We start from the raw sequence: 141002 nt of genomic DNA, 5'->3' as shown, positions 1-141002 counted from the left end.
CTGGTGAGGTGAGAGCATTTGAGCAAGGTCAGAGGTTTTGGAGGAACACCACATGCAATCACAGCTTGTACTGCTGCTATACTGTGGTTTAGAGGAAGTCCTTACACCAAGCATCCTTCTGTTTGAATTTACCTGGCACGTCTTAAGAGCCGTATTTCTCCAACTACTCTAACTTAAAAAACAAACAAGCAAATAAACAGAACCACCATAACAAACATACTTTTGGCACTGTTGTGGCTCCATGTGAATCAAATCAGATAACTGAAAACACTTTGGTTGGGAAATCCTTTAAAATCCTCTTTTTTAAAAAAATAAATATATATATATATTTTATTCTTGCATGCTGCTCACCATACTGCAGACTCTGGCCCACCCTTCCAACATTAAATGATTTCACTTCTACTGCTAAAATTCATGGTACATATAAATGTAGGCTCTTGAGTGAATTTCAGTCTTGTATCCAAGTAGATAGCTCTGTATTTTTTTCCTATGAGTTTGAAGTCGTTCTTCTTCTCCAGAAAAAGTCATGCACATAACAGGGTGAATAGCCCTGAGAGAAGAGCACTCTCTTTCTCTAGCAAATGTTATTGTAACTGGTGTTTTAATTCTCCAGATATCTCTCAGTGTACAGGGTAACAAAAGGCTGTGTAGTGCCTAATCATTCAGCAGTGATCCAGGAAAAAAGCAGAAGGTTAAGAGCAAGTTCCTAAAGTCTGTAAAATCAATGGGACACTAGAAAGGGAACTGAAGTGTACCAGAAGGGACCTCTTGAGGGTCATTAAAAAAGCAGAAACTGATTATGAACAGAGCTTTTACCCGAAGAACTGGAGGGGGCCAGCAAAACCATTCTGCTGCACTCCAGTTAAATGTCTAATAGTGGAGACATTTTCTGCACAGCCCATAAAGGATAATGAGGACGGCTTTGATAGCTTTCAAGAAAGTTGTTCTTGTCAGTGTTCACAAAAACATGATCTGAGCATGCACTTCGAGCACACAGGCTACGGTGATTGCACATAGACTGTGAAAGGGAAGATGGTAACACACTACTGTGCCTTCCACCTCTGTAATATGCCCTATTTATTATACATGAGAAAAAATTGCATAAACCTAACTATGCCATGTAAATGGTAACAGTGAGGAAGGTTGGTGTTATGCTTACCAACTTGGTACCTCGCCTTGATGCTAACTGGGATGTGCAGAAAGGTGGCAGTGTCGGGTGATCTCATGTGTATTAGCTTAGATTCATATCTCTCTTATTCCAAAATAAATGAGAAATAATATCTTGACCTAAAGCTTATTGAAATCTGTCATCATCAGCAAAATTTGGATTAACACCTAATAGCTTTCTGTTCAGTTTCTGTTCAGTTTCTGCCCTGGGAAAGCAACCCACTGAAAGCCTAAAACACGGCAGTGGGAATAGAGATGTTTGTGCTCTTCCTGTTTCTGACCCTGAGCGTCTGTGAAATTTTGAGTGAGTCACAGTTTTTTTGTGATTCATTTTCCCAAACAGTAAAATTAGTACAAACTCACATATCTTCCTGGGATACTTTAAAAAATTATTTGTCAAAAAAAAAAAAAGTTTGAGATGCTATTGGAACAGTTTTAGAAGTTCAGGATGGTATTGGTCACCTTAAAAGGTAAGGAGCTGGTTCTGCTTTTGTACTACAGGGCTGTTATGTTGGGGAAAAACATCAGAAACAATTCTAGTAAAAATTAACTAAGTTTTTTGTACTTCAGAAGAAAAAAACTTTTCTGTAGAAATGGATATTCTCAGGGATGAACCAAATGTGAGTCAGTCTACCACCGGTAAAGCTGAATTGTGAAACATTTGTGTCATTGCTCTGTGATTCCAACTATCTTCAATTAATAGAAAAAATGCAGGAAATTCAGGTGGAAGGAATGCATGGAAATTGAAGTCAAAGAAAATATTCGTTGTGGCCTTGGCAAAGTGAATTTTCTAAGCTGAAGTAGCTTTTAAGCAATTAGCATCTGCTGAGTGCAATTACCGAGTGACACGCAGCCCCAGATGGAGGGCTCGAACAGCCAGTGGCCATCTGGATTTTGGTCTTTGCACGGGGAATGCTCTGTTCTGGCTCTCACCTGGCCTGTGAGACAGCCCTCCCTCTGCCCTGCGTGGCACAAGCAGCCTTGAGTCACGATGGGGGAGACCAGTGAGATGGTTCCTCCACCTATGTCAGATCCAAAGCTTCCTGAAGTCCCCAGAGAGATTATTACTGACAACGTTGACCTTAGAGTTGGTGCCTTGCCCCTAGTTTTCTAAAATGAGGTAAGTTACTGGGCTAAAATCCACTTTTGAACCATAAGTGGCTTGATATACTCTGGTCTCCAGTGGGACATATGGCTTGGGAGCCCTGGCCTCTGAAATTGCACATAGAAAATCAGCTCTTAAAGGGAGAATTTTGTCAATGGGCTTTTGTACTATTATTATTATTTTTTTTAATGCAGTGGTAAAAGGTATCAGGCCCAACCACAGAGAGAATTCCTTGAAGTAATCCAGTTTTTAAAGTGAAGCTATAGTTTAGTTTGTGAAAATCAAAGAGTAAAAATCAACTGACAACAGTTTCTGACTACTCTGTATCTAAAAATGGGCCAACCTCATTTAGTCTATTTAAAATTTGTGTATCCATACTGTTTGTATGCCAAGTTCAGCATGATGGAAACGAAAATGGTTGAGGTATAAACCCTTGGAAAACAGGGTTTATAATGGAAACAGTAATTGACTTTTAACTACCGCATCAAAAATACAATACTATAATACAAAGCCTAGCTCTTGGGATCCTAGCTCCACTTCTAACCTCAGGTTGGCAGAAAAACACCTCACCACAAAGCTAACTAATGTTTATAGTTTTTTTTTTTTTTTTTCTTGCAAAAGGAACATGGCAAGTGAAGAAAATTTATAGGAACAAAGCAAAATTGGCAAACAGTTCAAAAGTTCTCTCTTGTAAGTTTTTGGTGTTTTTCCCAATCACTGATTCTCTCTCAGCTCATAAGACTAAGAGGAGATGCCATTCTTCTTCCCTGGATGAATACTGTGTTTTTCTGATAATTTTAATCATGAAGCTTGAATCAAAACTGAGCCTTCTTCTCAGCTTTACAAATAGTTTGACTGTTCCTCCAGAGGTCACAGACTTGGTTATCCTGAAAGGACAAGATAAAAAAAGACAAATTCTTTACAGCTGTTGATTTCCCCTTCCCTGTGTGACCATGGAGAGCATAACAATGGTTCTGGGAATGGAGCAAAGTAAATCTTCTACTGATCTCATTAATGATGCTTACTAAAGATTGTCACCTTTGTTTAGTCTGAGCTGGGGTGCCATTTCTGCTGCCAGTTATAATTGTCATGACATCATGACACGTTGGGTTAGGCTGAAAGTACCGGTACCAATTCTCGTTAGGGGCTGAAAAACATGGAAGATCAGGAAGTTCGTTGGAGGACTGCCACTGAGCCATGGTTGAAAAAGATGGACTGTTCCATGGACATGGGAAATATAACTGGATACTGCAAGATCTGCATGCATTTTTTAAACAAATAAAAGAAAGAGAAATTCCATGGAGATCGATGTGCTTGCAGTACTTTAAAAATTATTGTTTCTCTGTGTATCAGTATGTAATCAAGTTCATATTTTAATAGGTAATAAAGAAAAGCAGAGAACAAAGCAGGAGCGTTTTATGTCCATAAATGGCTTTAGTTCAGTTACAGGTTAAGAAAAAAATGTAATTGCTTTGCTTTGCTTTAGGTATTGAAGATGATATACAGCCATAATCTTAGATTATGATGAAGCTGCACCTAAACTTCTGCCAGTATCGCTTGCTGCACTCATCCAGATGCGGAGAGACTGCTGGAAGGAAAGACCATGTCCAGGGTCCCTCATCCCCGAGCCAGGATGCACAGGAGGGCTGCCAGGTGAGATGAACGATGCTGGGAGAGTTGTAGGTTAGCATCAGCATCTGCTGTAGGCCTTCCATGCTGCCATTCCTTTTTAGATTCTTTTCTGTTTGTGAGCTGTTCAAATCCAGACTCTTCCAAATCAAGCTCCTGTCACCATCTATATCCATATGAGAAGAGTGGATATGCCAAAGCAATAAAAGACATTGTAATTTTTTATTCTTTCTTCCTATAGTTTCTGAATGCATGGAAAATGCTTGCAATAGATTACTCAATGGGCAATAGCTGTAATAGTGGTTGCGACCATACCAGCTGGGTGCCAAGGCTGAGCAACTCAAAGGTCTGTTGATGATCCCTGTTAGTGCACATATGCATGTTCAAAATGAAGAAAATTGGTCATGTATATCTCAACTATATAATTTGCCTACTTTAGGCAAATTTCCCAGTATTGTTTCTCTGGGCACTTTTTTTCTTAGTTATTGAAAACCCTTCACTGCAAACTATCTTAATGATGTTAGTGTAAAGAAGATCTGGTACCTAACACAAAGGATTATTGCTAAAGCCCCTTTTCCTGGAGTGGAGGTAACTTACCTTTACTGGCATCCATGTCTTTACTCAAATACAACTCCATTTGAAAACGATTGGGAAATTGCCAGTGCAAATACCAAATAAAGACTTCAATATTGGCCCTTTATGATGAGTGATTTATGATTTATACTTTCAACTGTATAAGCTATGCATTTCTATTCAGATTTTGAAAAACAAGCCAGAAAACAAAACAAAAGAAAAGAAAACAAAACAAAAGAAAACAAAACAAAACAAAACAAAAACAACACACACACAATAGCTTAGTGAAAAATGTATATGGTCATGGAATGCCAGTACAGTCTTTGGCAAAGGATCAAATAATGATAAGGCTTGACTCTATAGGGATATTAACGTTGTTAAAGAAATCAATGTGGAATAATTCTGAGCATGTATGTTTAAATTATGAAAAAAATACAGCATGAATATACATTTTACAGTTAACTGCTCCCTGTTGTTTTGGGCACTTGTCCTGCTTTAGTACAAGTTTTGAGGGGGAAAAAGCTGACTGGAGCACAAGCTACATTTCAAGTCCTATTTTAGTCTTATTTGTGATCATGGATTTCCCTAATTTTCTTATCATTTTTTCTTTGATTTGCTTTTCTAAGGGTATTATCTAGCTCAGCTTGGCACAGTTCGAGCGCACAACTGCAACCTTTTCCATGACCCAAAAGTCAGTGCCACTCTGTGGGCTGGCAGTTTGCAAATAAAACTTATCCTTAATGAAGTGTGGAAGCTCCTGTTCTTTTCCTTCCTCGGGAGACGTGCCTTAATCTCTGGCTCAGAGCCTTGTCAAATGCTGCAGTAAAGAACTGGCAAGCTCAGTGCTGCTAATGGATTGAAATTTCCACCAGGTTGTTCATTTTTTATTTTTTTGGGAGGGCCTTTTTTTTCTTTTCTACCCCCCCCCCCCCCCCCCGTCAATACTGCAGCAGCCACAGTACTGCTCCAGTCCTCATTCTTCTGCAATGATTGGTTAGGGAAATTAGTGACAACTCTACAGTACATGTAAGGGAAATGTATATTGTGCCAAAAAGTATCAAGGATTTGGTCTCTTATGTAGGTCAATTATTAAGGGAAAAAATAAGATTAAAACCAGGGGCTGTTCTGTGTATTTGAAGTTCATCCTGGAGATATAAAATTGTGGTGTTTATGCTTATAACTTTTGACAGGTTCTCTAAGTCACAGGCATTTTGTCTCTTCTATAGTAGAAGCTAAAAATGTTTGGATTTTTTTTTTTTGTTTTTGCCAGAAGGTAACCATAAGCTTCTGAATCACATATGAATTGCTTGAAAATGCTAAAATGCACTATTGGAAATTTTGATAGTCTCTTGTATTTTTTTTCAGAATATGTTAGGCTAATATTGGGACTAGGGTGGCTCTTCCTAGTTCTGGCATAACTAGAGAAAACTGCATTTTTCACAATTTGGATTTTTTTCTTATTACAGAGATGTGCTATGCAATCTCAGCTTGACTTTTCTACTGACACTGTTTTTGTGCAGCTGAAAATCAATTAGCAGAATTTATCTCTTCACAAAACCCTTTTGAATCCAGGAATCCAGACTGGACTTAGATAGGGTGCAAGAAGTTATGCACCTTTGCAGTGTGTTTTGCAATAACGTGTACTGAAACCTGTTGTTTTTCAGAATTTGTGAACTTTAAGCTCAAGAAAAAAAAAAAGAGAGAGAAGGAAGAAAGGAAAAAAAGCATTTGTATATTCACTCATGCTAGAGGCAGGAATTTGTAGTGTTCCCTTAATCGCTGCTAACCTGGTTCTGTCAATGTCAATAACTCTGTGACATCTTGGGAGGAGGAAAACCCATGGGCTGATGGGTACCGAAAGCAGTTCAGTGCTAAAACGTTATCAAATAATGTATGTGAGGTAGTGCTGAGTGTTCTGTGTCATAGTGCTGGAGGATTGCTGGTGTGATTACACTCATTTGAGACATAGGGGCTCCTTGAGAGAAGGCAGGCTGCCTTCGTGGCAGGATGGATGGAGGGAAATGTAAAAGAGGTGTTTTCGTACAGCTTGCATACGCCCTTGAATGTTACTGGCGGGGAATTTGGTGCAATTTATCCACCGAGCAGATGGGAAACCATGTTGGTACACCACCTCAGTGCAATTTTGGTCTGTTTGGACTTTCAGGCAGAGCTGTAGTAGTCAGGGTCTTCCAGCAAGGAATTTATGTGTGCTCTTATGCATATTCCACCAGCACCTGTAAAATACCGTCTCTTTATACACTAAATGTTTCTCAAAAGCTCGTTACCTACAAAGGCTGGATCCTCACCTGGTGTAAATCGGGAAATGCTCACTGAGAGCCTGGCCAAGTACATTGTGAATATTTAATGTAAGCAAAGAGCAAAGCCCCTGCTTTTGCCAGATCAAAATGTTTGCATGCTGCGTTTAAGCTGGTGTTTTCCATAGAATTGCTTTGTACCTATGGAAGGTACTGAAATACTGGAAAGACTAATCTTGAAATATTTTCATCAGCAAGAATGGTATAACCTGCTGTGGAGGATCATGGAGACCTCATGTCTCGTTATTTCTGCTCCTTAAAGGATTTCATTAAGGAAGGTGTATGAGCTGAGTCCATCCATGCACCATTGCACATAGATGGTCTAGAACCTACACATCATCTCTGCGGCTGTCCAGGTTGCAGATTCCTTAAAAATACTTCTGAGCTGCCTACTAGAAGAAGTGGTTTGCAATCTGTAAGGACAGTAGCTAGATTTAGGATGTGAAATGGCATATAAGAATTGATCAAGCTGTGATATGTCATGCCAGTTCAGTGATTTTCTGGAGGAAAATTTTAAAAATCTATCTTTTCTTAAGGGTTGAATTTTATATTAAAAGTGTGCATTTCCAGAATGATTTGAAAGAGTAGTGAAAGACATCTGAGTCCTTGGGATTAAAAGGATTTTTTTTTTTTCTGAAGCTCAGAGACAGGAACCATGGGAGTTGGAGAGGGAAGGCATGGGAAAAGGCCTGAGGAGAGAAATTAAAATCTAATTTGTTCAGGTTTTGCAAGGATGGTCTAAAGAAATTAAATCTAACATTAAATCTACCAAGTGATAAGAAAGGAACTGCTGGATTGGGGTGTAATGCTTTGCTGCTGGATTTTGGATGAATGACTTTGGACTTCAGGGTGCTGTCTGGACCTTGTACCACTGAAGGGTATCATCACACAGTTTTTCTCTCCTCTACCTGCACAGAGCTTGATTAGTAGTGAAGGCCCAAAGTGACTAAGACATGTATTAATGTAAGGCCTCCAGTTGTAAATCAGTATTTGAAATAAATGGTTTTAGCTATTCATTATGGAAACTTCATTCTGAGAATAATTATAAGTCTAAAAGTGAAAGTGAGATTTAAGTCCTGTGTTGATCTGCAGAGATTTGGCAAGCAGTGTACATACTTAATCAGTCACACTGTAGCTTCCACGCTTAAGATGGAGCTTGCAGCTTGCTTGTTCTGAGAAATACAGTATATTCATTCATCATGTTAATTCAAATTAGGGCATCTGAGGAGTAATGACAACCTTATTTTGCAAAATTATTTGCAATGGTTTAAAGAATGTACCTGCCAATATGAAAAATCAGTAAATCTGATCGTGGCATGTTCAACAAGAGCTCAACAGCCCAGTTTTGTACTATGCAAAATATCAGAATCCTACAGAGCAGCTCATACTCCCATGATTAGCTTGTCCAAAATTTGCATTAGCATTTGAAACTTTCAATTTCTTCTTTATAAGGAAGATTCTTTGATAAATTTCTGTTCTACTTGTCTCACTACATAGCAACATTCATCCACTGCACTGGAAATTTGGGCTGTATCAGAGCTGCACTAGAAATCAACATGCTAGTTACTAAATTATTTTAGAAGTTTTTTTTTTTTTTCTTTCTTAAGAAGAAACAAAGTTTTATTATTACTTCAGCTTTTGCAGAGCCATACATTTCCTTGATACTTAGAGCTACTTACATCTATCTCCTTACTGAATTTCAGTGTTACCTTTTACAACATACAGCTCCTGATTGAGTACAACATACACTGTCTGTGGCAATAGTTATTGTTTTTCTCTCTTCTTATATAGTTCTTACACGGTCCCATTAGCAGTTTCTTCTGCACCTCCTCCTTCTCAGAATAAAAAAAAAAAAAAGAAAAAAGAAAAGAGAAATAACAATCTTGCTCTTTTTCTCCCTTCTGAATAGGTAGGAGAAAATTGCTTGATTAGATTATAGGGTCTGTATATGTGTGTAAAGAATTTATTGTGGGAAATCTATATTAGTGCCAAAACGATTAGTGTTAATTAATGTTCCCAAGTTTAATAACAAAAGAATTAATAGTGAACAGCCACTTACTATAAAGTGTTTCCTTGACATCTCTTGCTAAAAATAAAAATTCTGAGCATGTCACATAGATTTTGGGAAAGAAGAAAAAGAAAGATTAGGTAAAGAAAACATCTCACTGTAATTTAAACCATTATTTGTCTGACAGCTTTTTATCTCCTGTCTGGAAGAAATAAACATATTAAATTTTTTATTAAAATAGTTAGGCTTTGTAAGAGTATTTTTTCCCAGTGCAATAATAAATATTTATTTCTGCCAGAAACAAAGAAGTTTGTCTATGAGGCTTTTACTGATGCTTAGCCAAAGGTATGAGTCTTTTAACTAATAAATACAGCTCTTACAGACTTGTTTTCTCTTCTTCGGTATAAATTTTGATGTATAAGTAACATTCCTACAGAGACCTGGTCATCCAGTAGTATTGATCATCTGCCTCCCTGTCCTCCAAGGCATTGGCACCTTTGATTATTGTTTATGAAGGATGAAGTGCACTATATCAATTAAAGAATAGCTCAGAAATTCAGAGTTAAACCACAGCCACAGTAAATTTCCAAATAAATAACAAAGGCTTAAAGCAAGATTTTCAGACATACGGGCTGGACACTGGATGTGGCCAGAGAAGGAGTTTAACATGACCTAGCAAGCTCTTGCAAAATCCTCCTTCTGTTGCTTCTGCTCTTCCTATCCCCTGTTGTGCTCAATTGGCATTGCTTTAAATATCACCTCCTAGCCGTCAGCGCAGTGGGGCAGCGTGTCTGGACGAGATGGTAGGAGACTGGTGTTAGGCACTCAGATCAGAAAGGGGATTGCATCCATTTGGGAAAAAGCACTTGGCCAAAGTGTCCAGCACAGAGTGAAATTCCATCCTTTTGAAGAAAAACTGCATAAAAGAAAAATACTGTCAGATGTCCATGTACTATTAAGACAGAATAATTTATACTGAATTCTGCTCTTAGTGTTTTGGTAGATCTGTATGTGCTCCGCCTATGATCTGGATGTGGCTAGGGTTTCTATGTCTGTGCTTCTGGCAAATGTGGTCACTATTTAACCCAGACTGTATTTTTGTGCTTACCATCTGCTTAATTCTGAATGTCAGATCCACAACTGGCCCGCTAGTTATTTCTATTCAGTTATTTTGAACTCGATCGGTGCAGCAGTGAGGAAAGGATGTACTGGTTATGCGAAAATGTCAGCCGAGCTCACTCTCTTCCCAAAAGCTAAAACTAAATCTTTTTGTGAAAACAAGAACATTCTCCTACATTTTTATTGTGTTTTCTGCAATCTTGTGCATTTTTGGTTTTTGTTGAATTTAGAAAAAAATGGAACTATAATAGAAAACTCTTACAAACTCAGCTTTAACTATCTGGTTTCAATGTGCACACAGCAAATGTTTATTATGTGATTTCCAGCAATATTCTGTGTTTTCAGGTGTGGAAAAACTCCAGTATGTGACTTAGCCAGGAAGTGTTTAGATGAAATGGCCTATCAGATCTTGATCCTGACCATGCCACCCTTTCAGCCTTTCTGGCCAGGCTACCCATATGCCTGTTTGAATATGTCTTGTGTGTCTATATGTCTGGAGTGTCAAACAATTGGGCATGTTTTTAATGACTCACTGCACCATAGATATCTGGGCATAACCAAGAAATACTGTGAAAATCACTCACAGTTATTTCTTGTAAGAGAAATTACTTAATACTTTTTTAATACTTCAGAGGTTTGATTCAGTCATAGTCTCAAACAAATATCATCACTGTTACCAGAGAACGTATTGATAGGTGGATTAGACAAGCAAGAGGGCTGGAAAAGAGGTCTGCTCCAAGTTTTCTGATGTACCTTGAGGACTGACATCTGGAGATGGTAGCAGTAGGAGAACTGCTACAGAATGAGCAGGAAAGGGTATTTCTTTGGTGGCCATAGCTCGTGTCGTATTGCAGGATAAATGGGAGAGTCAACCCTTGAAGTCTTGGGGGTTTGCCCATCTCTTGGGTCTTTGCAAGGGTAGGGAGGTCTAAGCAGCACATGTGGTCCACAGCTCCACTCTGCCCAGCCACAGGGCACTAAACAGTGTTTCCAGGGCTTCCCCGCACCTTCTTGTTTTCCTTCATTCTCAGTCATGAGACCTGAGAATGGATCACATCTCCGAGTAGCTCCTTTGAATAGGGTGCTGTGTATGCTCCATCTCTCTGAAAGGTAGCCTTGGCTGCCAGACCAGCAATGGGAGAGGGGACATGGAGATCTTACCCTGCATTCAGCATGTGTCCTCACTTTGGGGAGGTTTTTATGTGTTTCTTTCTTTCTTCTCCCTCAGGTAACCTTCTGACACCCTCAACCTCTGCTCAAAAACAGCTAAGTCAAACAAGGTACTCAGTATTGTTGAATAAACCTGTATTACACAGAGTCTGCATGTTGCCCAAAACCAGTTATCCAAGCTCTATCTGCCAGAGATGAAAATGTTAAGGTATGGATGATTGTAAACCATTTATTGTTTATGAATTCAAAGTCCTCTCAGATGTCCCTGGGTGCTGGATTTTGCTTATGGATCTCTGAACTAGCTGAAGGAAATGTAAAATGAAATGTAGACAGACAGCTCCCTCTTGAATACATATCCATGGAGGCTCGGGAACACTTGTTATGCTAGCAAGGGTGTGGAATAAATTACACTGAGGAAATTTGCTGTAGATCCACCTATTTTGGACGATAGGCTGTGTGCACAACGTGAAAGCCCCTCCTCAGGGAGCTGCCGTCACCGTGGTGCAGACAGGTGGATCTGGAGATGCGCGGGCCTGCAGAGTGGCAGAGGACCAGCAGATCAATATTTAATGCGAAGGCTGCTGCAGCCCCTCACATGCATAATTTATTCCTGCTTTTGGGTACAGATGGACCTGAATCAAGCCGTGCATCCAGACTGCGGGGTATTAGAAGTGGGTCCAAGTGTTTCTGATTGTCCTTCCCTTCAAAATGGGGCAATTCAAAAGCTGATGTTCAACCATATCCCTCCTCCTCCCTTCACACAACACGCAGGGAAACACTTCAGGGAGGCCTTTGAAATTTGTGTCAGATTACACTGACTTTCTCTCACTGAGGGCACACAACACCGTATTGCAGAACAGAATTAGGACCTTAGAAAGAATTAAGCATTTCTGATTTTGATTAAGTGCACTGACAACATACAAGCAAACTCAATCTCATAAAACAGAACTTTATTGTACAAATTGACACACAAAATAAAAACCCATTGGGATTAAATGAAATAATCTGAAAAACACATTATGATGAGTAACCTTACCACCCTGGCTCATGTCAGCAAGTGAATATCTCTGCTTGAGATTTTTTTTTCCCTGACAAACGATTAAATACCAGTGATATGATAACATGCAGTGCTAACATAACAAGGTATGAGCAAGAGGGATTTGCTTTTGACTAGTTAAGAAGTAGGCTTACTAATTCACAAATTTATTATAAGATTAGCCTTTAATACCTGATAATCACCTTCGTCAAGGAAAATTTCTTCTCTTCAAAAGGCAAAGGAAATTTATAGATGGGTCTTGAGCCAGGCTTGTGGGTGGTAGACAACGTTTATGAGAAGTCCTGTCTCCCCCATGGAATAAGGGAAGAGATGCTTTGTTAGCAGGCTGGGTACAGCAGAGCAGAAACAAGACAGGCATGGCAAAAGCTCAGGAGCTTTAAGATTATTAATCTCTTCACAGAAGACAAATTTGATCTCTGTCAGACTGTCCATTAATTTTGATGGAGATACTTTTAAGATCTTATGTTTGTATTTTAGTGGACCTATCACAGCTAAATACACAAGTGAAAATGTATTCTTACAGCATACACAGATGAGTATTCCCATTTCAAAGGTGATGTTGTCATACAGATACAAGAACATCAGTGTTTGCTAGAGTCTTGTTATTATCTGCTTTGCAATAGGCCATCTGGACTTCAACTAAGAAAGGGCTCCCAATGTGTTAGGCTCATGCAAACATCTGGTGAAAAAAGGCCTTTCCGCCCAAGGACTTTTAGCTTGAACTAATAAAAGAGGCAAAGTGTGGGAGAGGAAAAAAGAAGGACAGAGGGGGGGAAAAAACAACACCAACTTTCTGCAGTCCCACAACCTTTTACTAACAGATGGAAGTCTGTCTCCTGACTCCTAGCCTAGTCCGATTGCCAATAGAGGAGAGTGTGTAATTGCTGAGCATGAATATATACCCGAGTCACTCGTGCGACATTACTATGAACAGGTACAAGAGTAGCACAAGCTCTGCAGTATGCAAGAAGTTACAGTACAGATGAATTGTGATATAAGCATTTGCTGCGTGGCTGCTATAAGCTTTAAGGTTCAAAAACAACAGGCAGATGACAAAAGTTTGTGCACAGGTGTAGAATCGGGTATAAAGTTTTCCACTGTGGATATCAGGCAGTCATGTCAGTTTGGTTGCTCTTGTATTGCCCTGTAAAAAAATAGGTGGAACAAGGTTTTGAGAATCAGCAGTTGTAGAAATGAGGAGAGCAATATAAACATTGTTACCTCAGACAGAATTTCTGAAGCTTTATTTCCTATGAATTTGGGTCTCTCATTTCCCTACTACCACCAGGTACCAACATCTTCACCTTCTTGCATTGCCTCCAGTCCCTCCACAGAACCTACAAACAATGCCTCAGTTTCCCCTGAACTTCTGCTTGCACGAGAGGCTGGGCACCATGCAGAACCTTACACATGCCTCTTGGCCAAGGCCAAGATAACAGAAATGGTGCTGTAGAGCCTTGTAAAGACTCCTGCAGCAGAGGCACTCCTTTTAATCTCCTACCTGTCTCCAGCTGCCAATGTTTGCAGAACTTACAGGAATTTAATTATCTTCAGGGCTTCTATCTCTCTATTGAATTAGATTGAAGTAAGCCAGTGAATTTTCACGTGGTTAAGGAAGGAAAGGTCTGGCAGAGAGGGCTGATGTGTAAGCTTCATTTCTTCAGCATGGTTGTCCAAAAAATTGAACTCAGCTAAGTGTGGTATTTTGAAAAGTATAAAAGCATCTGAACTGTAATGAAGTTTGGTTATGAAAAAAAAAAAGAATAAATAATGGGATTAAGTAGAGAAGAAAGCAAAGGTTAGAGGTCTTGTTATAGCAGTCTCTTCCTTGCATGACAAGGAGAAAGAGATTAGAAGTCTCCATGACTGAGAATATGCTCTTTCCCAATGAAATAGTAGTTTCAAAGTCCAAACGTGAGAAAAAATGGCTTGTTTTTCCAAAGTATTAAAGGGATCCGAGGCTCAGGGTTCTTAGTCATTTGCTTTCTATCAGTTTCTACACACTGGAGCAGGACAAGCAGGTGGGAGAGAAAGTCCTGTCCTTCAAGCCTGCAGCACCCAGTATCAAAGGTCTTTGTGGGGCTGGGACCAGGTGAGGGTCTTCCTGGAGAAGTTGCAGGCTTCCACACACCATAGTAGACAGAGAAGCAAACAGTTTTCATGTCTTTTAAGTGGCAATTTCAAGGCTAAATGTGAATGTTCTTGCACAAAGATATGGGCAAGAGGCCCTTTGGAAATCATTCAGCAAAGTTATAGAGCTGCCTGAACCTGAGCCAGGCAAAAATACTAGGACCTGAACCAAAAGGAAATATTTTATAGCTTGAATGCCTTTTAGCAATCATTTTTTCTATTTGGAAATGCTTTTTTCCTCTTGTAGCTTAGATGAAAAGATTAAAGTATGATAATGATGTAGTGGAACTGTCATGTTTGGCCAGGTGATAACTAAGCATTCTAGATATCCTCGTATTGGCTTTCAAGCAATCATGTATATGTATATTTTTATACCTACAATTAGGTATGTATGTACATTCCCTTTCTATTTTTTTCATGCTATTTATATATAAATATACATATATATTTAAAGGTGATGGCAGTGATACACTAAATGAATTAGAAGCCCACTCTAACTCAGTTCATATGCGCACAGGGACTGCAGGATTCAAAGACTGAGGGTTACAGAATCATATAATACTTTGGATTGGAAAGGACCTTAAAGCTTATCCAGTTCCAACCTCCCTGTTACGGGCAGGGACATCTCCCACTAGATCAGGTTGCTCCAAGCCCCATGCAGCCTGGCCTTGAGCACTTCTAGGGATGGGACAGCCACAACCAATGGTCAAGGTGAGAGCTGATTTCTCAGCATATTTATTCTAAAACTCTTTCACAGATGTTATTAGAGGCCTCTCAGCTTCAGTTTTCATTGTTCCATACGGGGTGCCTTCAGCCTTCCTCCATACGTGGTCCTGGACAGGAGCTGATGGGGGCTGATCCCCTACCTCACACTCTCAGACCCACAGGTCCACAGCAAATTTTATTCCAGCCCACAGTTTGTAATGAGGAGCCAGTCACACCAACACTCTCTGTGATTGTACCTGCATTATTTATCAGCCAACGGACTTAACTCTGTCCCTTTTCTCAACCCAGCTGTAATGACTGTGTATTCAGGGTCAGTTCTCTCATCCCTTGCCAGTGGTGTGGGGTGAGGAGAGGCAGGGATTTTCCATGGCTCTCAGTGCAATTCCACTTCAGGTTTTTAGGGACTTGGATGCACCTAAGTGATTCTTAGGCATTTGTCTTTAAAAATAGAAGTATTCCTTGCAGGGAGGCGTAGTCACAGAAGCTGTAGCTCAAAATCAGTGCATGCCATATGACAGTATTAATATATAAAAACTGCTAGATGAGGAATAGGGCACAAAAAAACTGCAAGGCAGGCTGCTTGTAAGCACGGTGCTTACAAATTTGTCTGTATACTTTGACAGTCAAGCTAGTTTTCTTTTTAATAATTCCATTAATAATTCCTAATAATTAGCTGATCTAATTTAGATTTTCATTTCCTAATTTCAAAGTTATATTATTACAAATAGCCAAGGAACCTGGCCCTTAAAAATGGTGATAATATCCCAACGACCTGGGACCACTGTTGGAGAAAAGATTTCGCCTGAAAGGGTTTCAGGAAGTTACAAAACTCCTTTACATGGCCTGTTGGATCTGTGTATGATTTCCAACATTACACAAAATAAATACCAGGAGACTGGTGTGGTTTATACAAGAGTTTATAGAGAAAAAATCCACCCACCAGCTCCCTTGCTGAGGATTACAACCAGGTCTCTGCTGCCAAGTTCTCTGTTTAGGTAAAGCATGAGAAAATCTGCCATTTTTTTAGAGTCACAAAAGGGGTGCTACGGGGGGGCAGTGAGAAGCTGACAGCTCTTGCTGCTTAAAAGGCAGCTGTTCCTTCTCAGGTACTATTATTAATAAACCCTAAGGTAATGTTTGCTCTGAAATATGTCTAATTGAAATAATTTACCCTAACCCTTAGAGAATTATGAAACTGTTTTCATCATGTTCACACACAGCAAAATAATTATGAGATGCCATATGGAAAAGACATCATGTGGTATATGTATTTCTGAATGTATACTTTTTGAAATGGTTCCCACAGATAAATCATATAGCTAATTTACAAAGAGGAGGTGGATAGTAGTTCTTAAGTATGCAGTTTAAGTTTAAAATGTTTTCAGCCTGGGTAAATTTACAGTGGTGATGACATGCAGTAATTGCACTGATCACAGGACGTATATCACAGAAGATGTCGATAGCACCATTAACTTGCTCCTCACAAAATGGAGCAGGGAAATTCTGCTTGTGGTGCTCCGCTGCTGTGATGCGGCACTGCTCAGAGTTACGGGTCCTGCTTCCTCGTAAAGTTCACCCAGTTGAGGCACAGGCAAGGAACCACTGCCCTGGCTGCCTGATGGTGGAGGTCTGTCTGAGCCTGGGGGGTCTACGGTGTTTTTTCCTGAGGCCCTATGGGCAGCAAGTTCTGTCCGAATTACAATCTCCAGCTTCTGATGGATGGGACACATCACCTAAGGGCAAGCCAAGCCCTTGTGATGCTTCCCCATCACCAGGGTGTCTCTGGGACCTTTCTGGTTTGCATCCAGAAAGCTCTGAGCTGACACCATAAAACTATTTTGAGCAGAGCCCACAAGAGAAATGCTCATGGTGTTCTTATGATTTTTGTGTTGGTCTTGAAGTTTTTACAAAAGGTTTTATTCTTAATCTCTACTCACCAGCATTATCATGCTTATGTATAATGTATCTATATATTTATGCAGAGCTGTGTGTTTCATTAGATGTGGTAGCAGAATTCTGTAGGGCACCTCTTGGACCTTTTCCAGAAATAATTGTGGTAGATGATGAGACATCTGAACCATCAGGAAAAGAACCTCAGAAGTTTTGAAGGTGCTTTTTGAATAAGGAACTCTTATTAACATTTCTAGAAATCTGGCTGGAGATCAGGCTTTCTTGTCAGACTTCTGGTAGTTCTTGTTTCCAGATGGATGGAAGAAAAATAAGAGAATAGCTTATTACACCCGTTCTGTTTTATGTCCGATGTGAAACCAGAAAGTGAAGAAGACAGACAGAAATCTTGTTCTGTCCAGTCCACTCCCTTTATTTTAATGATTCAAAAAACAAAATAAAATAAAAAAGTGGGGAATCTCTACTTTCAGCAGTTCAAATTATTTTGTTATGTATTGTGTGTATATTTTGCTCCTATATTTTGTTGAAACTAGCTCACCACTCACTTCTGCAATTATTTCTATGCTGATTGGTGAAATAGTTGAAAGATGTTGTATACAAGGACAAATTCTCCCCAAGCACTCTATTTTGCAAGATCTATAGTGATGCACTGCAACTGCAGTGTTTATCCCGCAGTAATGACAGCATTATCCTGCATTACCACTCTAGGTAGTGTATTTGTCAACAGCCAGCTACTGATGAGTACAAGGAAAATATTTGCCCAGCTTTTATTCCATAGCTTTACCCCAGTAATGCCATTTCAGGAGGACCATACTGTATTTTTCAGATTCGTGATACATAAACCAAAAAAGCCGTGGCATTTCTGTGGCTGTAACACCAGTCCTGAAATGATCATCTTTAGATATAGTAATTATAGCAATTTTGATTTTAAATGAAAAGGAAAAAGAAAAGAATAAAGAAGTGATATTCCCCACAAATACCTAAAAAAGGGAGTTTTCTAATACCCTCACTGTATGCAGAGCACTGGGGACGGCCGTATTTGATGACTCCCTAATCTTCCCAGGAGTAACCACATATGCTAATATTTACTCACTATGTCTGTACAGAGACAGTATCTGAATGCTGCTGAAGCATTAATGTGCAAGTATTTAATCTGAGCTTTTCTGCCATGGATAATTCCTGGGAGCCGCCTGCACTGGAGAGGTAGCCGTGCATCCTCCTTCTTTCTGTCATTCCTGCTTTTGGATGAGAAATGTGATGCTATTTCTCTATTCCTAATGTTGCACAGACGAAAAGGCATGTTCCCCTTTTAGCAACTTCCAGTCATTTGTTTTTATGCTCACTGAAGGTGTATTGCATTCTGTGCTATTAAAGTGCCCTAAACCAAAAGTAACTTTTTTTTTCTTGCGAGTTACAATAGATTATTATTTCACTACAGTATCCGAAAGCATGAAATAGAGATTTATGATACCCCTGTGTTTTCCACTTCACTTCATGTAATGCAGGGAAGGTAAAGTGTCTCTGGCTGCACAGTATCCCTCTTTCTTTTTTTCTTTTCTCTTCTTTGAGCTGTGTGCTGCGTGATTAGAGGATAGTGAGAAGGTCACTGACCAAACTTTATCTTTCACACAGTTTCCCACAGCATGTATTCCTCCTAGGAAACATTTTCTCAGCTCAGGTTATTTCCAGAAATGTTCTCAAACTATAAGAACAGTCCTTGCAGTAAAACATTTCATTCCCACTTTTTATCCTTTATCTAGCAGCGCAGTGTTGACAGCATTTATGTTTCTTCTATTGACTGGGCCAAGAACAACAGGATTAATGAGGTTGTCTCTTCATGAGTGCATTATATTTTTTCCTCTGACCTTTCAAACATGGGAATCTTCTGTTTGCAATATTTCTTAAGGAAGGAAAACCCCTCCTCGCCGGGGCCCGTTTTGATGGGGGCTGCCAGGGTGGGGGCCCGGGTTCCCCTGTGTTTGGGGCACCCCGTGCGAGGCTCCATGCCTCACGCTCGGCGACGTACGGGCCGAGAGGAAGCTGTGAAAAAGCAAAGCAGGGAGCAGCTTTGTTTCCTTGTGCTTTAAAGGATTGGCTGGAGGACGTAGGATATTTTAAGGACTTTCTCAAGCTCTGAAATTGTGATTATAGATTTTGTGCAGCTGCCTGCAGACTGTCTTACTGCAGGAACTGCTCAGGAGCTGGGTGGACACAGATCTGCTCTTTTTTATTTTTTAATTTTTTTTTTTTTTTTCCAAAGGATTGCATATGTTCAGGCTGGGCAGGCAGGGGAAGGAGTTGTTGCTGGGATTGCAGCCTTCCACAGAATGCTCTTGCGCTTTATCTTTCCTCTTCCTGATTATTTTTGACACTGGGTAACTGGAACGCAATCAAGATAGGATCATTTCTAAGTGCAACAGGACAGGGAACGTGAAGAATTTTCCCAAGGATGGGAGCACAAGTATCTTTAAACACAACAAATAACTTTGCACATATGACATCTTTTAGTTAACCTCCTCAAAATACGTCAATTAGATAAGCTTACCATAATTAAATTTTTGCATAAGATTGTTAAGGGTGACTTATTCCCATTTTTCATCTGGGGATATGGAGGGACAGAGAGTCGGAAAAATTCCCACTTGCCCCAAAGCTGTAATACATGTGCATGTCTCTAAGATATTTTTTCTCTTGGTGGGGAAAGAAGCATCAAAAATGTGTGCACTCACATGTTGCATCTTTTGGGACAGTAGAGCCTTTACAGAAGAAAAGATACTTTACTGTCAAGAAGCCACTTGACCTCCTCCAAAGGTAGAGGGTAGAGAAATTGGCTTGATATTTTGGAGAGGGGGATGGAGGAGGGATAAGTAGAAGTATTGTATGTGTGTACATAGAGGTGTATGAATATATAAATATAACCACTCCAATGATTTAAAAATAGCTATACAATGAAGTGGAAAGAAGAAATATTGAAACACTTGCAGAATATGGTTTCCATAGGTGTGGAGCTCTGCTGCACACAAGAAATTCATCTGCTATGCAGGAAAAACAGCACTTATCTGCTGATTTTAAGAGAAAGCACAGTGCCCAGGGGACTCTCTCAGAGGCCTCCAGTGCTGGCTTTGCTTGCTGTCCCTGGTGCCGAGGGCCACGATGTTGGGCTGAGCTCCAGGCTGTGGTCCAGCAGGGCCAGAGCTCAAGCACCCGGCTTGGGTTTTAAGCAAGTTTGAGATCTCTGTGTGTAGATTTAAGTCATTCTGGAACTCCGAGAGCGAGCTAAACGGGTCTTGTAGACATCACCATATTCATCCATGTTATGCCTAGGAAGAGAACAGAAATAAAGATTCCTGTCTCCTTGCTGTAGCGATTTAAATAATCCCATGTATTAGCTCTGGAAACAGGACAGGATGCTTTTATGGCATTTTAAGTTAAAAAGTCATCAGAGAACCTAAGATATTTCTGAACAGCTCATCAGAGTAATATTTCATGAGATTTTGAAATATTTCATGCTGAAAATAATGATGCTTATACTGTAAAGAAGGTAATTCCCCTGCACACTCTCCTCAGGCACTGGCAATAGTCACTTGCAAGTACCAGGAGACCACTACTTGGAGGTACTTACGATATCCAAGATTTAAGCATGAGCATATTCCATGTTTTAAATTTGTGTTTCCTGGCTTTCAGAGCTTTGAGTTTTGTTGCTTGAACTCTCGTTTCCTCCTTTCAAGATTTCTATTGTAGCTGAACTCGAGAGAGCACTTAATAAGTCTGCTTTTGCTTTTGTCAGCGTTTAGAGCCATTAACTGTACACACCTCTGATGGGGAAGTTCTTGTATTCTATGTTTCTCTTCTAATAATGTACACAGAAGCCTAGTTCTGCTGACTTCTACTGTTATTTAGCTAGAATAACTTGATAAAGCTAATGAAACTGCAATTTGCTTTATGTTCCTTTAAGCAATTGAGCTCCCTGCCATTCACTTGTAAGATATTCTCATAAATCCTCAAATGAAAATAATTTTTGGATTGTAACCCTCTAGACTTTAAGATTTTAAAATCCTGACACTTCAGGATTAAAAAAGAGAAAAAAAAAAAAAGAAAAAACAATGCACAAAGACAACTGTATCTATCTGTGAACGGTGAATACATGTTTGTGTAGTTTCCCTCATTTGCATTTGTTGGTAATTAATTAAAAAACATGAGTTTAATTAAACTTGGAGTTAGGGGATTCATTAAAATAAAAACAAAAAGCATTTCAGTTAAAAATGTAAAATAATTTGTTCAGTGGAGTTAGCTGGTGCAGCTTAAGGATTTGCAGAGAAATACCGGCAGTACTAAAACGTCAGGGACCGCCACAGCACACGGGTAGAGGAGAGCGGCTGAGCAAGGAGCGAGTGTGCGCTGGCAGCAAGCAAATTTCACGCTTTGGGTCCTTGAACTGATATAAGTGCATTTGCCATCAGGTTCTTTCTGGTCTGAGTCTGCAGCTGTGAAAAAATGACATCCATACAGGTCCAAACAAGAGGGTTGCAGACTAAATGAAGGTAAGATTTTTAAAATAAATGACAAACTTACAAAAGATGTAAAAAAAAAAAAAAAAAAGAAGAGGAGCCTTAGGGAAATAGATCTCACTCATGCAAACTCTGTAACTAAATTAAACTTATTTATAATATCACGAGAAGTCCTTTCTCTTTCTGATCCCTTTTAATCACAACTAATTGTCTTAAACTTTTTTTTTTTTTTTCCCTTTTTTTTCCCCACCCTTTGGAGCAGGGAAGGGGGTTTACTTTTTTAAGAAAAGACATATTATTCTGTTGTTGAAAGTAATAATAGAAAAAAAAAAGATAATTAAACCTAATATTTATTAAACATTTTTCTAACCTGCTCTCTTTGTTTCTGCCCCTTTGGCAGGGCTGGGCTTTTCTGACCAGCAGAAGAGAACAGACCCTCTTTAGGGAATCCTCCCATGCAGACAGCAGAAGTTTTGCAGATTTGGTGGGCACAGGCCACAGGAGCTAATGCAACATTTGCTCAGTTACATTACTGTTCCTGTGGGGCTGGAGCGCTACTGGAAAAGGAAGCCTCTCAGCAGGATTTTCTGATTTTTGGTCAAACGGACCTCAATTTTTATTTTTTTTTTCTACTTTATACTTCTCTTGAAGTAGTTAACTTGGGGAGTAAACCATTATTATAATGATATATAATACTCACTAAAAAATTCCTAGTTGTATTCATCAGATTCAGTTTCCTGTTTAATTAAGATACAACAAGAATATGAAACGTGTACCAGCAATCCTACACTAGTTAGCCTAGGGATGTGTTTTGAGGGTGGCTTAGTACCTATGTGCAGTATGTTGGGCAACAACTGTGAGCGTGAGAAGGACTGGATGTAGGAAAAAACAAACACAAAACCTATGTTGGATCTTTGAGACAAGGAGCTGCCTATGGGTGCCTGTTTCCCGCACCGCTGGGTGGGAGGGCTCCTGCATTAACCAAACACCTACGCCAGCCACGGTGCAGGAAAAGGTGGCCTTCATGCACAGGGAGCAGATGCTCCACAGCTGAAGCCTTTCAAAGGAGACACCTACAGAGCCCCTGGCCTTATGGGATAACTGAATCGTACATAAATAGTCTTTAAAGGGAGCATTGTCTGTCTTTTTTTTTTTTTTTTTACCAAAAAAAAAAAAAGAAAGAAAACTAAGTGGGTTTTTGTGTGTGGGTAAAGTAAATATGGTTAGAAAGACATGACTTGTTAAGAGCTTTCTTGAGGACCCCACACTCACAAAATCTTTTAGGTCATGTGTTTGCTTTCCGAAACATTTGGTAAGTAATAAGTGCCAAGGGACTATATGCACTCCATCTGGAATTAGCAGATTCCTCTTTGTTCAATTGTTCCTAAATTTGGAACCAGCTGACTTGCTTAAAAGTATTTTGATTTTCTTTTAAATAAATATGGGAAATAAACATAGCCCAGGACCTTCAGAGAGGTGCATTATTAGTCTTCTCCCTGGCTCCACGAGCTGCCTAAGTCTTAAAGAGGCATTTGCCAATTCTGATGCTTGCTGTTGCTTTATGTTAACAATTTGTTTGGAGTGGCCCATCATTTTTGCTTCCCTTTTATAAATAGTATCAAAGAAATCAGAGATGGAAAAAGAACTATTAGGTCATCGAATCCACTCCACTGCCAATGCAGGCTTGTTCCCTACAGTGTACTTTTTCCATCTCTTTGTCCAGGTTAAACTTGGAATTAAGTTTAAGAGCCTGTAGGTCTGATGAGAGGTACAAGAGCAAGTGGAGATTTTACTCTTTTCTTCTCTCTTTACTAGACAAATGTCTCATTTCTATCTCCACCTTACCCACAATACAGAAAAGTCATGTCAAAAAATCAAGTACATGCTTTCTCTTTGCAGGTGTTGTAGATCACTACTTCATCCCTGTTAAAATTTAATTTTTGCTTGGGGAAAGCAAAAAATGAAGAGAAAAGCAACACTTCTCCTCTCTTCCCTGGTGTTCTATAACACCAAAGACTAAGAGCTTGAGACCAAACCACCTGCTTGTCCAGTAGGCTTATGAAAAGATATTGTTTCCTTGAGGGCCTTTACAAATGTTAAAAGCAAAACAAAACAAAAAAACACTGCCTCCTTTAAAATAAATAAATAAATAAAATGCAAATACGTGTGAGCAAACACTTTAAAGAATTGAAAGAACACCCTAGAATCACCTGAAATTGCACCAAATTCCTGATGCAGAACTCATCTGGGGGGCCATTTGACACTGCAAATGTTTTCAATGAAAAGCTTGCAAATCAAAGCTCAGAACGGTTGTCCAACGTCGTTACTCTTGGCATGCAAAGAATTATTAAGAGGTGCAGATCTGTAGATTTGGGATCACAGCCTAAGATATTCAGTCTGTATATGTTGGTCTGCGTCCATGGATTCGAGTGGAACGATGCCTGTTTACAACAGCTGAAGACGGATGATCTGCTCTCTCCACTGACTGCAGAGAAGCTTAGTGAGACTTGCTTTCCTAAGTCAGAGCTGGCCTTTGTGAACTGTGCCTTACGATTCATTACAGAGCAGGATCAAGGTCTTTACCTTGTTCATGGTTGCTCAGAATTTTGTTTCATCCAACATTTGTTCAAAATATAAGCAAACATTTTATTCCTGCTTCAAGCTTTTATAAGAGTAGAAGCAGTGCAGCACAAGCAGATACATATTTTCTGTATGGCTACAAGGTCTTTTTATTTGGTCTAGTTACACATCTGTAACTATTTTACCAACTTATGTATTCATACGTACGGTAAGTCAAAGGAGCTTAAGTTTTCAGTTCTTACACTGAGTCACAATCATTCTGTTTTGTAGGTTGCTTCCTATGCATCATGTTTCAGCAGCCTAAGGGCTTCTCTAAATCATTATTCTTGTCTCTCCTAGCAATACAGAACTTAAACTTTAGTCAAACATTGCATGGGCTAGGGAAAAAACCTGATGAAAACTTCTTTTCCTCTGTCAGTCAATCCTTATTCTGAAGATCAAACCCGTATTTCCTCTGTGTCCTTGGAGAAGGTATATTAGTGGGATGAAGTGCCAATAGCACTCAGATGGATCTGTTGAAGATATCATTGTTTGGACTTGACCAGAACATGTCAGTACTGATTGGTCCTTTTAAAATTTAAGGTTATGTGTAGGTGTTCAGGAGATGCACCGAAGATTCATGGAGATGAAGATGTCTGCATACACCTTAGATTAGCACCTCTTAATTCTTCAGAGCAAATGAGCTCTCAGCTTTAAGAAACATGGTACTGTGGACTACCAGTTGTAGTTAATATATGCTGTTATATATATTTATTTTATATGTATGTTTATGTTAGGAAATATTCAGTGGAATTTTGTGATTTGAAAAGACAGACATTTGTTGTCTTCTGTACCTGCAATGAGTAAAAATATCTGCTATGAAAGGTGTTGGCATTTGTGAAAATTTTCTGAAAACGTGTCCTCCTCAAGGATTTTTTGATGACAACAAAAGAAGAAATACTCACTCTTGTTCCCAAAGAAATTAATTAAAACATTGCCATTAACACCTATGGGAGGACAGAACCCCAAATAGCTATATAAATGAAGAATTTGTGGTTTCTTTTTGATTATTTATAAATGGTTGTTATTGGTTATTATTTATAAAGTTGTGAAGAACAACTTTGTTATGAAAATAAATTTGTTATTTGTATCTTGTAAGTCTTTTATGAAATGAATATGCTTATGCTTCAAGTTTTATAGTCTTTTTATGTGACTTTCTATGCTCCTAAATGTCATTTAAATTATAAAAATTACTGATGGATGGCAAAAGTCTTAGTAAAAGACGTTAAAATGCACAAAAAAGCAAACAGACATATCATACAGTAGATGAAGCAAATCCAAATTTTAGAACAAAGGAAAATGTTATCAAAGTTTCGATCCTATAAACCATGGTTTCTTTTAATGGGCTTGAAGAAAGGCCCCCTTGGCAGGCCAGGGTATTGCATCATGTTGTAGTTAGAACTACTGACTTGATTCTGTGCTGTTGTTTGTGGAGATGACTAAGTTGTCATTTTTAATTAGCTTTATGCTCTTCTCAAAGGCTAATTACTTTACTTTTTATCAAGATTACTTGATTGGCAATGACAAGGGTGCCATGGTTACGTATTTTTAGAGAATTCCCCAACCTGCACAATTATATGATTTTCTGTTCCCCCTGGATTCTTTGTGCAGTAAAGCCTTTAGTAAAGTAATGCTTAAAAAAACCACCGTATTTACTATTGATATCAGAAAAAAAAAAAAAGTATTTTTATTATTATTATTTTTTTATTTTATTTATTTTTGGCAGGAAGGCCAGGGCTAATGTATTTAGTCAGTGTGAAAAGCCATTACCCTTAGTTTACCTCGCTGTCAGTGACACTAGTGCTGCTCTATTACCTTGGTTGAAGTTACCTCAGGCAAACTGAATTTGAGATGTGAAGCTTTTCTTTTTTTTTTTCCTCTCTACAGTTGTGTATCCTCCCTTGTCATCATGGAAATCTGGACCGACTTCAACACATGCTTATTTCAAAACATACAAATAAGGCAATCAGATACTGATGTTCAGAGCATTTACCTCCCTGTTTACCCAAATTTTGTTGAAGAGCCCTTGAGATAAGTAGGAGTGCTGCAGCCACAGGTGAAATCTCTCCTTTCTTTAGCCACCTGTAGATTACTATGATATATTCTTGTTTGAAACAGCAGCTGCCCAAAAGGAGGTGCTTGTGTGAATGCTACCTTGAAGGGGGAGACAGTGCAAGGGAGGATGAAAACTTCTCTGACGTTTTTCAGAATACAGTTATGCCCTGAGAATCACTACTTTACTCCTGTTCCGCAACACATAAATACACGTCAGATGTGTGGTAAACCAAATTCTCTCAGGAGCTTGTCCTGAAAGAGGAAAAGACATGATGATTTAAAGGCTACATCTGCAGTTCTTGCAGCTGCTTTGGTTCCTGCTGCTGGAGGAAAATTCCCTGCATCAACAGCCTCTTGACGCAGGGGCTTGGAGCAGCTCCTGAGGCAAAAACCCAAATGAACCAAGCACTGTCACTAGCCTGTTGGACAAGAGAGGAGTGGGAAGCCACCGTGCAGCTCACAGGAACGCGGTCACTTCTGCTGTCAGATGCCCCTTCTGGCATTACCTTTCCTGCTGCGTTGCAAGTGGAAGAGGACTCCAACCCATGTAACACTAATTGCATTCTCCAAAATCTGTGGAAAGTAAGATTAGACCAGGCAACTTCCTAAACAAAGTGAAGGTCAGCATGGTGTGGTACTGGCTTGGCATACCCTTGTATTAAAACTCACAGGAGGAGCTGTTGAAGGCTGTGAAGCCTGCTGGAATGTCTTCAGTTGTAGGAAACACGTGCGACATTTCTGTAAGAAGGCAGCTGAAGATGTGAGGATGTTCTGGAATGAAGGCTTGCACAACCTCTGTGTTTTGACGTTATTCTCCTTGGTGATTGACTGGGAACGTAGCAGCTCCAGCTACCGCAGCAGTGCGGTGTGATTCCTTCCAGCCTACATTGTAAAAACCACCTTCGTATTAAACATCGCTCCTCCTTAACAGGCTAGTAACACATCTATGATTTCAGTAATTAAAATAAGTTATTATTGCTTTTTCCTTATGTTAACACCCCAGAGCAAGCAGACAGACAAGTCAGGTAGGCCAGCAGTTACCGGGACTCTGGGAACAGGGCTTAGGCTCCCTGCTTCCTCTGCAGTGAGAAAAAGAGGCAGGACCAGACGCTAAATGTATTAAATGCCTTAATCCTGTGGAATTTGATGGAAATTGGTGCCTAAATACTGTGGAGATCTATTTTAATCTCTATATACCTTAGTTCTTCATCTGTCATATAAGGATAATAATTATACAGCAAAGTATAACAACAAATGCAATAAGGAAAACAAAGTGCTCAGCTACTATAATCGCTAAATGTAAAAAAAAAAAAAATCTAAGGAAGACAATATGCTTATTTCTTTTTTATGAATCTTGTTTATGTAGTACTATCCAATTTTAGAGAGAAGTGTTTACCTGCTTGTTTATTAATTTACAGTTGTGTTCCCCAGCTGCAATCAGAGCAGTTCCTCTTTCAGAAGTTTATTAAAAGCAAGCATCAAAGAGAAGGTAAGGATACAACTCGACTTTTAGAAAGCAGAAGTATTTATTCCTCAATGCAAAACTGAGGCTTTTTCACTTCTAAGCTAACTTTCAGCATCTCAACTTTCTATGTGGAGCCTTGCTTCCAGTAAAAATAAATGATCCCACATTCCGTCATGATAACATATGCTCATGCAGAGCTCAAAATTAGAAGGAATATGAAGTGTTCTATTAATTGCATGAATGTTGATTGTTAAAATCATGTGCTAATTGGTAATATCTGTGTGCAGTAGGTTCCTGCAATATGTGTTAGATTACATTAACTGTGCTTGTGACTCAGATATCAGGCATTATGCATTTTATAGAAGGATTTAAAAAAAAAACAAAAAACTTTGTGTAATTAGGTTCTATAGACTATCGGTGTAGAAGACTTAGTGGAAGATTGTGTAAAGGGCATGTGAAGTTAGAGGCATGAAGAATACTGAACTCTAAAGATGCATCTGCTCCTCTTTCCCATGGTGTGCTTTCCCTCAAACACTCTCCAAAGTAATTCTCACCATGTTTGCCTTCAAGTAATTCCCAGGGAATGAAGTAAGAGCTCTTTCTCACAAAGAGGGCTACCATGGTGCTTACAATATAAATTTGACTGTTTCCATCTTTTTTTTTTTTTTTGAGTGAGCTTTCTCAGTTTTCAGTTTTTTCCTTTGCATCGCTTAGGCTTTGAACCAAGAAGCATTCAGGTAAGTTACAGATAAATTAGATTACCACTGGTACTCACCTATCAACGTGGAACTTGAGCATACTTAGCAATGTGACTCTCCTCTTCCAGATGTGCTTCTTCTCCTTTCCTAATCCCTGGAGAAATTTTCATATGGATCTGTTTTGTTCATTGATGTTTCAATTTTATTGAGTGCCATGGGTATTTATCAAAACAGGCAAAACAGAGGGAACTAAAACTTAAAGCTAAATATGGTAAGTTATGAGTGGTTTTAGGTGTAATGGTGATTTTCACTCCCTGTGTTGCAAAGCTGTGGTGAGGGACTGGGAGATGAGTCTAACACAGAAGCATGGGGTTGCAAACTTTGATACCCAACCCATACGATATTCTGTGTCATCCTCTTTCCAGAAAAAAAAAAAAAAAGAAGTATTTGTTCATTCACATTTATGCACAAGGGACACATCAGTCCTCTCCTCTCTGACACACTAGTACTGTATGTTGGCTTGGCAGATTTCGATGGAGCTCTGTAATGTACACAGGTATCATGTGCCTGCCCACTGCAGAGTAAGCTGGAGGGAAGGGTGGGAGCAGACCACCGTTAATTCATGCAAGCTTAAATATTCCCCCAAAGGAAGATTTAAAGTAGCAATGATTAAGAAAAAAAATAATCAGAGATTTCTCAGTTGTTAAAAAACGAAAAGAAAAAAATAGAAAAAAAAATAATCTGTTTAAATGTTTCATGGATTGCATTGAAAAGCATATTTAAAATGGAACTGTTCTAACTAGCATGATTTTAATTCATTTTACAGTGGACCAACTTGGTAATGATGCAATGAATTAAAACACGTTGTCTGAGAGGAAAAATGGATGCAGTTTTGGTAAAGAGAGCATTTACAGAAGTGTTAGAAGTCTTGAGCCTTTTCAGGGCTATTACTCTAATATCTGTTGATTTACTGATCTTGAAACAAGCCAACCCCATGGGTTCAAGAGCTTAATGTTAAGGCACACTTCGTCAGTTGTCCTGAGAAATGCCACAGATTTAAGAGGAAATCAGTTTTAGCCCCCATCCAAAATGTTGATGCTGAATCAAACAGTGCATGAACTATATTCAGAGTTTTAATTAAAAGAAAAACTGACAAATTACTCACATTCTAGTGTTCATAAGATGGTTATCCATTATAGAAAGAAATATTTTTTCTAATGTACATGCTCTCATACATGAAATAGTTTCTAGATTTATTTTATTATAATTGTAAACTATGGCACAAATACTTCATCTTACCTCCTTAAAAATGTTTTCCAATTTCTTAGCAATCCCTCCCCTTGCTCTCCGCCAACTCTGATTCACAAGCTGATGCATTAAAAAGGGTGAACAAATGTAGTAGATGAGATGACCACTGGAAAGAGTTGGAAAAAATAACAATTAAAAAAATTAACCAGAAGAAAATTGCTTACTAATTTTTAAGATACAAAGGTTAATCTAAAATGACTACCAGCCCTCGAAAGGTTAACTGTCAAATTAAATAACAGGGACATACAGTGGTCACTGGCTACCTGGGGGAATAAGTTGTTAAATTACTTACTTCAGTTCACATAATTTACACAGAGATTAGCTCCTTGTGTCTCTGCCTGGCTGCGCTTTGCATATTGGAAGCTTTTGTCCCCATCCTGTGCCCATGAGGGTCCTGCTGCAGGTGGGCATGATGGCATAAATGGAACATGTTTCTTTGGAGGCAGAAGTACATCAGGGAGTGGGGCAAGTTGTCGCTCTGTAGGGAATAATAAAAATCAGGTTACTCTAATTTCTTTTGAACAGCTACAGCTATATGGGTCACTATGGGCTATGGCATGATTCCCAAATGTGGGGTTTGGACTGGGGTCACCAAGTCAGTGCTGGCAGCGAGGAGATGCTGAGGAGCACCGGCAGCTCCGCCAGCAGCGCTCCATGCAGAAGCAGGCAAGGTCTGGTGCACCCAAGACCGAAGGACGTCACTAATTTTAATGAAGCCGAAGGGAATCCGGGACAATGCTGGATGTGTTGATGTGGGCTATTCTTTTCCCGTTATTCTCTGTTCCATTGTTCTGAACTGGCAGGATTTGGCAGCCTGGAGGTGGATGTCACCACGTAACTTTCTGTCCTAGAGAGCTGCTCCGGAGGATGGCTGAGGTCCGTCGAAAGGCTGCAATGGCCCCAAATGCTCTGATGTTTGCCCCTAAAATCGGGCAGGGAAGGAGGGCAGGCTTACAGGGCTGTGTTCATTGTAGGTACCTCAGCAAAAGCCTCTGTCGCTAACACAGGGACTGTGGGGCAGCACTGGTCCCCAGGGTCTTCTCTTGCCCACGGACATCCCTTGCATGCAGGCCATGACATAAGCATCCCACTGGGCTGGAGGCCATTCAGGGCATTTCTCAGGCCACACTGAACTCAGACGCCCATGTCCTGTTTAAAAAGTGCTTTTTGCTACCTGCCAGGCCACTGAACTGGCAAAAATTATTTCTCCCCTCCCTTCAAGAGCGATGGTTTCCTGCTGTTAATCCAAACCATAATAAAACCTTAAATATATACTGTGAAAAATGTTATGCCTACTTAAGCAAGATAGTTGCCTGTAATAGTGTGCCATAAAGCAATCTGAAATGTTTATTGTCTGCTCCCCAACTGCAGTTTTATTTCTTTTTAGCAGTTTTTCTATCTACAGAATTTTCTTCACATTGAAAGTTTCGAAAGAAGTTTTTTCCCTTTCCCTGGATACTCAGTGATTATTTGCAAAGCAGATCCTGCTGCCAGTACAGATACGCACATGCATTTTTTCAAAACTTCCAGTTTCCTAAACTATTATAGAAAAAAATATCATTTAAATCAATAGAAAGCCTTGATATGATATGCTTTAAAGGGCAGCCTGACTTCCAAAGGAAGAGATAATGTAAAACAAGATCTCTTTTGTAAAGACTGAAGTAGGAAATCAGGAAAAGAAAAGAAGAAGGAAGAAGGAGAAAAAAAAAAAAAAAGTTAGGGGGTGGTAAAGATGTTGCTGCTGGATCTCGCTCCAGAGACAAAATGTGTGTTTCATTGCCACGAATAAACTGTATCCAGGGAGCAAGCAAATGAAAAAGTGAGGACAGGAGATATCTTATTTTTGTTGTTTGTTTCCAAAGAGTCCACCCCCACATAGGTCACTTGGAATTCATTTGTCTACATCCTGGACTGCACGTAGGGGAAAAAAAAAATGCCTGGGATCTGAGAAAGAGGAATGCGATAGGGCATGGGAATCACAGCGTCACGGTGGTCACCAGAGCATAGTTTGGCTTGTCTTAAAACAAGCAAGCACCGTCGGACCTCTGTAATACCAGCAGATCGGCAGTGCTATCGGGCTACCTATCAGGGGCTGAATGCTTGAGAAAAAGTGTGTGGGTTTTCAGACGGAGCCTGGGGCGTTGGAGGGCTCTCGGAGCTGCTGCTTTCCTCTTGACATCCAGCACTGCTCGGTGACCTCGGCAACAATCCAGTGTACTGTTACAGTTCATTTCAATAATTAAACAGTTCAGGGATGGCAGGGCTTTCTTGTTGTCAATAGAAAATCAGGGCTGCAGTTGCTTCTTTTTTTTTTTTTCTCCCCTTTCCCTCCGCTGAAATCAGAAGTGTTTGTTTTTAATTATATTAGCTAGAGACAATTAATTTCACAATCGGAACAAAAAAGAAATGTTTTGCGAGAAGGACTGGCAACTGGTAAATGCAATTATTATTGTAGCACATTTTCAAAGGAAGAGATCCCAGATCCAACAAAGTCATATGTATAAAATTTCAGTCATATAATATAGTCTCAAACAGCAGATTTACTCTGCAAAAGATGGGAACTGCTCTCCCATCTGGAGCTCTGTTCTGTTCGTGCCACGTGGACCCATTTGATACCCGCTCCGAAGAAACACCAGCCAGCACAATAGGCCACTGCCCATCAGCTGCTCTGAATAATTGGTTGATATGCCATTTTAAACTTGCCTTACATGGAGATGATTAATATCAGCCTCCTTTTAAGTGCTGTCTTGCAACAACAACTTAAAAAAAAAAAAAGTATCTGTGCAAACAGCAACATTTACATTTTTTGCTGTTTGAGCAAAAATGAAAATAATTCAACTTTATGTCAGGGGTGTCTTGCAAAACGTCCTCCAATTAAAAGCCTATTTTTTGAGAATCTGGCTGCACCCCTTTCATTGCCCATCTGGCTCCCTCCCAGCTGCTCCCTGCCCAGCTCGGGGCTGCCGCTCACTGGTGTCACCGGCTCTTCTCCGTGCTGGGCTGCGGGGCTGCTGGGCCATGGTCTGCCCTCACTTGCACTGATTTACTCTTATGGGAATCAGTGAAATTGTTGTGGATTTATACTGCAAAAGGGCTTGGACATGGCTATGCTTAAACCGTGTGCCCAGTGGGTTACTGTGGCTGGAGATAGGGGTTGGTGAGACTCTGCAGGGTGCATGGAGAAAATTGGACATCCCACAGAGAAAAGCACAGCTCCAGGGGGCTGAGCAGGAAAATGCTTTCATTCAACTCCTAAGCATCCCACGTGGGGAGTAAGCACCCCTGTCTTCACGCCGTGGTGGGCACCCATTTTCTTGCAGTCCCCAAGGCACGGTGCTCACATCTTCACCGAGGAAATGCTGCGCCAGGCAGTAAGAAACATGGCTTTATTGTCATTTTCTGGGGGGAACTCCACCCCGTGGAGCCCTCTCTTTAACCCAGCAATGGGGAAGCGAAGGTGGCAGAAGAGACAGTGAACACCTCTGTCTGTGAAACTTTAATTTCATGTGGGTGTAGCTGAGTCCCTACTGAAGCAGCCTCAGACACGAAGCAAAAGAAGCTTCACGAGAAGTGTGACTTGCAAGGGCCACCGCTCTGGTGAGATGGGGGTGGTGGTAACCTCTATTTCCATCCCTTTTTCAAGGCTGTTTAAACATTTTACATTAGAATACTTAATGTATATATTTTGTAAAATTCTGTTAGTTGCCTCGTGAGTCTGTCTGTCAAAACGAAGCCATTTTTAAGCTCCAAGCACCGAGTAGCAGCTGTACAAGGAATATTTTCTGTGCTAAAGGTCTGAAACAGAAGTTAAACATAGAGCTTTGTTAGACTGGAATCTAAGGTACTAGGTTGCAGGTAGGGTTATCAGCTTGGCCTTTAAAGTTCACACTTCCAAGTCCAAGTGCAAGAAAACTTACGTAGCAAACTGGCCTTAGCTGGAAGAGCAGGTAGAAATATCCCCTGTGTTCCCAAATTCACAGAGAGCAGAGAGGGGGTACCCACAAAACCTGCTGTCAAACCCTTGTGATGGGGCTGATCTTGCTTTCAGGGGGAGTTCCCCAGAAGCCTGCTGAGCAGTGCTGATTTATATCATTGTCAGAGAGATCAGCTTTGCCCTTTGACTACGTTTCTAGTTCCTCTGCTTGCCCTGTTGTTTTTTCTTTCCTTTTTTTTTCCTCAGGGGAAGTGGGGGGGAGAGGTGAGAGGTGTGGGGGTGAGAGGGGCGTGGGGAGGAAACCTTGCAACGCTGAAATGAAATATGAAGTTTCTCATTCTTTCCAGGTAAATGCATGCCAAATCTTGCAACGATATTGGCATGCTCCCAAAGTTGCAAAATAATGAAGAAAATGTTGAGATTGGGACTCTGTGCCCATTTTAGCAACATGCCTTGTAAGTGCAATTAAAGCTGCCACTCAAGAAACACAACAAAAACAGAAAAACAAAGGAGAGCTAAAAGATAACATAGAAACGTTCTGAAGTATCACCTTATACCTGCAGTTTCATTCTTAAAAGGTAATAATAATTATTTAGGGGCTGTGGGTATTTTGGTCTACACATCCATGGTAGGCCAAGTCTGGTCAGCCCAACGTGAGATGTGGTGCCTATGTCTAAAAGCAGCTATTTTAGGGGCTACACTGCACTGGTCTAGTCCATGGATGGGTTACCTACCAGCTGTCAATGTGGCTCTTGTAGACATCTGGACCACCTGGGAGGTTATCTTCCTACTGCTTGTATCTAGGTGTCCAGGCCTGTCATACCACGAGGGAGACCCTAACTTTGTCTGTAGGATGGGACAATATAAATGTATAGAAGTGTAAAGGTAGTTTAAGGACACTTAAGTCTTGCTGCCACTTGCTATTACAATTATTGATTAATGCTGTTATTACAGGGAGAGGCCTCTCAGTGTGAAAGCGTTTTTGTTATTCTTCAGTCTCCACCATCATATTTTTTGCAGAAGTTACTCATGACAGATGCAACTTTCCTGGCTCCAAAGGTAGGGAAAATAAAACATAACATATTGCAAAAACTTATGAAAACAAAACAACTGGATTTCCCATGCTGTGTCCCTGTTCTGGCTGTAATAGGCTGAAACCAAGCTTTCTGAGTTGTTACCCTCAAAGGACATTGCACAGTAAGGTACAAAATCTTACAGTAACATTTAAGAAGCAGTCTGATCCTGGGAGTCACTATAATGGCCTTATAAAGACCTGTAGAACAATGATTTCAGTGATCTATTATTCAAATTCCTATCCATCTATAGGCAAAAGGAAGAAATATTTTTTTACCCCTATGTTTTTTTTGTAGGATGCAAGAGAAAATAGCAAAAATGCAGGAGCCCCTGGTGGTACCAATCAAAGTGCTCCTGGTACACCAATGGATGACATAGACTGACTCTGCTCTGAACTTCAGATCTCCAATCCAGTTTAAAAAATACAAAAAACAAACAAACAAACAAAAAAACACAAAACAGATGTGAACTGTGAATATCTCTTAGAAACTGCAGAGCAGAGAAGAAAATTAGTCTCCTTACAGATGTCATGGACACGGAAACCTGAGCCTACTCCCATCAATTTCGATGGTAGGCTCAGACTCACTGAACTTTGGTTGTCCCCCTCAAAGTGACACAGACAGAATAGACTGGGAAAGCAGAAGTTTATAGTTAGATGGTTGCTTCTTTTGGAGCCAGGAACTGCAAACATAATGACATGATTACAGCGCTGAAAAGTGATCTAAAGTAATAAAACAGAGGATATTTACCTTGAGGACAGTTGTGTTTTGTTGTATATTTAAGAGAAATAACATGTTTGGCTAAGATACTTTTAACACACAGCTTTTTTTTTTTCTTTTTTTTTCTTTAATATGTAAAGGTTTCCAGAGTGACTCATGAGAGCAGCGCTCCAATTCCTGTTTCGTTAGCTGTCTCAGTAGATATGAACCGAGCTGTTGAGAAGATAGGAACTGCTGCAAACTTACTGCTAGTTCTTTACCAGCAATTTTAACTTTTTGGTGTTTCAGGTTCATTGACATTGTCATTTTTTTTCTGCTTTGCAGACTGAGACGGGATTTGTACTAATAGGCAGGAGTGTTATTGTTCGACTTCTAATAGCTAAGCACTGTGTTTAGCAGGGGTAAGGGAAGCAGGTAGGTTAAGGACATAGAAATACAACTTTCAGGGTACTTCAGGTCCCCCTACCTGCTGCTGCACTTTCCTTATTCACTTTCAAAAACTTAGCTAATTGGATCTTGACATAATTTAGTTTTCCTGACTCCTCCATTCCCGCAGTGATGATGCACTACAACCTCGATCCTCTGTTGTCTGAAGACCTTTTAATTTGCATGGGAAGTATATGTATGACTAATTTATACCACTTGATTTTTCTTTTTACTCCTGTTTCCTTTCCAGCTTGCTCTTTAGCTGGAATAATATTTTCTCCTTGCTGATGTTTACAGACTGATACATTAACTAGCAGTGATCCTGTTCTCCTGGAGCTTTAACTAAACTGAATTCTTCACCATACACTGTATTTCAGAGCAAGCTCTAGCAGCTCTCTCTACCATGACAGTGGTACTTCATCCTGGAAATAATTCACCTGGTGAATCCTTAGGTGCATCCTAAGACCACACTGGCTTTTTCACGGAGTTATGTTAATAGCTGAAATTGTCAGGTAATAAACTCATGTATATTCTCCCTGTTGCCTTCCGCTTGTGTTAGGTAGAATGAAATTTAACAAGTTTGTGAACCAAATCATAGGTCATAAAAGTTTTTTTTTTCTTTTTTTCTTTTTTTTTTTTTTTTTCACATATCTTTGCATTTTCTACTTCTGGCTGAAACCAAGGGCAAGAAAAAAAATTCCCCTGAGACTAATCTTGGAGCCCCTTGTTCAGATGAAATGTTCACTCAGGTCAAAGGGACTTTGTCCCTTAAATGGGGACAGTCAATAGAAATCTCTGCCAGCCTTTCTTTTAAGATATGGTCTAAAATCTGTGTCCATGTAGCGGCAGCTTCACCCATCTTAGCTCAGGAGCCAGGATAAAGCAGTGGTTTCAATGCTATTAATTTAATTTTTTATACATTATAATGATGCAAATTTGGCAAAGACTTGTAAAATCATGTATAAAACAGAATTTTCCATTTCTTCTGTGTGCAGGTCTTCCACCAAGGGCTGGGAAATGCATAAAGCTCTTCCCTGTAGGAGGAGGTATTTCTCCTATTGGCACACGTGTGGCACTTCCCCCATTCCCTTATCTTAAGCTGAGGCTAATGCACTGTTGTTCTTTCTTGGTGCAGTGGTATCTCCCATATGCATCTGTAGAAAATTGTTGGAAAGTGTTCTACAAAGACCAAGAGAAATGTCAAAGGCAAGTGCAGAGGTGAGACTTCCTTAGGTTTGGATGCCAAAAACTCTGTCAGCTGTAGAGGTACAGCAAATTCACTTTTCATCACCCATCAGCAAAAATGGGAGAGAGAACTTAGGCATTTTTTGTTCTTTAGATGGAAGAAGCCATAGAACTGGGCCTTGAGGAGAGATTGCAGAATTTGTCTTAGGATAATTCCAGTAAACCTAAAACAGGAAGTGGAATTTAATGAGGGACTTTTCTCTTTTTATTATGCTTTCCGGATTCTAGGGCTTCAGATAAAAATCTAAGTGTTTCACTATTTGCTTTAGCTAAAATCAGAAAACAGCTTCTAACACACAGTCATGTTGATAGAGTCCTGCATAATTCCTCTCGTGCTAACTCCACACTGTTAGCACTTGACCTGCATAAACATCCCTCATCCAATCGCTGATTCTGCTGCGTTTGACAGTTGATTTCACAAGAGATAGACCATTAACTCTGAAAATAAATTAACTGAAAATAAATAAATTTTAAAATGAAAACAAAATATAGCAGTAAAAAAAAATACAGTGAAACGAAATAGACATTAAAACCACAGTAAATGAGTATCTGAATCAGAAAAAGAGTCTAGACCCAATTGTTAGTCACTATACTTTACTTCAGTGGAAGGATGCCTGACTATAGCTGTGGTGATGTCTTTACAAAGTAGCCTCGGCTGTAATTCTACATCGGTAACTCTTTCCTGGCACTGTGTTTTTCCAAAACTATGGTGCTAATATCAGCTGAGGGTGTCTGAAGGGGACTCTGTCACTGGTTGCTATGACTCTGAGCTTTGTTTGTCCTGCTCAGAAGAAAAAAAGCTCAAATTTATTCAGAAAATAAATGAAAAATAGCCTATGGGCTGTACCTTCAGATCAAGTGAACTAGGGAGGGCTTCATTACTTATTGGTTGTGTATGAGGGTTCAGCCTCTGTTCTCATCTTGTCATGCATTGTTTTCACTTTGCAGAGTGAACATGACTATGTGGGAAGAAGAGTGAAGATTCATGCCCAGAAAACATTATTCTTACCTCACACCAGTTTTACTTCGTGTTACTTCGTTGAACATGCTAGGATGAGATCAGCTAGCTGTACAGTGAGGTGAGCAGCCCTTCCGTAACATTCAACATACTCAAAAACAGCAGCTATAGATCTGCTGATACACTCCCTGCAGTGCTGACAAAAAGTTAATGATGCAGGACTAGGCTTCCTTTGCTGTCGCTTAGGTTGTTTTAATTGATATTTGAGATGAACAATGTTACTCAGCACTGAATAAATGGACGCACATATTACCTCCATCAAGTGTTTTACACTCAGCTCACCTTCAGTCTCTTACTGTCTAATGGAAGCATAAAATACCTCCTTGCTGTGTTCATTTTGACTAGTTAGTAGTATTCGGTGGCTGCATTGAAAACTGTTCATAGTAAAGAGTTTTAATACTTTTACTTTAGTCATCAGTGTGGATTTCTAGCAGAACATATCCTTGATTTTACTTGCAGATGTGACGATCAGGATATTTACAGCACGGGATGTGACCTTCGGCTGCCCTGGGTAAGTCACCTCCTGCACACTCGGATGTCAGCAGTTTAATACTGAGTGGGTTAAACTTGACTTTCAGGCCTCATGATTTGCTATTTACTCTTTTGCCTTTCATTTCTAATTACATGCTAAAAAGTTCTCTAGGAAAGTGGTCAGTGCCTTTTGAATTAGTTTAAACACCCTTGGAAAAAGGAGGCTGCTCACCTCCTCCACCTCATCTAATAAGAACTTCCAAAAGACTGGACCTCCTGCTGTGAGGGAGGGACCGTGAGACCCCCTACCATGGGGTGGACTCTACCCATACAGAGCAGGATGCAGGTCCGTGCTCTAGAAAGGAAGCTCCTACAGTTATAAAAGATGAATTATTTAACCTTAAGCAAATTCATTTTGAAGATAGGAGTGTCCCACCTCATTCCAAAGGGCTTCCAGTTCTGGATTTTGGTACATCGTCAGACTGCTGAAGCCATATCACCCTCTCTTAAGCCTTAGCAAGGACTTGAATGACCCTTGCAGCCTTTGCCACCTTACTTTTCCCTGGCTCCCACATCACTGTGAGAGTCACCAGCCCTGCTAGACCACACAGAGTATGTGGGCCACGGCTCAGCGCCTCTCTGCAGGGAGAGGTCCTTTCTGCATTTGGGAAGTAGCTAATTGGACTGCACAATTGATTCACTTGTCTGCTTTTGGAGGGTAATTTTTCAGTTTTACATTTGCTGTCTGATAAGGCTCGTTGCAGTTTTGAAAGTTAATTTGGACGTTAACTAATATCTGGTTCATATCCTCGAGGATTAGTAAGATTAAGTTACTTATGAATAGGTATTCCCTATTGTTTAAATACAAATTGTTTAAAATATTTGAAACTGCACTCTTAATAAATGTGTTTGAATTCTAGCACCTGGCTGGTTCTTAAGAAGCTTAAGAAAGTTTTGTCCCAATTGATTTTAATAAAGTAAAACAACCAAACCAAAAGATCCAAGCAACAAAATATGAAGATATCTGAATAATATTGGATATCAAAGAAAACCATCTTATGGTACAAAAATATTTGAATCTGGAAGATTTTGACACTTGATGCAGACAGTATATTAAGAAGAGCTAAGCAATTTTTTCAAATCAACACAGAGGCAAAGGAGTTCCTGCATGTTGATTGCTGGTAGTGTTAGTTAAAGTGCAGCAATAAAGTTTAGTAAACTTTTTACCTTCAATAATCATGGGCTTACCTGGGTCAAAAGCATTAGTCATGGATATTCATTACAAACTGCAAGCTCATAAAAGACAGCATATGGCAGTACTGAATTTTTTGCTGTATAAAGTTAAATTCATAGTTATAACATCTGTGCAGAATTTGGAGTCCCAACAATTAGACTGAGGTCAATGTACTGAGGCAAAGATTGATGGCATTCTGTAAATCTTAAATGACAAGTGAAATAGGTGTAAAATAAACAAACAACTTTATTTCTTATTAAAGACCAGATAACCAGGGTGTGAATGTTAAGTGCTCAGTAATGAGGACCAAGAGGAGTAGTATAATGTTGTGGGTTGTGTAACTGGGTTGTAATGCAGAAGCAGGAGGTACGATATTGAGCAGGTTCTTGACTGCTTTTTGTGTTGATATAACAGAAATAATGGCTAACAGCCACGGAGTAAAATGCTATGAACAGCAACTAGTGAAATTATTCTTTGCTCAGACTGATTTGTGAAGGTTTATAAGTGAGGTGAGGAAGTAGGCAGTGTTTCTAGAGACTACAGAATCCCAGAATGGTTGAGGTTGGCAGGGACCTCTGGGTCCACCCCTCTGCTCAAGTGTGAACACCCAGAGTAAGCTGCCCATGGTCAAGTCCAGGTGGCTTTTGAAGATCTCCAAGGAGGAGACTCCACGACCTCTCTGGGCAACCTGTGCCACCAGTACTCAGATATTTGCAGCTTTGCTTCAGCACCTAAAAATCACTTCCAAATTTTTGCTCTTTCCATTTTTTTCAACCTTTATTTATTTATTTATTTACTTTTTTATTTTTATTTTTTATTTTATTTTTTTTTCAGTGACAAGAAAACTGCTTGGCAGGGAACACTTCCATTATAACTTAGGTTCTAGATTTTTTTTTTCCTTAATAAGCAAACTTTTCTAAAGCCATGTATGACCTTTGACTTGGTAAAGTTTTCAGTGTGTACTGCAGCATATGGGGAGAGAGCGGGAGAGATTGCAAGTAGTGAGTAAAACCAACATAACTGGGGTTACCCCACCACTGTGCTCATCCTTTGTTTTGAATCAGTTTGTCCATAGTGTCCTAGCCTGAAACTGGAAAAATTTATGACTTGCTGATGGAGGCAAAATTAGTGGCTAAACTACGTGTTTAAAAAGGAGGAAGGGTTAGTAGGTATTTACCCAATTTTTGAAGTAAAAGGTTTCAAACCAACTGTGATTAAAAAGATGAAAATGGACATATTATGACTTTATCACAAGCCCATGCATCTGTATGGTTCTGGTTGTACATGGCCCTCAGGTCACTGCCTTTTGTGGTTTGCCTACCATGTGTTCTATCTCTATGGCATATGCTACTCTAAAAGGGGAAAAAATATATATATAATAATATAAAAGAAACCAAAATCATACCACAAGAGACATAGCACAGAAATAACATCTGTTGCTCTTTTACCTGCTCATACTTTCCCACTTCATAGTTGAGGTTTCTGCTGATGGTTCACCACGCTGATGCTTCACTATGCTGATGTACGTGAATGTCTGTAGCAATGTGTCTGACTCTGCAGTAGGGTATGAAGAATGGGAAGAAAGGGGAGAAGATTATTTTGCTCAGTTGTGAAGTTAGAGACAAGGACTCTTGTGCTTATTTTATCCATGCAGTTAGGAAAGCATGCAAATGAAGTGTGAAACATAAATTATTCTCAAAACAGAACAGGGCCATCGAGGGAAATCCAAATCCGGGACAACTGCAAGAAATCACATAAAGCTGGGACTAAAAACACATGAAGAGGGAAAGGTGTTATTTCAGAGGGAATAATCAATTAAAAATGGACCTAGAATATATATTGTTTTATTCTGTATATATAATCTGGAATAGTATTTTCAAAGAAGATATATCACTTAAAAAACATGCTACACTGCCATTCCCCCCAGCCAAATCCTGCCCTCATGTGTGTCCAGGGTATTATGCCAACTGACAACACTGCACGTGTACTCGTGATTTCGTCATAGAGTGTTCTGTTTCCAAAGCAAGAAAAAGACTAGAGGACCTTGTTGGAAGTGGAAGTTGGGCAAGAAAAATATACTCTACTGACCAAAAAATAAAACCACGTGTAAACACTGGAAGTGTTGTATTGATTATCTTTAAACCGAAGTATTTATCAGTGTCATTTTTACTGAGGTTATCCCTGGCAAGCTCTTTATTGCTATAAAGGAAGCTCTCAGTTGGCAGCTCTGTGTAGTGGTCATTCTCTTAAAAATGAGAATTTAGTATCTTCTGGCATTATATCAAGCTCCAGTAAAACTCCAGAAGAACCTTATATATAACCTAACTCTGAAGATTGGCTCAAAATTTGGAACAATGAGTACATTTCTTAGTTTCAAAGATGAGCTTTTTTTTTTTTCATTTTCTTTTCTTTTTCTTTCTTTCTTTTCTTTCTTTCTTTCTTTCTTTCTTTCTTTCTTTCTTTCTTTCTTTCTTTCTTTCTTTCTTTCTTTCTTTCTTTCTTTCTTTCTTTCTTTCTTTCTTTTCTTTATTTATTTTCTTTCTCTCCTGTAAGGAATAATAATGTCTTACTTAAAAGACACACTCATGTTTTTGGCCTGTGCTCATGACATCTTGTGCAGTTAAGACACTGGGTTTCCTAAGCAAGGAGAGACACCTTTCCTTACTTGGGAGTAATCCAAGGAAAAATGGTTATGCTATGGATGCATGCAGGAAAGCTAGTCAATAGGTGACAGTGATCTTTTGACTGCACTTCCCAGCCAATGTCATATCATATTTCTTGGAATATGGTACCGAGGAACTGAGAAAGTATCTGATGGGTTTACAGTTTGGAAAGATTTTATCCAAAAAGCCCTGATTTGCCAAAAACAAGTAGTTAAAAGGAAATATCTTTGTTTTTAGACTTACTCTACTGGAAGTGAGTGGATTTGGTTTCTGCAGGGCTCATCCACCTGCACTGGTCACTAATGGGGACTTCCCCAAGACATGGCCCTGAATGCTGCCAGTGTTGGTTTAGCCTACTTCAAGAGGAACCTACCAGCTACGGAGGGCCTACTATTACTGATCCCAAAAGCAATTTCAGTATCAGAAGTGCCCCAGCTCTTGTTTTTCCATGTTTCCAAACAACGATTTTCAGCATCTGACATTTTAAGAGAAATGTCAAAAATAATAATAATAATTAAAAAAAATCAATTCTGATTAGCAAAAATGAAAGAAAGTTAAGTTCAACTTTTGCAAGAGGAAGTTGAATAAACAGCCAAAAAATAAATTTCAGCCAGCTACAGGTGTATAGGTGTAATGGTCAGGGTTTTACAGATTTGTGCTTAGTAAAGAGACAATGGCTTTCATCAGAGTAGTGTCATTGTCTATTTGCATTCAGAAAGCAGTGGTTTCTTCAAATTTATTCCTTGGGTTACACACTTTTCATGCGAGTTAACAGTTGTGTTTAGTTTCCACCCCAAAGAGGCTGGCATCCTGGTGGACTGCGCTGTGTGCTACGTGCATGTGCTGAGCACTGATTAGTTATTATTCATGAAGCTGTTCCAGAGGAGCTAAGCTTTGGCTATGGCTAGAGGAGTAGTACTTGAGGTGGTTTTGAACCTGCTCATTCCAATACTAAAAATATCATGTGAAGGCACGCAGCCTTACGAGGGTTTCTTGACAAGCTAACAGGGAGCACCGTGCTGTCTTGGTGCCCTGGGGCCACCATTGATACCTCTGGTACACCCCAGCTCTTCTTACCTACACTCTGCCCTGTATCTAGACTCATTTTTATCTCATTTTAGAGTTCACCGTACTCTGTGACTGTGCGGGACCATACATGATCTGAAATGGAAAACCTGACCATAGCTATCTGAATGGAAGACTTTGGGCTGGGTGTTGCACAAAAAAAAAAAAAAATTGTGTACTCTCAGGTCTGTGGTAGAAAATTTCTCCAAGGTGCAAGATGACCTCAGAAACATTCTCATGTTTGCGCTGTTTTTGTTTGTTTCTGTTTTATTTGTTATTTCTGAAAAGAGGGAAATAAGAATTTACAGATTTTTCTTTATTTTTTTCTTCAGAAATAAAATATAATCATGTCACAGTGCCCTGTTTGGGAGATACATTCTTGGCTTCCATGCTACTTAAACTGAGATCAACTTGTGTGGCCTTGAACAGAATGGGAGACAGGCATATTTTTTATTGCTGATTCCAATTCAGAAATTCTTAACTTGCTTAGAATTTGCCAGATTAAATGAAAAGTTACTGTAATTAGGGATTTATTAAAACATGGATCCTTGATCCAATACAATATAATAACTTATTTGTTTCAAATAAGACCTATATAATTGTTCCATCATTGGCCTAAACAATTCGAGCAGAGGCTTTGAGCCTATCCATTCAGTGCAGTCATGTGTGTTCTCCAAATCCACTTGCAAAAAGCAAAATGCTCTGTGAAATTTTTGATCCCCAAACTACTCTGCAGGCAGAAGCCCCTAAAACAAAATGTGTCATTGTAATTAAAAATTAAAGTGATGAAAGCCTTTATTATTCAGCACTACAAAGCAAAGGCTATTAAAATACTATTTTTATACATAAGGCTCTATTTTAATATTTTGTGAACAACTTTCCCACTCCATATCTTTAAAAACAATAGTTATTGATTTATAATCTTATAAATAAGGCAGTAAAATATTGTAACACAAAACTATAAATAGATATTAAAAAAATATATATGAAAATTGCTCCCAAGTCAAGTCCATATATGGCACTAGTCAGCAGAGGGCCATTTTACAGAGACATATAAACTGTAGAAAATAATTTCTATTGAAAATTCAAAGAAATCTGAAACTACACACTGCCACAAACAATGCAGCCATAATTAAGGAATTACCCATTCCTTCTCCTCATCTTTGAAATAAGCTTTCTCCTTTATTTAATTGGTTGGATACAGAAAACATATTACTATATTTGGGTCCTATTTCCCTAGCATAAGAATAGTCCTACAAGGAATTCCCTGTAAAACAGTGTTGCAATTCTACAGTATATTAGAAAAAAAACACGGGAAAGTGTTATCCAATGGGCAGATGTTAACTTAAAGTGCACATTGTTTGGAAAAGGAGTTAATTAACAACTTATTAATTGGATAGAAAGTCTGAAACTGTTGTACTTCTAGCAAATACATAATTTTCTTCAAGTATTATTAAAGCGTTTTTGTTGTACCTATTAAAGATTCTTGTCTCTAAGTTAATTTCATTATGCTAATAAGCTATCATCGTTACAGAAACTAAGCTTTGATCCATGTTAATTGTCGTGATCTTCAAAGACAAAGTCACCACTTACTTTAAATGAATTTTACATCTTTTTAAAGAATCACACGGAAATTAGGGGAAGTAATTAATTTTTTATTATGTGTCTCAATATTTTTAAGGGAGGAAGTCAATGGTATTGGCTAGAATTCATTTTAACATTTAACTAGGGAAAACAGCATGAGGCAAAAAAACGTTCAGATGCAAAAGATTAAAGAAAATTTGAAACTGGGACCTAATTTGTCTTGATAAACTTTGGTGTTTAATATGCTTCTTTTGTTCTCAGTGTGAAACTGCAGGGTTTTGATTTGTAAAAACTTTTTGAAGAATTAATTCTTTCTAATTTTTATTCCTTTCTTTGCTTCCCTTTTACTGTAAGACAGTGGAGTTGACCTTCAAACCATAACACTTTAAATATCTATGAACATACAAGGTTAAATCTATTAGTGGTCTGAGATAGCTGTTACACACTTGCAAAGTGCATACCTTCTGCAGCAAATTTTATCTTTTACTGAATGATAACAAGCTCACATCAACCCTATGAGTTTTAAAAAAGAATAGAATAAGTGTAGTAAGTGATCTATTCCTCTTTGCTTTAAGTGTTGGTTATTTTAACCCTTTGATGTTATTCAAAGCTCAGTTGTGTATCAATAGGGTACTTTTCTATTCAAAATCAGGACCTAAGTGTTAGCATCAACACAGATATGACAGTTTACACAAATTCTCCTTCATCTGTTTCAGACTTCTCTTATGCAATATGAACATTTTGTATTTTATTTTATTTTATTTTATTTTACTTTACTTTGTTTTATTTATTTATTTATTTATTTTATTTTATTTACTTATTTTAAGAAAGAAAGTGTCTGCTGTATTATCCTGACAAAGTCCAACATTTAAAGTCATGCCAAACTGAAAATTCTCTCTGTCATATTTATGGAGTACAAGCATCCTGTTGCACTTGCAATGAAAAATAGTGCCTTTTAAAAAGGCAGCAGGTGAGTAATTTAAGGATAGCAATAGTGATCAAAATCAAAAAACATATTACCTACTTCATTCTCCCTAGTTAGCAGCATGTAAATACTGTAAACGCAAGCAAACATCAAGTTAAACTGAACCTAGACTGGTAGGATTTCTGCTACAGACAGGTGGTGAGCTCATTGCAAGGATTTTTCAGTATTAATGCTGTACTCATTTAGACTAACACCAGGCTTGAGTGACCCTCATCTGGATTTAACCTATGACCTGTCAATCCAGAGACATACTTTCAGACCTCAACATCAGTTTTGCATTTATTTTTTTTTTTTTAAGCATAGATGACTTTAATCATTAAGCAGCTTTCATAACTGGAACATATACATGTACTATTCAGTGCTCTTTGATTTGTAATCTAGGTTTTTGCCCATGTAATCCCCAGTGTCTGAGTGAATTCTGCTGAAGTTCAGAATTCTTTGATTGAGTCTGTAGTGATTGGGCAGAGAATTGCATTGCTTGTCCATCTGTTTTTTCACTTTTTGTGGCAGCATTTTTTGTTGTGCTAAAAGGTCCACAGATATGGTATGACTGCTTGTTTGTTTGCTTGTTTTTTTGTTTGTTTGTTTTTTTTTTTTATTATAGTATTTGGTTATTAGTTTCATACACAGCAGGAAATATTCTGATGAAACAAGATTTTATTTGATTTTGATTTCTTTTTAGACGTTAATTTTAAATATATCTAGACAAGAAATATATATATATATTTAATTTAGATGAACTTTTGGAAAATCACAAATTATACTGGCCATCAAGTATGACATGAAGGCTTAAGCCACCGTGTTTTACAGAGAAGCAAGAGCCACCTCACTACTTTGTTAAATCCAAGAAAAGCGTTTGCTTCCAAAGTGCCCTCCTCTTGCCTAAAAAATTTAAAGGCAAAATTCTCCTTAGCACATCTTTTCTTAATAATGGTAACACTCCATAAATGTTTATGTTAAAGCACAATTCAAGTGTACTCATCCCAGCAGTACTAAGCTTGTCAAGTGAGTCATTTTTTCACCTGGCAGTATGATGTTGTAAGACTCAGTTGTCTTAACTAATCCTGGCTAAAATGCAAAATTCTGTTTTGTAAGAAAATTTCTGGCCAGCTCTAATCTTAACCTCTTGCCTGTCTGTAGCTTCTAAATCGATGTCACAGTTGTACTAGCTTTGAAAACCCATATGTTTGTAAACTAAATAAACCTTGATATTCAAGGAGATGAAGACAAGAATTACATCTCTTGGCAATGGTGCTTTGTGCTCAGTTTCAGCTAATGTTGGCTCCTCATTTTTATGCCCAAGTTCTACGCCAAATCTTCCTTATCTATGCAAACATATTAACACCGACTTTGCTAATGCTGTGATGCATCAGCCTCTTATCTTCAGTTTTGACCGTAATGTTATATAATAACTTTGAAAATGCATTTTTTGATAGATCAGGGGGACCGCCTTCAGTTTCCCAACTCTTTTATGGAGCTGCCTCTTCTACCCACTGACTAAATTGGCTGCTCACTGCTCCCAGCCCGCTAAGGCAGAAAGGCTGCCAAATAGTTTCCTGCTCCAAAGACTCTCTGTATCCCTTCTGTGTCATGGGCCATGACTCTGCAACTCTAGTGTTTTTCCCAGGTATATTTTTCCCATTATATTAAACTTATATTATTTGCCTTTCATGATGCAACCCCAGGTCTTTCCAAAGTTGCCATAAACCTCTACTCCTCCCATTTTCTACAGTCTACCATTAGGCAAGGTTCAGAATCTTCTTAAAAAAAATGTGTAATATATTAACCTGTAAAAACTTTGGTGCATAAACAAAATGGGACACTAAAATACAATTTATAAGTTCTTATAGGTGTTTCTAATACTGCCTACTAGAACTATTAAAGTTGCATAAAGATAAGAGAAAAACATTTGTCATGAGTTATATCTGGCTAAAAGTCTTCCTCTAGGAATTTCATAGCATATTCCTTCACATTGTATTATTGCCTTAATTATTTTTTGGCCTAGACACAAAAGCGCAGTTCCATCTCTCTCCCTGTCGTGTCCAAAGAGTATGCACATTCTGTTCATTCCAGATCTCAAAAGAAAAAGCCTAAAAAGACTCTCCTTTAGCTATTTAGGAAAGGCTCAGAAAACTTTCCTAAGTGTGGCTACTATGTATGCCAAGAACTTTCTTATTCATGGAAGATGTCCTCAAGCTCTCTGCTATTGTTCTGAGGTCTTCCCCTCGCCCAGCCTGGCTTCTCGGCATTTCTACAACTGCTCTGCTCCTCACGACACCCAAGAATTCAGCATCCCCCATCCCATCTATGGTCTGCAGCCTGCAAACACAGAAAACTGAGTCAAGCTCTTAAAACTTCCAGGCTCCCACTTACGAAGCCAAAAGCATGAAACCTTGGAGCTATTAGGGTTTCTGTGCTCTTTATATTAAAGTTACAAGTTGTAGGGTAAGGGGATCAGAGAGCTCATTGGGCTTCTCATGGCTGAAAGTGTCTGTTAATGATCTCCCAGAAATCTCAGAAAAGCCAAAGGATGAAGGTCTTTGGTAGGCTGGCTCTCCCAAACGTTCTGTTTCCAACATGCCTTTAGTCTGATATGGATGAAAAAGACCCCAGAAGCCTTGGAAATCATAGTCAATGAGCCTATTTAGTGTTTTATAATATTTTAGTCTCTACTGCAAAATTTTCGTACTGCAACTTTTCAATTCTTTCCTTCTTTCTTTCTTTTTTTTTTTTCTTTTTTTTTTTCCCTCCTCGGCTATTAAAAATTCCACTTTTAATGCAAAGCAGAGATGGTGTTCTGTGACCACCCTATGAGCACAGTGATCTGCAGCTCAGTTATAGGAAATCATTCCCTTTAAACAAGAGACTGAGACCGTGATCCAAACAGGATTTCCAGTATTCTACCACCCAGATGACAGCTAGACTGCCCTGCCTATATTATGCTCCAAAATAAAACTGAAAATAATGCATTTTTTCAAAGTCTTTGTGAGAGAATATAGATTAAATGGAGTCAGGGAAGCTTCAGGTGCTTACTGGAGGTGCTCTGCATGGCTAGGTGCAAACTTGCTCAACTCAGTCTGAAATTCAGTCTGCACAAAGGGTCTGCAAGGATGGCACATCCTGGTCACCTTCATGACAGCACCTTAGTGAGACCCAGCACTTCTGGATAGGCTCTTATGTTGGACTGATTTTACCTAAATCAGGCATCTAAAGCTTAACAGTTTTTGTTTTACAATCTGTGACTGCATAGCCAGCTAACTGGGTATTTGCCCCCCCACCCCTTTTTTTATGTATCTCTCAGAAAAGTAATGACATTCTCAGAAAAGCTCTTCAATTTTCCTGTTTTCCAGAGCAGTTGCTCATGAAAAAGAAGTTTGACTTGAGACTTGCTGTGGGAATGTTATTCAAACACTGGTTAAGTGCCAGAATGTGTTGGGAAGAAAGAGTTTCCAGAAAAATATCACCCTGATTAAAACCTGATTTTACTGAGTTTTTGTTATGCAAAGGGTTACCAGAATAGTAAAACAATGTCATTAGTCAGATTTTCCTTCCCTTACTTGATCATTACCAGTGATACTTTTATTGCTATTATTTGAATGATTATTGTCACAACAACTCATCAGTGAGCTACTTAGGTACTGCTTTCCTCTAGTCTCACTTATCACATGATAAGTTAGATGTCTTGTTGATGCCTGTCCTTGTTTGGCAGTTTTTCCACATATTCTTATTCTTTTATAATAAATTTAATTAGATATATGAGAAAAAGCTGGAAAGAAAATCATAATGCCAGTGATTTTTTTACTCCCTATGTTATGTTCTTCGTGAAGTCACCAGTGTAACTATCAACAGAAAACAGCCTGTCTTATGCTAAAGGAGAAAATTAAATCAGCAAACAGCAAAGGACAACAGAAAATAGTATTTTGATAATTGAAGGGATTATGTATAAATTTTCTCTTATAAGGCCATTTTTAAAGGTTGCATATTTAGGTTGGTTCTTTTCAAAAGATAGAGCTGTGGGCAAATCACATTTGATACTCTTAGTAAGATCTTCAAAATGGCTGTGGGTACACAACTGCTCTCTAAATATTGGATGGAACAAACATCCACCATGGGATTTCTGTGAAACATGCCTTGTTTTTCATCTGAGCCATGGATGTGGTTAAAACACCCTACTGTATTCTGCAAGTGCTGTACTCCTCTTGGTAGGAGATTATAAGATGTTGGGGTTAACTGTCAGATGCTTTACTCTTCTAAAGACCTTTGCCTTTTAACTAAATGCTTGCTTATCTTTCTAATTTAACATAGTCCCACATTCTTTTTGTAGTAATTTTGGGCTATCTGATAACATATAATGGAAAACATGTTTATGTCTTCCACTAGTTCTTGTTGCATATTTCAAATGCTTAGAACAACAATTTTCAGAAGCTTTCATTAAGGTTAATTTAAAAACTACATTAAATACAAACAGATTTTCTCACAAACAAAATGCAATGTGTACTTAACAGACTTCTGTATGTTATATTTGATAAACTACCTCATATAAATGCAAATTCTGACTTTATGCCAGAACCAGGTGGTATGGAAAATATTTCTATTAAACAAATAATGCTGGGAGAGCAAACTTCAAGTTACGGTATGCTACACTGAGAAAGAAGATCTTTTCACTGAGGTCAGATGTATATTTATGTTATTTCTTCTAAGGACGTTGCTTCTCATGCACTAAAGAAGATGTTGTACATCTCAATGTAAAAGGCAGGTATACGTATACATAGGATAAATATCCATTTTTACCAAACTTGATTTTTTTTTTTTTTGGGGGGGTGGTGGTGGTGTTGACGTTATATGTGGTTATTGCTGACTCCGTTTGCTTTACTGAACATCTGTATAGGAAGATATCACGCTCTGAGCTGAACTTGGAAACTGAACCAGGAGGGTCAAGAGAAAGAGGAGCAACTCTCAAACCTGGTGTCATTAGGTAGGATATGCAAAAGGAGCTTCCTATGCTTTTTGCTGGGTGCCAACTCCTCTTGCTGCAGTTGGATAATGTTCACTTGGAAAAGGAACATGAAAATTAAAGCTGCCAGAGGCGACTCTAAAGAGCATATGATGGAAACAAATTGAGTCACCACCAATGTGGCTAACATTGTTGGTGGAAACTGGGACACCCGCATGAGCCATTGTTCGCTGTACCTCGTCTGGTTTATGTAGCTCACTGAGTTGAAAGCTGGATCTGCATTAACCTTGTGATTTGAGGAGGATTCATGCAATGTGGTTTCAATTGTCTATGGATGCTTTCAGTTTGTACTGCGCACTGCCAGTAACAATTGGTCCTACTGGTCTCCCACATTTATGGTGTTGTCTCAGCTCACCCTGCTGAAGCTGTGGTGAGGACTGTTTCCTGATGTGGTCACATTTAGTGGGCTGCTGATCGGCAAGTCTGCTAGGAGAGGGTTTTTTTCACTCTTCCCTCTACCCCAATAACAGCTGCTGCGCACAAGTTTTCCCTGAATAATTTTTGCTGTGGAAAAGGGCTTTTTTGTTTCTCAGGCTGGTCTCTGTCCTGACTTGGTCTGAAGCTGCCTTTGGAACTGTTGTGGACATATGAAGCCATGATTTATTTGCTGGGGCTCTGCTCATTTGAGGATTTGTTCAGAGTGAGGCTCATACTGGTTTTACCACCTATTTCCGTTGCGCTCGTGAACACTGTTCCTGCCTGTGAACATTTTTCTGTGGGCATGGGGATGATGGGACCTACTAAAATAGCGAGTGATCACTTCAACCACCACCAAATTACAGCCATGCCTGAGGCAAATTACAACAGCTTTCTGACAGTGTCACCATGCTATCTTTGTGACAGAGATGGAGATAATGAGAATTAATTAATCAGTCTTTGATTAGAAAAAAGAGGAGGGGGAAATCCTTCTGCTGTGATTCCACTACAAAACACATGAAACTGGTGAGGCTTTTATTTGATGTTACTTCTCAAATATAGGGCAGGCATTGTTAATGCGGCATTCAGGATTGCGTGTTCGATCTCTCTCCCCTCCATACCCACCACTGATGGACCGAAGGAGCCAAAGGTCCTCATTTTATAGATAAATATATATTGAACACTAGCACCATGAGACTGATGCAGATGCTGTTATTGTTATATCACAAAAACTCCATCTTATCTGAAGATCTTGAGTCAAGTCCCAGGTACTTTCTCCTTGACCAGAGTCAACTTTGTCTTTCTTGCAGTATTTGGGTCTAAATTCTGTGTTGCACTCTTTAGACTGATGGCTAAATCCTAGAAATTTGTCCCTTATTATAAAACATGAACTACATGGTGCCAGTGTCTGACTGGAATTACAATTATCTAAGTAGATTCATTTGTATCCCTTTCATAGCAGCTTTTCTCTGGGCACAAGCTTTTTCTGTGGGGCATGGGAAGAACAAAATTAATCTTATAAAGAGGAAGGGGTTTACACTGAAATCAATAGTTACAGAATTAACTGGGTAAATGACTTTTTCTTAATTCTTTCTGTTCTCAGAAGATGCAGTTTTGATGGGTACACAAATCCAATGGCTGCCAAAAAGCTGATATCACATGAAGTATTTCATCTCAGTTGTGTTGAGCTGGACTAGACTTCAGTATTACTGAAAACAGAGAGTGTAAAAATGTCAGCTTAGGAGGTGTAAAGAATCTATTCTAACTATTAACCATGAGTACGGTAAAGAATAATAATGCAGCTATGTTGTAAAAAAAAAATGTTATCACTTTTTAAAAGAATAGCATAGCTCTCCCGGGTAATTTTTAAAAGTGAACCTAATATGTGATTTTATAGCTTGGAGTTGAATAATGCTCTAACAAAAGGTGTTTGCACTATATCAAAGAAACAGAGCATAGGATTACACAGTGGCAGTCAGCAGGTCTGCCACAGTGCTGAAATTTTTGATGCCATTGCACTGGCTGGATGGAACTGCAAATCCCAGAGCCCAATTCACAGGCCAAATTCATTTCTCATTGTGTACCTTCAGTGCTCGGAGCTCTCAGATTTTCACTTCCAGGAAGGCAGGAGCAATCCTATTATTCTTCTTACCAAACTTTAAGCTTAACTTCAGCTCTTCTCTGCATCTAGGGGATGCAACCCAAAAGATGTGGCAGCATCAAGACAGGTGTTCCCAGCCCAGCATTTAATGGCATAGCATTTATCTGCAATGGAGTGGTAAAACCTTCGAACATGCAGTTCACAGAAATTAATCGTACCAAGAGCATCTATAAAATCCACAGCACTCCTTTAAAGAAAGCACAATGTCAACATTTTTCAGTGTGTATCTTCTCTAAAGGCAAATAATCACTTTTCCCATTCATGATCTGTAAGTGATTGGGCTGATTTTTTTTTTTCCCCCTCCATTTCTCCATTTAGGTTGCAACAAAGGTTAGGCTCAGGGCATTTAAAATATGTATGGGGGTGCTACAGCTTGAATCATATGGTATATCTTCCTGCTGCAAATGTACGAGGCAATATAGCATCTGGCAAAATATTTCTACTATACTCTGAGAACTATTGACATTTTTGTTTGCAGACCTGTTGTTAGATTTACACCTGCACCTTACATCTGTGCACAAATAGGTTTTCCCATCTGCCAACAAAAGTGTTGGTTGGTCATCTAAAGCTGTTTGGTTTTCTACAGGCTTCTCAATCTCCTTTTTGCTGGGCACAAAGCCTGGTAGCATCAGCTCCTGATCTATACTAGGCCCAGTGAATAACACATACACCAGCACCAGAGTGTCCCTACTCTAGGTCATATCGACCATGTTAATTCAGAGATACCATAGATATATGAAGCTTCAGTCAGGAAAATATATATTTTATTTTTATGTTAATGCAAGACATAGGTTGCAAAGTGAGTTGCTGTGCATAGGTGATCGCAGATGGATTTAGACATACCACAGTATCCTAGTAATTTTGTCAAAGGTAGAGAAGGGGAAGTTTGCTCTTATAAGAAGAGCACAGATATGGGAAAGAAAGCCTGTTTTCACACACCTCAGCGAACCCTGTTCTAGTTTAAAATACACATTTTTTTTCAAATTCCATTTTCCCTATGGACTTAGAGTCATAGAAAATTTAAAGTATATAAATATTTATACCATCTATGCAGTTCTATGACTAGTATGTTTAGCTTTGTATTGTATATAAAAACCACCATAGGACTGATATTTTGATAGGTGCAATATAGGTTAATACCTGCAACCCAGGTATCGACACCTGGGATATCACTGACATAGCAGGTACTTGGACCAGCCTCTGAGATGAGTATGCTGTGTGGCATGGTTAAACTCAAGCCACAGCCACCTTCCTTTGGATTCTTCTCATTCCAAATACAGTGAGCCTTTTGCATTTGGGTACTTTCTCTTGGATTTCTTTTACTAGTTGACACAGGAATTTCAAACCATGGCATCTAAATTCCAGGTCAGTGTTAAAAATTTGGTTTCCAAGTGAGTCCTTCATTTATTTACAAGGATCAGGTCACACCTATTGTAAATTCTTTTCTTCCTTATACATTTACAAGTAGTAATGAAAATCAGAGTGTTGAAAATTGAATATTATTTTATCAGGATGTTGGTTGCTTCTCTGTAGTTTGTCATTGGGCTCTACCAATTAGTAGCAAACCCTTATGTCAGATACACCTTACATCCATCTAGTGACCGAGAACTTTCAGCATCTTGAAGAGTTAGGGCCAACGTTTGAGTACATCGCTTCCTTTATGTTACCTGATAGCAATTCTGAAAGTTGGAATATTTATGGGCACTGAATTATTTTTAGTTTGGTTATTTCATTATAAAATTTTATTCTTAACATGTTTTGACCTGTTCTGTAATTATATTTTCATACAAGTTATGTACACAAAACAAAGTTTTCACTATATATATATATATGTATATACACGCACATATATGCGGTTTTAAAAATGGGATACTGGTTTTGATTCCCTTAGTCTGTATAAACTAGTTTGTGTGTAGTCCCAAACACAACTTGCTACAATGTAGGGTATTTATGAATGGTTCTACATAAAAGGAATGAAAATAACTAATTATAATAATACCACTAAATGTCATGGCTGGATAGAAAATGGAAATCCCTTCCCATTACATATTTTCCTTTTTTTAGAAATGAAATTAATCCAACTCTTGGATGAAAATTCAAAACCACAACATTTTTCATACAAAAGGATTTCCAAAAATATCATATTTTTAGAAAATCACAATGATTTTTCAAGTTGCTGATAAAAAATAAATTGATTAAAACTTTTTTAGCCAATTAACCAGAAAGCTGTATTTTAACAACACAGAACTTATTCAAACCAACTATGGTTTTCCCAACAACATTTTCCTGGAAAGGATATTTTCTATTAGAAAGAAAAGTTCTGATATGGTCAACTAACAAGAGCATCTGGTGCACCCAGCTGGCCTAAGGTAAGATCCACTATAAGTACATAGCAGCAGATATTTTCCTAAACTGTTGTTTCAGATCATAGATAGAAGAGCCATCAGCATCTCCAAGAAACTATTCCAGTGCCCAAATGTCCTTGCCATGAGCCAGACCTTGGCCTGTCTGCATCAAAAAGGAGGACTGGGACCTCCCTTCTGGCAGACACCTGTGAAAGGGAAAACAGTGTTTTCCTTTTAATATCTAGCAGAGAGGTAGAGTATTGTGTTTCATTAGGATTTAACAAGAGGTGAGACCAAGAGCTGTTTAATCACCAGAATCATGAAGACTAACCCAAGTATGCCCTGGCTTCTTTGGAGGAGGTCAAGCAGTGGCAGTGAGGCATAAATGTCCAAGTCCCTTCCAGCTGTCCTGCCAGCTTCTGCCTTGAGCCACTAGAAAAATAATATGAGAGGCTTTTCTACTGCTAAAGTGTTCAGTAACAATCAAAATGTCTGGGAGGAATATTTTTATGGGAAAATTTTTATTTCATCACTTTCAGTAACCATTCTTGCCTATTTTTTCCTTAAGTGTTAAACATTTACAGATCTGTATATTTATTTTTATTTTATTTAATTTTAGCAGCACAGGACCAGCAGAGACCCTCTGAGCACTGGGTTTCACATCCATATCTCATAATCCCATTTGAGAATTGACCAAGCCTCTGGGGCTTCTGTTTCCTTCCTTCCCTTGTCCCTGTGCTCTTGTGGGATGGCTGCTGGAGAGCTCTCATGGTCAGATCCCTTTGTCAATCTTCTCCTGAAGCTTAGTAACAGCCATATGATATCCATTCATACTTATGTTAACAGCAAATCTCCCTGCTTCTTTTAACCCCATTGGCTTATTTATAGACAGAAATTGCATCTCAGCCTTCATTTTACTGGTCTTGGTGTGCCTCACTGCTTTAATCTCCTCCAACAATACAGGCTCTTCTCTGAGCACCTACAAGTCCTTTGCAGATGTTGTCATCAGAATTAATCTAAACTGGTACCAGGCAGAGAGAGGTTAACCTGACACATGCTACCTTTAAGAGACCCATATGGCAGTGCATTTCATTTTGTATTTACTTCCACATCCATAGTTATTCCTTCTTGCAGTTCTTATGCACAATTTTAAACACCATTTATCTGCTTGATGGGTTTGAACTTGCCTGAATCAATGTTTTCTCTTTCTTAAATGAACCCCTGTAAATCCTCATAGGAGATGCCACATGGCACATGGCACATTTCAGTTTACCCCATTTCCCGTACTCAAAATTTCACAGAATTTCTAGTCCAAGAACAAGTTTGCCATAAAGAACCTACGAAATGGTTACAGAGGCAAATAGAGACATACATATAAGAAAGCACATGTGTATTCACATAGAAATCAAATACATTCTATGCATGTAAAAATGTGTGTATGTAAGTGAAGTATGAATAAATACATATTTATGAAAAAGGCAGGTTTATAGGAAGAAAAATGTAGAACAAAAATATAACTGAGTGTTTCAAGAGAAAAGCTCTAGTGTGGTTGTTAGGTGAATCTTGAGACAGAATACTATCAGAGTGGAGGGGGCATTTGTGTATCTGATTTCTTTCTTGCTAATGGTGAAAGGGACTAACTGCAAAATGGGAGATAGGATTAATGATTCTTGGAATTCGTTCTTATCCAATGAAATAAAAATACTGTTTGGGGTCACACTTCTCGCACCTTTTCTTAGTTAAGACTTGCTTCAGTCCAGCAGTAATGGGTTTCACAAAGCCACTTTTTGCATTGTTAAACAAATATACTTATTATTTGAGAAAACAATATTCAAAGCACAATAAACATTTGTAAGTATAGCATGTTATGTAGCCACATAAATTCTTTTTAACATACTACTTTGCTTCAACAGATAAAAATAATTCAGAATTAACTTGCTAGACTCAGACCCTATCTGCACGCACAGTTTCCATGGAAGTCAGCATGTTGTAGGGCAGAATTTAGTCTGTGTGTTTAATTCATCTTAATCACTATTATTAATTCATAAGTACTGTTTCCAGAAATGTATTCAGTTAGTTTTACATTAGTCAAAATCAATTGTATGTGATTTATTTTGATCATTCAAGATTACAATTTTGATGTATTTGCTCTCATCCTCTATGTCAAGCCAGGCAAAGAGAAAAGGCACTGCTAAGGAAGAGGCGCCTTATATCTATTAACTTTATTCTTTATTTCCCTTTATCACATGTCCACACATTCTTTGGGGCAAACCCTGTCATTATGGGGACTTTCGCAGAGTGGAACAAAGCAATGGAAGATGTGATGCCATTGAGACCTGGCACTGCCTGGACCTGGAAAGCACCTGTATCCAAAGTCACGTGGTGGTCGTGCCAGGCTGGCACCTCTGTGGGTGATAAAGGTTCTCCATTCACAATGTAACTGGATGTGAATAGATGAAAATGGGCCAAATTCTGGCTCAGCATGATCACTTCTCAAAAGCTGTTCCAGTTCAGATCTCACTTTGGTGTGAGCCCACAGTGTCGAGCCCGTCACCGAACCTTACCAAGCTGTAAGGTGAGACATGTTGCAAGGGAGACCTCCCCATCTTGGGCATGAATGTACTGGCTGCATTTCAGTGGGCTTCTGAATTAGGTTTGTAGCGTTTTCTCATTCACTAGCCATGCCCTGAATATCTACCACCCGGCAGCCAACTCTGCCATGCTCACAGGCATCCAAGAGGGAGCCACATACAGCTGGGGGAAGCAGCAGGGAGCCAGAATCCAAATGGTGGGCTGGAGGGTGCACCGACCTTGCCCTGCCACCAGTTCGTCTTGGAAACTGGAAAACAGCACATCTAGAGGCAGCTGTGAGGATGTGTGGACCATCCAACCCCAGTTTTGGGCATGCAGGAGGGCTCTGATGTAACTCTGTGCGATTCCTGCTTCCAGCTTGCAGAAACACTGGTTGTGACCATGTCTGACTTTTACAGGCAGCTTTGCTGGGGATTTGTGTTGAAAAAACTTGCAAAATTGAGTCCTCACTTTACGAATGTAAGTGGCGGCTTCAGGTCCGTGATGAATGAGGATTTTGTTTGGCTGTATGTCTGTATCATTAGGTTGAGCCCCGCTCATGTTACGTCTCCAGTTTGCACTTACTTGTGCGGCTTTCCAGTTGAAAACACCACTAACGAATAAAGCTGGATGTTAAAGTCCATTCAAATTCGTGCCATGATTATATGTCTTCTGAAGATGCTCATTAGCTGCCCCACGTATCTTTGTCTTTCTCCCAGTCTTTCCAGTTAAGTATTTCCATTTTGAAAAAAAAAAAAAAGCATTCCCATTTTCATCGCTTTAATGGCATCTCCAGCCAGAGACAACTCTAAATGGTGGAGAGAGGAAAAATAAAATAAAATCACGGTCACAAAAGCCCAGTCATTAAACCTGTGATCCACTTGAGAGGAACTTCCCTCCCTCTGCGCAGCGCCGGGCTGTTGTACGGTGAGCTCCGTTAAGCTGAATTCACAAAGCTTTTGTGGAATTAAAACAGCATGCTCCGTACCAAGATGCCTTCACTTCCTGTGCCTTAATGTTAAATCCTATAGTGCTGTGGATCTTATAAATGATTGAGTTATTTTTAAACCACTGGATGTCTTCCAGTCACTCTATTTCACACTGGATTAATTATGTAAGAATACTGACTTGTTCGTCACTAATGTTACAACTTTTAAAAACAACATGCTGTTTAAATTCAGGCTTGGCAACTCTTGCCTGAATCCCCTCAAATTTATGGCACCACACCCATAGCATAATAAAATCTTTAGTGGTCCTTTGTCTTTTAGCTTGCCTTCTATTTTTTCTCAAGGGTGTTTTATGCTGGAAGATGCATACAAAAGTTGTCCAGATGTTATTTGTATCAGAGCAGGGATTTCAGGCCAGCTATCTGTGGTTGCAAATGTTTATTTTAATGGGTTATTGTGCAATCCTTGCTGTGTGGACCTCAGTGGCCTTATATGTACGTTCTCAGCGATGCCAGCACATTGTTTTGAGATATATTATTCTAGTCCAATAGCACTGTTACTGGCCACTGGGGGAGCAAAAAATGTAACACCTGTAGGAGCACAGGCAATGTTTTCGCCAAGGTCCACGCGGCGGCTGGGTGCGAAGGGCCGGCGGGTGGGAGCGGGATGCGGGGGCCCGAGCCTGTGCTGAGACAAAGAGCTGCGCTCGGTCCCCACGGTCCATGCTGGGAGTTTGTTTTACCATAGCTCTCGAAACAAGTAGAGGGGTGGGTTTGTCGTACATAGCTGGGAGTCTAATAAAGTCTTAACTGATGTTTCCTTGATGCTGGAGTAAATTGTTTATCTCGTAACTAAAAACACGCTGTGTGTGCACCAATTAGGACCGCGAATTTCAGCTCATTAAAATAAATTTCAAATGCGAGTTGCATGATGTGCTGTCAAGGCTTTGAACAATTGCTGGAGGAAAATACCGGAGCTTTCCATCGAGGCCACAGGCCGAGCCAGGTGGTGAGTAATAGCAAACGTCCATCTGTGGGCTCTGCTCTACCTGCACGGTCGCACCCGTGTGCTGGTGCCCGAGGATTCACAGACGTGGTGGAGCCATGCCGGGGTGAGATATTGCACCAGCAGACCATTCTCACCAGGTTATTTTGGGGTCTTTCATGGAGAAGAGTTCAATTCAACCTAAATTTGCACCCTAAAAGTGCCCTAAAAGAATTGCATTTTCAAGAAACATGGGTGACCAAGATGATGGTCATTAATGTGATGGAGTGATGCTCACTTGCATGTGCAAATAATCAAGCCTCTTTAACCTTTGAGACAAAATAGCTATCTTTTTTTTTTTTTTTATAATATTGGTTTATGTATTAAGTCACATTATTTTAATGTGCTTGGTTAGCATAGATAAGCTTAAACCATTACAAGGTAGTTTAAACCCACATAATTTCCTTTTTGTAGGAATTTGTGTAATTTACGCTGCTGCCTCCAGCTTCCAGAGTTCCAAAATCATGCTTAAAATAATTAGATTAAAAAAAATACAATTGGAATTGTTCTCTGTCCTTTTATTTTTCAGCCTTAAACCCTACATTTCCAAACTTCTCTATAATGACAGGAGTCTAGTTTTAAAAAGCAAAAGTTAGTGTTTTTAAGCATGGTATGATTCTCAGAGTTGCATGTTAGATGTTACTGGTGAAATGGGTACCATCAGCAGCAAGGACCTTGTTTGTAATTCTGCCCAGCCCCACTTGTTTTCATCACTGTTCAATTACACAGGGCCTTTCCATAAGTAAATTAGTCCAAATAACTATTTTATCCCCAAATTGAAGGTATCGTGTCAGTTGTGAGTGGCATCAATCCTGCCATGGAGATAGCTTAATTGGGAACCAGTGAAAGCAGTAAACAGATGGCCTTTTGTAAATCTGGGGCTGGGATGGATGTTAAATATTTGTGTTCATGAGATTATAGAGTTGGAGAAAAGCACGATGGGGCCTTTCTGATGAGACCTCACGCATCCTACACGTGTGGGCCTGGTGCATCTTCTGCTGGCAGTCCCAGGGCATCATCCCCAAAACCAAAGGGTCAAATATTTAATTTTGGAGCTCCTCCATGCTGGGGAAATCCTGGGTGTAATAAAGACCAAATACTTCCCAGAAAGCCTGGGGCTATTCACTTAAATGAGCTCCAGGTCTGTTTTGGTCTTGGGGTGCGAGGATGGTCCAGCATCGCTCCACCTGCAGGTCGTGGTGTGTGAAACCCTGCAGCAACGCCTGGGAAAAGGCAAATCCCCACCTCAGGTCTTGGCAGGCAGCTCGGAAAGCCATTGCTTCTCATTTTATGTTCTGCAGAATGTAAATGTATTTGTAAATTTGAAAGCAGCTGCTGATGCTCAGCAGTAAACTGGTTTTGTTTTACAAAACCTTTGCTGTTTGGTTTTAAACGAGCAAAGTTTCGCGTGTATCCAGCACTCCTCTTCGCATTTCAGGGAAGATTTTGTCTAGCTGCCTCTGTGACATATGGTAGTGCTTAGTGCGTGCTGTATGGCCTGGAGCCATACCACTGCAGCCTGTATGTGCTTCAGATCTCCCAGGCTCAGGGAATCGGGACAAGGCAGTATTTGAAGGCAAGGGACCTCCTAGAAAACGGAGCAAGGCGTGATGTGCGGCTGTGAGGACGAGATGTTCCTCTTGCCGGGCCGCTGCTGAGCCCAGTCCCCGTGTGGAGATAAGGTGTCCATGAGCTCGCCCAGCTTCGGTCTGTGCGGACTGCAAAACCGGCCGCTAAATGTGCTGTGAAAGAAAGTGCAGACCGTGGCCATGGGAAAACAGCAAACAATCCCACTTCCTCAGGTAGCCCAGAGGAAACGGTGGTGTGGAGAACACTGGCAGGCCTTTCCTCATCTTGTTTTTGGGGGGATGTCCCCGTTACCACCACCCTTTATGTGGCACAGCCAACCCTGCTGAGAAATCTGGCTGCCCGGGCACGGTGGGGAGGGAGAGCAGGGCTCCGAACAGCTTAAATACAGGGCGCAGTCCTCGGCACAAGCCTGATGCACTGCTTGGTTGTCACACAGGCTGCTCCTGGGAAGATGAGGACCAGAGGCATCCTCAACATAGTCCAGGGGCTCAGACCCCCCCCCCCATCCCTCATGTCTGTGTGTCAGGGTGGGAGAGCAGGGAAGGCGCTTGCGGTGAGGGAGAGGGATGTGGGTCTGGCTTTGCAGCCTCTTCTTGGCGAAGTTATTAATTTCTTCTGGGACCTTGGGAGACTCATTTAACCTCTCTTTGTCTCAGATTCAAACCTCTACAAGCAGTTATTATAACATTTGGCTGCATTATGGCATTGTTGAAAGGCTTAATTAAATTAAGTGTTCTGAGATCTTTGAATGAAAGGTGCTATCCAAGTGAAAGCCTGTTGATGATGATGACTCTAAATTATGAGGCCAAGTCCTTCACAAGTTTTACGCAGTCTTTGGTCAGACTATGTTATTTTTAAACACTATTTCATGCAGCATTAAAATGGTTTGGGGAGTGCCATGTGTGTAGTCATGACATCTGACCCACAGTGGGAATGATTTGTTAATGGAGGATTTTAAGGGAAGGAACCAGCCACACGTTGATCACATACAGGAAAACACATGTTGATCACATACAATAACTTTTTTTTTTTCTTTGAATGGCTAGGACTTTTAGTTATTCAGAAGAAATATTCTCTAAGATAGGAAATGAAAAGGATCATCTTGATTATAGGTGTCATGGCCAAAGGATGCGTGTCTTCTGTCTTCAGACCTGTGAGTATACCACTGCAAGGACAGCATGCAAAGTCTGTCAAGGCTTCCACTAGTGGGTATCTTACCAGCAGCAAGAAGGTAGAGCTCCAAAGTCCTCTTTAAATTCATATTCCTTTGCTACTTATGCAAAACTTCTGCGCTTCGCCAGGAGGACTGTGCCCCTAAAACTCCCCATTTTTCTGCAGGCTTCTCTTCACTTGTTTCTTCAGCTCAGAATTCCTTCTGCCAGCATCCCTGACACATGCATCCTCAGCATTGTTTTCTCATTTGCCTTTTTTTTTTTTTCTGAATTTAAAAGACACATTTGTCCTAACTTCTTTTATTGGGAAGTTTTCTTTGCTATAATCTTACCAGCAACCCCAATAGGCCATTTTTTTCCCTTTCTCTGTTGCCACGTCGAACAAGCCATCAGTCCTTCTTAGCCCTTCACACCACCTTGTTTTCCCTTTTCAGAGGTTCCTTCTACTGCACAAAACTCACCTTATCAAAGTCACCAGAAACACAACTGTAAAGACTTTATCAGGGTATTTTATACAGGTTTAAATTTTTCATGAGTACGATAGGTATAGGACCACAGACAGTTTCTGAGTCTGGGCTTGTTAAAGGTCTGCTTTACAGCCTACTATATAATAAGTAGGAGTCTTTCAATAGACAGGAAGGATGGTATTTTGGTTAAAGCCTTCAGGAGATCAGGATTCAGCTTCTAGCTCTGCATGCTTCCTGTGTGGTTTTGGGAAAGACACTTTGTGCCATAATTCCCCATCTGCAAACTAAAGATGATATTACATCCTGTTTCTCACCTTCTCCCTGCAAGCTCTGTAAAGCTGCAGAGGCTGTAAGCACTGGAGAGCAAATACTGTCATTTTATACACAGCACTTTCTACAATAGCATTTCACTTTCAGCTGAAGACTAATGACTATTGTAGTGCTAATAATAAATAATAATTGTCACTGTAAATAGTACTTCTAGCCTTATGTGCACTTGAAGTTGATTCTTCCAGACTTCCTGGAAGTTTATCTTGGGACCAGCCTGAGTAATCACATCAAACTCTACTAAATAAGGTGAATTTCTTTTCTCTCATATTTTCTCACTATTCACTGAAGGAGAATGAACAGTAGACTTAAGACCATCAAACTCATTTCACCTTTGTTATACTTAAACTAATTAGTCTCAGAGATGAAAAACACATTTCTCAGATTCCAGATAATCTTAAACAAAACACTTCATGCTGATTTTATTCTGCCTCTATCTGTGCAAAGATTAAACAAAACCCACAGTTGGTTGCATTTGCCAGGCTTTAAAAAAAATCATGCCATGGAAAGACAGGAGGAAAATAAATCCAAGGCAAGGTTTGCAGTGCTATGAGTTTGCTCATCCTTAGTTTATCTTCTGCAAATGAGCATGTATAAAACAGTCCACCTACTGTTCTAGTTGCTACGATATAATGCAGTTCCACTGAATGATCCTGTTAACCTAACCTTCAATTTGCTGGGATTTGAACTCTGAATTACAGCTTACTAACATAGTTTAACAGCTGGTACAAGGGCTTCTTTTGAATTTTTAATCACATGAATTAAAGATTGCTGGAGATGCTTTTCAGACCTCCACTAGCAGTGATCCAATGTACAGAAAGACAAGTATAGGTAGCCCCTGGAGGATTAAGAGCACAAAGGTACCATGGCTTGTGAAGCTACACTGCAGTCTTTGCTTGCCAAATTAGGAATCGCAGTGCAAATTATTCATACGAAGATAAATTCACATTATGGTTCCAACTGGACCCTGAGACATTTAGCTCTATTTTGAAATCCCCCTTTTCCCCTTGTTTTTTTATACATAGTGAGCACTGCTCAGAGCGCAGCTTTTGAAGATAAAGCTCAGTTTAGCAAAATGTTTCTTTTGTTCCGTATATAAAGGGAACACACACACACACAGAGGCAAGACAGAGAAAGAAATATATATAGACTGATTGCAACTGATATCTGGAATGCAACGAAAACAAACATGACTGTCTGTGGATGTTTCGGGGTGGATGTAATCATTTGTTGCCGTCGCACAGTGCGTGGAATGCCTGTGTTTAGATTCTGCACTCTTCGCGTCGCCCATTATTTATTCCAAGAAGAGCTTTCTTATTGAGGATATTTCTCAGGGAAGAAAAAAATAAAAAGAAAAAAATTGAAAAGAAAAGCAAGAAAAAAAAAGAGAAAAATGTAGTTCAACTGGAAGCTTCTCTACCCTAACATGCCAGCTGATGAGTGCTGTGAGAACTTGGGAAAACACATCCTGCCTCCCAAGTTCATGAGCCCTGCAAGCCTGAAGATCAGCATAATAAAGTTGATGGAGTTGTTTAAACAAAATAAGTAGGGGGAAAAAATAAAATTAGGGCAGCAGGAACAAGAAAGCATGTTGCTTCTTAATTATGCTGTGTTCTCTCTCTAATGGATTGGCCTCCCCACACGCTCTAAGTAAAGCAACTGGCATGTGGCATCTTCTGCAGATCGAGGAGCAGTGGCAAGTGTACAGCTGTTCGTGCTGACACACAGGTGTTTGATTTTTGGATTCGTTAGCTAGACAGATTTTTAAGGGTGTATGGGGGAATCATCTGCAGTTGTTGCACAGAAAGTGAGTTGTCCAAGAATACCGGAGTTAATTATTATGTAAATCCCACTCCATAGCCACGGCTCAGAGCATGAATCAGAACCATGTCTCCCTGCTCCCTGCCAGCTCGGGGTCACTCTGATTTCCTTTCTGTACCCTTTTCATTAAGTGCAACATGTGAGCTGGCAGCAGATAGGGGCTGCAATGGCAGTGCTGAGGCAGGGTGGTGCCATGCCGGCCCCATCCCCATCCCCATCCCCATCCCCATCCCCATGCCCTTTCCCATCCCCTTCCCCATTCCCACCCCCATCCCCATCCCACTCCTCTTGAGGAAGAGACAGGTGGCTGTGCTGAGCCACGGGAGGGGTGTTGCTGAAGCTATGGGGATGCTTTTCATGATCCTGGGGGAAAACTTCAACATCCATAGGTGGGGAGAAAGTTCAGACTTTGTTTTAGCAGCGTGCTGTGTGTGTACAGACAATCTTTTGCACTCGGAGCTCATACCTGTGTTAAGAGTGGGTGGCAAAGCAGTAACTTAATGCATGGTATGCGGAGGGTATTTTTGACTGGAAACTGGGAATAACACCAGATCATACCAAATTCCCTCTATTGATAGCCAAGTGATTTGCCCTTTTACTTTCAGAAACCTCTTAATGCAACCATGCCTCAGTTTCCCCAACTGACAAGTTATCTGATTTCATCAAATGATAAACATTATAAAAATACAGGCCAGGGTGCTTTATTTCCTGCAAATTGCTAACATCCTATTATCTATAGATGTTTTTATGTTCCATTCAGAGCCCACAAATGAAACAGAAGTGGCAAGAGTGAATTGAGAGCTCAGCATGAAAGGTTTTGGAGGGCTGCAGCAGACAGGCCAAAATGTGCTCCTAGGTCATTCAGGGCTCCTGGTGTATATCAGAGGACTGTCGATGGGCCCATTCCCCTCCCACACCCAACACCAAGTGAACTGAGGTCCTTCACAGACTCAGGAGTGTATCCTGAAATATCATTCAAAACGAAAGAGAGAAAAAAAGATGAATACAAATGAAAAAAGCTAAAGCTTTCTCTTTGGCCATTTGGGACATAATGTCACCCTGCAGGCAATATAGTTTTGTTCTGTGTGCTCTGGGAGGCTGAGGTCCCAGTGCTGCCGCCGTGGCGAGCGCCATCCTCTCCGGGCTGCATTGCTCTGGTGGTGCCTGAGCATCGCTTTGATGGGCAGCACCAGAAGAGCGGCAGGAGCGGCGTGGCCAGCATTAACGCTCTCCTGTAACTCAGGCTTGAGTGATGAAACCGAAGAATGTGGAGCAGCTGGGAGTGGGTCTTGGAGTGCTGATAGTGGGCAAGCTGGGGAGTATCACATTTCTCCCCTGGGAATAGGCATTTTTCCTCCTAGAGTTAAGTCTTTTGTTTTGTTTTTGCATTCTGCTCTCAGTTTTGCTCCTTTCCCGTAGCTGACAATGGGAAATAAATCAAATCCATCACTTCTGGCTTGCAGTTTCCCAGGGAGGAGGAGAGGGGGAACACCTCAGCCCCTTCCCCCATGACTCCCAGCCTTGCTCACTGATCTCGAAAGCGATGCACTCCCGTGCCGTGGCACGCACGCCTGGCCCAGCATCGCTACACGGTTCCAGGGGTCTGGATATTACCATCCATCACAGCAGCTCTGGTTCCAGTGCTTGCTAACGTCTGAATTTCCTGCTGGCTCAATGAACGGCTTTCAGCTTGTGGTACATTATATAGCTACTGGGTGAATGGGGCTGAGCGTTCCCGTTTGGCTGCGAGCGCCGTGTTCACCTGAGCTCGCTGGCAGGATGAATAGTTCACCGCGGTTCTAGTGCTAACCCCCTTTGTGAACTAGCAGTGAGCCATGTACCTTATTACAAAGGCCGACAGCTCCCTGGAAACTTAAATCCACTCTTTCTCCTTCCCCTACCATAGGGAGCTATAAAAGAAAAGGACTTGGTTGGTAGGCATGTAATATAACAAAAAAACCTCTGTTGTGGCAGGATCCAGACTCCCCAGTAACAATGAGGATTACGCTCTCGCATCAAAAATGCAGTTGCTAGTTTTAACTGCGGTACCTTATTATGGATTCCTACAGTGTGCATTTATGTCAGGGGCTCGGATGTTTGACTTAAGTCGAGTCTGGGCAGAAAAGAGAGCTCAGCGTACTCTTATTTTTGATATGGAGGGAAAAGATTCAACTTGCTACGCTGTTTCGATGAAACCTTCCCTCATACCACTTCTCAGAGAGCTTTAAATAGCCTGACACTGGCACTGGGCAGGAGCTGGCAGAAGAATAGATTTTTCATCTGATGGCTCGCCAAGGTTGTTTTCAAGAAGGAGAAGGAGAAGAAGAAGAAGGAAAAAAAAAACTTTTGCATGCCAGTCATTCATTGCCTGCCAGTTCCCATGGTTCTCCTATGGATGGTAGCCACATAACTATTCAAAGTACAGTAAACACTGAGGAAAGCAAAAAAGAAACTCATGAAGAGGAGAACAGCAAAAGGAAAGGAGCTGGATGGGGGATGTGTGGTAGTAAGAGTCGCACAGGGATCATTTAGGAAGTACCATGAGTGCTTACCTCATTTCCCTCGGCAGCTGGACCAGCGTGCTGGAGGCAAGACCTTGGGGCTGCTGAACGGGGGAACCAATGCGTGATACAGCAGCACCCTGGCAGGAGGGGAGGGAGAAGGCAGCAACAATTTTCCCAGTCTCAGATATGATAAAGAAGGGTGTCTACAAATGTCTTTTAGCCACATATATGGTCCACTGTCTAGAGGGGCGGTCCCAGGGGATTTGTGTCACCACGCTGCTGACTTCTTTTCTGCTCCCTTTCTGGAGTGAAGGTAGTGTTTTTTGTTTGTTGGCTTGTTTAAAATCATTATTTATTTATTTATTTATTTATTTATTTTTCATAAGACAGTGAAGGAACAGAAAAGAAGGGAGGTGAAGTGTTACAACTTTTCCTCCCACTGACCTGGTGCACTGGTGTGAAAGCATTTTTATTACCCGCAGCGTAAGTGAGCTGCAGGTAGAGATGCTCTTGAGAGATGGTTTGTTTCAAGGGAGATGTGTATTGCCTTCACTGTATGTGACATGTTTAGCCTCAACGGGACAAGGACAGCAGTGTACCAAAGCGTGTTTACCTCATTCAGAGGAAACTTTGTAAATTTATATAGAGAGAAAGGTTATCACTATGGATTTCTCTGATATGTTTAAGCACAGGAAAAGTGCTCAGATTGGTAAAAAATGTTCCTCCCTCTTAGCAGTGCAGTGTGTTTTACATCTCAGTTCCTCTTTAGTACCCTCTTTAACAGAAATCTATTTTCTTTGACAAGTTGACTGAAATCCTACAGATTTATTTGCTGTTTACATTATGACTTATGCAAATAAAACTGTACCAGATTGGATCTGCAGGTTGCTTTTAGCTGACTCAGAAACAGTGTATACTGATTAAAAGATAATGTGAAGTCTTGCTGCCCTGGGACAGTCCTGGGATGGCTCACTTTTCTCTTGAGCTCCTTGTGCCTGACGTTGGTGTTTAAGAAAGACAGCCTGTTTTTTGCTATCACCACCATACCTTTGCTATTCCTGTTGTTCTCTTTGGTGCTTATGGACAGGCTCTCCCCTGCAGTCCTGTGCATGAGAAGTTGTCCCTGCTTTCTGTATACTTGTGTAAAATGAAAATTCAAAAAGGAGTTATTAATTGTATCAAAATATATCCTTATGCATTTGTTTAAGGAAAGAACAGAAAAACAAACAAAAACAGAAAAACAAACAAACGAACAAACAAAACAAAACCCAGCCATTCACTGAAGGAAGAGAAAGGTGTTCTTAGAGAAGAGACTTGTAAAGGGCCACAGGAGCCTTTAGCTAGCTGGAGGGATTGGCTCTTGTGTGAAGATTAAAAGAATTGAAAACCGTGGTGAAATGCTGGCAATGTCTAAAAGGTGATGATAAACATCTGTAGGGATCTGGGGACTGTTAAACTGGGAGGACCAACACGACCCACATGGTGTTCCCCCAGAAGCTCAGAGCTTGGTGCTGAGCGATGCTAGGCTGCATGGTCAGAAGGGGACACTGGGCTGGCCGAGGCTCTGCTTGGACTTGCTTGGTGCACGCTGTGTGTTTGTGAAACCAAGAGAAGAGGGTTCCTGGGAGACTGTGGTGGTCCCACCACCTCCCTCACCAGCTTCCAGACCGCTCTCCTGCAGCTGCAGCCGTGATTCATCTATTCCCATGCTCTTCTGGCCAGCAAGAGCACAGCAGGCACCTGGTGTGCTAAATAATCCTCAAGCAGTAGGCTCAGAGATAATTAACTCCTTAGTCACCACGTCAGGGAATTCTGCAAAATGAATGCCTAGCAGTGGGACGGGACCCTGTGTGACCATGGTGGGAGCCCTGTTTGGTGTTGAAGCAGAGGCAAAGCAGCGTGATGGAGAAGCATGATGTAGGCAGATCTAACAAAGGGGCAGCCTACTTCAGAGAAATAGAAGGAAAATAAAATTGTCTGTTTTCAGTGTTTATGGGTCTTTTCAGCACACCTGCAAGGAATATTGGAGAGGACAGATGTTAGACGGAGATATTAAAGGCTGAAAGCCTCTCAGTCTCCATCCCAGCCTCAGGAAGGCAGGGAGCGTAGCAGTGTCAGGGAGTGTCTGAGGGAGGTCAGGCTGAGAGCTGATAAGCAAAGGGCTCCCTTTGAACCATCACAATGTTTCCAGAACTGGAGATTAGTGGCAGCCCAGGTGCTGCTTTGGGTGGCTTCCAGCGCTGCACATCAAACAGTGGGCTGGGACGGGATGGGGGGTGACCGGCCAAGAAGGAGCCCTGCCTACCATACCCATCCTAAGATCTGTGGGACCGTTCTCCCTATCACAAGGTTTCCAGTCATTTAAAAAAATCCTGCCTTTTTCTGTACTGGTTTCGAGGAATGATACAGCCTTGTACCACTAATAAAGATACACAAGGGGCAGAGAGTTGGAAATGGCTCTCTTTTGGACCATTTCTTGATGCTTTTTGTTCTGGTGAGTGAGGGAGCAGGAGGAACATGCTCAGTGCGAGCGTGTCCCCTGGTGACTCTGTGCCTGTGCAACGAGTTGGCCCTGCTGCATGGAGCTGCCTTTGCTCTCCTGATCTTCCACGGGGGAATTTGCAGCACGGAGTGCAGCTGAAGAAAATTTCCTATCCTACAAAAGTAATGTCTAAAGGGACAGGCCTGGTCTCTATGATGCACATTAAAAAAAAAAAAAAAAGGTCGTGCATGCTGAGAAAAGAGACGTCTGGCCATCTGGGACCAAATTCTGACTTTGTTCCTGAGCTGATGAATAATTCAGAGGGCCAAACTGATATCCAAGCAGCAGAGCGTGGGTGGAGACCTCTCGCTTTGCAGCGTACCTACTGCAGATAAGTCATCGCGCTGAATGACCGGTGCGGTTCCAGGGACACACAGTGCTGGGGGAGAGACAGGAAATCTGTTTAAATACAAAAATAAAAATAAAAATGATGAGTTAGAGAAAGGTTATTTAAAGCTTAAAAGAATTTGGCAAAATGTCTAATGCTGTCATCCACTTCTCTTTCCTTCCCGTTCCCTGGTCGCAGTTTTCTGCCATGTTAGCGTGTGCAGGAGAGGTGGCCTTGTCAAGCTTTCAAAAGGCAGCATACTGAAAAGGTCAGGGTAGTATAGTATGACAGAGCATGTAAGTCATTATCATTCTAATATTGCCTTTGTAATGAGAATGAGAGCAGAACAAATTATTGTGAAATACCCAGTAAAACTTGGGAAAACATCAGAGTTAGCATTACCACCAAAGTTCTCACTGCTGGCTTTTATGACGAGTGGATTCTATGTGTGTCTTCACAAACACGCTCTGAAGCTTGGAGGAGTCTGAAATAAAAAGATTTGTGGCAATTTCCATGGTAACTATTCATTTTTTCCCCCAACTGCATAAGGAAAACTCACATTACTGCAAGGTTGGGAGAAACTGAAGCTAACTAAAGAGCTTAGGGATTCTGTTTGATTTTTGTTGTTTGTTTTGTTTGTCTGTCTGTTTGTTTGTTTGTTTTAATTTCAGGTCTGTCAAAACTTTGGCACTTATTCCTGCCATCTGACAACATGAAACCGAGAGTAAGGTATTGGTATTATATCTAGATCCATTTAACTCGTGCAAGTGCTATACAGCATAATTTTATTGCTAGCAACACAAGACTATTTATCTGGATCACTTTGTAGAGGTGCCTGTTTTGCAAAAACTTGGGTGACTGATAAGAAAGGAATATCTCACACTCTCTTATAGGTTCCTTAGCATAAATCAGTCAAAAATTTATGACGTTCCTGGCTTGGAGTGCAGGTCGTAGAAGACCATATAGAAAATGATGACCAGATTAGAGAAACACCAGTCTGTTGGCAGTAAGTCCCAAATGATTTTGGGTACCTGTTTATGAGTGACTGTTGTGCTGAAACAAGTCCTTCAGACCAACCATCACCTCTGTGGTGGATCAAACCCAGCTAGACCAAGGGGCTTCACTGTCACTAGTGGCGACTAACAGTGACTTGAGTCTGTTTATGTCCTTCTGCTGTGTACTGTTTAATGTTGCTTCATGTTACTCCTCTATATTTCCATTAATATATGCATTTTATCTTACTCTGACAAACTGCAGCCTTTTACACACTCGGAGATTTAAATAAAGTAGATTATAGGTTGATTTATGTAAACCATTGAAAACTCCACTTGAATAGGTTTACAAGCTGGCTTTTGTCAGTTTAGCTTTCTTTGATATCTGAGATTGCAAATTAAAATATGAAATGAAATGAAAGTTACACCAAATCTGCAACATGTCATCTATAGCAAGGAAGCTGGCATTTCAGAGGAGTGAACTGTACACATTGCAGGGCTTTGATCTTCAGGTCGAGGAAGCTGCAGGCAGAAAGGTTTTTCAAAAATAAGTTGTGATCACAAGAAAACACCTGTTGCATGTCCTGGCTCAGGTACCTCTGACAGACAGGAAAATTGGTTCCCTGCCAGGCCACGTGCATGATCTGGGTCGGATAATAATATTACAAGGTAACTTTATTACTTATGGAGCATTGTGTCACTGGGATGGATATGTTTTGGTCATTTTTTGGGGTGTATAGTGGCTCCTGAGTAGCATATGGACTCTCCACACATTTATAGGCATACAAGAATGGTTGTCCTGAGTGGGACCAAAGGTTTGCAGTCCCTAACAGTGGCTGATGGAGATGTCCTCAAAATTAGGACAAGAAACACTTTGTGTGCACATTTCTGAGCCCTCAAGAGCTTGTGGCTGAGGGACTTCCAGAGAACGAGCCATCCCTTGTACTTGCCATATAAGAATTGGATAAAAATGATGCAGAAAGTTTTTTTTTATTTATTTTTTTTCCCCTCTTCTTTCTTCCCCAAATATCTTTAGTATTGTTCTAATATATGAGATATGAAATATGTAGGAGCACATTTGACAACACCAGAGGAGAGGAGTGGACATGGATCAAAGGGGAAGGATGGACAAGCATTCAGTTTCTGCAGTCATTTAATATTCATAATTTTTCTGGTAAAGGGATGTCTCAGAGAACTTCTCTTTTGAAACATTTTTTTCTGGAAAATAGTGATTCAAGATGGCTTTTGAACTTAAGTTGGGAACATCTGGGATTTTGTTTCAGCCTCATCTGTAGCGAATGTGAGAAAAAGTACATCTTCACGGTTAATTTTTAGCGTATGTGACAACATTTAAAGGGGCTATTAAAATGTTTAAAGGACAGCGCAGACATAAATGCTTGCGACTCCTCATATGGTGAATGATACGCTGTGCCCATGGCATGTACTCCCTTTACACGAAAGAACCGGAGTCCTGAAGCACATAAGAAACCTCTTGCTCTCAAGGTCCAATTGCTTTTAGCAGAGTTTGCACAGGAATAGGGATCTTTGGATTTTGGAGGGAAGGCTGGGGGCCCTGAGAAGGTAAGGCTGACCCTCCACTGTAGCAGGTAGCTGAGCTCCTCCAGAAGGTCTTTACCCAAAGATACATGAAGCTTGTCTCATAACCAGGTTATGGCATTCAGAGAAAAATTTTGAACTGGAGTCTGCCATGTGTTCACTTCTGATAATAAAAATATCTATTTCCCTTCATATAAATGTAATTAAATAAGTTCTCAGTACATCAAAACAATTTTGATGTAAAATAGGAAGAACATGGTGGTGAAAGAGTTAACTGTAGCATCATTAGTTTTCTGAGAAAGCAGTGGAGGGAAGAAATCTGGACCCAAACTTCGAATTCTGGTTCCAGCTAAGCTTCACAGGGTGACTTTGAATATTCTTTTTAAAAGGCAAAAACAATACAGTGCCCCAATTATTCTTTTATTTTGCAAAATGTCAAACTGCATGTGATCCATTTAATTTCTACAAGTGTTCCAAATGGGAGAGCTGTCTAGATGTTCCTTTAATTGAGCAATACCCTGCTTAGCAAATATAGATTCAAACATCCCTAAAAAAAGCTGCTGTAGACGTAATCCGCACACGCAGAGCTCCAGTTTGAAACCTGCTCTAAACTAATTTTTGGAGTTAAAACTCTATTTAACCTGTAGTCACAATTCCCTATTGAAATCTTCTTGTCTATTTTTCCTCCAGTCTAGTTTACAAAAATGATAATTTTTTTTTCTTTTATTTCTTTCGGTTTTATTTATTTTTTATTTTTTAAATTGTCTATAAGATCTTTACATCATGATGGATCTGTGCTACACGTTCACCTCCCAGAGCTGAGGAAAGGTCACTGGCAGTTCACTCTCCTTAAAATTTGAGAAACTGAGTTGATCTTTAGTACTAAAGTTACATATAGAAGCTGTGAGACATAAAAACAATATTATGCCAGCTTGTCAGAAATTTGCCAAGCAGCTGTCCCTCAGGTTTCCCATATATGTGTATAAGCATATATATGATGTTTTCCAAACTATAAAAGGCCTGAAACACAAATAGAACAACTAATTGCGATTTACTCACCAGAGAACCTTGCATGGTTAAAAGAGTGGAAACCTTGTTTTATTTTTTTTTTGCTTTTTTCTTTTTTCCCCCCCTTATTGGCAAGAATGTGGACTTTGTTTGTCAGCTTGTGGGCCTACCTATAACAGTCAAAAGGTGAAATGCCTGAATATTAAGCCATAATCCATCATTGTACACACACTAATTACTTTCTGTCCTCCCCTTCTCTTGTCACCGTGGTCCAAAGCAGGTTTTCTGAGACTGAGTACATTCATCTGAGCTGTTAGCTGCTACGCTCCACCGCATCCTTGTATGATCTGCCTAGTCTCAGTCCCCCAGAGGAAATTTGTGCATGCATACTGTATGTGAACTTTAGATAAATAAATAAACACGAGAAACAGCTTCCAGATAATTGAAAGCGAGTGAAGGAGGGAGCAAAAAGAAAACAATTTCTCAGGGGAGAAACGGGCTGAGGTGGCAGGTATGATTAAAATCCATATGATTTATGAGTAGGTGCGTTACTAACATGACAACCCCTCAGTGTTTGGTTGGTTTGTTGCATCTGACAATAAAGTTTCTTTCTTTCTTTCTTTCTTTCTTTCTTTCTTTCTTTCTTTCTTTCTTTCTTTCTTTCTTTCTTTCTTTCTTTCTTTCTTTCTTTCTTTCTTTCTTTCTTTCTTTTTTTTTTCTACTTCTTTTTTTTTTTGTCCTTTTTCTCCCCCTTCTCCTTTCTTCCTCTCTCTTTTCCCGCCCGTCTCCTTGCTGCAGGTTTTGCTCAGGAGTTGGCCACTCAGGAATTCCTAGTGCCTGACTGAGCAGTAATTTAGCAAGCTCTCTTGTGCTCTTTTCCTGTCAGCATTAACATGTCAATTCATTTTAATAGTCTGGGCATGCGCAAAGGGGATGCATTTTCTCAGTAGGTATCCCATGAGCCCACCCCGTGGTGCAGAAATGTGTTATAGCTTGTCTCAGGCCACAGAGACTTCAGCAGGTTTATTTTCATTATGGCCAAGTGTATTTGTAAAGACAAAACACGAACAAGGAAAAAGAACATATAAAACAAGACTTTAAAATATTAAATGGGATCTACATGTCTGACTGGTAATTTATGACCTATGCACAGAATAGGTTAGAAAGTCTTTTTTCTCTCTCTCTCCTTTTTTCTTCTTCTTTTTTTTTTTTTTTTCTTTTTGAAATTAAATGATACCATGCCACATTGGGAATTATCTATAATCATGATTAATAGTTGAATTGGCTTTTATATTAATCCAGAATTTACTTGCCATCTTTCTTGTTAAAGAGCCTGCAGATAGATATGTATCTAATTTTTTGCCTCAAATATGGAAAACCAAGGACTATGCAGTCCACAAGCTATAAAGATAGTACAATAATATCTTTCTACCTAAAAATGGTGGAATTTTATATGCTTTAAAAGTTGTGAGTAGACATTGTAGATTTGTAAGATAGAAAGAAAAAAAAAAATAGAAAGCTCCCTCTTGTCTTAAATAACATTTTTGTAGATGCAACCTAAATTAAGTCAAGGTATTTTGGTTGTACAGTACCTTGGTGTAATTAAATATTGAAGCGTGCTGAGCTGTGGTATCAACATCTGTACGGTACAAATACTTTTTCAGCCCAGCTGGATTCAGCTACATTATCTGTGACCTGAAAAAGGTAAGATCATGGTTTGCTTTTAAAGGATCCTCTTCATTTAATGAAAATACACTCTCATGGTAGGTTCTGCCTTGCCTGCTCGCCAGGGGTGCAGCTCTCTGCAGATGCGTGAAAGCTGCAACATCCTCAAATAGTGTGGGAAAGTGTTTATGTTGGGACACAAGGACAGTCGAGGAGGGGGAGAATTATGTCAGGAATCTGAAGTTTGGCCGGGGGATTCCCTCTCCTTTGACCATAAAAGGAACTGAATTATTTCCTTCAAAAAGGGATCTGCAAAGTACCTGGTCAAGGAATAGCAAAGGCTCCACTCGACAGTGGTCAGCAGTGGGTTTCCCAGAATTAGCTGGCACAAGATTGTGTGGCAAAATGGTATGGCACAGCACTACAGAAAAGCAAAACCAAACACTGCTTTGGAGCTGGATTCTGTGTGTCTGTTTGTCAAACATTTGCTCTTTATGGCCTAAGTAAGCAAGCACAGGGACAGAGGAAATACTGAGGCTGCAGCTCCTGAATTGTTAAAATTATGAGAGGTGATGTGGCAACCACCATAAGAAAGTTTGATATAAATAAGGAAACACCAAAAGCTCTTTACTTGATGAGATCCTACAGCTTCATCAGCGGCGTTATATAAAATGTCCCAGATAGTGGTGTACGTGACACCAAACCACCTGTGGCCATGCCCCATAAACCCTATTGCACAGGGGAGGTTCATTCTGTCACCCAAGTGGCTGGTGGGTCTCAAAGAGGTCCGTCTCCTGGTGTGTTTAGGAATTTGGGTACCCATGGTACAGAGATGAGGGCTGGTTGCTGCTGATGCTTAAGGGTAAATGTATGGATAGTTCCAAGCTCATCTGTACCAGCTCTCTGAGGCCCTGTCCTGAAGAGCCCTGTTACTGCAGAAAGAAGTGAGTCAGGTAGAGAAGAGAGATCTGAACTGACATGCTCACAGAGCAGCTCTGTGAACTTTTGCTTCTTAGTTACCTGAGAGTCCACTTCTGGAAGCAGGAGGTAAGAGAAAGAGATTCTAAGAATGGCCCAGTAGCAATAAAACCCTGAATTCAAGTGCCTGCTTGGCTTCTCTGAAGTCTAGTAAGTTATAGAGCCGAACTTTTCTCTGTGTGGGATTTCCCTACTAATCAGAGTCCAGGAAGGCAGCATGGCCAGCTAATAGATAACATAGGTAAGAGTGATAAGCAGAGGATTAATTTTGAGAGCTAATTCCCGTGTACTGTCTTTTCCCCAGAAAGACTAAGGGTTCATCTGAGGAGGTGCCTCCATCTGTGCCAGACTTTACAAACACACATCCTCATCCTGCAAGTTCGGCTGCCAAGTTGTTCTACCTTAAATCACTTGCAAGCAGGGTTTGAACTGTAACTCATGTTGGATTCTGGCAAAAACAGGAATGAAGATGTAAGAAGTGTAATGATTTGGCTCCTGTGAGAAAAGGTGTGTGTGGAGAACATTTTTCAGCCACATGGCAGTTTCACCATGTCGTGGAAAATGCTTAACTCTAAAGAGTAAATTGCACAATCTCTGAGTGTTTGAGGAAGATTGGTCATAGCAAAAGCAACACGGGAAGCAACAAGGGGAAGTCTGAGGCTTTAGGAGCTAGTGACAGGCAAAGGAGGGGAGCTGCTTGAAGGCAGGGGTGCATGGGCAGACATGAACCCCTGAACTCCCCATCTGCCACAAGAGGCTAAAAGCTGCAAGCGAGTTTCAGCCCCTGTGGGCAGGAGGCCTCTGACATCATTTCCATGCACCACACAGCCAAGTGAGGAGAAAAGTAATTGCCTTGGATGGGAAGCACGATACGACATGAAACACAAGCATGTCTTTCGTAGAATTTGTAAGCCATAAAAGTATTTTAATAACATCTGGTGCAGGGGCGTGTTGAAGTTTAATTAATTAATCCTTGCAGAGGACTTGGAAATTCTGGGATCAAAGGTGTTGCAGGAGTGCAAAATGCCATTATTATACCTATAAACGTGTGCTTGTTAACTTAAATGCTGTTTATTTATTGCCGCTATATACTTGTATGGCAGTATATATCAAGTATATTACAAACATTTTAAAAGTACACTTTTTCATCACATAAAGCTGTCCCCGTTTGGGTCCCCCTGAGCACACAGGCAGTCGCAGTGCAGCGGTGGTTAGCAGGTGCTGCTGCTAACGCAGCTCAGAAACCTCAAATTGACTCCCAGAAAGCCTCTGCTTTTTGGGGGTTGTCTGTGAAGTTTTCCACTCCGTGATATTTCTACGGATGCTGTTACACAAGAAGCACAGATTATGCACAGTGGCCCATAGCCACGGCTGAAGCCCGAAAACTCCACATCAGGTTTTGTCTCAACTTGGTGTGTGGTTGCAGTTTTCTGCTTTCTCTCTTCCTCTAATATTTGTACTCCACAATAAAGAATACAAAGGGTAGGTGGGTCTGCTCTCTGCATACTTGGACTAGATTTGTGGAACTGAGGTCTGCGATCTGCCTGGAGGTGTTTTATTTTTGTTGTTGTTGTTTTACTCGTTTGTTTGTTCCTTGCTTTGTAACCATTTATAAATAATAGAAATCCTAAGCAGTGCTCTGTTCCCACTAATTCAAAATTTAACATCAAAGGTTGTTTACAAATCAAAGGAGCAAAACATACGCATCCTCAGCAGTCAGTTAGAATGCACAGTCTTTTTCTTTTTCCTGTAACGGACTATATAGTAAAATTATTCTTGCTCTAACATTTATTTCAGCTTTTGTTAAATGTTTGGTGTTGTGGCTTCCCATAGTTACATGGAATCCTCTTCTGGCTTACACTGGAAAAAAAGTTTAGAAATGCACTCTGTGATTCATCGCACCATTATTTAGACTAGATTTGTAAATTCTGTGCTCCTGACAATAGCATCTTTGTGGATCTTTTTAAATATGGATGAAATATGAGTTTTCTTTCAAGGTACAAAATGTCATTAAGGGCTCAGGTGGTTAAAATCAACATGAAAAATACATGCTGCATTTTCCCTCCTTAAATGCAATAATGTAATCAGATTTCAAGTCATCTTACCTACCTCACTTACAGCTTTATGGAGATTAATTAGTTTTTAGCCCCCAGTCACATGATCTTTTCTGACTGCCATTTAGCTACATTTGCTATCTGACTTGAACCTGTAAGCTGTCTCCAGCCCCAGAGGACAGATTAAATTTTACTATTGGTTGCCTCTTTCCTTTGATTTAAAGGTAGATAGTTAGAGTCTTAGTTCAATTATTCTTTGTTGTTAATTAGCCATGCATCGTCATCATTTCTCTGGATAAAGCAGGAGAAGAAAAACGACTCAAAAGTAGGAGACAACTTCTTTCACGGGAGCGAGCTAAAAAGGGTTTTCCTGATCAGGTGGAGAGCCATAAAAGAGCTTTTAATTCACATCTATATCACCTCTGGCTGCTTTTTGTTTGCCGGGCTTTTATGGGCTGCCGATCGATACGGTTACCTTTCACTTCAGTAAAGCACGCGGGTCAGGCAGGAGGAGAGGGAAGATTTCTGCATCTAACTCAAGCAGGAGAGGTGTGAGCTGGCGGACGGCTGTTCGCATCTCCAGCACTCAGCTTTTGTTTTCCTAATTTTCTCTTTAAATTAACTTAAGCACTTATTCTATAGTGCAATTTTATGTAAAGGGAATGCTTTATTCCTTGTTGAGAATGATTTCCAAGGCCATTTTATATCTAAATAAATTTCATTCTCCTTTCTTAAGTATATTAGGTAAAATAAATGTACAGTGGATAAAAGAATCTGTAAACAAAATCCTGCCCTTTATTCTTGTTATCCTGTTTACATCAGTGAAATCCCCCTTTTTCAAGAAAGAAGAGCACATTTTGGCCCGTATTGTGAAAAGACAGGAAACAGGTAAGCTCCAGGGGAAAAATTGAGAGGGGATTTTTATTTTATTTTATTTTTTTCTGTTTGTGATTAAAAATAAAGAGGTAAATAGTAAAGGGATTTGACTAGTATTGTTGCTTAGGATGGTGCACAACTGGGCTCCTCAGCAGCATATAGCAGAAGACCAAAGGGATCTTGGCCTCACTTAAGTAAACCAGTTCTCAGAGTAGCAGCACTGGTGGCACAGTGTTTCCTAAGGTGAGAGCTGGGAGTGAGTTAAGATAATGAAATTGTTATCTATTACACGTTGGGAACGCATCAGAGCCAAAGCCATTGAAGCATTTATACGGACGTTATATGGGGCTGCCTATTTGCCATTTGTTTCCTAAATTTTCAGCAATTTGCTCTGCAGGAAACGCTCACCTTGGTTAAATGGGGCTCAGCTCAGCAATATTCAGCAGAGCCGTGGCAGTTCCTGGCTCCGGCCACCAAGGCTCCGCAGGATTTTCGCTGCTCAGGTGTTGCAAAGCCTAATCCTTATTCAGGAACCAAAACGCTCCCCTCTCCTTGCCTGCGGTGCTTGGATCCCTGCCTTTGGCAGTAGCCCCAGACTCCTGCAGAAGATGAAGACATCCCTCCATGCCTATAGATGGAAAGGCGCCAACATGGATGCCATCAGAAGGACGCAGCTGAGCATATGCTGAGAAAATTGTGGCATCCATACTGTACATGGGGAAGGGCTGACTGAACACACCAGTTTGTTGAAGCTTATGGCCCTGAAAAGGAAACATAGGTTTCCTGTAAATGTCATTCAGGGATATGCTAACTGTTATTTCCTGGCGCTGGATCATGATGCTTTCAACACATTCTGTTCCTCTACCTCTGCTGCCTGCCTGCCTGGCTGTGTGCAGCGATAGCTCTCCTGTCTTCTCACCTTTCCCTCCTCCCTGCGCCCGGCAAAGGTAAGAGAGACTCAGGCAAAGTGAAAAACTGACTTTGGGATGGAGAACCAAGGGGGAAAGCAGAAATAGAACGGGATGACTGGGTCTTACGTGCCCTCCTGGAGCTGCCACCACCCCAGGAAGAGCGTGTAACCAGTGTGTTTGGGCCCCATTACTTTGACTCCATTATGAGTGAACGAGTCCCCTGGTGCCATTCTGCCATGGCATTTCATTTGTATGAATTGCTTTCAGCCGTAGTGCCTACACAATGTCTGCTACACGATATAGTCTTAAGAGGCTTCCCTAAGTACCATCTACAAGGAATTGTCTCTTCGGCTGTCTGCACTCCTCATCTCCCTCCCTTCCTCCATCCTCCAGGTATTTGCTTGACAGTGGGAGTGTCAGCGACAGGACAGTGCGTGGCCAGATGACTGCACGCATACCAGCTGTGGTCGGTACCTGGGCCTCGCTGCACCATCCCTCGAATGCAAAGCAATTCAAGGAAAAGAGGTAAACACTCCCAAATGCATCACTTTGGGCTGCTGAGGGCATTATTCCAAGCCAGGAACACAGACCCCGAGCTTTTGTTCTGGTGATAAAGGGGATATGTTATCTCTATTCCAGCTCCGAGCTGTATAACGCGTCAATGAAAAGCAAGTTTCTCTGTGCAGTGAATAAGGATCATTGTTTCGGGGATAATGAGGCTCCACTCCCTTTTGGCTCCCTCTGAAAGCCCGCAGCCCTGGCGAAGTAGCAGTGCCACAGGTCCGCCAAGCCTCTGCTGAATGCAGCGGTGACAGGCGCGATTTGCACAGTTATCATTAAGTGGCATGTGAGTGGTTCTGTGCGCCATGTTATACTGTATCAAGCCACCATAAACAAGCAACTGGCTACGGGACCGGCACCTCCTACCATCCACCCTTTGCCATAATGCTATTGTGTTTGATTAGAGTTCCCCCCACTCTCCCTCTGCCCTTCCCAGAAGTCAAGGAAAGAAAGAAAATAAAACTGGTATATTACATTACACGTACAAATAAAACCAGAGCAAATAAAGTAGATTAGTCAGGTACCGGTATGGCGATTTATTTTGCACAACTGAGATGAAGAAGGCTTTTATAGACTTGATGGGGAATGCATCATCATGTCATGCATCATCAAGATGGCACAAAACTAAGCAGAATCACATCAGGGCAGTCTGGAAAGCTTTGGTTGAAGCTCCAGGCGAAAGCCAGGGAAGAAAAAGTGTCTTTGAAAACTTGCCATTTCTCATTTGCCTGCCTAAGTATGAATCTGAATATTTTTATTTAGGGCTACCGCTGTATGGGAACCTTAAACCTAATAATATCTGACATGTAACAGGCGGTAAGAAGATACAACCTGTAGCAGTCATGATTGCTTTCAAGTGTTATTTTCATGAACAAAAGAGTCCTGTTTTATGAGAGAAAACCATTGATATAGGAAATGAGCCCTGAAAATGGCAGCGAGCTGCAGCAGCACCTCTGTAGTGCCTGGCAGAAGGCAGGGACAAGGTCAGTGCCTTAGCTTGGTGTTGGCTTTCTGGAGCAGCCTTACAAAGAAAATACTGGAAATGCATGAAGGCAATTCAGTCCAAGAAGGCAATAGCGGTACTGGTTTCAGGTATTCCCTGATTTATTGGGGAGTTTAGGGGTGACCAGTTTGGGGTTGCTTTATCTGTCCTCCTGTTTCTTCTTTGAGGCTAAATGCTCAACATTTTTTGCAGTTCAGCCCCTTGAAGTGTTCCATTTCTCCCATTGTCGGGAATACAAAAAAAAAAAAAAAAAGCAACAAATAGGCAGAAAGCCAAAGAAAGCAAGATTTAAACTGAACGGGTCTACTTTACAACTGGCTCTGAGTGTGACCAGGTTTGCTTGGAGTGGAAACATCTCGAGGCAAATGGCAATGCTTAATGCAAGGAGATTCGTTACCGTACAGATGCTTATTCCAGCCATTTCTGGATGCAGAAAAGAGCACAATATTCCCTGTGTTGCCCGGGAGGAATGATTGCTCATGTAGGATGCATTATTTGATACCTGTTATTTACTAACGCAGTTGAACTAAAGACCTAGGCACTACTGGACCCAGTTCACGAATATTTATTGCACCAAATCCAATCTATAATATAGTGTCAGCCTTGTACCAAAGCAGGAGACAGTAGTATTTATGATTATTAGTACAATATTGAATCATCCTGAACCAATTACTGGTCCAATTACTGTGTCATTATTATCTTCTGAATAGGGCTTGATTTGTCTGTGATAAATATGATGCAATTAAACTACCTTTTTACATAATAAAACACTGCAGGTGTTTATTCTTAAGGGTTTACGGATACCAACAACCAATAGATTTAATTAAAAAAAATCCTTGAAATAAATGTGAATTTCATTAAATTGTTCTAGCACTAGTGAATATTTTAAGACTATCTGCTGAAAGATTCTCTCTCTATAATCTCTTTTAAAAGCCATGCTAAGTGCAGAAAAACAATGACTTCAGCTTTTTAATATTTCAATAATTAATAACATTTCCTTAAAGAATGCATAATTGGTCTGTAATAGTACAACTTAAGAAACAAAAAAAAAGTTATGTGGGTCAAATTATTATTACTGTTGTGTCAACGTGAGGGAAAAATGTATTCTGGCTTAACAAAGAATCTTATTAAATTCAGATTTTCTGCTCAATAATTTTAAATTTAATCTCATATTTTTAGCACTACAGTCATAAACATAATATTGACTTAACTCCAGTATGGTACTAGCAATAGATAGTACTGCAGCATGCTGGCTTTATGTTATAAGATGAGGAGGTCATTAATGTGAAACCCCACCTAGAATAATTTTGTCTCTCAAGAGTGGGGGTAAATAGCTGGAGCTTTAGCTTTAAACCAGCCCAGGTCAATTCAGTGTAAGGGTGTATGAAACCCCTTGCTGGGCCATTTTATTTTGCTTTTTAGAAAGGGAATTTTTCCTCCCGGCTTTGCAGCTGGACTGCCCTGCTGTGCAGGGTTCACATGGATGACGATACCCTCATCACCTTTCTCCATCCTCCTTCTCATGGTTGTATTCAATGCTGACTCATAAACGCAGAGTGCAGGTTGGGTTTGTCTTCGCCTTTTTTCAGTGTGAAGTGCAGTAGTGTCCAAAGCCAGGAGAAGAGGATGATCCACAAGCAGACCAGATATTTGGCACTGGCAGGTCTTGTTCTGGGGAAGGAAAGGCTCAAGGTCTCTTTTAACAGCACATTCAGCTCTGTTTAGGACAGGTGGGATTCCTGAATCACACACGGTTGGGGAGGGACAAAGCAGAGCTGAACAGGACTCCAAGTGGCACAGTGGTACTGAGCCCCCAAACTGGGCTTGCGGTGGTGAGGCTCCCAGGGCTCGAGGCCTACATACGTGCCCTTGGCAGAGGGTGTGCTCACCACGAGGTGCTTGTGGCTGTGGCTGCTGAGGAGCAGTTCCCTACAGCTCTTGTTGGTGGTCAGGCTGTGGCACGGGGCAGGATGTGTGCCCGTGCGATGTGCCTCCGCACTGCAGCCTCGCCAATCCCTCCCATCCATCTTCCGCAAGGCGCGGGACAGGCTGAACGATAAAATAAAGCTTCTGCAAAAGGTTTATTAAGCAAGACATAAGGTCAGGCTTTTAGTTACAAGGCTGGAAACGAAAGGTTACAAGCAAAACAAATATAAACACAATCCCAGCCTAAGCTTAAACAACTGGATTCCTTTTCAGTTGCCTAGTCCAGTTTCTCAGATCCTGAAGACACAGTGCAGCTGTTGGGATGTGAAGCATCCTAACTTCTGCCCTAGATCCTGATCCAACACTCAGGAGCAGGGGCTAGCAGCCTGGCTTCTCTCCTCCTCCCCTGGTACTGCTCTTGGGGTGCGTTTGCACTCTTTGGGGCTGCGATGAACCCCACCATTTTGTGGTGACCCCACTGCACATGCGGCACATAGACAGTGTGCCTTACCTCTGGGATGCCAGTGCCTGGTGCAATCCCGTGTTTATTCCTCATACACATCTCAGAGGCTGCCCCCTGACCATACTCATTCATCTCTGCTTCTTAATGTCCAGGCAAGGAGTAACTACCTCCTACAGCATCACTCTTGCTTGCTGCGCAGGACCCATGCAGAGTTACTAGCACTGTGCACAAAGTGCTGCACTACCGTTCCTCACATGGTTTTTGACACCAAAACTGTGAGAAGAGATGACATTTAATAACATTTTTGACTTGTTTGCAAACTAAAATCAAGTCTGATTAGGCCAGAAAATTCTGCTGCTAGGAGCAATTAAATGGCCGAGGTCAGCTTCGTGTGCAGTGTAAACCTGGGCTGTTGCACTGGCTCTGGTGCTGGTGTTCTTTTTTATATTAGTCGCAGGTCTACGCTGAAGCATGGATCAATAAACGCTGAAAGGGAAACACATTGAGAGGGAGAGCTAAATTATGGAACAAAAAAAATAATAATAAAGGCCCAAAGAAATGACAATCTAATGGAGACATCCTGAATAGCTAATTCTGATAATTATTTCTAAGCAGCCAGTACACTTGGGTTTCTGCTGCAGTCCCTCTGCCTGGAGGAGTGGGACCCGTACTGTCATCCAGCACCAGTTCATGAGGACTTGTTCCCTGAGATGCATTGTGTCTGCCATACAGCACAGGATAGTATAGCAAGTCTTAAAGAAAGAGTATTAATGGACGGATAATTGCCCACCTTGTAAAAATTTACTAGGAACCTGATACTTTTATCATTTGTCACAAACAACTCCATGGTGTAATAATGTAGGAAGTATCATTGGTGCTATAAAAAAGTGATGGTGCAAATTACACTTCTCTTTTGCTGAATGGTGTTAAATAGCAGGGAGTTCCTTTTTTTTTTTTTTTTTTTTATTGCCAAAATTTCAATAATTGTAGATGTACATTTGCAGGGATCGATTGATAATTTGGAAAATGCACCATCAATATTTCATTTTCTCTATTTTTTTAAATAGAAAAAAAGCCCAATTTCACAGTGGTAAGATTAAAAAAAAAAAAATCTCATTTTGTTTTCCTGTCTGTACAGTTAAGAAAGGAAGCTCATTTCTTGCAGCATAAAGGGATATTAATGAATAAAAAAAGCATTTTCCATATTGCAGAATAAAATTTACTGTTCTAACCAAAGATATTTTATATAAATTAAGAGTTTGTTTAAAAAAAATCGAAAATGGGAACTCAATTCTAGACAATGCTTAATTTAAACTAAGTGTTAAAATAAAAGCAATAACACTGAGAATAAATTAATGAACTACAATTAAATATATTTACAATAAGTGGTTTGGTTGGAAACACCTATTCTCTACACTGATAAAATAAAACCTGCATTCTGCAAAAGCTGAAATAAGTTAAACGAAGATGCTTTTAACAAGGTTATTACTTAAGCAGTGACAGGTTTACAGATTTTAGCACCATTGGGTTTTCACAGGAGCTATAGCAAGTGCTAAAATAACACACACCTTCAGGTTCATTAAATTCACCACTGTGATGAAATAACTGATATTTTTCTATATTACTATAGTGCTGCAAAGAACTGACTATAAATAAGATACACTAATAACAACTGTTTGCAGTGCTAAAACAATAAAATAATTCTTCCAGGCTTATATGCTAAGGAAGAAATAAGTGCAAAGCAGACTGTTAGCATGGTTATATCTGGTGTCTTTTTCTCCATTGGTACTGTGCCTTTAGTAATTTATTTCTCAAAGAAGTGCCCTATAAAATGTTTTATCATTCATTGTGACAGGAAGAACTTGTTAAAAGGGTACATGAGGAGGGTGCTTCCATCCCAAAATATTTACTTTCTCATCTGGTGAAACATTTCCAAAGACTCGTTTATGTGAAGAACTGATATTTAAAAAGGAGCATTTCGGATGATAGTAAATCCCACATTATGCTCTGTTTTGGAAAGAACCCATGCTGAAAAAGCAGATTTCTAATAAATCAATGGAGTATGGCCTTTGGAGACCTGGGAGACATATGGACAGTAATAGAGTATCTCAGGTTGTTTGGTGAACGATTCCATCTGGATGAGGGCTCGGTGCTATTCACAGCCCCCTTCTCCCCTGAAACACCTTCAATCTTACCCACAGACCCTATCTCAAATGTCAGACCACCTGGGATCTGCAGCTGTCAGCCTGAAAGCAGAGCTGCTGGGTGAAAACCCACGGAGCTTGGGCTGCGGGGTTTGCACCGGATGTATTTGGTGCCTCATTCCATTTCATGTACATATATTTTCCATATATATTTGTGTACGTGCATGTGTGTGCAAATACACCTACGCACACCTGAAGAATTGGGATAACTGCTTGCAGTGCCAGGTTTGTTCCCTGCAAGGGACTTGCGTGGCTCTCCTGCACTCAGGATATATAAAACCCATGTGAATGGGGAGAACCAGCCCTGGGACACTACCCAAATTTTGCAATGCTTTATCTTCCCTCTGGATAATGTGCGGTTTTGGTCTCTGGGAGCAATAAACTGTATTTCAGCAATATGGGTCGTATCTAAGCATTTGCACTGATTGCAAAATTTTCTTTCACATGTTTTAGGGGAGCTTTTGGTAATAGTGATGGTGTTGCAGTGTGGAAAACCCAGGCACAGGGTTTGATCCATCCCTCCGCAAAGCCACTGTACAGAGGCTGGGGGCACAGGGCAGGAGACTGGTAAGGTTGCCAACTGCTCATTCCCTAGAGCACTGGGGATTTGAGGGGATGGGGTCCAATCCCATTTCCCGAAACTCTCAAGGTGCATGCATAGAAGGTTAAACCTCTCCCAGATGCCATCTGAGCTCCCCACGGCACCCAGTATCTAAAATTACAAGGAGAAAAAAAAATCTCCTATAGCCTCAGCTAGAGGATTTTTTAACAGTGGCTCCATCCTTTTACACCCACCCAAAATGATTCAGTCTGAACACTATCTGCTATCGTCATCCCCCACCACCACACACAAATATTTGAGTGTGCAGTGTAAGCTCTGTAAGGGGTCTGCTGGGTGCCCATTTCTGATAAGTGGGATGCCAATAGCTCTTTGCACCTGGGCAAAAACCTTTCAATTTCTCCACCTACTTTATAAATGCCTTGTAACAGCTCTGAAAGAAGAGCAATACGACCATTTTATTGGTGAATAAGCAGAGTTGCAACAATATTAAATGACTTCTTTGGCCTTAGGCAAAAAATAGCTATGACTGGCCCACAAATGAAAAAGATGTTTTTCATTACAAGTCCTTTATCTAAAGAGTTGCCCTCCTACCTTGATTTTACACAGCCCATATTTATAATTCTTTTGGGGAAAATGTTGGAGATATTTATTTATTTATGTCGATTTTTTTTTTTTTTTCAAAATGTGGGGAAAATTTGCTGGGGAAACTTGGGGCGTGAGTTGGTTTAGTGTGTCTGGTGGTCGTTAATAATTCATACTTCATGTGAAAAGAAAATTGATCAGAAGCATCCTGGAGAGACCAATCCATGTTCCCTCTGCCATCAGCTGAGACACAAACTAAACATGAGGCATGAACTGAAAGATAATATTGAAAAAAACTTGCAGATACCCCTCCCAATCCAAGTGGTGTGGCTGGAGAGGATGTTAAAGAGAAGAGCAGCACGGTGTCCTTTGAAGCCTGGTCATGGAGACAAGGATGTGGGAAAAGTTCCTGCAGCGAAAATGGTCAAAAGTTCTTAAAAGGAGGACGAGAGCTGCTCCGTTTCCTGAAGGCAGTGGTCCAGATCAAACAGTCCTTTGTGGAAATGTTCAAAACACACTCATCCTGGGATGAGGATGAGCTCCAGCACCCGGGGCAGGATGGAAGGTCAAAGGAGGAGCACTGGGGCACTTCTATAGATGCCGAGGTTGAGGCTGTGCCAGAGCTGATGAGATGGACAAGTTCTGTGAAGTGGTTATGTTTTCTACCAAAGAAATGCTCAGAAATAATTCCCAAATGGAATTTGGGAAGTGTTTGTTAAGTTTTAATTTCATCCTAGATCCGCTGATTCATCCCTTGTTTCTCTATGCCATTCGATCATTTAAAGTAACTTCTATGTGATTAGAAATCACGTTTCTGACCCAGAAAGAGAGGAATTTCACAGTCTCTAAGGAAACGTGCTGAAGAGAGGTTTTCTGGAGCCTAAGCCTTCACTCAGTTTTTCAGGCAGGGTTGGGTCCACCCATCCATGTGTTCACTGTAGAGGGAGCCCGGGAGATGGCTGAAGGACTGGTGTGAAGTAGGGTGCGTCGTGCTCGCTGCAGGCACTTCTCGATTCAAGAGTTGCTGTTCTGGGACATGTTCTCAGCTTGAACTTGTAAGCCATCATGTACTGGTGGGTTTGTTTTCTCTTATTTCTAATATTTGAAAAGCTACACATGAGTAAACACATAAATTAATGATAGATATACTCCTTGTCCATGTAAATGTGAGCTATATGTGTATATTTACATATAAAAACTTGAGTGTTGTTATCAGTCTTGGTATCCTACTTGTTAAGGTAATTGTGTCATTTAAATTCTGTCATAGCTGGTTCAGGATAGATTCATTAACTGCTCCTGTTACCCTGGCATCTGAATACCTATTTCTTAGAGGTAAAACTGGAATAAATCCCTTAATTTTCCAGGTTCTTCTGACATTTTTGCTTGGGAATAATGAGATGCTTATACTCAACGAACAATGAGATCTCTGACACTGAAAAATACAATTGAGTTAATTGTTTAGGTACACTGAGGTACACTGTTTTTTATTTGTACAGATTGTTTTCTGTGTGCTGGCATAAGAACTGATGTTGACTATATTCCACAAATACTATTATTATCAGCTTAAGTATATTTTATATATACATGCATATATATATGCTTCCAACGTATCAGTCTACGAGAGCAGCAGTGTCAGATTGCTGAAGAGAGCTCATTGCTCTCCTTTCCAGACTGCTGGAGGAGAAGGAGAAGAGGAAGAAACTGTACGATGAACTGACTAATGGTTTCTCTTCTTTTCTCTGTTTATTTATGCATCTACATTAACAAAAGGAAAAACCCAATTGTAATAATGTTCCTCTATATTTTACTGTGTAGCTAAACACCACGAAATGCTTGACAGTCTTCATGATAACCACGACAGAGATGCCATTTTTTAAGACAGGCAAACATAGACTGCACCATCTATAGTACAGTTGCTTCTTAATATCACAGTTCATGATATCTGTGTACCGTATCCTCTAGTTTATACAACCCAGTATAGTTTTTCCTACTCTATTCATGTGGCTGCTTTTAAATAGTGAACTATTTAAAAAGGAGTCCAAAGATGGATTTTAAATTCTCTTGCCTCGGAAGAGAAGTCATTGGCACCCTGAATCAAATATTCCCCAGTATTATTGTCACCACCTATTGGATAGTCATAAGTTTTAGGGCACATATCAATGCCAGGCAAACCTCTATCAGTGTGACCAGGGCTAATCCCATGATGACGTGTTGTGGTCCAAAAATTTTACTGCTTGGGTCCATACTAAACGATGTGTTGCCATAATACAAGTCAGTTGTTTACACCTGACTAGCGCTATATGCTAACCATGAAAAATCATTTTGCTCTTAACCTACCTGCTTGAAGCACTGATGTGTTTCATTGCATCTTGTGTTTATTTTTTTCCTCAGGATGTTGGACCACGAGGAACAGATACAGGCACAGGTGACTTAGTGCAATAAACTCTCATCATGGTTTGTCTGTCATTGGCCAGTGTATTGAGACTGCTAGAGTGGGTGCCAAGTTTAAAGATGTTTCTAAAGATTTGCCACTTTTCTGCTGAAAACTAAAGACTGGGGATGTGTCTGTTTAGGACAACCAGTAACCAGTGCTTGAAAGACATGAGCACCTAAGTACATTTTGGCCAATTTTGGTTCATTTTCTGCAAATTCTTTTAATTTTATATATAGTTTTTTTTTTTGTTTTTTTTTTTTTTTTTTTTCCAGTCTGTGCAAATGGCAGGAAGAAGCAGAGACAATATTTGTAGTTGTTGCTGCTCTACACCGGTGGACTTGGGGCAGTAGAGATTCCAGCATTTTCAGTTGCCTTTAAATTGTACTCCTGGAAAAACATGCAGAGATCTGCCCCATTCCCAGATTTGAACTGTTTCCACAAATGTTTATCCTATCTCCTACACCCAACGTTCAGATATCCTTCAGAAAGGGCACACTAGTCCCTGGCCACTTCCAGAAAACTGTGAGCATGGTGGTCTCCGCAGTGGTTTTGCACAAATTTTTTAGAGAAGTGACAAATTTTCCTGGATGAGGATTTGGGGGATGAAAGTCTGAGTAAGAGGAACCATACTTGCAGTGGCATTACCCCACCTCGCAGTTCAGCTGAGAGCTTTTGCACATCACATAGGCTTCCTTGAGCCTATGCTGTTCACAAAGTGGAAAAAGGAATTGAAGAAGCAAAAATAAATATTAAAGCACGTAAGAATTAAATATCACCTATTTAAATAGCAATTACGCCGTTGAAAACAAGAACTCCACACCTGTACAAGAAAAGACAAGCAAGCCCAAAACATCTGTTTGCATCCACCTGCCAAGCACCTGTTTTGCTGTTTCAATGCCATTTGATTGCTGGAGATGTAGAGGCTCTTGTGAGGTAATGAGTGATTTTACATTATGCATGATTGAAAACAGGTGTTCTAATGCCGTACAATTCTATGCATGAATAATTCAGTTTGTTTAGAGCAAGATCTTTAAAAGAAGTATGGTCTTTATTTTTTTATAAATATTAAAGTTATTCTCTGCAATGTATGGTGGCTGGTCTTTTCAGCAGGCTTGCTGATGACCATTTTTGTGTAATTTTATGGGTAGGAAATAACACTGTGAAAGGTAAAAAAAAAATAATTATACCTAAAGCATATAAGCAATGAAACTGAAAGGTTTCTTTAGCAAGGAGGGGGAAAAAACCTGTCACTATTTTAAGAGAGAAAACCAGATGACTTTTGGCAAAGCCTGCTTCTCAACACTAACAAAACAGCCCAAGAGCTTAATTATATGGAGGGGGCGAATGTGCCTCAGGGATAAGTAAGAGCTGGTCCATCTCTTGGTCCGAATTCCAGCTGAGTCTGAATACGTTTAAGAATTTGGATTCCCCCCCTCTTTTTCATCGTGATTATGGAAATATTTATCACACAGTTGTATGTTTTGTGCTGGTGGAAGATGCTGCAGACTCAGGTCTTTATCTGCAGACCAGTTGTCGCATAGGGAACTGCAGTATAATTCAGCCCATGCTCCTCATCATGGAGAATTCAGCTGCTGTTTGGGATCACCTCCCAGAGATGGGGAAGGTATGGTAAGTCAAACTTAGAGATGCAGCCAGGTTTGCTTCATCCCCTCTGCTTCTTCCCAATGTAAACACGCAGCTGGCATGGCCTTGTGGCTTCAGCCAGGGCAGTTTTGAGACAGGGCAAAAAGAACTAAGCTGCCAAGGGTTCTCTTGCCTCAGTGCATGCTTGCTCGCTCCTTGTTTCCTCAGCTGGGGTTGTAATTTAGCTTAGTAACAGGGTTTATAATTAGTGTCAGTGATAGTGTTAGATGTTATTATGGGAAGAATCTGCTGGGAACAGGACTGAGATCTCCATGGGCACTTCCCAGAGAAGTTTTGTCACTTTGACCTGTTCCCCACTTCCATTGCAGCCACTCCCACAGCTGATTTGATGCAATGCTTGAAACAAAGCTGCTCAGAGGGCTGTTAGAAGGTGTTTTATACCTGACGGGCCAGATCCTGTAACTCCTGGGACAGGCAAGGTTCAAAAGCAGTGGAAGAGGCTGCCAGCCCTGCTAAGATGTGGTGGAAAATGTAAAATCTTGAAGGTGAACAGCATGGAAAGAAAGAGGGAACAGAAGCTTTTAGCCCTTCCAAATGGTCATGCCTGGTCCACTGTTGTTGAGAAGGCAATAAAGTGAGAAAAGGGTAAGAGAGAAGAAAGGGAATGAGGGGGATGTCAGCTGCAGGACTGTTCCTGCAGGACTTCAAAGCCATGACTCTGTGACCAAGCTGGTCTAAGCATGCAGACAGTTAGGGGTTTAACTGAAGTGGATCTCAAATCTTTCAGTATTTTATAATACAGTATGTTACAGGAGACTGCAAATTAGAGCTTATAATATCCTATCCATTCAGCTACTGAACAAGTATCTGAGGTAATCTGATCTGCCTCACAAACCATGAGAAAAATCCTCATGTAAAGTACAAAAGATGAGTTACAGAATTTTACAGAGAGGTGGGAAAATTTCTCTCAGTTCAAATCTGGGGGTCATTCCCATGAGAGATGAAAGAATGTTTCACCATGTTTTGCTCAAATAAAGTTGGAGAGGTTTAATAGATGCAGACCCGCAGGCCAAGGGATAAACTCTTCTCCCTTTAACGCATTTGAGCCAATGCCCATGTGATCAACAATGTGGGTAATAATTGAGCTGGAGGAAAGAGATCTTAGTGGGAAGGCAAACAATGGGACAAAATGCTGTAAAATGTCTGAAAAGTTTACTTTTTATTTTTTATTTTTTTCCTGAGATGATAGGAGGAATACATCCTGGTACACTGAGTCTCTGCAATAAGGAAAGCATTTCCTTTTCACTCAGAGTTGTTGTTCCTCCCTGTCAAAAGCAGAAAATAAATGAAGTCTTATAATTGTAGCATGCTGGAGGTGATGGGAAGGGAGAATGAAAAAGGATTATGTGGCATCTCTTGGAGATGCTGCGGCCTAGCCTCCTGGGGGGGTCAGCAGTCCTGATGCACATGATGGAAACTCAGTCTCCTCCAAGCAGCTGGAAGAAAAGCATCACATCTCTACTCCGTCCCAACTGCTTCTACTAGTTTGTAACCTATAAATGTAACTTCATTAAAATTGGTGGAAAATTTTCCTATAGATCTACAGATGTCTGTTTTTTTTTTCCTTTTTTTTTTTTCTTTCTTTCTTTTAACTTCCCATTGATAGCTGTTCTATAGAACTTCTTATCAGATTGTTTTCAATGGATGATAAGGGCTACTTTCTGTTTTCTACCTTAAGTCTTTAAGTCCAGGACATGTATCTTTCAGAGATGCCTCCTCCTCTCACTTCCGCAGAGTATCCCCAGTAAAAGCAGAGAAGGTGTCAGCATCTTAGGTACTTTTGTGATATACTCACCCTTGTAATTGACTCCTGTGAGGGCTTAAGTGTGTGTCTTGATTATTTTGTGTTGGGTATCTATCTGTGAGCCAGGTCAGGTGTTTGCAGACAGGAAAAAATTTGGTTTTCTGCCTTCATTCCTTTGTGTCACACCTTTACTGCATACTGCCAGAAGGAAATGAATTTTTCCAGAAATATTGCCTATTATTGCTTATTTGCAAGCATGCCTGCATGAGCCAGGCCTTTTATAAGGTTTATAGATGAGGCACTGGTAAGATAAACGGGGACCTTTTTGTTATCTATGTTGGGTCTAAAAAGATATAGCTTCTGAAGCCTACTGAGGAACTCAGATGGAAGATGTTACATAAATCCAAAGTACCTATTTACAAATTTTCATACCTTCTGTGATTTATTAGATAAAAATACTTCCTGTCATCTTTACCCTTCACCTTCTTTTCCCTTGGTTTCTTTTCAAGAATTAACCAGGATCTGATGAACTTACAGGAAATTTAATACTGCTGACCAGGAGATCTAAGACCTTGCTGTCTCCGTCGGTGCTGGTAGGGGACATAGCGATGTACTTTCTCTAGGTACCAGTAGTCCCATTTCCTCAACCAGTAGTGAGCTCCTTGTTATTCTCGGTTATAATTGTGTTGAAACTGTCAAGTGTTCGTTCCACCTCTTTAATTTTGTTCTCAGAAGAAATCCTTCACTTCTTTGTATGCATAGGCTGCTGTGGCCTGGATCTCATCTCGTCTTTTAGTAACATCTTCCAGATTTGTTTTAAACTGATTAGACACTGCTGAAGAATCAGCTTCTCTCCCCCGGACAGTACAAAGCCAAGTGTTGACAGAGCTGGCTCCTAGCCATCAGCTACGTGATGACGCAGCATCGCATCTTTTGACAGCCCCAATTTCGTTTAGGACTCTCTGAAATGTTCACGCACACTGAAAAATTAAAATAAAATAAATCACAGGGTGACAGGAGGGTGCAATTAAAAAAGAAGTGCCAGCTTGACCAGAGGGTTGCTTTAATTAAAGGTCTTATTCCATATCCTGGAGCACAGAATCTAAAAGTTATTTCTGCCCTTCTAATGGGGCTGCATTTTGCCTCTGAATTTTGTTTTTGAAAAACAGAAAATGATCCTTTTTATTGGGCTACTGAGAGAAATTATGGGAAATGAGGTGAGTGAATTTAAAATTCTCTCAGTAGGAATAGGAAGGGAGGGAAATGTTTGCCCCTCCGTAATTTAGTAACTTCCAGTGCAGGTTAGACACAGGGACACTTGTTCCCTTTGCCCACCTGAGCATGGGGGTTCATTTAAGTCACGAGGATTACATGTGTTGAAACCACCTAGATTCTTTGCTGGACGGATATCATCCTCTCTTGAAAAATGAGGAGGAAATACAGGAGGTTGGAACACCAAATACTATTTCTAAACTTCATTTCTCCCTAAAGGTTAATAAAGCTCACTATGAAATACATTGAAACTTAGCAAAGCTAGCTGTAGTATTTGAGTCTTCTCATCACAGTGTCCTAAGAGATGTCTTGTGGTTTGACACATAATTAATATGTTTATCTATCTTTGCTTTCTTTCCTTCTTTCTTTTTAATAACAGTCATCACCATAATAGCCAAATATAAACATTTCATCCTGTTTCATAAAGAGTCTGGTCCATTCTATTGCAACACTGCTACTTTCCCAGCTCCCACAAGTGACACGGCGTGATGCTTGAAAAAAATTCTCCAAAATGTTCTCACCACTTTTACTTGAAGTTGCACTGTTTACAAACTTGTGGAAAATGTGTCTCTTTTGCTTGCTTCAAGTTTCATGGGAACACATACTGAGGTCTGATCCAGTAGCACTGCTTGGTGTTGCCTCACACTTTTCAGGGGTCCCGTAATTAGCCCACAAGGGTGTTTCAGGATACAGTGTAAAGTTACATGCTGTTTGCCAGTGTCCATGGTCCCAAACACATGGGGAATCAGGCTGGCTCCAGCATTAAAAGCAGACAAATTTTCAGACAAACATAACTAATATTTTTATTATTCATTCATGTTGAAACATTAACATGTCCTCATTACTCTAAATTATTTCATTTTTAACTTATGGTATGCTCATGGAATATTTGTAAGAATTATTGGCTTTAGCTAATGTTATTTGTAACTCACTTTTTATAGACTTGACTGGCCAGGTAATTTCCACAGTATTGTTTTTGGCTCCTTAACTGGATCCTATCCTAGTTTACAAAGTGCTTCTACAGAGATAATGGAGTGCATTCCAGCCTCCTGTGAAATGTCAGCTCTATACCCGATGTTAGATGTGCAGTGATAACCTGGGTAGAGCTGACAAATACTGTAATTTCTTCCTTGGGAGTACCAAACACCCTAAAGATATCAAAAAAATTCTTCCAGAAGAGGGAAAAAAAAAAAAAAAAAAAGAAGAAGCAAAGGGGAGAGAAAGGACATGAGAGAAAAGTAAATAAAAGTAAATAAACCGTTATTAATTTACACTGAAAATGGGAAGTTAGTTGATGTGTGTAACAAACGTTCGGTAGAAGAAGTATTAAATAATTTTTTTGATGACTAGTGTAAATCAAATATTACTCCTTTTCCCCTCCCTCCCCCCCAAATAAAAAAAAAAAAAGAAAAGAAAAAAAAAAGAAAAAAAAAGAAAAAAAAAGAAAAAAAAAGAAAAAGAGGAATATAAATGTTACTGTTATCTGGGTCTAATCAGCTGAGAAAAGCATGATGATAAATAAGAAAATAAGATTTAGTAGAAGCGTAAATTGAAAATGGCGAATAATACTTTTTAAAAAAGGGCCTACTGGAATAAGTATGTCTCTGAGGCATTTGATTTGGAATATGTAATCATCTCCTTTGAGGATATCTATGAAAGTTATTCCTGAATGTTCAGAGGTTTCTCTGCTTTTCATTATCTATTTTTTTAACAAGGGCCAGAACTGTATGCATGATTTTCTGTGATATATTCACATGGGAGGTTTTCTTGTACTGGCCAAGGACACATCGTTTACAAGAAGGTCCTGTCAAGCATCCAAATGTCTTTGCTGAAGCTTCCATTTCAGATGACCCCACTGAATGTGAGAAAACCTTCTTTTAGGGGAATGGCATCTTCTGGACAAAGTCGCATCCAAAAAGTCTGTTGTGCTTAACCCACGGCTGAAATGCCCAATGCAAATTAATTTCAGAGTGGTGGTAGAAAGAATGTATTCATATTTTCTCAGGAAAGATACCATGAGGGGGCTCAACCTCTTGCTCTGATTTTTACTTCTGTGCAGAATTACCTCCATGGATTTCTGAGAAGGTCAGTTGGATGTCTGGGCTCTGTGTTCCAGAGAAATCTGAAGAATTTGGGTCATCTTCCACTCTTCACTTAAAAATAACTTCTGTTAATGCCATTTGGAAAGCATATTTCTTTGAATATGATTTTGTGAAGGGGGCAAAGTTTATAATTTTGGGTGGAAACCATGTGAAAGTTAGTGGTTCCATCAGGGCTCTGCTTTGAACTTTTTGGATTTGTTCAAACTCAAAAGTCAAAGTGAAACTCGGGGGATGTGAACCGATTTGAATCAAAACCAAAAAAGTGATGCGCCAGATCTCCCATGAACCAAACCCACTGGGTTCTCACAGTTCTCATCCAAACAAAAATGTACTAATATAAATCAAATACTGAACCAAATATCCTCTTTTGCTCCATTTAGTTTTCATGGAAATAATGCAGAATATTAAAAAGATCTGCTCAGTTTTGCAGCAGCAACTACCAAAATATCCTGAGATCATTTGATAGCTGGCATTTAATATCCTGATCTATTTAGTCAGTAATCTAACCCTTTCTAACTAGCACAGTTTTGGCATGCACAGCATAACCCCTTAACATCTTCCTCGGTTGTACAATTTCACAGAGAAGATCCATGTACAATTCAGTCCTTTACATTCTTGCTTGAAGAGCCAAGAAGAGAGATTGAGTCATAATTGGACTAAAACTGAAAGCAGTGTGATGAGCACAAAGATGGGACACTTAGCTGGTATATGACAGGCTGGAGTACTGAGAAGATATTTAATGACATTTTTCCCTGTTGTTTACCTTGTTTTGGAATATACCATGGCTCTGAAATGAGAGAAAAGAAAAAAAGAAAAAAGAAAAGGAAAGAAAAAATCCATGTTTTGCAGTACCAGCACTCATCATGTACCAAACAGTTTCTAACGCCATAAAAAAGTGCTAGTCATGGAAGAACAGCAAAGGTTTCATTCGTAACTAAGACACGCTTGTTTGTAATAACATGTGTGCTTTCGAATGTTGCCAAGTTGCTGAGGCTATCTCTGTTATATACAATCTTTAAATATGTAAGTGTTAAAAAAACCAAGGTAACGTAAAAGAAATGTTTTTTGAAAAAGTTTGATCAGATGCTTAAAATCCAGTCAAATCAAAGACAACCTGTTTATGACCTTTCTATGCTAAAAGCTAGAAATGTCATTTTTTTTTTTTTCCACAAGATTAATTACCATCACTTTGGGAGTAGTGAGCTGGACATTATTATATGATGTCAATTAATGATTAAAAAAAAGGTGGTTTGCAAATGTAGCACCATAGTCCCTGGTGCATTACATCATTTCTGAAAGATCTTAACACGTGATAAGCAGAGAACATTTTAACCTAAAAGTCTGAGTGTTACAACCTCCTTTTTGTTGTAACAACCTATGCACAACCTTTTGGCCTTGGAGTCACTTGCAATAAAATTAAGAAGTCAAAAAGAAAAAAAAATACACATCTTAGTATGAGAAGACACCCTCTTGTTCCTCTTGTTTTGCTGTCTAACAGATAATGCAACAAAATGGGTTGGTATATGCATTGAAAAACTTGGTGTTGATCTTCATATGTACACTGTTCTCAGCAAGATTCATCATCAAAATCTCATGCTTGGAGTCGTAAGGTTGCTGTGATTCAGGTATTATAAAATATATAATGTGGTTATCTCTGTGAGAGTGCCTCGAAAATTGCATATGCTGAGCGAAATTACTCCTGCACTTGCCTAGGCTCTGCTTTCCCAGATGGGGTGACAATGATCATTTTATGTGCCTTATTGAATTCACTGAAATATTTAGAAGGTTTTCTACCTATATTTTACATCTCCTTCTGTTATAACCTTTTTGCAGCAACAGTTTGATTTCTTTGTCAATAACATACATAACCTGATCCATTTTCCTAGGAGCTCTTCTCATCTTTCAGTATCAAAACACTGTAGAGGTTCCTTTGTAAATGAATGATATGCATTTAAAATACCTTTGTAATAATAAATACCACATGAACATATGTATAAAGCAAAGGATTTCAATTTTGATGACACTTGCTTCTCAAGAACAGACATTCTGGAAGAAAAAAACGTTGCCAGCCCCAAATTGATTGACATTTGTTTACTTAACTCTCTCTTCTTGAAAGTCTGCACACCTATTTCAACCTTGAACAGTTTCCAACTGTGGTATACTGGAACATTTTTTCATTTATTAAGTTCAGTGTTGCCAACCCAAACAAAGAGTAATCAGTGATGATCCAAGCAGACCAAGCTGTCTAGCACCATACAATGTATCTGCATGCTAATTTTCAAATTCCCTCACATTTCCAGAGAACTAATGGGATCATTTTCATTCTGTTACAGCAACTCAACAGTTACTGAATCACCATCTGTGTTTTCGTTAACCTGAATCAGATATGAATTCTGTTATTGCAAGGTAGAGCAGCTTGTTTAATGATTCTTAATCTTTTCTTTAATTAAATCATGCAGCCAACCTGAAAAATCTATCTTAATGCAAATTAGGAGCTTTTTTGGCATTCGCTTACAGTAATGCACTAATAAGGTTAATTTATGAAGGTTCTCTTCCAGTCTGTACAGATGATATTTGTTCACTGCATATTTTTAGCATATTGTCCCTTTTTGTAATATTTAAAAAAATAATAATAATAAAAAAATGGTTATTTTCACTCACACAAAAGAAGAAGGCTGCGATCTGCTTATTGTTTATTAGAAAGAGCACAGAAAATGAAAATCAGCCTCCTCCTTCTGCGAGCATCTCTGTGTGTGTGCAGAGGCACAAATCGAGGACTGCTGGGTTAAACGGCCTCGGATGAGCACTCTCCTGCCTTGGGCTGCTGGAGAAAATCGGGCCTCGGCTCAGATAGGCATCTTGAAGTTATCAGGGGAGACAGAGAGTTTCTCTGAACCCTTTTTTTTTTTTTTTTTTTTTTCCTCGTAGGTGTGAATTAATAGTATAAAGATTAAATAATTCTTGTGAAATAAGCTCGAATACATTTCTCGGTTGCACAATTGCTCCAGCTCTGGGTTCTGATGATCTCAGTCAAGAAAACCTCTGTCTTTGTGAGCATTCCTCCCAACTACAAAATTAGTTGAAAGCTGTTCAAGTTGCTGAGTAAAGAGTAAACTTTTTTTTTTAAGGTTATTTTTCAACACCCACAAGCAAACAGGGACGGCGACTGTGAATTTCGACACATGGCCTTTGCTATTTAATTGAAATCACCGAGGCTGTCTGAAAACTTTTCAGAAGAGTGATTTTTCATCAGAGAATGATGGTTCTTGAAATCAGGAATTCTTTTCATAGAAATCTGCCTGTTTAGACCAGGAATGAGATTTCAGTTCTAGGAAAGGTCTTTTTATCCCAGCTAGGAATTCAAATGATCACTCCCCTTTTGCAGCAGGACTGCCCAACTACAGCAGCCAGGGCACCTCTTTCTTCTCCTCTCTGTATTTGCAGCTGGAATTGCTCCATGTCTGACTACATTAACGTTGCACAGCCCAAGACAGGAGCTCTTGCCCAAAGAACAGGGAGTCAGCGTGGCTGTGACTCTCTGTGTTTAATTAAAAGGAATGGCAGGATGGAATGGCTGCAGGATGGATGAAAACTTCCTTCGAGTTCCCAGAAGCCGGGGACTGGAAACAATATCTCACGGTATTAGTGCAGTGATTCCTGTTATGTATTCTGGAGTGGTTGTGTTTCTCTGCCGCGAGGAATTTTACTTTGCCCACTTTAGCATGGGTTGTTGCATCTGAGTAAGTGGGAATGTGGGAGTTTTCCCTCTTCCTTTCCACCCCTTCAGGTTGGAAAGCTGTTTTCCAGCCATCAGTAGTCCTTGCTGTATAATATTAGCACAGCGAGAACGAAAAGTAATTGCTTTCCTTCCCATTCAATTGTACCTATGTGTTCTTAAGTATATTACATGTTTCGCTTCATGCTTCACCCACTATTAAAATATGCAGATAAATGAATATCAGGATAAGAATATTTTAATAAGAAACTATTTTCATACTGTCTTCTCTAAAAGCTACCTATATAAGGAAGTGAGAAAAAAACAACATTAAAAGAAAATTTCTGATAACAAATTTTGGACTCCCCTCCTCCACCCTGTTCCTGCCCTTTCAACTTTTCATGTACACTTAAAAATATATGACCCATCACTTGGTTCCTTTTAGCAGTGAGAGAAAATAAATATTTGTCAGTTTTACCCTAAAAAACACTATTTGGGAATGATCTTAATTGTTTTTGTTTGTTTGTTTTTCAGTTTGTTTTGGTTGGCTTTCCCTTCTTTTTCATTCTTTCGCCTGCTTTTCATGGAGTGCCAAATCTCTGGGGGACACGGCAATACCTGGTGGTGGCTATTTTCCTTACACCCAATTACAGCATTTTCTTAGGTATTGAAGCAGTACTGGGCTCAACGAACATTGCAGTTATCAAACCACCTCCTAATGAAGGTACTCTGTCAATCTGAGAATATGAGAATCAGAAACTGAGCTTCTGAATCGTGAAGATCTCTCCAGTAAGACCACCATAGAAAAATATGGACAAAACTAGTATTATCCAATGGAGACATTACCACATTAGAAGAAATGGAAAGAATATGATCACTTTTGACACTGACAATATTGCTAGGCTAATTACCACCTCACTAAGCAGAGAAATTAAGGCAGAGAGGGTATGCTCATGATGATAACCTTTACCCTTAGCAAGCTTTGCATTTTCCCAAGGCTGAAGACAGTTTAGCCCTGACAAATCCAATCAGCGATATGCAGGCATAACCTCCAGAGATAAGCTCAAACTTTTAGGATCCAGAGGGTGAAAGTGGACTGCAATAGGTCACTATTAAAATATATACAATATAGCTTGTCCAATGCTGAAATGGCACAATTGGCCTGAAGTCACTTCAAAGTCTCCTGGCATCTGTGTCTTTCCCCAATGGCTTTGTGTAGTAAAGTGTTAAGTTCTCCTGACCAGTTATGTATTTAAGGCTGCAACTTTAAAGTAAGGAATTGCAACCTTAGAGCAAAGCTGCTATTTTGAGAATTTTAAACCATTATTGACTCCTGTCAGATCAGTTTCTAGACTTATTGACTCAAGAAGTAAATATAGACTGAGAGAAAGCGAGGTCAAGTCAATATTTATCTTGCAGATCAATACATTTTGATACTAACCAAAAATTAAGCTCAATAAATGCATATATTATATACAGCAAGGTTAGGAGAGATCCATTCAGAAAAATTATCAATTTGAAATTTCCCAATGGAGTCTAACCTTTTGGATTCAATTTCCATTAGAAATTTGGTCCCTTTAAGGCTTCTTATGTGACAGTGATCACTATCCCCTGTCACCCAATTGGGTTTCCAAACATGGTTGAGTAGCAGTGAAAGAAAAAAGGAAGAAAGATGAAGTGAGAAGTTGGTCACAGGAGCTCGATTACGGTACTGGGAGGAGGCTAGTGAGTTATGGCAGTGCACAGATGTGCCAAAAGAAGCAGGATGGGGACTAGAGCAAATATGTAATGTGATATATGTAATGTAATACTGTAACGAAAATATGAAGAAAGGATGGAAGAATATGGAGGTGGACTTGTGGGAAGATATGGCACCGGCTAATCACAAGAGGGCTCAGGAGTTTTGCTTTGCAGCAAACAGCGTGCAGCGGTGGTGCACATTATGACACACCGTGGTTCTCAAAGGATGTTCATTTGCAGTTGTTCCCGATGCAGCCTGGCAGCATACAGCACCAATATTCCTGTAGCTGGGAATTACAGTTTGTTGTTTCCATGTATCCCTGTACTGCTTGTTTTGATGCACACCTGTCACATCAAAACCACTCCCCTGCCCTTGGCTTGGCCGTCAAGAGCTGCTCTTCTGGTTCTTTGTGGCCCTGTAGCTGGGCTGGGCAAGTCCTGGCCTCTTCTGAAGGCATCGCCTGGCCCCCTTGGGATGTTACAGTTTAGCTTCATGGGATTAGGCCAGTTTTGAATGCACAATATCAGGATAGAGTAGAAGTGAGGACAGAGAAGGGGATCTTCACTGCAGGAGACCTAGGAAGCTGGGATTATCCAGCACTGCATGTTGGTGGCTAGTGGTGGTGAGCACTTGTCTCTTCTTTGTCCCCTAGTCCCTGTACCTGCAGTGCCACGTCTGCCCCATGCTGCAGGACCCCGAGGACAGATGGGGCCGCCCTGGCGTGGCAGCAGAGCGGGCTGCACGGCACCCAGCCTCCTGCCCGGGGCCAGCTGCAATCTGTCCCTGCTCCAGCCTCTGATGCGCTCCCTATTTTGAGGACATTTTCCTGAACATCTTTTAAGCTATGAATCTACCCTTTGGGGAAGACACATGCTCTAATGAAATGAATTTCAAACGTGTGTCAGGATATATGTGAAAGATTTTCAAGAGACCTTTTTTTTTCTCTAAAGCTTCAGAGCACATCCTTGGATGCTTTTGCGCCCCAGATAACACCAGTGACCTCCCATTTACATAGCGCCTCTCAGCCCAAAGGATCTCCTGACGCTTTGCGAACTTGGCACAAGCTTCTCTCCATGCTCACATATCACTTCACCTAGTGCTGGAGTCCGGCCAGGTCCTGCAGAGAGGAGCACAGCACCTGATCAGCAGTGCCCACAATGCTGCACAGCCACTCAGGGCAGGGAGCGAGCAGTACTTTCTCCAAATGAAACTCCAGGCAGAGTTTAGGCAGGCTGAATGTAATTACCCAGACTGGAATTTGGCCAGAGCACTGCAGGTATAGTGGATACATTCCCTGGAAAAGCTGGGAGCGTGTTATCAGAAGGAAAGGGCATGGAAATGATTGCATGGTTCATGCCTGGTCAGAAAACACTATTCTTGTCTTGCAGCTCATCTGGAAATAAAATAGGTTGCAAAAATAAAATCTGTGCTGCTATGCAGAAGTCTTCCTCACAGATTATTTTAAAGTGAATGGAGAAGTGAAATGATATACTAATTGGTAAAATATGATTTCATTTGAAGTAAAGTGGAGAGACTCACCAAATTTAGCTCTGCAAATGTAGCAAAGTATATTTCTCATCCAGCATAAAAAGGTGCCATTTGTTTGATATCAGTTTGATGAATTATTAATTTTATCACAGTTAAGATGACAGCTAATATTAGAATATTGAATTATTAATTTTCAAATGTGGCAATAAAAAACCAGAACAAACACAAACTGAGTCACATTTTAGGTATGAGTTGACTTGCTTACATAATCTGTTTGAGAAAACAGAACAGCAGAGACAAATATTTAAATTTTGCCAAGCAAATGCTTCTACCTTCGAACTTCAGGTATGACTTTTAGCCTTACTTTAGAAATAATATTCCCTCACGACTCACCAATTTAAGTTTATTGGATATCATACACCCTCTCTATCTGTAGGCCAGTACAGAGTCTCTGTGTAATTTGCTTGGCTGTGAATATGATTTTTGGGGTACTCAGGCCAAGGAATAATACGGAAGCATGTGTAACTTTTGTAGAGCAGTCATCCAATTTTAGGATGAGCAGGTTGAAAAATGTAAGTTATTTGTTGGTAGTAGTATCTGGTTTAGTCTTTTGCCACTCTTCTTTTCCTGCTGTTACTTTCACCATTGCTTGTCATGTGACATGGGGTAAATAAGCACTTCAGGGCTTGCTTCCTTAAAAATGTTTCTGTGAGATTTCAGCCTTAAGAGCCAGCACGGGATTTATATGGTTCCACTGCTGCCCTACAGGCTAATACTGATTTTCCTGTCAAATGTCTTCTTTGCAAATATTCTTCCTTCCCATCTCTCCAGATGAAGATGGGAGCTTCGAACGAAGTCTTCCTTATTCCATGGCAAAATAGTCAACAAAAGATTTCCAAATGTCATACTTTTTTTTTTTTTTTTTTTTTTTGAGAAGCAGAGAGTAGTGCAATATTGTCCCTGAATGTGAGCAAGGGTTTGAAAATGGGCACAACCTGTGAGCATCAGGGATGCTGACCAATGTAGGTGGATTTTTGAAGGCAATATTCCCAGGCAAATGAAGAGAAACAGCTGTCTGTCCCCAAGCCTCATTGGGAATTAAACCAGCACAAAGCTGGATTAACTTCTATTAAAGAATGAAAAAAAAAAAAAAAAAAAAAAAAAAAAAAGGAAAGAAAAGCCCACAAACTTGTATTCCACTGCCACATATGGCGATTATTTAGACTACAAATATTAGGCAGAGTTAGCTGGTTGGGTACTAGAAAGAGACTCATTTAAGTCACTTATTTTTATCCTGATGAAAAAAATGGGGTGGGGGGAAAAAGCATCTGTCACCCATCTGAGTTTGGAGAGAGCCTGTGCTACGCCGAGAAATGCAGGAGGGTGCCTGAACATCGCCAACGTGCTGCAAGGTTGCACAGAGCCGTCGAGGAAGTGCACAAAATGCTGCAAGGCAGCAGGGCAGCCAGCGGTGCCCAGGACGTGTCTGCCTAAGGCCCTCCACTGCTGCCGTACTTAAACCTAAGCACTGGTTGAAAGTGGGAGGTGAGGAATCAGAGCTAGAAAGCAGGTAGCCCTTAAAGTACAGCTTGCACAGGAAGACCGAAATGCATAAAATAAAAGTTTCTCACACCTGGTGAACTTGTTTGGTGCCTGGATGGATGTTGACTTACTGTGAGTTCACCTGATAGCTATTGCAGCAGCAAGTATGTGGTAAATATTCAGATGTTTTACAGGTACAGTTGTTACTTATGGTGCAGGTGCATTAAAAATAGCATCTGCTGCAGATGTGTGAATACTCACAGCAAAATCCAAAACGTTGGTTGAAGTTTTTTTTTTTCTCTGAACAGACTCAGATCAAGAAGAGAAGAAAGTAAGCTTTTCAGTACTTAAAGAGGGCTTATAAGAAAGATGGAGAGAGACTTTTTATGACGGCATGCAGTGATAGAACAAGATGTAATGGTTTTCAACTGCAAGAGGGTAGATTTGGGTTAGTTAAGAGGAAGAAATTCTTCATTATGAGGGGGGTGAGGCCCTGGAACAGGATGCCCAAAGAAACTGTGGGTGCTCCATCCCTGGAAGTGTTTAAGGCCAGGCTGGATGGGACTTTGAGCAACCTGAACTAATGGGATGTGTCCCTGCCCACGGCAGAGGGGTGGAACTGGATGAACTTTAAGGTCCCTTCCAACCCAAACCGTTCTGTGATTCTGTGATTCCACAGGTTCCTCTTGATTCAGTGTGTATTGACCAAAGTCCCTTCTGCAGGGAGATGGTGGAGATGCTTCCTGAACTTGATGAACGACTCACTTTTCCACTCACTCCTGTTTCATTCTTTTTTTTTTTTGTTTTTTTTTTTTTTGTTTTCAACCTGAGATGGGGAAGCCCGATAGCAACTGCTTCTCTCCTCCAAGAAGAGGTATGGGTTTAACAGACCTTTCTACTTCAGTGTGACTTTTGATGTTCTGAGTCCACCTTGGGAATAGTAGTGAGCCATGTTTGCATTTTGTTCATTTTTGGATTTACACATTCTTGCAGAAGAGACCTTTTCTTACCATGCAGACTAGGTAGCAGTTTAAAATAAAAAATAAAATAAAATTAAAATAAAATAAAATAAAATAAAATAAAATAAAATAAAATAATAAAACAAAATAAAATAATAAAATAAAATAAAATAAAATAAAATAAAATAATAAAATAATAAAATAAAATAAAATAAAATAAAATAAAATAAAATAAAATAAAATAAAATAAAAATAAAAAACTGTTGGTTGTATCAGACTGAGTTTCAAGATCTGTCTGTCTGTGCACAGCCCAAATCCCAGACAGCTCAGCTCAGAGTTTGTACTATCTAATGGGCATTACATTACCCCAAATACCTATATCTCCCATTCAGCAACTGTTCTCATAGTGGACCCCAAAACCTTTTTAAGGGTTCTCCTCTCCATGACCTATCTCAATAGGAAGAGCTGGAATGAATTGAAAGATAACCCACTCTCGCCACCTTTTAAAGGTGATTCTTAGTATGCGGTTTTGAATTTCTCTGGTTTCACACATTGCTGGTTATGTTGCCTATTATAAAGGATTCAGTAAGACACACTTTCTCCCAGTGGTATTTTATTTTGACACATCTCAAATGAAAATACAGCTCATTATTTTATACAGAATTCAAATATGTTGTCACCTGGTTTTCCTGCATTAAAATACGATTCATTTTTGCTGTAGGTACATGAAAAAGCAGAATGAGTTTGTAATAAGCCTATTTAGTAATTTATTTATGTTTTTTTGTTCATCTGAAAATGGGGCAAATGTCAGGCTTTGCCTTCTTTTAAAATGTCTTTGTGTTCAGAATACAAGCACTCTCTTGTCTGCTCCTGTTGTTTTCTTTATCTTCATAGTTTGGGTTCTCAAGAGGCATTTGTAAATTTTCATAAATGTAGTAAACTTTTCAGAAAAAAAATGCTCAGAGACTTTATTTATTTGAGTTTAAAAATATTATTTATCAAACCTTGTAATAAATCTTATATCAACACTGCAAGGACAGGGTAGCCCTTTCAGATCAGTCAAAAGCTGAAACCTTTTAAAGGATGCAGATTAGGGCTTGATTAAAAGAAAACTAGTATTAGACCATTTCTGGTGAAGTTTCTGTGGGCAATACAGCAGTTAATGTGGGGCCTGCTAAGCAAATCTGTTTTGAACATTTTTGTTCTTTCTCTTTATGAAATATATAATATGTAAATCATGAAGACTTGGCCCAAGTGGGTGTGCCAGTCTGTTAAGATCACCTGATCCAGAAGGTGTTTTAAATTATGGGAAACACAAGAGATCAATACTTCTCATGACATCTCTGGCACATCGAAGAAAAAAATAGCAAAATAATACATTTTTGTATTTTAAATTTCAACAGTATCCAGTCCACATCTGAAAAAGCAAGCCCATTTAAGCTTTTGATTAACCAAAACCAACATTGAAGAGGTGGCCTCTGATCTGCACGTTTGAATTTCAGTCTTGGAACAGGCTGCAGAGGCTGGATTTAAAGTTTGAATTTTGTTTCATTTGCAGTAGAACGGAAGAGCTGGCAAGCAGAGACACTACCAGTGCTTTGTGGAAGCCGACATATGAATTTGTTCTACAAATGTGCCAGGGACACACTGATCCAACAGTTAGATCACTTCCAGAAGACACGGAGTTAGATCTCTGAGCTCACTTCCAATTCCTTCCAATTACTATCCAATAAAAGAAAATTTCTGAATAAAGTAAACCAGGTAATTAATTATAGCACTGAGCGGTATCCCAGCAAGAGCTCCCAACTTCAAACATAAAAAAATAAAAAAATTAAAAAATAAGCTAAAATACCCTAATCCTTAGAACAGAGAAAATTCTTCTCATCAGTTTTGAGAACTTGAGGTTTCAAATGGGTTTTATATTTGTGTGATCAACTAAAGTGAGACAGAAATAGCTGAAATGAGCTTTAGTGGTAGAAAGGTGGAGGAGAAGGGTCTGTGGGAAGGACAGAAAGAAGAGTTAAATGGGTACAGTAACTTCAGCTAAGTATGTGTAAGGCAGAAAACTTTTGAACATTATGCAGGATGACTCAGGCTGAATTACTGCACAAGAAGAACTTTTTAGTCCTTTTTGTGTATTTTGTATATATAAAAACGCCTTATTCCTAATATATCATGAACCAGAGTTCCTTTTCTGCATTACTGTTGAAGACTGCTAACTTTAAGGTCTGGAGTCTCACCTATGTTTCTATTCTTGAATCTAACCTGTCGATAGCAGACCATGTTAGAAAAAGAGGTCCCAAGGAAAAACACCACAATAGAGGATATATATCAATAACAAGGAAATACAGCAGTAACAGTGGTGTGTTACTATTTATTCTTTGCTTCTGAATGGATCAGAGGAAATCTGACTGTCACTGTGATAGGAAAAGGGCATGAGAATGAGCACCATCAGGAAAAAAAAAAAAAAGTACATTAAAAAATTCCTCCTTTGCTGGGATGAATACAAGGGAGGAAAAGTGTTCTTACAAAAAAAAAAAAAAAGAAAAAAAAAAGAATTGTGTGGTGATTTTAAGTATGGTGTGAGAAGGAAGGACATATGAGCTGCAAAGAGTGAAACAAAGACGAATTACGTGATGTGTTCAGGCTGGGAGTGTGCTTCACATGACAGCAGTAAGAGAGGAGAGGTGGAGATTAAAAAAAACCAACCACATAACACAGGATCTGCTTTATTCCAAGCCATTAATGTCACCTAGGTAGTAAGCCTTCCTATGGTGCAATTCATTCATTATCATACGAGGAACTTCATGAAAAAAAATCCTTTAGGCATAAAGGGATAACACTCCTGTCCTCATCCTTGTTCATCAGCTTCTTCCTTTTCCTGCTAACTCTCCTCTAGCTCACTCCCTTTTGTACTTTCTCCTCAAATAATCATATTTTTGTCATAGTGATTGCTCTATTGCACAGTATAAACCTTTCATCGAATCCTGTAGTGTTCCTCAAACCTAAAATCATGCTTGGCTTTCAGTCTCTTTTTCCTTGCACCATGCCAGATATGGCTTGCACTCAGTATTATCAAACTGTATAGTCCTTGCTGCTGGAGAGAAACACCTCTGAGCTCACCGACTTCCATTCCCTTGTTGTTTTGTAGCTAATTATATTTTCTGATGGCTCCCAGTTGCTCATGATGCTGCGGACATTCTTTTTTTTTTGCATTGTCGCCTAAAAATTAGAAAGCTGTCTTATTGTGAATGTTTTAATATCACCATAACTAAACAATTAATTTCCCTTTCCTTAAGTACCGGTGATTACTCTTGAAGAGCAGAATGCTCTGAGCTTTTAATTCCAGTGTGAGGACAATTCTATGATAGGTGGAATAAAGCAAGTATCTACTTTCAGTTAGGTTGTGTGATATGGCATTATCTTACACGCACTGTATGGTTTGGGTGAAGAAGCTACATCAAAACTTATGGGGTTTTCATCATTGTGCAAAGGATCTGAGTTCTTTGGCTACAGAAGGCAGTGGAGCCCAGCAGGCCAGCGTGGGCTGATGCCATCATAGCACCTACTGTACCCTTAACCCAAACCTACAACAACCCAGGGCCATTGAAACACTGGGATCCTATAGGGACCTGCTTGGCCACCCCATTTGGGATCGTTTTTGCAAGATGGGATCTTGGTCTTGTGTGAAAATTGTTGACTGAAAGAATAAAGCTCTGCTGAGCATCGACTGAGTAGGTTTTCTCCTTTCTCTCCCTTTTCCTCTTTTTTTTTTTTTCCTTTACTTTACTTAAGGAGGGTGGAAAATGATTGACCAGAAGCTGCCCCAGTGCTGGGAGTGTAGGAGCTAGGAAGCAAGATAACCATCTCCTTAGTGTCCTGACCAGCCTGTCTCTATAAGGACAACAAAAAGCAACAGAAATGTCAGAGAGGATGAACAAATTTTCCTTCCCTTCATGTAAATTTTTCTTCCTTTTTTTCCCCCCTTTCTTTTGTAGCTGGAAAAGGTTTGAGATTTCATCATCTTCCTAGGTTGATAGCAAGGCCCTTGTGATCCAGCTGTGAGTCACAATTCCCAGCTGGGTGTCTCTGAAGAGAGGAAAGGATCTCGGATGTGCCCCGACACCCGAGCAGTGCAGGCCAGGAACATCTGTCTGCTCCTTCCCTTTATTCAGACTGTCCTGAAGAGGAGGGAGGCAGGCAAGTAAGAATATGAAAGGCAAAGGATCAACTGGCCGTGTTACATTAGCCAACCTAAATAATTCCTCTTGGCTGTGGAAACAGCCTTCCCATCCAAAGCTGCTTTTTTTTTTTTTCTTTTTTTTTTTTTTTCCCCAAACAGGAACAATTTATCTCCACTTTTGGGCAGGTTTCTTGGCCGTGGGCCAGCTCTCTCCATCGCCTCTCCCGTGCTGTTTCCCGGCGCCCCTCAGCTGACCTTACCAAGTGCCTCAGGGACCAAACTTTACTGAATAGCAAAATCAAAATATGCAAATGAAGCTCAGATTATTACATATATAATCACGAAAACATTTTTTCCTACACTATTGCCCGTGCCCAGCTTCCTGCCCTACGACGCTGAGTGCTTCAATGCTGTATATAGCTGTTGAGCTGAAGCACCCGAGGATGGCTCTGAAGCAGGAAGAGTTCAATCTGCAGGCTGGTTTTCCAGACACTTTCTTTCTCATTCTCCGCAAGATAGTTGATATTCCTCCGGATTTTGCTGCTATTATTTGGGTGTCTCTACTTCACAGCGAAGGGTAGATGAATGCCTCATGCAGCCTCTTCAGTCCACTCTAGTTCTATTTTAATCTGAGAAGCCTGTGCTACTTCGATAAATGGGTGAGATTCATGCCAAAAGCTCAGTCTTTCTGTAAAGTTAGACATCTCAGACTGAAAAATAAGTAAAAGGTAAAGCTGCTTGAAGCAGTGCAGGGAGCTGAGTCCTGCCATCAGATGTAGAAGGTATAAAGTACACATCCTGATGGGCACTCTCCTTCAAAGGAAAAATAGTGACATTTACTTGGGCATTTTTATGAATGAGAGGATGCATATTGTGAAATCCTACCACCTCAGCAGTTCCACAGGAATTTAAACTCTGAAGCCCAAACTCTCTGCATAGCCAATGACGAAATGTATGGGATCTTGATGAAGGATATGGAGGAACGTTAGTCTGAACACACCTACTTTTTATTATGATTCCAAACTCTTTTTTAATTTCTATTTTTAATTAAATATACTGTATTTTGATGCATATATAATTAGCAAAATATGTCACTATTATTAGAAATAAAACAATATTTTCCACTAAAATATCCATTTTAAATCTGCAAGGAAAAAAACTTGAACTTCAATGAATTTTGTAATTAATGCAGCTCTGCACAATTTATGATATAGCCAGCAAATAATTGATTTATACAGCAAGTCCAAGCACATAAGGAAACCCATTGCACAAGAGCAGTCTCTGCACAGTCCCCATGAGGTGCTCAGCCGCAGAGGTTCATGAGTTGGAGAGCAAGTGGAGGGGAAGTGTCATCTGCAATATCTGAACAATGAGCAGAGCACCTCACCACAAAGTCAATTACCATTTCAAAGTAGCCATCCTACATGTTCAGGAGCCAGATGTTGGCATTACGATATTGTGATATTAATTTAAAGGGAAGGTCATTTTCTTCTTCTTCTTTTTTTTTTTTAATGTTGACTTTCTGGGAATTAAGTAGGATATTTTCAATGTAGTTGAAAAAAGAAGCTACATCCCCCCAAAGCCAAATGTTCTTGTTTCCTGTTTGGCTCAAACTCTATCATTTCTCTCTGGAAGAAGCACAAAATGGAAAGCCCAAATGAATCTCAGAGCATGTGGTTTCAGGTAAAGTTCCAGTTCAGCTGATCTTTCTAAAAATATACATATACCTTTTCAGCTGTTTCACTTACAAAGCCTATATATAATTTACCTCTATAAAGGAAGACTAATAGTGAAATAATCAGGTTTAACAAGGAAAATTTGGGTGACTGAGGTTTAGGACATGTAGCATTGACTCTATTGTTATCTCCTAAATCACATATTTAAATCTAGTTTTTGTGTCTTATGACCAAAATCCCTGCTGACTCCTCTAAGCAGATTGACCTGAGAGTCTCGATGCCTCTCCTAGCTGGTTTGTGTCCTCATCCCCGGTGCCAGGAAAAATCCTTTCCCTCTGTGTTTCCTTGTTAGCAATACTGGTACAGAGGCCAAGGACCGACAAGTTTTCTCTTAACCATAAAACCTTCTCCTCCAGCAGGGAAAAAGTGAAATGATTGACAAAACTTTTGATATTGTTATTTGGTACGGGAAACTGGAAGCCAGCATCCCAGAAGCCTTAAATAGTCTATAAACTATGAGAAGAAAAAGAAAAAAGAAATAACTTTTATTATTATTATTACTGTTATAGAGTACATTTATAATATGTTTCACTTAAACTAATACTTTATAACTGTATCCGCCACTGCATTCACCCAGCAACATTTGTTATTTATCCAGTTGGACATACTAATTTACTTTTATCAAAATACTTGAGAAATAATTGTCTTACCTCTCTTAGGACATGCTACAGGGTTTATTCTCTCCTTACTATCTAAGTAGCTATAGTCATAAATCCTCATGCATTGAAAGCAGAATAGGCTTTATATTCTTAGCAATTTCTTATGACTTCTAGGCTTTTATCCCCAAATCCTAATTAACCATTATTAAAAATAATGTGGTCTTTCTACTAAGTGAGATATACCAGCAGGATAAGATGTGATGTGAAAGTTCCAAGTATCACATAACATATTTTTGCTGCTTTACTTTTCCTCCTTTATTAGATATTTCTAACATAGTACTGCATTTTCATCCAAAGTGACAGGATTCAGTAGCATATATTTTGCAAACTGACAAAACAGAGCCATTGGATTTAGATTTCTAATAATCAAACAGCCGTACTACATGACTGTACATGTCAGAAACTGAAGAAAGCAAATTTATACACAACAACGTGTATTTTGTGGATAGCGATAACCCACCCAAATCTAATTTAATCAAATATTTAAAGAGGTAATAATTAATTTTTAAAGAATTGAAGTGAACCGTAACTAGGAAGAAATGTTATTGTTTATTTTTAATGCCAGAACTGTATTCCTGATGCATTTTTAATATTTTATTAAGGCAGTAACTTTCATACTATATTTTTTCAAGTTTTTATATTTCACTGATTTTTATGTTTTGTTGTTGTTGTTGTTGGTTTTTTTTTTTTTTTCAGAACAAAGGTAAAATATTCTAGGAAAGCTTAAAACTTGAAATGATACATTCACTGAGGGAGTTCTGTTAAAACTAATTAAATACAACTAGAAATATTTTTAAACAAGCTAAGACAGCACCTGGCTGTGAGCTGGGTAAGGTTCTTTCAGCCAGTGACTGTCCCCTTTCCATCAGAAACTACTTTCTATTCTGTTTTTGCACAGAACAGAATAGATCATTCTTACTTTATAGAAGAGGTATTTGCAAGAAAGGTTTTAAAGCCCATTGCCTTTTGAACCTGTATTCTGCCCTGCCTTGTTTTTTTTTTTTTTTTTTGATGAAGTGTCTCTCACATTTTGAGCCTTTCATACTCAAAACTGTGGAAGCCTGTTTATTGCACTCTGGCTCCAGCCCTAGTTAAAGGTGTGAACTACCAAAGTGGAAGGGGGCACATACACATTAACACTGCTGTGGAAAACATCGCTTGACAGATGGATGCATGTTAAATGGATGTTTGAAGAAAGGTGTTTGCAATAAAAATCTTGAGTATGGCATCAGAGGAAGACCACACACTATTTTCCAGTTTTATTTCTGTAATATATAACGGTCAAGCTTGTTGTAGTCCCTATGCTTTTTACTGTCACTTACTTTTCTGTGTTATTCTCAGGCAGCTTTGCACAAGGGTTCAGACGCCATCTATAAAGATATATATAAATGTATACACTTGCTTATATTTGATATTTTTTACCAATATTTTACATATTAATATCTGTGCATTTAGTTTATAGATTGGCTGTTGTCAAGGATCTTCTATGGAGTACGAAGATCTGAGGCAACATGGTATAAATTGTCGGTTTATTCAATGAACAAAAGGGTGTGAGGATAAATTGAATTTCTTCAGTTTCAGTTACCAATTCTTGATATTCAGGGGATAAAGCAGGTGCTCTTAACACCACCCAGCTATGGAATTTGTAATATGATGTACAGATATACCCTCATTTGGGATTATCTGTCTCTGAGAGCTGAAGTGTTTAAATACTGATTGAGAATATACAGACGGGATTAGGTACAGCCACGGTCATGAAAAATTCTTTTTTTATTTTTATTTTTTAAATTTTTGGGGGGGTTGGTTTTTTTTTTTTTTTTTTTTTTGCAAGCAGCAAAGAAGCAGACTGCATATGTGTCAGGGAAGTGGAGCTGCAGACAAGAAGATCTCTCCATATCTGCTGCTAAGGAGGTTGGAGCCCTTAGCTGTTCCCTGGACAGATAATAAGACTTTTTAGGCAGAGCACTGCATATTCTTTGTTCTTTCTTTGTTCTTTTCCCAAAATATTTCTGATTCAACCATTTCCTGCGTACAAAGGGAACTTTTGTGCCTTCTGACTTAGGCTGAATTAGTTTCTCTTTAGGAACAAGCAAGAGTGACTTTTTTTTTTAAAACAATTTCATAATTGCTATTTTTATTTGTTTGCTTCTTTTAGTTTTCAAATATCCAGTCTAAGAAACCTTCCACTTGTGATTATCAAGAAAAAGGTGTGAATCATAACTACATAAAGTTTGCAACCTTTAGATTCAAGTTTGTTTATATAAATTTACAAGTATGAAAGGACACGTCATCAGACCTTGGGGGAACAGAACCCACCCAAATTGTCAGTGATTTCACAGTCTGTAACTGGTTTGTTCAGCCTTATTGAGACCTCCTTATAAGCTGTTCTTGTGCTATGACAATAGATTGTTTGCAGATTCTTAAAATGTCCTGACTTGATGGAGAAAAGGGCTTTTTTTTCCTTTGCAAATAACACTTGACTTCAAGAGGAACATTTGAGGCTACACAACCACAATAGGAACATTCGCACCCACAGTATGAGTGGTTCAAAAATCCTGTCGTCTCTCTCAGGCCCAGCTCCAACAAGCACTTACACACATGCTTAACTTTATGCACACGAGTAATCCCATTGATTTAATGGGATTATTCCCATATGTGTAGTTACACACACATAAGTGTTTGCAGGATTGGGGTCTATTTCTCTTGCAATGGTTTGAAACCTATGGAAGAAAATACTGTATGCAAGTTAGATATTATTTAATGGCCACACATTACACATGAATATTTCTGCTGAAATCAGTGAGACTGTGCCAGTTTGTGCTGGCTGAGAAACTGGCCTCTTCTGTTTGAAGTGCACACTCTCTAGATAGCCACAACACATTTGTGACTATCACAGCATAGAAAGGGGAATGAAGAAATAATTACTAGTAAAAATACCAGGAGAGAAAATTCTCCATGTCTAGAGGCTACTGTATTCTAAAACTCAATTTATAACTTGACAACTGCATTTAGAAAATGTTCCACTATGTGTAGGATATTCCGCTCTATAATGCAATAATTTCCATCTATTTCAGATATGTAGAAAGGTTTACCTTATATATATATATAAATCTGTATACACACAGATGTATTGCAGAAAAGTACTTCCAAGCATAAGAAAACTATGTATAAATATAGATGTTTGCATGCATGCAAACTTGCATGCACAGGATGAGCGCTTTGACAAAAATAAATTTGGTAAAAATAACTGAACTTAGAGTTGCCTCTGACTTGGATAGTTTACTTTTAATTTGAAATTCTGCAGCCAAGATATTTTTTAAAAATTTAAGGCAAGTAACCATCTGCCATAAATGATAGAAATTGAATATAAATAAAATAGTACTTGTAGTACTCCAATGGAAATCACATGCCAAACTTATCCACAGTCTAGGCAGCAGGAACACTTTTAGATGTCAGGAACAAAAGCAGGGAAAGGAGTTGGTTTGGCCAGGACATGTTTTGCTGTGTGTGGTGTATCTTCTTGGCTGGCCTGAACAACATTATTAAGCAATTTGGGCTGGAGCATCATTATGCTCTATGAAGAATTTAAAGAAGATCTTGACTTGAGTGTGTTGCAAGAGGAGTCATGCTGTGCCATTGGGTATAAAAATAAAATCAGTCTTATGCCACTGGCACATTCGAACACCTAGTGGGATATGCCGGGCATCAATGTTCAAGGTTTTATATAAGGTAACAGCTGCTTTGGTCAGGCAGTTAATTAAATGTGTTAATTTTCCATACAACCAACAGTAGTGACAACAGATCAAAGTGGGATTTTATGACATTTCAGGGTCCCCTTATGTGATCACAACGATGGATTGCACCCACATCATCTTTCACATCCCTTCACTGAATGACACTGCCTTTCCCCTTTGGAAGCGGCTTCAGTCAGTCTTTAACTCAGTAAATAGTGCAATGGTAATGCTTTGGTACTACTTACTGAATATTGCCAGTTGTCCCAACTCCAAACTTGAAAGGCTGTTTGGGCTTATTCCCATACTGATGTTGGTTTAGTCAGAAGATGCATCAATTCATTCGCAAGGCTCAAGTATTTTTATTTTTCTTACTCCTGTCTTTCCTTATTAGAAATGTTCAATGAGCAAATATGTAGAGTGGAAATAAACTAATAAAATATTTTTGCATAAATATTGTATTCATCATATATAAAATTACAGAACATTATTTCCTTGTTCTTGATAGTTCAGCTTGTTGCACAACATTGCAAGACGACAAATTCAACCTTGTCTGTAACATTGCTGCTTTTATAACACAATAACTCAAATGCATCCAGAAAGAGAAGGTAAATGGGGACGATTCATGGAAAAGACTAGAAAATATTTTTAGAAATATTGGACTGACAAATATGCAGCCTGAATAATATAAATGAACTGAACAAGTTTCCTCACCACCAAATGGATAATACGCCATGAAGAAATGTGGAAGAAATGTAAAGTGCCAAGTTAAGCATATAAGGACTGACCAAAAATGAGTCATACTCCCACACATTTGGCTCAGAATTTGAAATATTTGTTTTTAGTTGATTGGGTAGCCACTAAAAGTACATAGTAAGTTTTGTTTGAATTTGATCTGTCACTCTTTTTTGATGGGTGACAATGATTTTATGACATATGTCACATACTGTCACATCATTCAAAACACATTAAGTCATGCTCTATACAATCATTTCTGAAGGCAATAATGCTATTCAACATGACGTGACATGATGAGATATAACGCAATTCAACAGCTGAAAAAATAAAGGGAAAATTTTGTAGGTGTGACATGGATTCCAGAAATTACATTGTAATGAATCTTAGGAAGATCCCAGGAGCTATGTTTTCAAAATAGGTCCATTGCCTGACTCGTGTCTTTAGGAGGATGAGATATGAATTACTCCATGCAGGAAGGCAGTTGGTAGACACTACAGACATGATAGCAGTCTGTCATTGGGCTTGGTGGCACAAATTAGTTCTTCAGGAAAAAAGTGTTGGAAAGAAGAATCTTATGACAAGACTTGAACTGCCTATGGCTTGAAAGGCTGTATATCTGTGGGTGGCTTAAAGCATTTAAAATGTCTGAAGTCTGGAGAGATGTCCTAAGTAGAACCCATTCAAAAAAGCCAAGTTTTTGCTGGTTGTGGTCTTCCAATATAATTAAAATAAAGATGTCAGCAGTCTGTATGAACTCTGCTCTTGTTTCCTAAAGATGATTTTCTTTCCTGCCTTAGGACTATCAGGATTACAGTGTTTGTGTTGTATACGGTGTCATGATGTTTGTTATTTGTCCCTTCATCTGCAATTTGTCCCCGATTGCAATGAAGCTATCCTACTTATATACTCAAACAACCTTTGGCTAGATCAGCAGGAAGATACCTCTTTTTACATGCCAAAAGTATCACCTAGGCATAAAATATAAAGTCTGACAGAAGGATGAAAACTGCACTGGAAGATCCCAAATTCCTCAGCTAGCCAGGTTGCACTATAAATATTTTCCAAGTCAGTAAAACTTCCTTAGCCATGCACACACCAAATATCATGTGCTTGCTGTGCACAGATGAGTATTACACAGCTCCCTACCTACACCTGTGTGATCAGAGTCTGGATACTGCAGAATCAGAGTTGGAAGCTGAAGACTACCCACACTGAAATTCTTCTTTACCTGCATACCTGCAATCACTGACCTGAATTTAGATTTCTTTTTTCCTAAGATAATTCCCTAGAAGGGATTCTGTGGCTGGTTTCTCCTCTTTTGAAGCTGATATTTTCTTAATCCTTCAAAACTTCCATTGGAATTTTTCTGGCTTCCATATCTTAACAATAAGCAATATAGTCCTCATACACCAGTGCATAAGATACAACTTCAGTGGGAGAATCAGAATAGCTGATCACTAGGGAATTAGAGTTCTCATGCATGTGGGAAGGGGGTCAGAAGGCCCTTTGACTTCAGCCACTAATTCTTAGATTTGTTGCTAACCACTGGACATTGCAAATGAGGCACATAAGACCATACTCATAAGACCTGACATGATGTCCAAAAGGGTTCTTGTGGCTCTGAATCCAAACAGAAAGATGGACCCAGCTTGCTGAACTTATTTGCCACCCTCTTTTCAGAATTTTCTATTGACTTTCTTCTTGCATCTCTACTATTATTCTTTTGGCCTAATTTCCCCTGTTAATTGTCTTGAAAGACATCCTTGATGTTTGGAGTTTCACTATGTGCTAGAGCAGCTGTGAACAGATCTGAGTAATATCCATTGCCCCCTTTCTTTTGTGACTTTTTCCCAAAAAGAAACCAAACCCCTGCAGTTCTCTACCTATCTCTTCAAAATGCTAAGTAATTTACAGGCTGACTATCTTGAGATTCTTCCACCATTGCTGCATAAACCAAAGAGAAACTTGTTTAAATTCTCACTTCATTACCACACCTGTTGGAAATCACTGCTAGAACCTAGGTGTGAAAAATGTGTCTGTACTATACCTAGGAAGAAAAGCATACACACCAGCCTCAACGTAAGTGCATCACCACTGCTATAAAACAGACAAAACTACTTTGGTGACATTCACTGTTACGGTACGTTGACAAGTTCCCATTTAATTTACTACATATGGTTCTACATCTCCATAGCTACTCTCGTGAATTCATTATTCATTAAATAAGTGATGAATTTACTCAAATATTGCAGCCACATGGTCGACACAAATGCATTCTAATATTATTAACACGTTGCCAACTTGCAACTCTTCGAAGTCTGAGTAAATGTTTTGACAAGAAGAGGCAGCAAGAACAAATAAGTAGTAGCAGTCTAGATGAAGTTCAGCCATAGTTCTAACAGCTTTAAAGTCTTAACAGTGTTTTCACTGGGGCAGTACCAGATAAATTGCTCTTATGTGTGCATACAAGAGACTAAAATTCCTTTGAAAGTTTATAATTTCTCATGGGAAAACACAACATAAAAGTTACTTTTACTCATAGAAAAACAACACCATATTTTCCTGTCAACCTTTGCTGTTGGGAATTTCAAACTTTTTGCATTTTTTCCCTGTGATTCTTTGTCGACCCGAGGGACAGGCGTTTACAACATAATTTACTTTCAGCGCGTCTCTGTAAATCATTGTAATACTTTCTATGGCTAGTAAGAAAAAAAAAAAGCACTCTCAAGTTGGACTGACAAACTACTTTTCCAAGCCTTCAACAGGAAAGTAAAAACCCCTCTGTTTCAGGGACATGGAGAGATATACAAAAGGAATGCATTTTACAAGACTTTTACATGAATGTTTGTATTTAGAGGTTGTAATATTTATTGAGAAATATTTATTGAACTGTATTTACTTGCAGTAAAATATACAGAATGCATGGAAAATAAAAAGTGTCTGTAACACAAAGGAAAAAGCACCAACATCTTATTGTTGTAGACGGCAGTATTTTTTTCTTACTGTTATTGAGATCTGTTGTTGTCACTGTTGTTGTACAAGCTTAACAGCGTTGTCTTGGATTAGGTGATTTAAGCATGGTCTGTTATAAAAAAAAATAAAGCTGGAAACCTGTAGAGCCTTTCAGCCTCACTTTTTGAGGCTGCTGCTAATATCAAGGCTCATTCAGTTTTACATTAGAACTTGATGACTTGCACATTGGTTGAACCTTCACCTTTTACAACCTTAATGGGGATTTATTAGCTATTTCACAGTGTGTAAATTTGAATCTAGGTCAGATGAGGAAGAAAAATAGGGCAAATCTGGGCCTTAAGTATAACCTGCATATAATATATCAGGATAAAAAAAAAAAAAGGTGCAAAATTAAACAGATGATTAAAAGTGTCTAGAGCAGTCATAGTTTGAAAAAAGAGCTTGATAAATTAGGGGTGTTAGTAGGTGGCTTTTTTTTTTTTTTTTTTGAGTTCAAACCCAGGTGAATGGTGAAAGTCTGGTTTCCACACAAATTCAGCAGATTAAGGAGTTAAAATAGCTTGTTAACCTGTTTCTGCTAACTGCTCACAAGAGGAAATGTAACACAGGTGTGTTTGATATTCACAAGATTAAAGCTTTTGTCTACCATCAAATGTTCACCACATTAAAGCTGTTTTAATGAGGTACTGGAAGATAATGAATGTAAGCCTCTAATTCACTGCAGAAGAGACAGCTTGTCCCTGCTCTGACCCTGCTGCAGCCAGGTATCTACAACTACATATTAGTCACACATAGACCAAGAGACGTGTGTGAAATGAAATAGCCATTACCTGCTGCAGTTCGCATCTGCCAAAAATGGATCTGGTTCAGGTGCCAGAACTTTTCTGCTCAATGTCCTGGAAATCTGTCCTCAGATATCCCCAGTATGATGGTAGCTGTCCCTTACCAGCTCTTACAGGAAGGCTGCCTGGAGGAGGAAGAAAAAGAGAAAAAAGAAAAAAAAAACATAAAAGGCAGACACAAGGAGGAAGGACTTTTACAGTGATTAAGGGAAAAAAGGATGCAAATTAATGTTATTGCTCAGTTATCACTCATCCTGATACTTAGAGGTGCTTAGAATGTCAATAGCTGGAGTGAGTAAATGTTGGAAAGGGCTTTCTGGTTCAGCTAGTTTTGTACCTAATGTTTGATGGATCTACCCTCCCTACTAAGAGAAGGTATGTTGCCTGTTTAGTTATTCTTAATAGAATAAGCTCCAAATAAAAATAAAATAAAGATCCTGAAAGGTTCTCCAAACCAGATTTATTTTGGCATGCATATGCAGGAAACTATGTACTGTAGCAAGTTTTAAATACTGTATTTGGACACTAATTCTCAACTGCCGTCATCAGTTTGCTGACAGCCATCTGCTTGGACCCTGCTCCTTCCTCCCGTTCAGCACCGCTAAAGTAAAATATTGACAGAAACAACTTCTGCAGCAAAAGTGGAAAAGTTAATAACATAACTGAAGTCACACAGGATTTTTCTTTAATGTTCTGGAGCTCTCCTACAGTTTTGTTTTGCTCAAGTCTTAATTTAGAAGTGTCCCACCCACCCTAAAAATAGGAGGTTGTATAGCCTGCTATCTTTAGATGAACAGGTTACCAAGGAGAAATCTATCACCATAAGTGCCTACCAGATAGTTCATGTGACTTAATCCTAATGAGCAGTACACGTGCTCCCAGAGAAGCTGGCACACTGGGAGGTGCGTTGTCAGTCAGTGCAGGGAAAGAAGTTGTCACGGCACGGCTGTTGCTGAGGCTGCCGAAAGCTGCAGTAACACGTGCAGCAGATTGTTAAAATTCAAATTTACCTGCAAAAAGATTTTGGACAGTGATGTAGAGAGCCTGTGCAATCCCTTACATTGTGCTTGCAGCAGACTGCCAGCTTGATGCTCTCAGAGCTGCCTCGGCACTTCCAAACAAACCCTGAGCCTCGCTGGACTTGGATATTTTTGTTCAGATCATGGTTTGTGATGTTCCCCACCTGAATGAGTCTGAGCTGCTCCATCTCAGTATGAAGCAGGCTCTACCTTCAGCTATTTGCAGGAAATGTCATTAAAGCTCTTGCACACAGGGCAATGCACAGTAGATGACTTTGCCACTAATTAGTTCAAAAAGGAAAGTGAACATGTGCTCACATACACACACAAATATACGTTCATATAAATAATTTATTTATCATATCTATTTATAATACATGAATCTTTTATATTTTATGGCAATACCATTGCTGTTTGTAGATTTACATCTCTTATTAAATTTCACACACAACAAAACACAATGCTATAGAAATATATAGCCCTACAAACTGATTCAAGACTTCTAATGCAAGTGGTCTTACCGTCTGCAATATTCCTTTCTAAATTGTGCCATTACATCCCACAAATTGACTTGCAGTGAAAGACAATTTCTTTTTATTCTCTTACAACTTTGTAGTAGAAAGGGAGAAAGAATCTATCCCATAAAGAACAGAGTAGTTTCTATGCTGAACTCTCTACCATATACATCTGTGGCCACAGATCTGCAGATACATATATGTCCAATCTGAAATCAGCCTTGAGAGTTGATGAGTATGTTTGTTTTGTTGACAGGATCAGTGGTAAATTTATTGGAAAAATAATGCCTTTGGGAAGATCAAAAAAAATAAATTAGAAAAGTTCCATTGTCAAGTGGAAAATCTGAGTAGTGATGCAGGGAGGGTAACAGAAGCTAGGAATTGTTTGTGAGTGAAGACAAAGTCTCATTGTCAAAACTAACATCTGAAAATGGCAACATTACTTTTTTTTTTTTTGAGAAACATTTTCAAAATTTGACCTGTTTTTTCTTCCCATAGTACAACAGTAAGTCTGTTCCATCATTCCCAGGCAGTGCATTGCTTTCCAGTGCCTGCATATTGTGCAGCCCTGCAGGTGAGTGTGTGGGTGAAGGGGGCAAGCACCACATCTCTGCATTGGCAGGGCAGTGAGATGTTTCCTTGCTATTCCCGCTCATTTCTGCCTTCCCCATTTGCACCACTTCCCCACTCTGGGCTAACCTTCCCAAACCTTGCTTAAAGTCCTTTATGATAGTCTTCCAGGCACCTCCACCTCTCTCCAGTGACCCTGCAGCTCTCTTCATCCCCAAGTACAGCAAAGTCAGATCCCTGTGTCTCAAATGCTGAACCATGTAGCTAGAAATTCCATTTCAGCACCACAACCTAAACCACAAAAACAACACGTCATTCTTAAGAAGCTCTTAGCCTGATAGGTAAGGGTTCTCTAAGAAAATGCAAGTTATTTTAAACAGCCTGCCACAAGTGTGGTGAGGATGGCTTACCAGCCTTATCGGTCTACCTTGTAGGTTCTTTGTTATGGTCTGTAGCTGGAGGTGCTGAGGCATCTTAAGAAAGCCACAGGCATAAACCACATAAAGAGATTAAAGATGTGATTGGGAGAGGCAGGAGGAAGTGCTCCTGTCTTCTTGTGTACGTTCTTCTGAAGGTACTTGCACCTTCTACGCAGGCCCATACATTTCCAGAAGTGCCTTTAGAAATATCTGTGTGTTTTCCCAAAACCATGAAAAAACAGCAAAATCCAAGCGGGGAACAGTACTTACAGAACCAAAATCAAGCATGATGGAAAAACTATCCAAAGACATCGTTGCTCTTTCATAGTCATCCATTTTTCCTACTATTTCTCTATAGGGAAGAAGCACAACAGATTCCTGCCTCTTTGCACATTGGCGGAAGGCTTTAATCCTTTGTCAAGGCTTTCTCAATTAAAATCACAGTTAAATGCTGTAGGATTTAGCTACACGTTAAAGAAGGTACGTTTTCTCTAGCAGCCATTCTCGCTAGTTTTTCTGTTGCAGTGCTATGCAGCTTCATGTGCATATTTATTTTCAAGGTCCAATTTCTATTTTAGAAGTCACAGCAAGTTCTGAGACAATTTGGAACTAAACTGTTGTTGTTGTTGTGGGAGATTTCTTTTGTACCTGAAGTAACATTTTATTAGGAAGGAGGATGTGGAGGAAGATGTATTAATTTATTTTGATAATATTGTTAGAACTGGTTTGAGCTAAAAAACTTATTTTAATTTGCAAAAATATATATATAAACAGGGCATTAATGATAAAGAAGTCATAGAAGTTATGAAATCCACACTGCAAAGTATTTTGTTTCTACAACATCTCCAATGCAAATGGTGAACATTCACTTAGGTTTTAATTCCTGACATAGAAGAATGTATTTATTATAAAATATGTATGGGAAATAACAAACTTTTAGAATGGGGTTATAAACCTGGTCTAGGTCCCACAGATAAATTATATAATAAAGGAATACAATATCATACATTTGGGATATTAAAAGAAGCAAGTATGTCTTATACAGAAGTCCATCTAAGGAAGACTTTGTTGCCTGTTGTGACGTGGTGACATCCGAGAGATCAGGACACTTCTCTCCCATTAAGAGCAGTTGCCAGAAGTACAGAGCACAAATCTCAGCATGCTCCTGCTGGCACGGGATGTGGCCTGTGGCATTCATCAGCGTCCATTCGTGACCAGTGCCTGGCAGGGGAATTCCTTGCCATAAAGCTGTGGTCATGAGTCCAATCAAAAGCTACAAAAAAAAAAAGAGAGGAAAATTGGTAAAGGTCTTTTCTATATATACTTCTCACTGAAATGTAATATCTTCAGACTGCTTCTTGGTGTAGCATCTTTGATGCCAGCATTTATGTCAGATGAGTCTTCAAATCTGACAATTGACGTCACTGGAGAATCTACAAGATTTCTGCTAGCAAAGTCTCATAAAATAGACCGTCTATTTTCCCAGCAAACCAAACTCTTCTTCCTGACTAGCATAAGACATAAGCGTGCGCCCAGTTCTGTATATCCATATCTAATTGCGAGGTCACACCTTTCTTTAATGAGTTTGCTAAAAGTTTATAGCAAGTTTCCTCAGTGACACAGGTAGGGTTTCATTGATCTCCAGCTGGGCTGTCATTAAAGAGGATGGGGTTCCAATTTCTGATTAATGAAAATTATAATTATGTACAGATAATGGAGAGAGAGACATGTTTCCATGTTACTTTAAACAAAGAAGAGTTAAGGCCTTATCTTAACTATGCATTGGCACTGCAATGCGAAATGGTCATGCAAAATTAATTTTTAATGTGTTCAATTTATATTAAAAATTTCTGCAAGTGTGTGAATTTTTTTTTTCTAAGGCTGGAGTGCTACTTCATTTACAATATTCCCTGAAGGTGTTTTTTTTTTTCTTTCCTCTCCTTTTTTTTTTTTTTTAAAGAGACTCTTAAACTGAAGCCATTTTAAGGGTTTTATGAGACATTATGTGAGCTTTCATATGCAAGTTAGTCGTTAAGTACCAGATATTATATTCTGTAATATGCTTAAGTGATATTAGAGGCTGTATATAGCCTGCAGTAATGGCTATTGCTGCTTTTTTAATTTATCAAGAAAATGTTGCTTAAATAAGGAGCAAATCAGTGATTGGGTGTAGAAAATACAAATGTAAAGGAAGTAACAGTATTGTTGCAACACACTTTGCATGTCCAGCTTCACTGGGGAGCAAGCACAGAGTCTGCTTTCCCCTACTCCTGTTGCCACACATGGCAAGTCCCATACATGCAGTGCTTAGAGGTATGCAAAAAGAGAAATTTTACTGAGTCTCACTGAATAGTATTTAAACATTGTTCCTCAAGACTTCATGAGAATTAATATTATGCCCCTGGAAACTGTGTTTGTTTGTTTATTTATTTATTTATTTATTTTTGTACAATTCTTGGCATTCAAACAAAATAACATCTCACATTTGGACTTAAACCGGTGAAGTTTTTGAATGTTCAGCCTACAAAGAGAAATATTTTTGTTAAGCTGGATTCATTGGTCAAGCTATGAAAGCTAGGTTAAAAAAAAAGAAAAAAAAAGAAACAACCCTCACATGGCAAAGAAACTTAAAAAAAAAAAGCAAGAAAATAAACCTTTAAGCTAACACACTTGTAGAAATAGAAAAGTCACTTCACTTTAACATTTGCTTCTTGCTTGTTCTGACACAGAAATAAACACTTGCAGTTGTGCTGAACAGAAGTGGGATGCAGGAATGTTTTGCACAGATCACCCTGAGCAATGCTACCTGATTTTGGCCACAGAGGCCTCCACCACCCACCTCCCCTTCCCTTTGACTGGAGACCAGGGGCAGGCTGCAGAGCTCATTCCTTCTCCTCTGATCAGGGACCACTCTTCTGTGCCCAGCTGCAAATTCCCACTTTCGTTCAGAGTTATGATTGAAGAAATGTATTTTAAATGAGAAATCATCTTTTCCATTTTCTTTCCCTCTCCCAGCTGCTGATTCCCACCCTGATTCCTGTTTTGGAGCTGTGATTAATGTGCTTCTTTTAAAAAAAAACAAAAAAAAAACCACATCATCCTTCTCTCTCCTTCCCTGCCTCCTCCCCCTCCTCCTCCTGGTCCTCCTCACAGCTGTGGATCCTCACTCTTACTTCCTTCACCATCTCTGTCATTCCCGCTCTCCTCCCTCCCCTGGCTCGCTTAAATATTTCAGAGAAAAGCAATCCGGCTTCATCCAGGCTTCACGGCACTGCCTCTCCTCTTGCCTGCGCTCATTCTCACTTGCTGTCTCTGGGAGGAATGGGGCCCTTGGCATGTTCGTAGCCGCCTCTCTAACGAACTTGGTTGCAAATGAGCATAAAGCTAAGCACCAAATTGGCAATATGGACCTCAGCAAGAGCTAGCAAAGGGATTTGAGGACCCTCTCTTGAAGAACAATTTTGCAGGCAATGCATGGGCCCAGGCTCTCCAAAGTGATGTAGCAAAAGCCCAGGACAAACATCTCATTCCCTCTGTCGGGTCTCTGCATCTCGATGACCTCATGCCTGAAATCTCTTTCATGCCAGAAGTCAGCAGCCCGGAGGGACTTTCTTGGCTGGGAGAAGTTGGCCAAGTGGGACACAGGTCCGTGCTGCAGGGCAGGGGAGGTCAGGACAAGGTTAGCTGTTTTCCCCTAAATGATAAAGCCTCCCTTGGCCATTTTTTTCACTGTTTATGATTGCTGTGAATTCCCTTAATGGGCTGGGATACTTGGCCCAGCCTCCCAAGTCTACAGTAGCTATCAAGCAAACTGTGTATTCACCACTTGACAAACTGCTCCTCCTTTCACCACGAAATCCTCATTGATGGCTCCCAAATCTAAGCAAGAGGAAAATACAGTAGCCTCCAAGGGAAATGTGGTAGTGTTTAGTGTCTACAGCTATTGCATGGGGATTTCTTATGGTTAGAGGACAAGCTGCTGCTTCCCATCACTGCGCCTTTTAGGTGGCTTTTGCTTTTCTTTGGGGAGCTTCCTGCAATTCATTCACCTGGTTTGGATGAGAAAGTCACAGTGCTGCCAAGTGTATTTTGGTTTGTCTCTTTCTATGGCAAATTCACAGAAAGCTGGACTGAAGGTTAACAGAAAACAAAGCAAACGTACAAATAAACAAACAAGCAAAATCCAATAGACAGAAAGCAGTAATAAATATAACAAGTCTATCAGCACCTGAGCCACCTCCTCTCTCCACTGACCCCAAGCCTCAGCTTGCTCGCCTGCAGAACCCTTTCCTCAGCCGTTTCTGGACTCTGATTTTAGGAGCCAACTTCTATCCAGTTTCAAGCTCTTTCATATGGTTTTCTAAACCATTTTACGCATTCCCCTAGGGCTATGTGAGGAAGCTTCTCTATGGAGGTTTCCTGTTAGTGTCCATGTGGTCAAAGGCCAATTAGGCTTTTCAACAGTCACAAACTTCAGTCCTGTAATTTTGAGCTTGAACTGGCTTAATCCATGGTAAGCGACACCAGCATCTGCTTCTCTTCTCCCTCCCACCCTTTCGCATGCACACAAAAAGTCTCACAAAATTTATGAAGATATCTTCCCATTCTTCACCTGTATACATGTGCCTTTATGTCTATGTACTAGCTATGTGTGTGCAAGTATGTGCATATGTGCTCTTCACGTGTGCTGATGTACCTTCCCCTAATTATATACAAACAGATGTTTATATATAGAATGCATATTATAAATTTAAATCAATACAAGAACATAAATCTGAATAAATCACAGCTAAGCTGCAGCTTAAAATAAACATTCTGGAAAAAAAAGCAAATAAACTTTTTTTTTCCTTCTTTTTTTTTTTTGGCAGAATGTTTATTTATTTAACAACAGCGATGCAGTTGCTTACACTTTCTACAAATGTTTTATCTCTTCTTCCTCCGCACCTGTCCCTGAGTGAATAGAGCCACATCTGTCTCATCTTGGCATAACAAGTACACATCTACATCTGTGAAAGATGATTCCATTTTTGAAGGAAACACTGTCTACTTTTACACTCCTGCAGTCTGCTAGAAATTATTACACAATGGATTTTGTGTCTTGCAGGAAGGCTGCTAAATAGTGAATAGCGAGATTGGAAATGATACAACAAAAATAATGCTCTACTTTAACAAACAGATAGCCAGATATAAATATAAATATATGTTTATTCTAAACTTTACAGATATGATAGATGCACTGATTAGTGTTACCTTCAATTTACTGTTTCTAGCATAGCGGACTCTCACTTAAAAAGCTCAGGAAATGGAAACTGTAGAGTACAGGGACAGTAATTGGATATAGACACTGTCACCCATCAGCTGCCGAGTCAAAGACTGGATGAATTTGGTAACAACTTAAAAAAAAAAAAAAGCTGATGGTTTTTTAGTAGCAAATATGAAATGAAATAATGGGCTCCACAGAAAACAGTAGGTGGGGTTTGGATCTTTCCCCAGAATTCTCAGTACCCTTTATTTGTCCCTTCCCAACAAAAAGGTCACTTTTGGGCGGGGGAAACAACCCCAGCCTGAGCCAGGGCATGGGAAGATGTGCGGGGAGGAACCATGCCCAGATCGGCAACCTGCCGTGGTGGTACACGGCATGAGATGACTTTTGGTCCTCTGGGAAAGCCAAGGGTGCCCAGCTGTGGGGTCAGCAGGGCCAGTGAGCTCTTGATTTAGAACAGCCATTTGCTATCCAGGGTTAAGTTAATAATGACATTCAGCAGCTCATTAAATAAATGAAGAGGTGAGCTTTAGCTGATATAGTTAAGAGTTTAATGAGGTAAAATAGCAAAATAGCCAAAAACCTCTTGCTGACTGCATCACCAGTGATACTGAACTGATGAGTAGCAGTTGTGTTATGGACTTCTTTTATGGGCTTGGCTATGAAAGCTGAAGCAAAAAATAAAGGTAAAGTGTCCTGGAGCTCCTCGTTCACTGTCGCACTTTTTTCACCATCGCTACCTCCACTGTGTACCACGGCTCTTGTAGTAGCATAGCGGGAGCTGCAAAAACCAAGCCGGAGGGTGGCAGCCAGGAAGGTCTGCTCAGCTTCTCACCTGGAGGCCTGGGAGAGCATTAACCCTACACATTTGTGGGACTCAGTGGCTGGTGCAAGCCATTTTATACATTTCCCCAGAGGTACATGAGGAAGCCTTGTGCTGACATGTCTGCATCTGCTGCCCAACCAGATAACATGCTATTTTCAATCTGCATGGATGGCAGAGAAGTTTCACTGAAAAATGAGGCCTGGCCAGGAACTTTGTCTATGGAAAAAATATGTCTGTAGTAAAATTTGGTTTCACTGCTTTCCATCACTTCCTGGCCATTTTTCATCTTTTGCCAACCTGGAGATCTGTGCAAAGTATAAGAAACCTTCCTTACTGTGTTACCCACTGAGAACTTTGAACTTAAAAAGAAAAAAAGGAAAAGTAAATACTGAAGTGACAGAGTTGTTTTCAAAGAATAACGTTATTTCTCTCTCACACTTTCTGTTGCTTTTCCTTCACTGTGTTGTAGGACAGAGTGAGAGCAAGACTGATTCATTCCTCTGTGATTTCAAAACAATCCAAAACATGGTCAGATCAAAAAGAAATCAGTAAGTGTTCACGAGTTTAGTTTCAAAAGTGAATTATTTCACTGGCGAAAAAAATTCCAATCAGAGTATGCTATTAATTGTAATTGTATTTTAAAACACATATGGAGATTTAATGAAAAATCGTCCTGGAACCTTTATCAGCCTAAGACCCTTCACATCATTACAGAAAGGGTCCTTAATGCTTCAACAAATGGAGCTGATGATTTTCATTTAATGCAAATATGAAGAAGACAGAACAACTTGTACTGAGCTAGACTGTCCTTCTGCATACTGCATTGAGGTACATAGGTCTCATATGCCATGATGCCATCCCTCTTTCCTCTTTTTTTTTTTTTTTTCAGTGTTTCATGTACTATCTTTAGGCTTTCTCAAAATTAACTGCTTGATTTACCCATCCTTCCTGGGAATTTATGATTCATATCTTCTTTTTTTTTTCCTCTCTCTTCTGCCAGACCTTTCCAACTCCCAACTGCTGTTCCTTCTTCTATATTAAGCACCCCAGGCACTGATGTACTTGACAATGCCCTGTACTTTAAACTCACACACAATAGCACACTAGCAATCTGAGAAATTTTCTAGCATGACATACATACACGAACTTCAGATTCCCATCCTTTCACCATCTTAGCAGATACCTTTTATTTACTCTTATCTTCTTTGCATTTGTTTAAAATATTATTGTTATAAAGCTATATATTTATATATATATATAATCATTGGCAGAGTTATATAATGTGTATTATTTACTTAATAGCTGTTCTGGTCTATTGGGTAAATATATAGTCAGGCAGTTTTTAAAAACACGTATTACATACCCAAGAGACCAGAGAGACTCTGAAGGAGCTGTTCCAGTCTATTGGGTAAATATGTATTTAGGCAATTTTTCAAAATATGTTAAAAACTCCTTTAGTGCCATTCTGGTCAATTGGTTAAATATGTATTTAGGCTTTTTTTTTTTTAATGCCTTTTATGTATTTGATAACTGAAGAAACTGTAACCACTAAGTATGTTTTCATAATTTTACCTATGAGTATCACTTGTATTTGCTCTCTATATTTCAGCTCTGTTCCCTGCTGTTGTATCTATCACAAGGCCAAGAGCCACACATCATGGTCATCATCACAGAGAGCACTGGCATGAGCAAAGGATAAAATGAACATTTGCACATGCAAGCAACATTATGAATGACATTAACCCTTCTGATTGTAATCCTTGCTCGCTAAAAGTGATGCTCTGCATACAGTTTTCCTGCATTTGGCTCTCTGTCGGTGGACTGACATACTTTGGATTGTGCTGTGCTGGTTAGATTGATGGATATTTTTAAACCATCTGCATTTTCGATATTCAGAGGCACAAAATGGCATTCAGAAGCCCTGCTGTCAACTCTGGGTTTGTTTGTATGAGTGAAGTTTAGCACATGCTTAAGTATGAGCTAGATCATGGCTCAACTAACAGCACTTACATCCCTCTAAATTTAAATACCTGATTTTATACATATAAAATGATATATATATATACATATATATTCCTCCCAAATCATTTTAGGTGTTCAAGGTGATAGGATAATCAGATGTGACAGCTGAGCTATAACACAAGTTTCTGAAAATCTTAATGTAAAGTAGCTATGACAGATGTTAACATGCTGGGGTTTGTATAGCTTCTGCTATATTTCAGCTGAAGATATGTATTTACATGTAGTTCTTTCTGAGTGATCTCTGGTGACAATTTTATACATTGATAGAAGCAGGGGCTGGGGTTTACACAGTGACTCAAGGGAGGTAAATAAAGAGACCTTTTCAGGCTTGTTCTTATTAATCCATAGTTTTCAAGACAATTATATTTGTTCCATGTTCCCTCTTTTCTCTGTCTCCCTTTAGGGGTCCAGCAACTCCACAGAACTGCTGTTGTAAATTAATCCAAATCTTATTGTTATAAAAATAGGAATGAACAAGTATGTCCTTCCTCTCTTCCCACTGCTTGAGCAGACAGCCTAAATTCCATTTTGGTTTATTCCTTAATGACACATTATTAACTGTCCACACAGAATCGATCATATTCAGCCTGCAAAGGTCTGTCCATAGTTAGAGTATCTTTGTTTGCCTTTGCTGGTAATTGTTTTAGGTTGGAAAGGTCTTGGCCAGCTTTCTCCAGGTGGGTTCTCAGCTTTTCTTGTATACATACGCTCATGGTACAGAAGCCCAAATCCTCCTGTATTTTGTACCTCTATTGTCATCAACATTTTAAAATTAATAATAGTCCTTGCAAAATATAATTCTGTGCCACTGGCAAGTGAAAACACCATCTAATGTGAGAAGAGGGGGTTGTAACTTTAGAGGAAAGTAACGTAGAAGAAAAGAGGCAAAAGCAAGCATGGAAACAAGAGGAACACACAAGCCCAGGAACAAGTACATCTGCAGGTGGAAATGAAAGTTTGGTTAGCTATCTGTATATATCTTAAATAGGCCTATGCTAACCTAGAAATACTCATGTTGAAGTCAGTGGGGCCACTCCTTTTCTTAAATTTAAGCCAAGTGTAATCCTTTACAGATTGTAGTAAAATGATGTCACCATTTCAAATCAATCAACTAGTTTGTTTTATATTAATACAAGTTTAATGCAAGTTTAATTCTGAGGAATTTTTTTTAAGAAGAACAAATATGGAAAAATATTGATAAGAATTCTCATATGGAATATTGATACATGAAAATATTGATAAGAACTCTGAATAAATTTGATGAGTTATCACCAAAACAAATTTATTATCCAAATTATTAGACCAGCTGTAATGCTAGTATAAAAATAACAGTGCATTTGAAGTGATGCTACGTCAGTCACATAATTTCATAAACAATGATCAAATCCCATCAGTATAAAAAAACATCTTGTCTGTCAAATATTATGAGATGCTTTCCAGATCCACCAGTGTATCCAGGCCTTTCCATTAATCAGTACTATATAGGCTTTTTTCTTTATAAATCATTGAGCTGGATGCCGAGAGATGCTCTCAACAGGAACTGTTGCTGTGTAACATACTCAAGCCTGAAATGTGATTCTATTTTTATAATACAAGGATCCCTGCTGGCTGAGGGGAGTGCTGGTAGGTCCTGTGTCCAGATCTGGATGTCAAGTTCATTCTGTAGAAAGGGTAAAATTCCATACTTATTAATATTCTAGTTTGTTGGGGTTGGCAGGGGCCAGGGATTTTTTTTTTTTTTTCACCAACTTACTTCATAAGTTATTGGTGAGGTTTTTCTTTTCAAAGGATACTCATGCCTTGCCAGGCAAAATGTGGGTAAACTGTAACTGAAGCTTCTGAAATAGCTCTGCCAAACTGCTTCAGTCCTGCCTATTAAACCATCCTCACGGCCCTCTCTTAAATTAAAAAAAAAAAAAAAAGCTTATGCATTTTTGCATTTTTACACCAAAATAATTACTGAGCCAACTAAGGCAAAGTACTTCAGTAGATTAAAAGACAAAAGAAAAAAAAAATTTCTAAAAGTATATTAACTATCTTTACAACACACAATGTATATAAAGAAACAGCCACTATTGTTCCATAGCCAGGAGATTTCTCTGCTTGTATTTGGCAGTAACTATAACAGGGTAGGATACTGGGTTAACTTGCTACTGGCATAACCTGATTTGGCAACTTCTGTGATCCTAAGAATATTCTTATTCTATCAAAACATGTGACAGCCTTGTGATGGGCATGAATGGGGGATGAGATCAGACCACCAAACCCAATTACATTAGATTAAACAGAAATGTGATGTTTTCAATAGTCAAAAAACACTGGAGACATCATCAAAGCTATCAGTGCCCATCTCTTTGCAATCTCTACTAGGATCATTTTGTTCCCTCAGCATTGATCTACTACAAAACTGAAAACTAATTTAAAGGAGGAAAGATCTTCAAATATTTATGTCTGAATATATGTGTGGGCAAAATGCAGACTGAAAGCCAACAACTTGTTATGATAGCCTGGGTGAACACTAAACCTGAGGCCCGGTCCAAATCCCATAAAGAAAGACCACCTTCCACTGCCTACAGTGGACATTAGACTAGGCCCACGTCTCCTTCCAGATCTGTGCCCACACACATTTTCTTTCTGAACTTTTTCTGTTGCAAAAGTTGTGGGAAGTCTGTGCATACAACCATGGGATTTGTCTGGGTGTCCTTTGGTCGGAGCAGCTGAAACAGAGAGGGAAAGAGAAAAATTCCCGCTGAGGAGGAGGTGCACAGAAGTACCCATGGGTGCAGAAGGGATAAAAAACATCAGGCAGCATGTTTGTTAGCTTAGTGGTAACCCAGCCCTGTCTAACAGGCATTTATATTGTCTCGTGATATTAAGTAAACTCAAAATCATAAAACCAATGAAAGAAGTTCATCTATTGAAACTAGCTGGACTCAAGACACCCCTGTACTCTGTCACCATCTGCGAGAGAAAATGAAGGTGCTACAAAATATCTGCATGACATGTCTTCTGGCACTGACTTTCCCCTCAAAAGCACACACCAGCATATCCAGGGGCTCCTTTCCCTTTGAAATATGAGTCTTATTTCTGTAGTCTGCTCTCAACACCACTCAGACTGAAATGGATATTATACATTACCATTAAATGTCATCATTTTACTATTTTTCTCTGACCTCTGCAATGCAGCAGTGGAAGTAGAGACTCCTCCTCAGGATTTCTTAGGATTTCTTTGACCTGGAAAAAAATAAACAAAAAAACCCACAACTCTTTCTCAGCCATGAAGAAGCATGAAAGTTTACATTGCCAGCCTGCTGTGTTTGGTCCATTGCTTCTGGGAAGAGCGAGGGAAGGAGACCAGTACTGAGATGCCCCCGGATGTGCAGACATGCTGTAAACTGTGAGGTGACTCTAATGAGAACGATGCAGATCCAACAAAGCCAGTGGGACCAATTCAAATGCGGATTGAAATAGAAAACCCCTCCTCATGCCAAAATCTACTCCTGTGCTTATATCTGTGGCACACATGGATGGACTGAGCTCCAGCACATCTGAGCACAAGGCTTCTGCCTCCAGGAGATGCTGAGCCCCAGGCTGGGGTAAAAACTCCTCCTTGTCAGGGAGTAGAAGAAACCTCCAGCTTTGTAGGATGCACATCTGAGAGGGGGTCAGCATAGATATTGTGCTATTTTTTTTAATTTTATTTTATTTATTTTATAGTTTTACTAAAACACATAGAAGAGAGAGGGGTCTCCTTACAGGATGTCATGCACTATCCACTGAGAAGAGATAAACATGAATCCTGTTTTTTTTTTAATCTTACACCGTATTATCCTGAAACCAACTTAGTATGTATTGACAATGATATCTTATGATATTGAACTTAAAAACAAACAAACGTACAAAAACTTCAAATGCTTTCAGACTTCATTTCATTTTAGCTACAGTTTAAGTGCTTGGAAAGCCTATGGTGGACTTCTTTATCTGATGTATAAAAAAAAAAAACAAAACTATTTATTTCTCTAAAATGTTAGTTAACTAGCTTGTGAGAAATTTTCTTACAGGGAAAGTTTCCAAAATCACTGTCATGCAGCTTCATGGCATTTTCTCAGCTCTTGTATTTGCTCCTTCTCCACACCTCTTCCCCAGTGCATAGAGGCACATCTGTCTGTTTTCTGCCTTATCAAGCAGACATCTACATCTGTGAGGAAAACTCCACTTCCTTAGCTAAAAACCTGTATCTGATTGTGGTAATAAAGCACTACTTCCTCAGTTCAAAACATACATCAGACAGGACCAATTACTTCAAATGACTCATAGCAACAGGCAAAGCAATAGTCGTCTTTTCAAAGCCTTTGAACTTCTACCGCTTCAAAGGTGTACTAAAACGTGGTTATGAGGCGATTGTCTAAAATTGCCAAATTACCAGTTTCCAAGCTTTGACGTTTGTTATTTTGAGCAACTAGACAAAGGAAAGCAGTTCGCTCACCCGCTGAGAAAAAAAAAGAGCAAAACATAAAGATATTTCCTAGGTGAGGAGAGCTCTTAATATGGTGCATTCTTGAACACAAAACAGAAGAATAGTTATGCTTTAAAGTAATCAAATAAAATAATTAGATTATCAAACAATACACAACAATAATGCAAAATGCAAACAATATGATCCAAAGCTACCGAGTGAATTTAACAGGCTCTTAATCACATCCTGGAGGTCAGAGAGGCTCAAGGCGTTATTAATGGGAATCAAAGCTTTTCACCTTTAGGTCACCAATCTGAATGTAGCACAGGTTGGTTGTGACTGAACATCATTACCATCTGGTAATTACTGGAGAGGCTATCTGACATGGGCTTGTGGTCTCAGCAACCTCAAAAGGGAAGTATTTGCTGAAACCAGCAGGAGAACATGCCTCAACTTCAGTGGGCAGTTAGGACAAAATGGTGTCATAGACTGAGGTCTGACCCAACAGAAGACAAAAGTATCTGCAGCTCAGAGCCCTTACTTCAGTGTGACTTCATATATGTAGAAGGTCACAAATGAGAGTTTCAGTGCCTTCTACTACTTCAGAGTTATACTAAATGCAGTTATGAAATTATTCTTTAAAATTGCCAAATTATTTGTTTCCAAGATATCAGTGGACTGGTGTTGCATTGGACAGAATGTTAATAACGCACTGTCCTTGATGGTGGTGGGTCCTCCTGACAAGAACTATGTACGTTGATAAAGACATGCAATAAAACATTTTTACTCTCGTTGGTTAATAGCTCTTCTGTGGACAGACTGATCTACTCTCTATAACTCATAATCATGAAATTAATTTTTAAAAATGAAAGAAGAATCTTATACTGAAAATCATAAAGTATGTTCTTATTACCTACTGTTCCAAACACCATTGGGCCTTCATTATACAACTATTTTTTTTATCTTCCAATATTAAGACCACATTTAAATAAAGACATCTTCGATAATCTATTTCTGCTTGCTTCACTTTCATATTATAGCATTGTTTTAGTTATATCATGATTCATTTAATTGAAGCTTTATCTACTTAAAAATAAAGGTGACTGAGCATGTATTCGGAGGGCATTTGACAGAACCTACCACATTCCATGTCAAATAAAAAGGAGGTTTTGGCTCACCAACATTGTGGCATTGTTTGAAAAGATAATGAAAGCTGAATTTATCCATATAGGTGGATACTTTCCACAAGTCTTTAAAGAAACAAGGGAGAGGTTTTACTATCACATACTTTTGCACTATATTTATATGGCAAAAAAAAAAAAAAAAAAAAAAGCTCTGAATCTCTTCTTTTGGAATGCTTTATATCTATTCACATTTGTGTACAACTTCTATCAGCAGGTTCCAGCTCCACTAGATCATACTTACTTTGACTTGAACATTGGTCTTCAATATCAGAAGAACCTTAGTGGTTCCTTCAGGAGGTTTTGGGCCTCCTCTGGGCCCATTAGGAATAAGCATTAGAGAATGGGCTCTGATGTTACTAATTTTTCTAGGGGACTGGGTAGACAGAGCCTGGGTAAATCCAGGTGAATAACTGCTGAATATTTATTTTTTCATTCATTGTTATATGTATTCATTAGTTTACTTTCAATAAATTATTGAGGCTTATTCCCAAGAAGGGTCATTGTGAAAATTCAGCACTGAGAATTCAAAGTGCCTCACTCAAATGGTACTGGACAGAGCAAACTTAACAGGATCCCATTCCCTAGCTGGTGTAACCAGCCTTTTCATTATGTATTTACTCATGTTTATGAAATCAACATCCAGGTTCCATTTACATTTGACAATATCTACATTAAAACTGTTGTTTTAATGCTATTCAAATACAGAAATGTAATAAAAGAGAGGCAGAAAAAAGTTCATTTAAAAATTCCAATGAATATTCACAAAGGAGAACTGCTCAGGGCTAGAAGTCACTTCTGGCTTTGGTAAGAGAAAGCCTACAGGCACTTTTTTTATGAGTAAGGTACATCTGTTCAGGCAGTGTACTTCGCTATCACCATAGTTTTGTTTTCTAGACTGAAGATCCTTCAAGTCTAGCAGCTCAGATGCTTGCATCCGTCTGTACCCTTTTGGGTAAATACCTGTCACTTTAGGCAGCCTTCTCTGATTATCTCCTCCACAGTGAGATTCAGATTGCCCCAGTTGTACACTGTTTTCTCTCCTCTGGCACATGGTCAATTGCCACCAACCCATGTCTTCAAGCTTCACTCCAGTTATGGAGTTTGCCTCCAACAGCTGCTGCCTTCTCTCACTTATAAAATGGAAAGGACCTCTGAGATCATTTGATGGAATGAAGGCACATGGGCTACCCGTTCACTCTCTCTTCAGTTAGTTTCTACACCCATCTCTTTGCTAGGCACGTTTGGATGTGTACAGTTGGCAGATAGAGCAACTCCGTTGTTGAGACCTGGCTTTGTTACACTCTATGACGAACAATGTTATGCAAAAGAGGAATGAATTTTTAGTGTTATGTAGCAAATCAGTTTGTTACAATTCTTTCTGCTGAACAGAAATCTCTTTTCTATGCTTTAAGGAGTCAAACAGCAGGTACTTTTGTATAAAGCTAGAGCTTCAGCTTTGTCTTGAGTCAACAAAAATGCTCTGATCACTCCAGGGAAAGAAATTTTAAAAAGAATATATTCTTATCCTTATATACTTGCCACTAACCTGAAAGGACCAAGGAAATGCACTTAGGATCTGTGCAAGAGGCTGAAAATGTCACTGCAATCTAAGCCAATATCACTCTCATTTCTTCCACTCACCATTCTCCATGTCAAAGTCCAGTCTGTACTTTCCTATTCTCCCAGAGCATACCCACTCACATCTATAGAGACTTTATTGGCAAAAATCATGTTATGTTATACCCAATGTATGTTCTATTTTCAATTTCCCAGAAAAATGAGGTATTAATATTGCCATTATTCTTAAATATCAGTAGTATCTCTGAAAGAGGATCACCAGCCTGGAAAAGATGAGAAGCACTGGCAGAGAGCATAAATTGCCCATGTATTTCCTTTCATCACAGGACAATGAACGCACAGAACCAGTGAACAACCAACCATTTGGAGGAACTTTTTATGTTCTCTATACTTTGATACAACTCTGAATGATGTTTTCTGTCATCCACTGAGGATCTGAATTTATGAGCACGTCAGCGCATACATTTAAACTGAGGATGCCCAGATGGGGAAATCCTCTCGCTAGCAGTATGGAATACCCATCTGCTGCATATTAATACTGTTCAAGGGATTATTGCCTCATGCTGCCTGGCTGTTACAGTTGGTGTTTAGAGGCTGGGATGTAGGCGTATGTACCAGCATGGCTCTGGAATGAGGATTAGGTTGAACCACCGTGGGACAGTGGCAAAATTAATTGAAAACTCTGAGATGGCCCATTCTGAACAGAAAAAGTTTTGAAAAGGAGAAAGTCCTCTTACAGTACCAATTCAGTCAAATAATATGTTTATGGCACTGGTATTAGATCAAGAGAAACAGTTAACTGAAACAATGAAATGTAACTGTTAAAAATTATAAGCTATCAAATGTCAGCTAGGGACATTTAAGGGAAGAACTGAAGCTTATAAATAAGAAATGATGTAGAAATTAAACAAACAACCCATGGAGACTCAGGTTTCTTCCTTTATCTCTGTCCCCCCTCCTGCCCCCTCCCCCGTCCCCCCATTTCTTATGTTAAACCACACAATAAACACTCTTTGAATGGGAGAGGTTTAATCTATGTGCAAAAAGGGAGTTAGAGGCCAATTCAGCTTTATTTTTTTTTTCTTTCCTTTCCTGGAGGCCTCTTTTTTATTTTCTTTCTAGGTATTGATTGTGAAAGTGATATCACACCAGAAGGTGCATTGATATGGTGTTGAGTAACAGAAAACTGCAAAGACTCCTTACAGTATAATCAAAGCCTCTGTCCAAGCCCCACACTCTGATGAAATCCAATCAATAGGGACGATTAAATGACACATACAGAGCCATCAATATTAAATACAGTCCATTTCCTGTACAAGAGCAGTGCAATGTAAAGTGGACAGATAAAACTTGAATAGGCAGGTTATTTACGATGCCTGTACAGCATTTAAGCAGTGATGAAAGTTAGAAGCACACATCATTTGCATATTAATCAGAAAAGCAAGTAAGCTTTTGCAGTGAGTTTAAAATATAGTTTTGTGGGTTTGCAATGTTTCCAAACGACAACTTTTTCAAGTTATATTTTTTGAAAGGCAAAGTCACAGGGGATTTGAAACCAAA

General features: G+C 39.6%; 2 protein-coding genes and 1 long non-coding RNA gene across 5 annotated transcripts in view; 1 reads left to right on the top strand and 2 right to left on the bottom strand.

Moving 5' to 3' along the window:
• Positions 1-25891: 25891 nt before the first annotated feature.
• On the bottom strand, positions 25892-27619 carry LOC310901256. The gene is made up of 2 exons (XR_014585692.1): positions 27483-27619; positions 25892-26968 (listed from the first exon to the last, which is right to left on the bottom strand). It is a non-coding gene; the product is annotated as an uncharacterized lncRNA (long non-coding RNA).
• A 596-nt stretch (positions 27620-28215) lies between these two features.
• On the top strand, positions 28216-100703 carry LOC310901254 (uncharacterized protein). The gene is made up of 10 exons (XM_083840543.1): positions 28216-28288; positions 28378-28520; positions 33839-34069; positions 34446-34550; positions 35609-36756; positions 36846-36928; positions 37904-38034; positions 38433-38484; positions 90458-90491; positions 90773-100703. Exons 5-10 carry the CDS (start codon positions 36636-36638, stop codon positions 90811-90813), a joined length of 462 nt encoding a protein of 153 aa, XP_083696669.1. The 5' UTR covers positions 28216-28288; positions 28378-28520; positions 33839-34069; positions 34446-34550; positions 35609-36635; the 3' UTR covers positions 90814-100703.
• A 32177-nt stretch (positions 100704-132880) lies between these two features.
• Positions 132881-141002, bottom strand: part of LOC310901250 (uncharacterized protein) — a 721588-nt gene continuing 713466 nt past the window's right edge. For all 3 annotated transcript variants that reach the window (XR_014585685.1, XR_014585686.1, XM_083840541.1), the window contains 4 exons: positions 135398-135458; positions 134785-134941; positions 133978-134122; positions 132881-133884 (listed from right to left, as the gene is read on the bottom strand). The gene's annotated coding sequence lies outside the window, so the exon portion shown is untranslated. The remainder of the gene's footprint in view (positions 133885-133977; positions 134123-134784; positions 134942-135397; positions 135459-141002) is intronic.

Source organism: Anser anser, assembly GCF_964211835.1.
Source record: "Anser anser genome assembly, chromosome: 6".
In the NCBI taxonomy this organism is placed as follows: domain Eukaryota; kingdom Metazoa; phylum Chordata; class Aves; order Anseriformes; family Anatidae; genus Anser; species Anser anser.
This window is presented reverse-complemented; position numbering and strand designations above follow the sequence as displayed.

What these genes read in the sequence shown, in the direction of transcription:
- LOC310901254 (XM_083840543.1), top strand. Translation starts at nt 36,636, where the DNA reads ATGATGCAAATTTGGCAAAGACTTGTAAAATCATGTATAAAACAGAAT. An exon ending in TGTCAAAGGCAAGTGCAGAG is followed by an intron (nt 36,929 to 37,903) that starts GTGAGACTTCCT and finishes TTCACTTTGCAG; the next exon opens with AGTGAACATGACTATGTGGG. An exon ending in AGGAACAGATACAGGCACAG is followed by an intron (nt 90,492 to 90,772) that starts GTGACTTAGTGC and finishes TTTTTTTTCCAG; the next exon opens with TCTGTGCAAATGGCAGGAAG.